The sequence below is a fragment of the Varanus komodoensis genome, unplaced genomic scaffold, assembly GCF_004798865.1.
Source record: "Varanus komodoensis strain SLA01 unplaced genomic scaffold, ASM479886v1 scaffold3, whole genome shotgun sequence".
NCBI classification, from domain to species: Eukaryota; Metazoa; Chordata; class Lepidosauria; order Squamata; family Varanidae; genus Varanus; species Varanus komodoensis.
Window position 1 is genome coordinate 54069517 of NW_025335761.1, and position 133738 is coordinate 54203254.

The 133738-nt window shown below is 42.3% G+C and overlaps 1 protein-coding gene across 7 annotated transcripts; it reads left to right on the forward strand.

The window, feature by feature from the left end:
* The first annotated feature begins 40837 nt into the window (after positions 1–40837).
* On the forward strand, positions 40838–120822 carry MARK3 (microtubule affinity regulating kinase 3). 7 transcript variants are annotated; one of them, XM_044435620.1, is made up of 19 exons: positions 40838–41915; positions 55002–55040; positions 59194–59385; positions 67394–67447; positions 71535–71583; positions 80576–80641; positions 85644–85714; positions 88676–88732; positions 89923–90159; positions 90524–90643; positions 93049–93148; positions 93629–93741; positions 96489–96642; positions 98671–98888; positions 105271–105374; positions 111171–111428; positions 113683–113709; positions 118280–118324; positions 120242–120822. In XM_044435620.1, exons 1-19 carry the CDS (start codon positions 41859–41861, stop codon positions 120585–120587), a joined length of 2307 nt encoding a protein of 768 aa, XP_044291555.1. In that variant the 5' UTR covers positions 40838–41858; the 3' UTR covers positions 120588–120822. The 7 variants fall into 7 exon arrangements, with proteins under 7 accessions (XP_044291555.1, XP_044291558.1, XP_044291556.1 ...); XM_044435623.1 differs by lacking the exon at positions 118280–118324; XM_044435621.1 differs by lacking the exon at positions 113683–113709.
* The last annotated feature ends 12916 nt before the right edge of the window (positions 120823–133738 follow it).

Sequence of the window (133738 nt, forward strand, 5' to 3'; positions counted from 1 at the left end):
TCCAGACCTAAACCCTATCGAGCATCTGTGGGGCATCCTGAAACGGATGCCCCACAGATGCTCGATAGGGTTTAGGTCTGGAGACATGCTTGGCCAGTCCATCACCTTTACCCTCAGCTTCTTTAGCAAGGCAGTGGTCGTCTTGGAGGTGTGTTTGGGGTCGTTATCATGTTGGAATACTGCCCTGCGGCCCAGTCTCCGAAGGGAGGGGATCATGCTCTGCTTCAGTATGTCACAGTACATGTTGGCATTCAAGGTTCCCTCAATGAACTGTAGCTCCCCAGTGCCAGCAGCACTCATACCGCCCCAGACCATGGCACTCCCACCACCATGCTTGACTGTAGGCAAGACACACTTGTCTTTGTACTCACCTGGTTGTCGCCACACACGCTTGACAACATCTGAACCAAATAAGTTTATCTTGGTCTCATCAGACCACAGGACATGGCTCCAGTAATCCATGTCCTTAGACTGCTTGTCTTCAGCAAACTGCAGGCTTTCTTGTGCATCATCTTTAGAAGAGGCTTCCTTCTGGGACGACAGCCCTGCAGACCAATTTGATGCAGTGTGCGGCGTATGGTCTGAGCACTGACAGGCTGACCCACCACCCCTTCAACCTCTGCAGCAATGCTGGCAGCACTCATGCGTCTATTTCCCAAAGCAAACCTCTGGATATGACGCTGAGCACGTGCACTCAACTTCTTTGGTCGACCGTGGCGAGGCCTGTTCCAAGTGGAACCTGTCCTGTTAAACCGCTGTATGGTCTTGGCCACCGTGCTGCAGCTCAGTTTCAGGGTCTTGGCAATCTTCTTACAGCCTAGGCCATCTTTATGTAGAGCAACAATTCTTTTTTTCAGATCCTCAGAGAGTTCTTTGCCATGAGGTGCCATGTTGCACTTCCAGGGACCAGTATGAGAGAGTGAGAGAGATAACACCAAATTTAACACACCTGCTCCCCATTCACACCTGAGACCTTGTAACACTAACGAGTCACATGACACCGGGAAGGGAAAATGGCTATAATGCCCAATTTGAACAGTTTAACTTAGGGGTGTACTCACTTTTGTTGCCAGCAGTTTAGACATTAATGGCTGTGTGTTGAATTATTTTGAGGGGACAGCAAATTTACACTGTTATTTATTTAGTTAGTTAGTTAGTTAGTCAGTCAGTTAGTTAGTTAGTTAGTTAGAAGGCTCCTATGCCGCCCCATTCGCCGAAGCCTCGGGGCGGCTCACAATAATAAATAAGGATAGAATAAAACAATATGATATGAGTCGACCTGGTCCAAAAAATAAAATAAATAAATAATATTAACACTTAAAATAACATTTGAATAAAAAGGTCTTTGCCTGGCGCCGAAAAACAAATAACCACAGCGCCAGCCGGACCACTCTGGGGAGCGCATTCCATAGATTGGGCGCCACCTCAGAGAAAGCCCTCCTCTGGGTACTCACCCTCCTAACGTCTTTCATGGAGGGTTCCCAGAGGAGGGCCTCTGCCGCCAATCTCAAGGAGCGGGAGGCAGATATGGAGGCAAGCATTCCTTTAGATAACCAGGTCCCAAGCCGTTAAGGGCTTTATAGGTGATAACCAGCACCTTGAATTGGGCCCGGACTTCAATGGGGAGCCAGCGAAGCTGACGGAGGACTGGAGTCATGTGAACATAACGCCCAGTCCCAAATCCAAGCTGTATACTCACTACGTTACTTTGTAGCAAAGTGTCATTTCTTCAGGGTGGTCACATGAAAAGATATAATAAAATATTTACAAAATGTGAGGGGTATACTCACTTCTGTGATATACTCTGTGTGTGTGTGTGTGTGTGTGTGTGTGTGTGTGTATTTGCTTGGATTGGCTGTGAGTTGTTTTTTCTAAACTAAAACCTCAGTTTTCAGGTTGTATTGCAGTGTTGGCACTTTGGTATACATAAGTGGGTTTTGGGTTGCAGTTTGGGCACTCGGTCTCTAAAAGGTTCGCCATCACTGCTCTAGGTGATCACATGTGAAGCATACAACATGGCTTTATCTTCCAATTGCTTATTATTTAAAGATTATTTTTTAAAGATGACCCTGATTTTTAAAAACTCCAAATATTTAGTTATGCATTTTAAATATTAGCACCACCTTGTTGGGAGGAGTGGGGTTTGCTCCTGTCCATATGCCCTCATCACCTTCCTTTCCGAGTGGCTGCTTGGGACCTGGCTAGGGTGTGTGGTCCTGGATTTTCTCCCCTGGGCCCAGCTCTAGCTGTACCACTGCTGGAGGTACCAACCTGATCCTGCTCCACTGCAGGGCAAACAGGCCAGTGTGTATGGAAAAGAATAAATGGACACATTTGACAGTCAACATTGCTATTTGAAAACCAGGGTGGGCTTGTTGCAATTTCTCAGACGGCTGTCAATGACCTTAATGGACCATTCTGTGATCTTTGCCAAGAGACTGCTCCCATCTCCTGTTGTGTTAACAGGAACAAATGATTTTTTTTCTGCTACATGTGTTAATCAGCTCACCCAGGCAGAGACAGCTGTTATCACTAAACAGCAGTTTAGTAAATGGCTGCTGTTAAGGCAGTTCTCACTATTTGTACTTTTTGCCTATCTGTTCCTTCTGACCTCATTGTTTACAATTCTAACCCTGCTCAACCAAACCATGTGTAAAGATAGCTGCCAATTAAAGATAACATTTCAGATATCTGATGAAAAGGGACTGTAGTTCGCCAAAGCTTTTGTCCTAGTAAATTAGCCTTTAAACCACTGAATAAAGGCTTACAACCTCGGTCCTTCATTTCATTTCTTTGCACATTCTTAGGAACATGCACAGTAGTGAAAGCTATCAAAAGATGCAAAAATAAGAAACATAGATCTTTATATCAAAGGGAGCAAATAAGCTCCTGACAGTACAAAACCTGCAAAGTGCACACAATGGGAGGGGCCCTGCAACAATCACTGTCACATACTTGGAAACGGTACCTTATTCCCCTTCAGGAATCACTGCTAACTTACAAGGTGTAGGTGGCAGATACCTTCCAAGCTTATGAACCAACACATTTTCCTGCACGTGAACATTGTGTCTACATATCTTTGGAAAACTACACATTTCTGAGGTTACTTCCCCCTTTTAGAGAAGGGCTGCAGGTAATGTTTGTGTGTGTGTGTATTGACTGGACTATCTCCTCCCTCAACTTTATGCAAAAACAGCTGTTGTACAGATTCCTTGTTGTGGTATTTGCATAAATTGCAGCTATAAGCTGATATCCGTAAACAACACATTTTAGGGTCTACAAGCAAAATAGTGTATTTAGGCTGCAATCCTGTTTTTAAGTATTATATTGCATTTATATCCCAACCTTTTTGCTCTTGTGAGGAATTAAAACAGGTTACATAGCTCCATCTTATCCTCACAACAACCCTGTGAAGTAGATTGGGTGATACTCTGTGATTGGTCCAACATCACCCAATGAGCTTCATGACTGAGTGAGAGAAGGCCCTGATGCTGGGAATGATTGATGGCAAAAGGAGAAGGGGGTGGAAGAGGATGAGGTGGCTGGATGGAGTCACCGGGGTAGTGGGTGTGGGCTTGGGTGGACTCCAAGGGATGGTGGAAGACAAAAGAGCCTGTTGGTAGATCAGCCAAAGCTGAAGAAAAATGTTCCTCACCACTGCTGCCTCCTGAGACTCCAGGGGCATCTCCAGGTTGAGAAGCACTCCCAAACTGCATGCCCTGTCCTTTAGGGGGAGTGCAACCCCATCCAGAGTAGGGCTAAAGTCACTCGCCCGGAAGGCTGAGCTGCCTGGATTAATTCTCAATTTATTGGCCCTCATCCAGCCCATTACCCCAGCCAGGCACCAGTTAAGGACAGTCACTGCCTCACCTGGACTAGATGTAAAAGAGAGATAAAGCTGGGTGTCATCAGCATCATGATGACTCCGCAGCCCAGAACCTCAGATGACCTCTATCAGTGGTTTCATGTAGATGTTTAAATAGCATGGGGGATAAAACGGAACCCTGTGGAACTCCATGGCAAAGCTGTCATGGAGCAGAACCATAGTCCCTCAGCAGCACCTTCTGGAATCGACCAGTCTAGTGGGAGTGCCTCCCCAAAGCAGTGCCTCCACCTCCCAACCCGGCCAGCCTATCCAGAAGGATACCATGGTCAATGTTATCGAAAGCCATTGAGAGGTCCAGGAGAACCAACAGGGACACATTCCCCCGCCCCTCTCCCTGCACAGGGCATCGCACAGGGCGACTAAGGCGGTCTCTGTTCCATAGCCAGGCCTGAAACCAGACTGAAATGGGTTCAGATGGTCAGTTTCCTCCAAGACTGCCTGGAGTTGTCCTGCTACCACTCGCTCGAGCACCTTGCCCAAAAATGGGATATTAGTCACCAGTCTATAATTGGCAGCTATCTCCGGGTCCAGAGTCACCCTCTTCAGGACAGGCCTGACACCACCTCCTTCAAGGTGGTGGGGACCTGGCACTCCCTCAAAGAGGCGTTGATGACCTCCTGGACCCAGGTATATATCCCGCCTTTGGCTCTGATGAGCAGCCACAAGGGGCAAGCAGACAAGTGGTGGGTCAGACTAGTCCAAGCACCTTGTCCGCATCATCAGGCTGCAACAATTGAAACTCATCCAATAAAGACAGACCAGACAGGGCTCTGGACGCTTCCTGTTCTGAAGCCATATTAACTGTGGAGTCCAGCTTGTGGCAAATCTGAGCGATTTTATCCCCAAAGTGCTGGACAAAGTTGGCACAGTGAGCTACCAACGGTGCGATAGGGTCCTTTTTAGGCCCAGGGTGTAATAGGCCCAGAACCACCTGAACAAGCTCAGCTGGACGACACTGTGAGGATGCAATGGAAGCAGAGAATTCCTTCTTCACGGCCCTCACTGCCCCAGCATTGGCTCGATAATTTGCTCCGAGGCATGTTCGGTCAGATTTGTCACAGGATCCCCTCCACTGCTCTCTAGTCTTCTCCCAGTGTGCTTCATCACCCACAGCTTGGGTGTATACCATGGCACCATATGGGGGCTGCATGGCAGGAGAGGACGCTTAGGAGTGATCGTGTTGATTGCCTGGGCCATTTCCCCATTCCACAAATCGACCAGGGCATCAACAGTAGTGCCAGTCCTATCAACCAGAAAATCCCCCAGAGTCCTCGGGAATCCACCCGGATCCATAAGACTCTGGGGGTCAGACCCGTTTTAATAAGGTCTGCACCCTTACAGAGGGAGAAACTGGCCCCGAGTTCAAACTTCTCGAGGAAGTGATCTGACCATGAATGACAAAGGGGTTAAAGTCAAGTCCCTCACTTCCAGATCACCACCTTCCTGCCTCATCAAGAAAACCAGATCTAGAGTGCGACCTCTTTCATGCATTGGGCCAGTGATGTGTTGAGACAGCCCCGTTTGCTGTTATGGTGGCCATGAAGTCCTGAGCCACCCCAGTAAGAGCAGCCTCAGCATAGAGATTGAAGTCCCCCAAGACCAGCATCCTGGGGGTGCTCAACACCAGGTCCAAGACCATCTCCGTCAGCTCAGGCAGGGAGTCTGCTGCGCAGAAGGGTGCATGGTACATCAACAGAGTCCCTAATTTGAAATGCTATTCAGCTGCCACAATTTTGTCCAAAAGCCTCTTTCTCTAGAGGTAGAGAAAGATCAGACCTTTCCCCTTTTTACCTGTTCTGTTCAAAAGCTTGGTGCTCCTCTCTGTGTGCTTGGAGGGTGCTGCCCCCTCAAGGCAGGCGAATCATGAAACCGAGCTGCTACTTTTACATCCTGAATGAAGACCAGAAATTCTGCTTGACCCAGATCTTTTTCTTTCTCTTTTTAAGTGCCTCTTGTAGCTTTCTGAACTTCACTTTGGCTGTATAATAGAACTCATAGCTCAAATCATCAGTTGTCAAATTGGCTTCTGATCTTGTATGTGACTGAAACTTCAAAGACGCCCCCTGCCAAATAAGAATGAAAAAATCCAACAGAAACAACTCATTTTAAAGAAAAACAAAACAAAACAAAAATTAAGCAGGGAGAACATCTATATTTTCATATGCTGCATAGAATTATTTAGACAAGTCTATTTGCAGCTCTCACGTAAGAACTAGGTTGGTAAAATTGACTGTGCCCCAGATAAACTAGAATCTGGATTTTGTTACAGTCTATGAGAGGAAACATCCCCAAGTGCAGGGAGCGATGGGCAGAAGGTATCACCAGAAGTTTGGGCCAATTTCCAGAAACCTCTGCAAGCACAGCCAAGTTCAAAGCCACTGAAGTTCTACTTTCATCCCACCCCTGGTGTAGTGGCTAGCTATAGGCAATCATGGAACCATAGGTCCAACCCATGGCCATTGGGTCCAGGCCATCAGGTCCAACCCCAGCGCACTTCCCTTTGCAGCCCCACAGCTGCAGGGGGTAAGAGGACCCTTGATTGCTTATATGACCCTTGATTTAAGATCAGGCCTGAGCTTAACAAATCTTTGGAAGGCAGCTGTGATGGAGCAGCTGCTTTGAACACAGGCAAGTCCCAAGCTTGATCCCTGGCTAGGATTGGGCATGACTTCTGCCTGAAATCTTGGAACGCCTCTGCTGGTCCATGTTGGAAATACTGGATTCAGTGCCCCAGGAACAAGGCAACTTCCTATGCTCCATAGTGAGGACCTGGAGCAGCCATTCTTCAAGACTAACCAAATTCATAGGGTTGCTGTGAGGTTAAAATAGGGAGACGACTCAGTGGAACTGCACCTTGGGTTCTTTAGAGGAAAAGTGGCACCTTAGACTTCACTCAGTTCAAAGTGAAGCTGCCAGGTTACTAACTGGTATTGAGAGATGACTGTGTCGGGCCAGCACTGGTTTCTGGTTCATTTCCAAACCTAATTCAACATCTTGATGCTTGTGCCCTCGATGCTTGGAAGTTCCCAAACCTAGAGGCTTCTGATTATTCAGTGCTGGCCAGGAAGAGAAGCAGAGCTGATTTTTGCCTCCAGCTCCTCATAACAGGCATATTTTGCCAAAATGAGCAAAAAGACCCCTCTTCAGAGGAGGGGAAAGAAGGATGGAAAAGGCTCAGGAATGCTCCTATCCTAGGCTTTCCAGCCTCAACGAATCATACAATGGGAGGGGGTCAGAGGGTCATCAGATCCAACTCTGCACAGTACAGGACTCCAAACCATCCCCTCTCAGCAGGTTGTCCAGCTCATCTCGAATGACCCTAGTGTGGGAAAGCCTACCGCCTACCTTGGTCGTGGGTTTCATTGTCACACTACTCTAACAGTCAGGAAAATTTTCCTGATATCTAGTTGGAATTTGGGCTCCTGTAACTTGAGCCTGTTATTCCGTGTCCTGCATTCTGGGATGATCGAAAAGAGATCCTGTCCTCCCTCTTTGTGACAGCCTTTCAAGTACTTGTACAATGCTATCATATCTCTCCTCAGTCTTCTGTTCCCTAGACTAAATATGCCCAGTTCTCTCAGTCTCTCCTCACAGGGCTTGGTTTCCAGTCCCTGGATCATCCTTGTTGCCCTCCTCGAGTTACAGGAAGCCAACTTCCAGCTGGCATTTGCCCTTTTTGCAGCCACATCACATTGTTGACTCAGCTTGTGATCTACAGCAATTCCAAGATCCTTCTCACTTGCAGTATTGCTGAGCCAAGTATTCCTCATCTTACAACAATGCATTGGGTTTCTGTTTCCAAGGTGCAGAACTTGGCATTTGTCCCTATTGAATTTCACTCTGTTGTTTTCAGCCCAGTGCTCCAACCTATCAAGGTCACCTTGCATGTTGTTTCTGTCTTCCAAAGTATTAGCTATCCCATTCAGTTTTGTGTCATCTGCAAATCTGATAATCATTCCCTGCACTTCCTCATCCAAATCACTAATAAAAATTTTGAAGAGCACTGGGCCCAGGAATGAACCTGTGGTACCCCACTTGCTACCTCTCCGCAGTTTGAGTGTCCTTCCCTTCCTGTCCACCAGAATGTCCCCTTTCCCCTCTCTCCAAGGTCATTCTTCCCACCTTGGAGGGCAGTCAATATGAGTCTCTTGGTGCAGGATCCCTGACTCCCCCTTCTGACATTGGAGCACTGTCTCAGACCCCAAGAGGGGTGAAATCCCGCGTATGTCAGAAGGGGCACAGCATTACACCCTAAGTGGCTGGGGAGCAGAGTATCCAATGGAACATCTCCTCCCATACCTTTCTGCTTGGACTTCTTGGGAGGCCCTTCTCCAAGTGCCTCCACCAAATGGGATTAAGAAAGGTGCCATAACAGACTTGGCCTTTTCATTACTGGTGCCTCTCTTATGGAAGCCCATCCATGTTAGATCCTGAATTTTACTGCTTAGGTCTGAGACTGTTCTCTACTGATTAGGGCCAAGATTGTTATTAGACAGCCTGCATATATTTGGAGGCAAAAATGAGGCTGAGGCTGAGAATTGAGGCTCTCATACATTGGGCACATCATAAGAACGCAACGTTTGCTGGTGAAGACCATCATTCTAGGGAAAGCCAAGGGCAGAAGAAGAGGAAGATCAGCTAGGAGATGGATCGATTCCATAAAGGAGGCCACTGCTCGCATTTGCAACAGCTAAGCAGGGCTATCAAGGAGAAGACGCCTCGGAGGGCAGTCACGCTTAGAGTCACCAAAAGTCATTGACAACTTGAGAGCATGTAACAAGAATTAGCATCATGTAATCTGTCCAGGCTACAATTGTCATCTGTTGTATGCCACGTTGTTGTACTTTTAGTATTATGCAGTCCATCCAGCAAACTTTTATTATTGGGTTGACTAAAAAGATGATAAATAAGTACAAATAAACAGTGAATAAAGATGTAAAGTCAGAGCACCTTCCAATATGGTGGTCTGTAACCCTCTGAACTCCAAAGGTGATGGGTTCTGTTGAACAGCAAGGCTGTGATGGCGATATATTTTAGAAATATACATGTAAGGCTGTGATCCTATGCATACCTCTTTAGGAATATGTCTTATTGATTTCATCGGGATCATCTTCAGAGTAAGCATCTATAAGTATGTATGGGGGAGGTGGAATATGAGCTCACTTTTAAACCCATTTTGTTGTTGTTAGTCGCGAAGTCGTGTTCGACCCATCGCGACCCCATGGACAACACTCCTCCAGGCCTTCCTGTCCTCCACCATCTCCCGGAGTCCATTTAAGCTCATGCCAACTGCTTCAGTGACTCCATCCAGCCACCTCATCCTCTGCCGTCCCCTTGTTCTTTTGCCATCTATTGTTCCCAGCATTAGGCTCTTCTCCAGGGAGTCCTTCCTTCTCATTAGGTGGCCAAAGTATTTGAGTTTCATCTTCAGTATCTGGCCTTCTAAAGAGCAGTCTGCGTTGATCTCCTCTAGGACTGACCGGTTTTATCTCCTTGCAGTCCAAGAGACTCTTAGGAGTCTCCTCCAGCACCACAATTCAAAGGCCTCAATTCTTCGGCACTCAGCCTTCCTTATGGTCCAACTTTCACAGCCATACAATGCAACTGGGAAAAGCATAGCCTTGACTATACGCACTTTTGTTGGCAGGGTGATGTCCCTGCTTTTTAGTATTCTGTGTAGATTTGCCATAGCTTTAAACCCATATGTCAACCAAAACTCCCTTTTCTTTCAAAATTCATACTTCTATAAATTTTGCAATGAAAATCTCCAGTCAAAAATAGTGTACAATTTCAGTTATTAAGGAAATGTGCAAAGAAACATCTTTGTATTACTGAAAATATCAAAATGGTTTGTATTTGAAAAATTGTTTTGCAAAGAACTATGACTGCTAGGCAAAACTATATACAAAATGTGTACAGATTTTTATGCAGTCTTTAAAAAAATGGTCAATGTTCAAGACCAGCCAAAATTAAGACTGAAAAAAGAAAAATGTGAAACTCAGAGAATCCTGCATTGAGAGATTCATCCATCTGTGTTCGGAAATTGTTTTAAATAACATGACTGATTGATGGGTATGTACTAATAATATTTTTTTAAAGGCGGTCTCCCTGCAACTTCTCTTTGAAGATGAAAAATCTCAGTGCTATACTGCTTGGAAAACACTAGGGGGCATGTTTATAGCAAGAGTTTCCTTTCCTGGGTATAGCATTTATTTATTTATTTCTATATTGACCAATAGCCAAAGCTCTCTGGATGGTTCATAGCAATTAATCAAATACAATAAGATACAACAAAAATCCAAATACTATAAAACCCAATATAAATTTCCAGTATGCAAATTTGAAACGGCTAAAAATTCCAATATGCAAAAATAAAAAAGAGTTTACCATCTAGAAGATTTTCATTAAGATCCAGATCTCTGGAAACCCTTGGGTCTATGAGGAATGTGTCATTCTAAGCCTGGTTTTAATTGTGACTTTTATGTTGTTTTTAATCATTTAAATGGTGGATTATTGTAGGCCCTTCCCTTTTGTTCTCTCTATTCTTATGGCTCGCTCATCCACGTACGGTAGCCAGCTGGTAAGAACCTGCTCCAGAGTCTTTTAATAAAGGTTTGTTTGCTAAGCTTAATACAGTAGCTGAAGTTTTTCCTGGCATGGGGCTGAATATTTTATCACCAGTTAATAGCTGCAATAGATCACATGGATTTTAAAGAGAGCACTACAGGGGCTGCTTTAAAAGCTGATCAGTCCACACCAGGCATAGACGGCCCTGCCAAGGTTGGTTTCTCTCCATTGCTCAGTTTTCCCATTTCCAGTTAAGTTTGATTTGTTCCAAAGGTTGAGTTGCTATTGCTGTTTTTTAAGCATTTCATCATGAACATCCACATGCATTTTTGTGCAATTTTGCCTAAGAAACACTTCTTTGTGAGAACAATTTTCTCAAAAAAGGCATTTTAATGTTATTTTCATGAAAGTATGCATTCTTCCTTGTGTTACCCTTCCAATTTAGCACTTTTTGATTAGAGAATGCTATTGCAAAATTCAAAGAAGTGTAAATGGCTTGGGTCTGAGATACCCTAAGGAGGGCTTTCTTCCCTGTGTGCCTTCCCGCCCCTTGAGATCTTGAGGTGGAGGCCCTGCTCCGAGAGCCCTCCTTGAAGGGGATTAGGAGGGAGAGTACCCGGAGGAGGGCCTTCTCTGCAGTGGCGCCCTGACTATGGAATACGCTCCTGAGAGGTTCACCTGGCGCCAACATTATACTCTTTTTGGCATCAGGCAAAACCCTTTTTATTTATTTTATTATTTTTCCATTATTTTAATGTTTAATTGATTTTAACTGGGGGTTTAGTAAATTAATGCTTGGATGCTGTGGGGTTTGTTTTATTCTACTTATTTATTGTAAGCCATCCTACAGATGTTCTGTAGGGGACGGGACAGAAAAGCTTTTAATAAATAAATAAATTGAAAGGACAACTGAATTTTGGTCCATGTTTGGTTCAGCAAAGCAAGCTTAGATAATTTCCCATGAAAGTGCAAGCTTGAACAGATTTCTTTCCTACCCTATCCTGTGTGTGTGAGAGGGGGTGCAGCTTAAGGAAGTTATAGCCCCCTGGTAAAGCATACACTGGGTATGCAGAAGGTGCCCGTATCCTTCTGTTGGACACAAGGAGTCCAGTCTTGGCATGCTGTGGACAATCAAGCATGGCAAGAATGAGAGGGAAAGAATCTAAGTTTTATTCTCGAGAATACAGTGGTACCTTGGCTCACGAACTTAATCCAATCCAGGACTCTGGTCATGACTCAAATTGGTCGTGAGTCAAGTTAAATTTCCCCATAAGGTTCAATGTAAATAAGGTTAATCCGTTCTGTAATCATTTTTTAAATCAGAAAAATGTGAAGCAAAGTGACAACAACAAAGATTGTGGCCATCTCCCCCCCCCACCCTGAGCAAGAGCATGGCTATCTCCCCCCCGCCCCAGCACGACTGAGATTGTGCCTGTCATCCCTGCAGGCACGCGTAATCCTGGGGGGGAGAGACGGGCGTGATCATGGGCGCACTGGGGGAGGAAGAGACGGGCACAAACGGTGCACTGGGAGAGGGAGAGACGGGCGCGATCTCGGCCATCTCCCCCCTGACCCCAGCACGGTCACGGCCATCTCACAGCTGTGGGGGAGGTGGCTGAGACTGTGCCTGCCTTTCCTGCAGGAGCGCACCTCTGATCACACAGGCCTTCCCTGAACGAAAGCAACCGTGATTGCGGCCGTCTCTCCACTTGGGGGCGGGGGGCGGGGGGGGGGAGATGGCTGCGATCTTGGTCGCCACCCAATGCGGAGTTCGCGACCCACGTCAAAATTTTAATGAAATGTTTGGTCGTGACCCGATTTGTTCGTGAACCAAGGCATTCGTGAGCCAAGGTACCATTGTAGTTTGATCACTATCAAAAGGGCAGTCAACCCAGAAACATGGTACAGTTCCTTTTATACCTTCAGTGACCAGGTAGCAGTGACAGTCACTCATTGGACTGAAATTGCTGCAGCGGATGCTGATTGGTACATTTGAATTCTGGTGGCTCCTGCTCTTACCAAGGAGGCTGGGTTACCTGGAGGACCTAAACCCAGGCCCCCCTGAGGGACGGCTCAATCCCTGCCTACATGACTCAGCTCTGATTGTTTCAGCAATTCAGGAGATGTGATTAACTTGCTGTATTTAATGCCAGTCAGCTCAGTATGTTCTGCACTGGGCACCTTCAGCTGGAAGGGTCTGATACCACACAACGGGGAACAGAACCAAGGGAATCCTAGCCTCAGCTGGGTCCCCTTCTTCTTTGATGGACTTATTTGGCTGCTGTGGGCACCCAGTGCTCTGAACAGGGGGGTCTGCCACCTTTTTAGGCTTCCCATAATGCCTTAGAGCAGAGCTATTTCAAATGCATCATGGGAAAATCGCATCTGACACTGCTGGGGAAGGAAGAAACAGCAACTAGGGGGCCTGGTGCAATGACAGGCTGTGCCAGGATACCTGGGCCCCCAGAAACTGGGCACATAGTGCCAGTGCTGGCCACAATAGCAGAGACTGGGGGGAAAGTTAGTAGGCTGTATTCACCTGGCTCAACGGGCAACCTCGTTTGATGCAGGCAATTTAACAAGCGCCGTACGGATAACAACTATGTTATGCTTACAGTGCTTCAAAAGACATCCATGGCACTGTAGCCTGAATTAAATATGTTATCAGGATGGTGTGAACTCATGGGATTTTAGCAATGGTTTACGATATATGACTACCTGTATAGTTTTAAGTACTGGCAGGAGTGGTACTGGGTTCCAGTTTGGAGGAAGGGTGTGCTCTTGATAACAGCATTTATCAATGGTAACTTTCAAAATGGGGAGAGGTAATGACTGGGGTATCACAGGGTTCATTCCTGGACACAGTGCTCGTCAACATTTTTATTAATGACTTGGATGAGGAAGCGCAGGGAATGATGATCAGATCTACAAATGACACAAACTGGGTGGGATAAATCATAACCTGAAAGACAGAAACAAGATTCAAAGTGACCTGGATAGGTTGAAGCGCTGGGTTGATAACAACAGAATGGAATGTAATAGGAATAAATGCCAAGTTGTATACCAATTGTCTGGTTCTAAGATAGGCTCAACAATACCACAAGAGAGAAAGATCTCGAAATTGGTGTAGATCACATGCTGAATATGAATCAACTGAATAGGATAGTATAAACTGGTGACCTGCAACAGCGGGGGGTTGGACTTGACGGCCTTCTTGGCCCCTTCCAACTCTACTATTCCATGATTCTAAGATACGTTGTTGATACCAAAAAGGCAACTACTCTTTTGGGCTGCGTTAACAGAAGTAGCTCTTATGAATCATATGAAATGCTAGTTCTGTGCTCAGCACTATTTAGGTCATATCTTGAATCCTACTGCAACCAGTTTTGGGCTGCACAGTTTAAGAAAGATGCAGACAAATGAGGAGAGACTGGAAGAACTGGGCTTGTTCAGCCTTGAGAAGAGAAGACTGAGGGGAGATATGATAGCACCCTTCGAATACTTGAAAGGCAGTCACAAAGAGGAGAGCAGGAAGCTTTTCTCAGTCATCCCAGAGCAGAGATGTGTTAACTCTCTGTAGAATCTATCTCTCTGGTGTTCATGGATATCTCCTCATGCTCAACCCTTGCTTAAAAGTAAGCCGGGCCAAGAAGAATTCGACAAATGCTTGCAGAAGGAAGATTGCACAATTGGCAAGTCTCTTCTGCGTCATGTGCAGCAGCACAAACAAAGGCTGCCACATGGAGCATGGAAGAGGGACGCTCTTTGTGCACCCGTTGCCTGGGGCTCCATTTCTGACGAGCGAGCGGCACATGAGCTCCCTTCTTCTGTGTCACAAGCAGCAGCACAACAAAAGGCTGCTACATGCAGCACAGAAAAGGGTTGCTGCTTGCACAGCATTCATGTGGGGCTCCATTCCTGGTGAGTGATGTGCAAACACTGGGCACACTCACCAGGAACTTGGACTCACAGCCGCATCCAAGTGGGCTGTGCCCAAAGGTTCCAAGGAATTCCCATCCCCAAAGCAGCCTAATCCAGAGAGCATCCACGGAATAATGGGCTCACATTACAGAAAGCCTGGTTTTGGCTAAGTATTAGGAAATCTTAGGCAATGTGAGAATGGAACCAGTGGCCTGGGGAGGTTGCAGGCCCTCCCACACCGGAGGCATTCAGGATACAGATGGGCAACCATTCATTCGGGATGCTTTCACCTGGAATCCGGAGTTCAGCAGGTGGTTGGACCTTATGTCCTTATTGGCCCCTTCTGACTCCAGTATGCAATGATTTCATATAAGAACAGTAACTGAATACAGTATATGTCTATTCCCTCTATGGAATGTAGAAACCTGTTCCATGTCATTTAATTAACTGCCAGGTCTGCAGTGTCTAGCCCAGGGGTCCTCAAACTTTTTCACCAGGGGGCCTGTTGAAAGGTGCCAGTGCTGGGCGCGGGCCAGAAAGGTGGCGCCGGCGGTGCAGGGGTGGCACGTGCGGGCGCGCACACTGAGGCGAGGCGGGGCGCATGGCGTGGCGAGGCGAGGCGAAGGAGGCGGGCACACGAGGCAGCGGCTTGCTTGCTTGCAGATCATTTTCTCCGACTGAGCAAACCGCTGCCTCCCCGAACACGGGGCGAGGTGGGTGGCGGCGGGTACAAATGGGCATAGCGAGCCGGATAAATGGGCATGGCGAACCGGATCCGGCCCACGAGCCATAGTTTGAGGCCCCATGGTCTAGTCCATCTAGCAGGTATCACAAGCAATCTACCCTATTGGCCCAGAAGGGAAGTTTTCTATGGGCTTTCTCTCATTTCTTGTCCATCAGATGCGTTTGTTGGACAACAACCCCAGTGATGCTAACTGCCGACTCAGGAAGATCTGGATTCAATACCCCACTGAGCCATGGAGCTAACTTTGGGCCTTCCGCTGCCTCTGAGCCTAACCTACCTCAAGAGCTGTTGTTCTGAGAATAACACAGAGTGGAAGAGAACCTTGTATGATCCCTTAAATTCCTTGTAAAAAGAAGAAAGTGTTTAAATGCAATGCAATCATTCTCATGGAGTTAGCCATTGAGCGGGCTGAATGCTGCACTGGAGAAGCCATTCGTTTCATCCAGCATTAATTCTTATGTTCACTGAAACCTTATGCAAATATGCTAGAGTCTGGTCTGTCTGACTGTGATCCCAAGGCAAATACCAAAGCAGTTTAGTCAGGGGCACCTCAGCATTCATGAATATAGCAATCCTGCGATTAGAAGCCTGCATGAGTTTGTTAAACACAGATCTTGCCGTAGCAGAACAAGGCTATACCAGCCTTGATACCAAACCTCAGCCTACCTCTAGCCTGTGCTGTCAGAAAAAGTAAAGATACCACCAGATGATTTGTTTATTTAATAGATGTATATACCACTTCCCATATCCTAAAACATCTCTAGGTGATTTCAGATGAAGGTAAAATCATAGTTCCCCTTGAGCAAAGAACGCAGCTTACCTATGCACTATAAAATGGACCTTGAAAGCAAGGAGAAAAGGAAGCAAAGATGGAGCCTTACTGGTGTTGCTGTCTGACACTTTGGCCCAGGGGTTACTGGTATCTGAGTGGATTGTGTCTGTGGTTTGGTAATTCAGGGAGAATCGTGTGTGTGCTGCTTCTTGGAAAGCAAGTCTGATACCCACCAGCAAAGTAAATGCTCTGTTGACATTGGGGAAAGTACAAGACTTTCTCTCTCTTTTAAACAAAGCTCCAAAATTCCCAGCCCTATCATTTGTGCTCCAGGCCATTTCTCTGCTTGTGCCACTGGCTTCCCAAACTGTTTCAGTGTGCAAATAGGTCAGAGAATGTGTAGCCTTTATCACAAAATCTCCTTCCGTTTTTCAGGAGCCTATAGCACAGCCTTTCCCAATCTGGCATCCTGCAGATGTTTTGGACTTCAGCTCCCATCTGCCTCAATATGGCCAAACAGTCAAGAATTCCAGGTGCTGAGACCCAAAACATCTGGAGGGCACCAGCTGGAGGAAGACTGCTCTAGCAGGTACCCATGGTTTTCCATCCAGTGTGGAGCCCAGACTGGTATCGCCGCCCTGTGCAATATTCCTACAGGCAGGCGCTTTAGAGCAGGCCTGCGCAACTTCTGGCCCCAGTGGTGCCACCAGGACAGGACTTCGCAGGAGAGGCCCAGGGCTGCACTCAACAGAGTGAGCGCAGGAGCCTGAACTAAGCTGGCCGGCCACCTTATTGGACCTTTCCAGCAAAGAACACGTGTATTGCTGAAGGCAAGGAAGAGCACACATTTGCATGAGGTTTGTGAGTGAGCGAGCTGGTCGCTCCCCCACGGCTGTTCCTCTTTGTCACCACCACCATGTTCTGGACACCGGCAAGAGGCAGGTGGACAAGCAGGTTCCAGTGGTGCAGGGGAGGAGCAACCCCTGGGGATCTCGGTCAGAGGACCCCCGCTGGAGCGCGCTCAGCCACGTCTCTTCAAGACGCCAGGGATGCTGGACTTGCAGCCCAACACACATGGGGAGCCCCGGGCTTGGTAAGGGTGACCTACAGGACATACCAAAATCTGTGTTCTCTTCACTTTTGGTCTACCAATTGAGGGGTCGGGGGGAATGCTGGCTATTTTTGAGAGAAAATGTCTCCTTTGAAAAAGAGTAACATACGACCTAGCAAAAATATATAATCCTATGTTTCCCAGAGCTGCTCCCGCCCCTCTTGCCCCACATCTTCCACTTGTACACCAGAATAAATGCCACATTCTTCCAGATGTGATAAACTTGACTGGGCCATTCAAACGATGCAGTAATGATTTACATAACCTGGAAGTAAGTCTTCAATCACAGATGGTTTCCAATTTCATTGCAGAAAATGGTGTTCTTGCAAGGGGTGGGTGTGCAATTGATGTGCATCCATGAGAAATGGCAATGCTGCAAAAAGGGGAAATTTTGAACTCCAGAGCAACTCTGACTAACTATTTAAGAAGAACCAGCTCTTCTCTCCCTCCCTCTGTGCCCAGTCACCCAAGGGGAAAATGATTATGAATCACTTCTGCTTTTAGAAAGAAGAATCTCAACACTGAGAGGCCAGAACAAAGGAAAGAAACCCTTTATTATAATTTTTAACTCTGTTCCATAGCCTTACAAATAGACTAAGAGGTGGGACCCATAGCAGCAAGATGCAGTGTATCCTCTCCTCCTTGCAGGAGCTCAGACTACAATTTCCACCAACAGAATGTATGGATTCAGACAACACAGTCCAGTTTCTGTTCTTCTGCTAGAATTCTGATTATTTTCCATTCTGAAGGAGATGCACAAATTGGACAAAATGCACACAAAACAAGTTTGCATGGATATTACTGCTACCACTGTTTCTGGAAGAGTCTTTCTCCATTCTGTCAGCTGTGGGTTGCCGAATTTGTTTGCTGCTGTTGTTTTGTTTGCTTTTTGCAAATAGTGACATTTCCAGGATCCTAGGATAATTGCACAGCTTTAACTATAAGGTTCATCTCCTGTTGCCAGAAATAGCATCCTCTCCTTTCTGAGGGACACACTGTTTACAGAGCTGAAGCTGCCCTCACGTAGGTCTAATGAACAGTGTGTCCTTCTAGCAGGTGGTGCTGTACAGCTAATGGCAAAACTCAGCCCTGTAGCAATAGCAGCATCTTGACATCCAGGCAGTGTGTTGACTTGAGAGCATTTCCTGAGAATAAGAGCATCATCCAACTGGGAAGGACCATTCTTTCGGCTCTCATGTCCCACCTTCTGCTCACTGCAGGACTCTGTCCTGATGGAGGGCTGTCCAGTCTGCTCAGATAGCTGCAGCAGTGGTGATCCCACCACTTCCTTAGGCATTTGGGTCCATTGCTGCTTTGACCATCAGGGTCTTTTTGCTGATGTGCAACCAAATTCTGCCTTCCTGTAATTAAAGCTCATTATTTGGTATTCAACCATCCTAGTTAGCAGAGACGAGACTGTGGTGCTCTTATGTGTGACAGTCCCTTAAGTACTTGAAAAGCGCACACACCCCCACCTTCTCCTTTCAAGGTTAAACATACCCAGTTGCTTCCATCATTCTTCAAAGGACAGAGTTTCTAGTCTCTTGATCAACTTTGCTGTGCTTCTCTGAGCTGATTTCAATTTATCTCGGTTCCAATTTTGTTTGCGTGACTATAAGGAACATGGCTACTGACACGAAAGTAGGGAAAACCTCAGAAGCAAGCAGGACTGAATCACTCAACAGCTTCCTCCTCAGACAGCCAATGTGGTGTAGTGGTTAAGAGCACAGCACTGGGACGAAGAGATCTGGGTTCTAGTCCCCACCCAGCCATGGAGCCAACTGGGTGACTTCAGGCCAGAAACAGGCTCTCAGCCCAACCTACTTCACAGGGTTGTTGTTGTGGTGATAAGATTGAGAGCGGGAGGAGGAAAATTATGTAAGCTGCTATGAACACATTGGAAAAAGTGGGCTATAAATTAAATAAATGAATCATGTTCTTTTGCCTGCAGGAGAAAATTCATATTTCCAATCAACAGCTGATTGGTGATAAAAGCTTTTCTGGAAGAGGGAGTGATCCCTGGGGAAGAAGGGCTGTCCCTTTTTATGGAGAACAGTCCTCTGTTTGAAGGGCTGTCAGAGGACTACATTCTGTGAAATGCTTCTGGTCCAGGTCCAATTTAAAGATCCAGAACCATCAGAAAGCAGAACTTTGAAAGTGCCCATGAACAGTTAGGGCCTGAACAGCATAGTTAGCTGCAAGTACAGAGGTCATCTATTGCAGCAAGATGTATCATATTTTTATTTAATAGACAAATAAAAACAGCAAGTCAGAAGGGGCCGCCTGGGCCATCTAGTCTGACCCCTGGCTCTAGCTCACAACATGCCTGCCATGTGCATGTCTAGCCTATCTTTGAACACCCTCACAGATGGGGCCTCAAGCACCTCCCGTGGAAGCCCATTCCATGCCCTCAGGGTCATAACTGTCAGGAAGTACTCCCTGGCATCCAGATTGAACCTTGGTTCCTTGAGCTTGGCTCCGTTGGAATGTGTGCTGCCCTCCTCTGAAGGGGAGAACAGCTCTCTACCTACATGTGAAACCCTCTCACATACCTTATATGTCACCAACAGATGCCCTCAGAGTCTCCTCTTCTCACCTCATATGGCTTTCCCTACAATCTGGCTCCACCCTTGTGGCCCTATGCTGCACCAATTCTAACCTGGCTATATCCTTCCTGTAATGTGGAGCCCAGAACTGAACACAGTACTCCAGTTGTGGGTGCACTGGAATTGTATAAAGTTACAGTAATACCTGTTCCGATCTAGAAGCCACGCTTCTGGCTATGCAACCAAAGGGTGGCATCTGCCCTCTTGACCACCATGTCACACTGCTGACTCGTGTTTAGCCTGCAGTCAACCAAGATCCCTTTCACAAGATCTCATGGCATCCTATCCCTTCCCTGACATATAACGCTATGCCTCCTCCCCTCTTTCCCTTCCAGTCCTTTCTAAACTGGTGATACTCCTCTATGTTTATATTCCAGTCTTGCCTTTCATCCCATCAAGTTTCCGTGAACCCCACCAGGTCATAACCTCCTATTCCCAGGAGATGCTCAAGCTCTTCCACTTATTACCCATGTTCCTAGCATTGGTGTACATGCATGTCAGCTCCTTCCCACAGATCCCTTTCTTTGGGTCCTCCAGCCTCCTCCTTCCTCCCATCTTCCCTGATACCAGTCCCCTCTTTGTAGGAGTCCTGCCAGCCTCTGCACTACCTCTAACACCCTGGTCCCAAAACTGTGGTCCTCTCCCTTAACTTGTTCAATCAGGACAAGTTTCTGGGGGGCCTGAACCCCCTCCCCCCCTCAGCTCAAAGTCTTCCGGCTGAAGCTTGCTGACATTTCTGAAGGATTTTTCCCCATCCTTGTAAGTTGCACCTCATCCCCTTCCAGAAGTCCATTGGCAAGAAACTGGGTGCTGTGGTCAAATAACCCCAAGCGTTCCTTCTGACACCACACCCTGAGCCAGTCATTCACCTCAGCAACCCTCCTTTCCCTGTCTGGCCCAAGTCCCCACTCCAGCATGATAGAGGAAAAGGCCACTTGGCCCTTTAGGTCCCTAATGTATCACAATTATTTCTATATATCAGTATCTCTAGCACGTGCAAATTAGATGCAAATCTGTGCTTTCTTTTCGGAGGATGTGTAACTAGCCAGCCTATATCAATGCCTTTCATGCTGATCCCCTGAATAGCATTTGAAACTCACTGGTTCCTGAGAAGCCTGTTTGTGAAATGTAACCTACAGGGCATACAGACAGAGTCCTTGATGGGACAAGAAGACACCTGCCCAACCGGCCATGAGCCTATTCTAGTGGAGTGAACAGCTGTGCACGGATGCCAAACAATCCCCGGGGACTCGTACAATGGCAAAACCCAAGTGTAATTATACGTCACTTGCTCTTTAAAATTAAGCACACAGATTAAGTTGTTGGTAGGCATGGAGCAGATCCAGACCTGAAAAGCTAGCATGGACCGGCAGGGAAACACAACCAAAATTCCACTGGCCTCCAAGCCCGTTAAGGGCAGCTCTCAGCCAAATTACATGTTCCATTAATTGCAGGGGATGTTGCCGAGTCTTGCCCTTTGTTCAACTTTAGAGCAGGAGTGGGTAACTTCAGGAGGCCTGTTTTAACCCTGTGCCCATGCGTCATATTTTCTCACCTGCCAGCGCCATATATTTTTGTTGAGAAAACTGGTGGAATGTCTAAAGAGTAAAACTAGATTGTTTGCAAGCTCATATGATCTTTTGGAGGTCCGAAAGTAGCTAAGGAGCCCTGAAAGGGTTAAAAGGAGGAAGCTAACTGATCAGGATGCCTTAAAATAATAATTGTTATTTCAGGGGGCTGCATGCAATCCATGGGCTACATGGCGCCCACCTTTGCTCTAGTGTAAGCATGCACAACCCTGCTTTGGATCAGGACCAACACACTCTTAGCTGGAAGAATTAAACCTTCCCCTTCCACCCACCATCTGCTTCCTCAAACACCCCGCTGCTTGGAGGGAGTTAATAAAAGAGAAGGAAGTCCCCCTCAGTGTCCGTGCGGCTTTTGATCCAAATTGGAGCTGTGCAACATAACATTAAAGAACAACAAGAGACACTCCTCAGCTACGCAAGATGCCATCCTTCCCCAGATGCGCTGGACTCCCAGTTGGAAGCACATCTGGAAGGTACTGGTTGGAGAGTACCGCAACTTGTGGCTTGTCCAGTGCGTACGCTGCCCTCAGACCCAACAGTTGCAGGTCACCAGGCTTACCCCAGCATTTCACATAAAGTATGAACAACTTCTCCATGTCTTTAATCATGGCAAGTGGCTTTTTAGAAAGCCTTTATTTTTAGCCTAGTTTCTTGGTCATAGGAGAATTCCATAGGAAATCCCGTATTGATGGAATTTAAAAAAAAAGTGAGGGGGTGGGTCTGTGATTATGTTACATATATTAACAGAGATACGATCTATAAGCTGTTATTTAAAAAATACAGAGTCTATAAATACGTGCTCCAGCTGTACCAATATCCCCTCATCCTTCTTTCCTTGAAGGCACCTGTTGACACCAGTGCCCTAAGTTAAGATTAGCTGCGCAGCACTGAAGGGGGAGGCACTAAATCTGGAGCAGCTGGCAAGACGATCTGTGTGGAGAGACAGACACGTGCTGCCCCATTGCAGAAGGTCCCGCTGGCTCTCCACAGGGGCAAGCGGAGACAGCAGGGGCCCCCTGGCAGGAGCCGCCAGAGTTGCTCCTCCTCTGCCCCACTGCAAGCAGCTGAGTCACCTGCCTTCTGCTGCAGCCACGACCACGGTGAGGATGCGGCGGCCTTCCTCCCCGGCTCGCTGCCTGTCCGGCAGGCAAGAGGGAGCCGTGATGAGAAAGAGGGCGAGCCGCAAGGGCAGCCGGTGACCAGGTGCTAAGGAGGCGGATCCCTGGGAGAGGGCCTTGCCCCAGCGCCTCCCAAGCCTGGACCCAGCATGGTATGGCCGTTCCCCAGTGAAGACAGCAGTCCCGACCGAGACACACTGCTCACCGCCTCATGACGGACCAGGCCGGCAGGCACAGGAGCATCCCGCACGCCTGGCAACCTTTTGTTAGTAATAACTGTGCCGTGCCAAATGTAACTTGTAAAAGTAAATTGCTTGTTGCGTGGCATGAATGAGCTATGGACAGGCACTGAGATGAGAAAAGGAAATGAAAGTCTTTTGCAAGAGTGGAATTTCAATTGGGCTGTTCCCATTTCTAATGCAGCAGTGCTGTTTACCAGAAATGTATCATATCAGGGCAAAGCTTTCCTACTTCTGAAGCCTTTCTTCAAAGACTCCGACTCCTCCACCTAGATCTTTCTTCAACAAAACAAATGTTTCAGGGATGCAGATTACTGCCTGTACCTGCTTCCTTGTACCAAAGGAAATGAGGAGAGTAACACCATTCACTTGGAGAAAATCTGAACACAGATCTTCCTTTTCACGTTGCAACACTCTGGGCCCTGACAAAGCGGAGTGAAAGGCCATAAGGGCAGCCCTACATGAGGCAGAGTAAGGCAGCCGCTTCCGGTGGCAGATGCAGGGAGCCTGAGGGAGGCAGCAATGGCAGCCCCTTCTGCAGTCTGCTGCCCTCAGGTACATTTGGCTTCTGTACATGGAATGAGCGTCAGGTAGGGATTTCCACGGGACAATCTCCTGCTATAACAGTCTGCTATGGCTTAGTTTATTTCATGGGGTTTTTACATCATGCCAGGCATTGGCAGGCACTATTTCTGCATGACCCAGCCTACGGAGGCTTGTTCTGTCATGCAAACTCAGGCTATACGGGAGTGGGTAGCAATCCATGGATTAACTGAGGGCTCCTGTTCAGTCAACAAGCTGTACCCCCTGGGTTCACATGATGCAAGTCATCATAGTGAGGATACTGAAGTAAATCCTGCTGGCACACAAGTTCTGCCTGCAGAGACTCCTTAGCAACTGGTGTTTGCAGACACTTTTCCTCTAATAATGGAGGAAGCACATAGCCAGCAAGGGTAGTAGCCATTGACAGCTTCCACCTCATAAATTTGGCCCGTCCCTTTTTAAAGTCATTGAAATTGGTGTCCTTCACTGCAGCTGGTGGAACTGAATTTCATTGGCTATCTTTGCCCTGTGTAAAGAAATGCTTCTTAGCTGTCTTAAATCTCCCATCAAGCAGCTTCATGGGATAAGCCCAGGTTCTAACATTATGGGAACTGGAGAAAAACGTCCTTTCCACTTTCTCCACACCATGCATTATTTTGTACGCCATTATCATACTTGCCCCTTTTCTATGTTAAACAATCCCAGCAGTCGTGACTCCTCATGAGAGGAGTTGCTCCAACCCCTGGATACCCTCCTTGGTGCCGTGGTGATGGCAGAAGATCACATTAGGAGAAAATTTCGCAAAGTCTGCTCTTAGAGTGTTAGAAATGCAAAAGCGGGGGTCACGCAAGGTGCTCATTACTCATCGGGATACGTGCAGAGATACCGCTCATGGCGATACCTGACTTGAGTGCGGGTCCAGTGCCTACTGTTACTGGGCACCTTTAAAGTTCCTTCCTACTCTTGCTTCTTATTCTCTATTTATTTATTAGATTTATATCCCACCTTTTCCTTTTTTGTAGGAACTCAAAGCAGCTCACATCATCATTCTCCTCCTGCTGCTCTCGATCCTCTCTCTACAACACCAACCCTGTGAGGTAGGTTGGACTTAGAACCTGTGACTGGCCCAAAGTCACCCAGTTGGCTCCATGGCTGAGCAGGGACTAGAACCCAGGTCTCCCAAGTTCCAGACCTGCTCTCTTAATCACCACACCACACTGGCTCTTTCATGTTCCAGATCTTTTAACTGGGCTTATGTTGGAAGCCTTTAAACCGAGAGCAGTGCTCTGGCAGACTTCAGACAGAGGATTGTCCCCTGTAAGGTAGGCCACATTAGCAGAAAGGAACTTATTTTGATCTACCCATCTATCTGTATATAGACACATACAGAGAGATGTATGCACACACAGACACACTTGACTGCATAAGGGAGGGATTGGAAGGCATTTCCTTCTGGATCTTCCAGTTTGCTCTTACGGTTTCGGATCTATTTTATGTCAGTTCATAATAATTTTTACCTCCAAAGCCTTTTCCTTCTCTGCAGGATACTTATCTTTTGCCTGGAATGTTCCTTTACGTCATGCAGAGCCAGGCTTGTTACACGAACCAAAACAGGGCTCTCCTTCTGCTCAGTTTCTGCTCCCTGCTCCCACTTCTTTTCTTGGGGCTCCTGACTTCTGCCAGCTGAAATGCATGCTAAATAATTATATTAATTATACAAGAACACTGCCTTTGTGACTCACATGCCATGTTTCTGCATGCTTTTTCTTGTAGTGGTTGTGCAATGCAGGGAAGAAGATGCAGAGAATGGCTGGTGGGAGTGATGGGGACAATCCCAGCAGTGAGGGGCAATTCTGAGCAACCCCTTTCTCCCCAGCTGCTGTGAAGGCCGGGTGGGGGCAAGCCATGTTCTGCTGGGGGCCAGAGGCTCCCCACGGTAGCACAGCCCCGAGCGGCAGACAGCAAGCTGCGCTCTGATTGGCCACTTCTAGATGACTAAGCAGAACAAGACTTCACCTCCCCTGCCCAGAGACCATCATGGCAGGCAGGAGAAGGACAAGCTGTGCTCTGATTAGCCTCCTGGGGCGGGACAAGTGGAGCGCAGCTTGTCCTTCCCCACTACAGACTGCCTCTCTGCCCAGATCAGCAGTGACTGGCCGTGCCTCTGGATGCCCGCCCCCTCATTCCCTGCATGGGGCTTCGGAAGGTGGGTGCAGTAGATCCTGGTGGAACTGCCACGAACCCCTGCCAACCGCAGTCTAGTTTGTCTCATATGGACCTGCCCATTGGCTGGGTTCGCACAACCACAGAAGAAGAAAAAGCCATGCTGGCTTACTTCCCACCACCCTGCATTCGTTGGGGATTTGCATCTTACCCTTGTTGCATCTTGTTGTGTGACTCCGGCTTGAAAGAAGTTATGCAACCCCCCCAGTACACTTTCAGTACATACAGAGGGGTGGGATTGTGTTTCTTTTCCTCCATGACCATGATTATTTGTCTTTCCCTTATCTCAGCAAGACAGTATTAGGTAACTCTAAATGGATGTGGGCAGACTGCCAAAGAATGAAGTCTGTGTAATGAAAGGGTTAATAATTAAGAAGAGGAGTGAGTAGTGTGAAACAACCAAGAAGCTCCTCAGAGCTTTGTTAAAGCCTCCTCCAAGCTCTGATTTTTGTTTTGTTTTTGCTTTTAAATCAGGATGAGCTAAAATGGCTCGCCCGTGTGATGTTCCATGTGGCCAGCTTCACATTTAAATTTGGCCCTCAGCTGCTACATTGCAGAAGCCACGGCCACTGGCAGGTGCCATGGTCATGCTATTTTGTACAACTGGAAATGTCCATTGTGGAGCTAAAAAATATGCCAGAAAGAGCAACTGAAATGAATAGAAGGCTGGAGCACTTCTGCTAGGATGGGTTATAGTATTAAATAATTAAAAACAGGGGGCACAACTGAGGCTTATAAAAGGATGCATGGTGTATATGGAGAAATTAGACAGAAATGTATTTGTATTTATTTAATAGACACATAGAAACATAGCAAGTCAGAAGGGTCTCCTGGGCCATCTAGTCTGACCTCTGTTTAACATTAGAATGGAGGATCTTCAATTGAAGCTAAATGGTAGAAGATTCACAAGGGGAAGGTATTTCTTCACACACTGCACAGCAAATGTTCCAAATTCACTGTCATGAGAAGTGGCAAAATAGGAAAGTCTAACACCCCTGCCTTGAGGGTGTGGCGCTCTGTTAAAATGCCAGATTGGATGATTATGTAGCCTTATCATATGAGCTTAGTAGAGAAGCCTGAAAAAGTGCCATTTCAGACCTCTCTAATAATCTGGAGGCATCGGATCCGTAGCTGGGGAACCTCTGGGCCTTGAACCTGATAGACCCCACACAGCCTGGTAGTTCTTGCCTGGTCCCTCTGCCATGGAGGGAAAGCCATTATGGCAGGTCAGCAGCTGATCTGAGCCCTGTTTTTCCTTGCTGAGCAGTGAAAAAAGGCTTCCATTCTCAGTGCTTAGCGGGAGAAAACATTTCAGCTGCTGAGTGGGGATAAAAGCATTGCTGGAGGGTAGTGTGTGTGAGGCCACAGAATGAGCTACCAAGTGATGTCATCTTGCTTTCATTTGAGTATTTGGCCTGCTTACTTCTGTGTACTGACAGTAGGGACTGGCCCTGCTTATTTCCGAGTAGATGTGAGGCTTATATTTACTTCTAGAAATGTTATCTGAAAGTGCTGCTGAATGATTCAGCCCTATTTCCTTCTGAGCTTTGTCCTGCAAAGGCTTGCCTGCTTTCTTGTGACTAGACACGCAGAGGCCTGATCCTGGGGATGCTATTTAAAAGTGCTACTGAATCATTCAGTCATGCTTGGGCGATATGTGTGTTCAATTTCAATTGTCTGTCTCTTGGGGAAGTTTGATGCAAAAATTAGAACAAGCCACAGGATGTAAGAAAATAAAGTGTTATTCTTCTAAGTACCTACTTTGAAGAATAAAATGTTAATTTCCTACTTCCCGAGACCTTTCCATTGGGTTATTTTGGATGTTCTTCAGTTTTGTCTGATCCTAGGGAAGTTCATCAACAATTTTAATGATTGGATGAGTGGGCATCTATTTATTTAATTATATTGTATTCATCATTATATTTAGATCTTGCCTTTGTCCTTCAAGGAACCCAAATGCCTGACAGAACAAGTCAGAAGGGACCTCCTGGGGCATCTAGTCTGACCCCTGGTTCTAGCTGGCTCCACTCATGATATAATTCTCCTCCTCTTCCCCTCCATGTTATCCTCACAAGAACCCAGTGAGGGTGGTTAGGCTGCAAGTCAGTGACTGGCTACCTAATGAGCTTTTTAGCTAGAAGTCTTAAGTTCCATTCCAAAAATCAAACCACCAAATCACACATCTTATTCCACCTTTCTTTAACATCCTAGGGTGGGTAACAGTATTGAAACTACCAACATCTAACTAAACGAGGAGCAATCAGCAGAGAAAAGCAAATACATAGCGGTTCAGTCTAGTCGTATTCACTTTGTTATGCATTGTCAAGTTGTCTCTGATTTATGGTGACCCTATGAATGAGTGCTCTCCAAAATGTTGCATCCTTGACAGCCTTGCTAGTTGTTGTAAATTCAAGTCTGTTGCTTCATTTATGGAGTTGATCCATCTCATAATTGGCCTTCCACCTCTTCTTCCGCCTTACTTTCCCTAGCATGATTATCTTCTCCAGTGAATCTTGCCTTCTCAAGATGTGCCCAAAGTATGACAGTTTCAATGATGTCATTTTTGCTTCTAAGAAAAGTTTCAGCTTCATTTGATCTAGGATCCACTTGCTTGTCTTTCTGTGACCACTCATAAATGCCCAGGAAAGCAGCTCTTAGCCTGGCACCAGTGCAATTGGTATCTTTGCATTTCTTTTGCGAGAGGACATTTTCTAATTGCATCCACAACAATACAGTATCACAAGAGCAGCAGTTTCATCTTTCCTGGGCTTAAATAATTAGTCCCTATCATAACGATTGAAGTCTGCATTAGCATGCCCTCATTTTTACCACCAGCCCCTTCAAGCATATGGGCACAGCATGTCTTTGACTGCAGTGGCTGATATAAATAGTACTTAATATTCTATTCATTTCTTTATGTTTTCATTGCAAGACATTAACTCTACTTCTATGCAGCATTTCCCATTTCTCGTTGTTTTTATAGCGGCACAAGTCTCTTTTGCTGGGAAGCCTTTTCCTTCCCTTTGCTCTTATAACCCTGATTCACCTCCATAAAACATTAAAAACCAAATCTGTCAGAGGACAACCAATAAAGCAAAAGAAACTACAGCAGTTCCAGAAAATGTTCATTAAACAAGAGATGAAACTATTGATTGGGCTTGACAGTACGGTAACCCCACAGTTATCTTATCAGCTGAAAAGTGTCAGTTCTAGATTTGGGAGGCCTGGGCTGACAGAAGTGTGGACAAATGTTTCCAAAGAACTCTTTCCTTCTTCTCTGTTGTGCTATAGGTAACTTTCAGGGCTGTCACCAATTAAAGTTGTCCACCTATGCCCCTAGCTGTACAGGGATAGCCTGGTTTCAGTAATCTATGCTCCAGCAACCTCCAAATGAAAATTATTGCAAGGCACTCTATGTGGGACTGCCCTTGAAGACAGTTCAATACTTTCAGCTCTTGCCAAATGTGGTAGCCAGATAAGTAACTGGGACCAGAAGATCTGAAAAACACTTCGAGCGTACCTGCCTGGGCTGCCTGTATGCTTCCAAGCCCAGTTGAAGGTGCTGTTCTTACCCTATAAAGCAGGGGTCCTCAAACTTTTTCAGCAAGGGGCCAGTTGGAAGGTGCTGGTGCGAGCCGCGGGCCAGAAAGGTGGTGCTGGCGGTGCACACGGGCCGGTGAGGGGGCGATGCCTGCGGGTGCATGCGCTGAGGGGGGGCAGGGTGCGAGGCGAGGCGAGGCATGGGCGGGCGGGCCTGCACAGTGAGGGGAGGGGAGGCAGGCGCACGAGGCAGCGGCTTGCTCGCTTGGAGATCGTTTTCTCTGAGTGAGCAAACCGCTGCCTCCCTGCAAGCGGGGCGAGATGGGTGGCGGCAGGCGCATGCATGGGCACAAGAGCGGCAAGTCCAAATGGGCATGGCGGGCCGGATAAATGGGCATGGCGGGCTGGATCCAACCCCCCCCCCCCAGGCCTTAGTTTGAGGACCCATGTATAAAGCCTTACCTGGTTTGGGAACTCAGTACCGGATGGAACACTGCTCTCAACCTGAACCTATTCAGACACTACAATCAACATCTGTGACTTTCCTCCAGTGCTTCCTCCCAGGGAGGCGCAGCAGATTCCCATCCCGATGGGCAGCTCAGTGATGCCCCCACCCATTTTATCTTCCAAGCCAGGCTTACGTGGCACCAACTCTGCGATCTCTTTGGCTCCAGGTTAAGACTGCTGTCTGTCCCAGCCATTTAACTGTAAGAGCAGCTGTGTCATCTTTTCCGCACTTAAATAATTAGTCCCTATCATAATGATTGATGGGAGAACTGATGTCAGCTTGTTTTAACAAGTATCATATTTCACTGAAATAGTTTCTAGCTGTTTAAATTGTTTTAAATGCTGTATATTGAAATGTTGTGCTGTGTATCTGTGGTTTGTTTTGTGAATTTTATAAATCATAGTGAACCACCCAGAGAGCTTCCGCTATTGAGTGGTATAGAGATGAAATGAAATCAAGAATAAAAAAAATGCAGTTTTTATTTAGCCAGGGCACAATCCTATATCCCCTATGTGGCATCCCAGGGGCCATGGGATTTTATAGCTCTCCTTCCTGGGGGCTGGAAGTCAGCCCTTAGAGCAGGATATCCTACCCTCAAAAGCAGGGGCAGCATCACAGCAAGCAACCTGCGCACTGACAAAAGTCCCTTGGAGTTGAATCTGCCAGTTGATGCTGCAACCTACTTGTTTCCCTGCCCTGCCTCTTGCTCTGACCTGGACAACAGTGGTGGTGAGGAGGAGGATTCCCCTGCCCATTTGCTCACAGGTTCTCTGCCCTTTAAGCCAGCTGCTGCTAGCAATGGTGAGAAAGAGCATGAGGACCAACAGCAGCTGGTGACAGTGGTGGCAAGAGGGTGAGAGAAGGGGCTCATCAAGGAGACTTGCCCAGGAGCCCTAAAAAACCTGGTGCCAGCACTGCTCGTAAGCTTCCTCCCAATTGCCAAAGGAGCAGATGCTGCTGTTTCCCCCTCTGTGTGCCCCAGTGCTCAGTGCTTTGCTGGAAGCACAAGAAGGGGACATGCTGGGGACATTCTGCAGGCATTCTGGGGACATCTCCAAAGCCCTCCTGTTCCCCTGACATGCCCCTGGAATGTGGTGGCATTAAGGATGACGGATTTCGTTAAATCTGTTCTGTGCTTTGTGGAGTGCCAGGTGTCTTTCATCCCATCATCTGCTCATTGAGAGAATCCGGGTTGTGGTGGTGGTGGTGGTTGTTTTGGTATGAGAATTTCGCTCATTTGCAAATGTGCCTTAGTGCTACTGCACAGTTGTACAAATGTGACTTGCACTAAGCTCCCCACTGCCACCACGGACACACTCCAAAGAAGCCAGTCCACTGCAGGGTCTGCAGGCTGGGTTCAGGGAAGTTTGAACGCACTTAAATCCAAAGCAGATTTCCCTGGCAACATTGTGGGATACGACATAACCAACCCTGGTATTGGCATCCTCATTTTTCCCTCAGCCACCCTTCCCACGCCAGCTGTCGTGCCCACGAAAGCCCAGCAGGGCTTGGATATGACAGTTCCTCTCCCCTCCCCACCATATCATACATCATTGACCTGTTGGGGTGCATTCCCTAGGAACACTGGTGGTAACAATGTCAGTGGGGCAGGGTATCCACTCTGGGTTTTAGTCTGAACTGTTAAGGAGCTATTCCTGGTTCTGAACCCTACCCCCAAAATGGATTTGATGCCATGGATAGTGCCTTTAATCTTCAGACTGGAGACCAGAATGGATACAGGTCTGACTATTCTTGCATAGGATTGCATTATAAAGCTGTATAAATATGTACGTGGTGAAACAATAATTTGAGGAAAATAAGCGTCTTTCCCTTTGATTTTCAATGGTGCATGTATGTATTGTGAGACAGGTTATACATATAAAAAAGATAGGCACTTCTTCTCTCCTGTGCAAGAATGAAGGGAGAATGTGCTTTTTAAGACAGTGAATGCCATTTACAGTTACTATAAATACTTACATGTTAAAAATGTGCTGTCTGGTTAATCAGAGATACCATTTTAATTGAATAAAGATGATGATGATGATGATGATGATTTTATTACATTGTATTTATATCCTGACTTGTTTCCTCTTGTGAGGAACCTAAGGTGGCTTGCATAGTTCTCCTCCACTCCATTTTAGCCTCGCAACAACAACCCTGTGAGGTGGGATCAGCTGAGACACCCAGAAACTTCATGGCTGACTGAGGACTAGAATCCAGATCTCCCATGTCCCCAGTCCAACACTTTAGCCACCATACTACCCTAGCTTTTTAAAAATTATTTAAGGGTTATTGTAGCTCTAATAAATACCCCCTTCCATCTCTAAACTGTATTGCCACAGTAAGTGCTTTTAACCTGTAATTTCTACACACTTAACTCAGAATAAGCCATCTAGAACTCAATGGGGCTTGTAAAGGATGTCCATTTACACTTTTCCAAAAGAGGGGGAGGGAGGAAATGCTTCACACAAAAAAGGGCACTAATGTGTATCTACCTGTATGCTAATCTTCATGTGGCAATGCAAATTTAGAAATCTGTTAGAATTGGAAAGGAAATACAATTCATGTCCTCAGATTGGAGAAGAATGACCAGCTGAACTGTGAGCTTGCTGTTCAGTCTGGTATTCAGATTTTAAGAATGTATGGGCAACAGCAAAGCCTCTGTTGTCCTTTCTTAGGTGCCTTGTCTTCAAACAAGTCAACCCTTCAGATAGAGGAGTATCCTCCGTTAGCCCTTCAAATAGAGCAGGGATGAGCTGGACATGGATTTCCAAATATCTTGAAATTCAAGCATTTCTGACCATGGGCAATGAAGGCACAGGCTTCTGGGAATTCAAGTCCAAACCATATGGAAATCCACCTTTTGTCCACCCCTGAAATAGAGGATTACCCTTTGTAAAGTAGAACACATAGGCCCCTAGCTTGCTGACCTGCCTAGGAGCAAATGTTCCACAATATTACACAAGCAATTCAACTCTGTATAAATACACCCTGTTTGGATTATGTACACCCCAGACTGATGAGTGCTGGTCTAGGGGAGAAAGAGAATTGTTCATGTAAATGGTGCATTTGAATGACCAGTATAACATGAACACGCAGAATCACACCTTCTCTCCCACGACAAGAAAAACCACTAGGTGCAATACACACTTGCAGGAGCAGGTTTTTCCCTATCAAGCCACCTACCAGATATACTGTTGAAACCACCTATCATGGTCTTTACATAACACTCCCCAAGCACCATTCCTTGCATTGTTCATTCCTGCTGTTTGACACCCCAGTTCTCAGAAAAAGGAGAGGGCTTTCATAAAGCTTTTCAGTGGAAAATTTCTGTACAATCTTACACTAAGCCTTAGAAAAATGTGGCTGGAAAGCCCACCCACTGCTGCAGCTTTTCCAACCAGGTGCCCTCCAGATGTTTTGCATTACAAGTTCCATTATGTACAGCCACCATGACGAATGGTCAGGAATGATGGCAGTTGTCATCCAAAATGATCCAAAAGACACCAAGTTAAGGAAAGCCACTGAGAGTTCTGAGCTACACAGACCAATTTGCTGCCTTGAAACACTGGTACTTCCCATACAGTGTTAATATTTAGAAGAGTAATCAGAAACGCCGGCATAAAGTAGCTTTCTTAACCCTAGTGCCTTCCTGATGTTTTGTCTTCAACTGCCAGCATTCTTGACCCCTGGCTATGCTGGATGAGACTGATGGAATGGAAGCTGAAGTCCAAAACCTCTGGAGAGCACCCAGTTGGGGAAGGCTGTTTCACCCATAAACGTTGACTTGGCCAAATTCTACTGGGAGCCAGAAAACATCCCAGTTCTTACCATTTGATATAGGGTCCTGGCCAATAATATCAGGCTCTCTTCTTCAGGTTTTCCTTGTGCCCTCAATGACTTCAGCCTACAGAGCAATGTAATACCAGTTATACATTTACTAGCAAAAGGCATGCAGTAGGAAAGTTTATATATTGCCTAAGATTATTGCTATTGTTCTAATCATTGGGTACGTCACAGGTTTTTTAAAGTGAATAGAAAAAAAGCTTTCTTATAAAATTCGAAGGGGGCCACTGAGAACTGGCCCAGATCTTACTTACATAGCACAACCCATTCTTCTATATGTTTCTACCCTGAGTTCCATTTCCTGAGCCTATTTTTATGTCTGCTCTCATTTCCTTGAGTAGCTAGATGTTAAAAGGATGAAGCACACCATTTAACCAGGGTTAGCTTTCTTTGATGGAAGAGATCACTGAAGTTCTGTGATAGGTATGGCCTGAGAGATTACGTGGCTGAAACAAAGGACAAGATAAATGCACGTTCTGTTCTGTGCACAGAGGCCAACTGGATTTTCCGCTGAATCTTGCTTTGACATTGTGGTGGTCTAGCACCCTCTCCATATCCAAGGGCACCAGGGCAGCATAGAGAATACAGGACCTACCATGTGACTGATACAGCGCTGTCCTCCAAGACTGGGGACTGGCTGGAGAGCTCAGGTAGTTTGCTGCTCCTACCCGCAGAGCACCAGCCATCTGAGGCACTCGCCTTGCCTCATTGTAGGACTGACCTTGTTGTAATATCTGATTTTCAAATGTACAAGGTGAACCTAAGTGGAATGCCGCTGAATTCCTAGAAAAAACTAACTACTGTACACTGCCTTACTCCAGTACGGTGTGATGGTTAGAGTGTTGGACTGGGGCCCTGGGAGATCCACGTCCAGTTACCACTCATCTGTGAAGGTCACTAGGTGACTTTGGGCTAGTCACAGAATCTCAGCCCAGCCTACCTCACAGCGCTGTTGTTGTGAGGCTAAAGTGGAGCGGAGGAAGATGGTGCCAGCTGCCTTGGGGTCCTTACAAGAGGAAAAAAATGCAGGATATATATGCAATGTAATCCTCCTCCTCCTCTTCCTCCTCCTGAGTAATTCCAAAAGGACTTTTTGATATGGCATGGTGACCGCTGTTCAGCAGAGAAGCGGGGTGGGGTGATGTACATTAAAAATCCTGTTATTGAAGCTTTCCATGTTCTTACATTTGAGCTTAAATTTGAAATTGCCTTGATGACTAACCTTTGTTTGGCCTCTGGGGAAAATCCTGTATTTTAAACAAAACCTTAATACTTTTAGTATTAGATGGCTGTCTTACAACTACTGCTATTACTACTCCTATTACTACACAAAGAAAAGCTTAGGTTGCATCTTTGGTTGCCACAGAATAGGTTTCTTCCTGCTAATGTTCAGCCCCATCAATTATTAATTTGCACTTGAAAACATTACATGGTCTGGAGTCATCTATTTTCTTTCCCATAACTATGAATGGAGTCTTTGATTCAGTATTAACCACACAGGAAATACAGTGTCGCTGGAACAGTTACATGCCTGACTCAGAAGGCAAAGCATTCGAAAGGGAGATGACTCTCTATAGGGGACATGCTGTGATACGAACAGAAGGCTTCTTTAAAAGAAGTTTGTTGGTTTTAAACCTGTCAGGCAAAATTAATTATTAGCGTCATCACTGAATTCAGAAGCAAAATACAGGAGAAAGTTGGACCTACTGCTCTTAACAGCATTTGCTCTGCCAACCACAAGTGATCACAAATTTATATTATGTTAAACATAAGGCATGTTAAGTTAACAGGCCAGTCTTAAACACCTTGGATTGCTGGATGAGCCACTGATATAACTAGTGAACAGATCTGATTTTGCATGGGTAGGAATAGCCATTAGCTTGATGCAGCGAATCCTTCAAGCAAACTTACACAGCTGTCAAAATTGGACAGATGCCCCGTCTGAGTGAAGCTATGCCTGCTGGCTGCCCTGCGCATGGCCCCTGCCATGGTACATCCCTATAGTCACTTGAAGGAGAGGTCTGTTCAATCAATTCCCCCAGAGGGGCTGCAATAACTGTATACCTCCAGCTGAACGAATCCCTCCTGGCTTCAGACTGTATGAACTGCAAAACTATGCGCTGTTTTAGGAAGCCTGCCGCCAATGGCCGAAGCTGTTACTGCAGGCTTCAGCCAAAGATACATGAACACATTTAAATTAGTTAAAATTAAATAATATATTTTTATTTCATAAACAAAAGAACCCTGGATATGCATCCAAAGCATATCCTTAGTATGCATGTCAGGTTTTGGGTGCCTAAATGTCACACTCTTATGGCGCAGATGGATGGAGACAGTGACACAATCTTTTTTATTATAAAGGGGGCAGCTGCTAACTGGGAAACACATTTACTGTACAATTTAATGTTAGCTCAGAATTAGACCCCACTGTGTTCAGTCAAGCTTATTACCAGGCAAATCTGCTTCGCACTGCAGCCTTAAGCTGTTTACAGCCCCATCCCATTGCAAGTTTATTTGGGAATAAGAACCATTTCCTCCAAAGTAAGTGTGCATATATCATAATCTTAATCTCATTGATTTTGAAATTCAGAAAAGGATCTAAGAACTTGCCTTATATAATTTCTCCATTTAGGCCAGTATTTTCTTTTACTGTTAATGATAGTGGATCTCCTGCTCAGCTTCTAGGCAGAAGGGTCTTTCACATCAGGTACTAGGGGGCTGTACTGGGATTTCATGCATGGAAAGTATGTGTTCTGCCCCTGAGCACCAGTGCTTCCTATAGGGACTGAAGGAAAAGGTGGCACTCCTTCCCTTTTAATAGCATGCAGAAGACGGCATTCCAACCAGCGCTTTTGTTTTCACTCTTACATGACAAGCCACACTTGCCAAAATTCAGAAACACTGCCTGCCTCACGGCTAGACCATTTGTTCCACCTTTCCGGAATACATTAATTAATTTCACAGAATCATAGAAGAGTAGCGTTGGAAGGGCCCAGAGGGCCATTGTGTCCAACCCCCTGCTCAGTACACAACTTCAGGTTACACCATGCCTCTCAAATGGCTGTCCATCTGCATCTTGAATGGCTCTAGAGTGGGAGAGTCCAGATTTTATAGCCTTCTTTAACATTACTTGATATTGCTATTGTAGTTGTTAAACAGTTTTTAAGAGTGCTGTCTTAAATATATTTGTTTTGTTGTTTTAGTCGAAACTCTTTTTATAGTGCTTTAGTTAAATGTGATGGTTAATATTTCATGTGAATTACATGCAGAGTTTTAATATTAAGCAGTATCTAAATTGCAACAATATTCACATATGCATGAAGGTAGGTTCCAATTAAAGGTGGTTTCAGAGTCATGTGAAAGCACCAAATATATACTATATAGGATCACTATGCAGACAAATGAGATTAGGAATGTTAGGGTTAGACAGAAAAAAGCCCTATGGTCTCTGTCATTCCCCAGCAAGCTCCCATATTTCCCATCATGCTGGAAATTTTAGGACTTTTTCTGACTAAACTTGCATAAGAATGAATCTTAGAACAAGTTCTCACATGTTATCTATTCAGGGCTCATAATGAGGAAAAAAGATAAAATGTGAAGGATCTCTCTGAGAAAATGTCCATTTATATTTCTTTCTTCACCATGAGAACTCAGAAGCCACAAAATACTGTCAAGTTTGATGACAACTGGATAGTGTGCAGGTTTTTCCAGATTTTTTTTGGAACAGAACCACTTGCCCAACCTGACTGTTATCTGCAATTGCCCGATCCAAATCTTCAAAATACCCAGCCACTTACAGATTTTAATAGTGAAAAGGATGAGTGTAGATGTCAGTTGTCTCAGTGAAGCTATAAAAGAGCAAACAAGAGTCAAACTATATTAAACTAAAGGTGCATCCAGTCAAGTCTCGTTTCTTAAAGTGTCCAACCAGGGAATTATGCAAGTGATAGCAATAATGAGGAAGGGGATGGGGAGCAGTAGCAGCTGCAGATGGTGATAGTGAAAAGGTAGCTACGCTTAGGGAGGAGACAATGAAGTGTGTGTTGCCTAAAGGCCCTCAAAAACCTCAAGCTGGCCCTGCCTCCAAATGAGGAGATAAACTTGCTCATCTAGGTACACAATGGAGATGAAACCCTACTTTGTGTTCCCTGCTTCCCTAGGGAGCAGGAAGTTCAAGGACAGCCTTTCTCAGCTCAATTTTGTTGCACTGCTAAAGGAAACAACTGGAGAATTACAATTTCTTTACTCGTGTTTTCGCTTGCAAAACTACACACTGAGCAGAGTGAAACATGCAAGCAAATAGATACTACTAGTATTTGAAATCTTTCCTAAATTGCTGCAGGATCACAACTCTTATTCCCAACCAGTGTGGTTCATCCTGGCTGGGAATGCTGGAAGTTGCAGCTTAACACATTTGAAGAAAACTTGTTTAAAGCAACACCACTACACCACTGAAACTCACTCTCCATCTCCCCATGTAACCTGCTTGCTATGCAACTGCAAACTGCAGTAGTTGTTAAACTTCACTGGCTACCCACATATTGCCAAAATGCTGTAATCTGAACAGGTGCTGCATCTTTATTTATTTATTATTATTTATTAAAACATTTTTATGCCGCCCCATTCGCCGAAGCCTCGGGGCGGCTTACAACATAGATAAAACAAGTTAAAATCCATATAAAATAATCTTGATTAAAACTCACATTATAAAATAAGCCGCCCTGGCCAGATAAAATTCAATTGTATTTAGCATTTAAAATGTTGCTTAAATAAAAAGGTCTTAGCCTGGCGCCGAAAAACAAATAACGACGGCGCCAGGCGGACCTCTCTGGGGAGCGCATTCCATAACTTAGGCGCCACCGCTGAGAAAGCCCTTCTCCGAGTAACCACCCTCCTAATTTCTCTCACGGAGGGCTCCCGGAGAAGGGCCTCTCCCGCCGATCTCAGGGGGCGACTGGGCAAATATGGATGTAAGCGCTCCTTCAGGTAACCAGGACCCAAGCCGTTTAGGGCTTTATAGGTCATTACCAACACCTTGAATTGGGCCCGGACTTCAATGGGGAGCCAGTGAAGCTGACGGAGAACTGGCGTCATGTGAACATAACGTCCAGTCCCCGTCAGCAGCCTGGCAGCTCTATTCTGAACCAATTGAAGTATCCGGACCGTCTTCAAGGGTAGCCCCACGTAGAGCGCGTTACAGAAGTCAAGACGGGAAGTCACCAGCGCATGAGTCACTGTTGCAAGGCAGTCGTACTCCAGGTAGGGGCGCAGCTGATGAATCAGCCGAAGCTGGAGGAAAGCGCTCCTCGCCGCTGTTGTCACCTGAGCTTCAAGTGAAAGCTCCGGGTCGAGGAGCACTCCCAAGCTGCGGACCTTGTCCCTAGGAGGGAGTGCAACCCCATTCAGGACAAGGTTCAGGTCACCTTCTCCGAAGCCCAAACCGCCAACCAACAGGACCTCCGTCTTGTCTGGATTGAGCTTCAGTTTATTGGCCCTCATCCAGCCCATTACCTCGGCCAGGCACCGGTTCAGTACAGCCACTGCCTCACCTGGATTGGTGGAAAACGAGAGGTAGAGCTGGGTATCATCAGCATACTGATGGGTCCGCAGCCCACACCTCCTGATGACCTCTCCCAGCGGTTTCATGTAGATATTGAACAGTAAAGGGGACAAAATGGAACCCTGCGGTACCCCATGGCAAAGCTGCCATGGCGCAGAGCCATAGTCCCCCAACACCACCTTCTGGAATCGGTCGTTGAGATAGGAGCGGAACCACCGCAAAGCGGTGCCTCCGACCCCCAATCCCGCCAGCCTATCCAGAAGGATACCATGGTCGATGGTATCGAAAGCCGCTGAGAGGTCCAGGAGAACCAACAGGGACGCACTCCCCCTGTCCTTCTCCCTGCACAGGTCATCGTACAGGGCGACCAAGGCAGATTCAGTACCGTACCCGGGTCTGAAGCCGGACTGAAATGGGTCCAGATAATCAGTTTCATCCAAGAGTGCTTGGAGTTGTCCCGCCACCACTCGCTCTAACACCTTGCCCAGAAACGGGATGTTGGCCACTGGTCTATAGTTAGCGGCCATCCCTGGATCCAGTGACGCCTTCTTCAGGACCGGTCGGACTACCGCCTCCTTTAAAGGGGCAGGCACCCGACCCTCCCTCAGAGAAGCGTTAACCACCATCTTATAGAAAGTACTCAGTCAAAGGCCACTGGTACTCATTATCTAGCAAACTCTAGAAAAACTGTAAGAGAGTAATTCTGAAAATACAGGATGATGCTTGTAAAAATATATTCTGTGTCCACCCAAATATTTATGTCTACATTGGAGTTGCCAATGCTGTATGATGCATGACAAGGGGAAGTAAAAAAGCACCCATTTTCCTTAAGGACCAATCCATGTCATTTTAGTAGGTGCTTCAAATACTAGAATCACCCACATATTTGCATAGTGTTCTCTTTTTGAGAAAGGGAAACCCATCTTTAAAGGTGGCAAACCTAATAGCAAGAAGCAGCACATTCAGTTGAATACTGAAGACTACGGTCCCAGGGCTCACTTAGAGTTTACGTGATATTTAAGAGAGTTCCATAAACACTCTTGAACTACAGGGTCTCATGAAGTTTGATTCCAGTGGTTAAATTACCACAGCTGAGTTAGAAAGAGTGTGATTCATATTACTTTTATGAATACAGAAGACTCTGTTTATTTCAGATACAAGACTTTACCTAGAACAGTTATAAAATGTACTTCATGTATTTAATTTTGGACCCACTCATTATATTGTTTTCCTATATAGCCATGATTTCAACCCCTCTGGGCATGTCAAAATGCCTTTCTCAGAGAGGGCTTTTATTTTGGTGAGAAGTGGGGTGGAGGAAGATCTAAGGCAAAATGCCTTGAGTGTGGTGCAAAACGCTGATGCCTTGGGCCATGAAATGGCTTCTTGCATTTCTACCAACGGAAGACATCCTCTGCAGTGGGGTAAAACCACAAAACATCTCGTTCGATACATCTTGTAAAAATGCAGTGCTATGCCAAGTTTGGGCAGTAAGAAAAAGGTCCTACAACTCCCAGTATGATCCAGCCAGTGTAGCATGCTGGGGCATGCTGGTATTTGCAGGCTTTTTCCTTTCCGTCTAAACTTGCATAGATTTGCACCCTTACTCTTTGTGGAGCCATGGCACTCCTTTCTGCTTCGATGTAAATTTTTCTACTGGAGTAGGGCAGGCCACAGTCAGCACTAGTGAAACGAATGGGCTTTTCTTCTGAATTTCCCAAAATTATTTATGTACCCCTAATTTTATTTACGGCCGCCGGTGAGGGATGAAAACCTTGGTCGTTCGGCCTCGTGGACACGCTGAGGGCGCCCCTCCCCAGCTCTCAGCCTCCGCGAGAGGGAAGCACCGCTTTCTTCGCCTCAGCTCTTCCCCTCGCGAGGACCAAACTGAGGCCCCGCCCCCACCCCTGCCAGGGTACCTTAGCAACAGGGGGGGCCCGAGCACGCGCCTGCGCCCTCTACCTCCCCCCTTCTCTCTCCCCGCAGCCCCAACAAGCGGCTTGTCTCGGTGCAGGGGGTGGTCTCTTCCGGTTCATGTCGGAGCAGAGGAAGCCGGGCGGCCATCTTGAATCATCCGGGAGCGGCGGGGGCATTGCTGCTGCTGCCTCCGCCGCCGCCTAAGCGGGGGAAAGAGGGAGCGCGCCTGGTCGTCGTCTCCTCCGCCTCCTCCCGCTCCTCCACACAAGCAGAGCGAGGCCCGGGGCTCCACAAGACCCCGCGGAGGGGCCTGCGGCGGAAGGGCCGTCCCCCCACCCCCCCTGCTTGGCCTGAGCCTGCCCTTTTGGGGTAGGAGGGTGGCGGCGGCGAAGGCGAGAGGAACTGGGACTTCAGCTGGAGAAGGAGGAAAAGGAGAGGGCGCGATTAAAACATGAGAGCTGCGGCTCGGTGAAGCGGGTCTGGGGAGGGGGAGAAGGAGAGGGGGCGCCTGAGGGGATCAGGAGCCCTCCCTCGAGCAGCTCTTCAGTGGCCCTTTGCTGCTTCTTCGACGGAGTGCCTGAGAGAGGACCGAGGAGGTGCAGAAAGCGGGCGCTAACCCCCGCGACTTACTCCTTCGGAAGCCTCTTACTCGGACTGCTGCTGCAGCGCCCAGCACCCCTCCCCAGCCGCAGCTCGCTCCTTCTCGCCCTCTCAAGCTGCTAGTTTCTTCTCGCCTTCCTCCCTGCCCCCCTAATCCCAGCCCCGGCTAACACGCGCACACCTCTCTCTCCCCACCCCCACTCCCTTTCGCACTCCATGAGAATCCCTCTCCTCTTTAATCCGCTACCACCACCTTCTAAGGATCCTAATCTGTCTATAGGATGATCCTTGAAGAATCCGAGGGGCCCACAGTGCTCCATTATCAGACTGGAATATAGATGAGAAAGTGGGGTCGTGGTGGTGGTGGTAATCACCCACATTTCCCTCCCCACACTCCCTTTTTCTTGATGGTGGTACTTCATAACCACTATCATGCAGTAAAATCATACCCTTTTTGTAAATATATATATAAGTATTTGGGGAGAGAAGGGTGTTAGGATTTTTTTTTATTTTTATATAATATATAGCCAGATTTTGCCATCACAAACCGTGCTTCAGCACAAGTGAATGAAAATGTCCACTAGAACTCCATTGCCTACGGTGAATGAACGCGATACTGAAAATGTGAGTGCATTTTATTGTTTATTGGTATGCTGTATCATTTACTGTAATTGAATGCCTTCAAAATAGCCAGTGTTAAATTTAATTATACACAGTGGGGTCTATTTTGCTTCTATCTTATAAGATACATGAGCATGCTAATGCAGGTTACTAAATAGATGGTTAAAAAATAACATGTGAATGTTCTTTCTGAAAATTCTGCAGCGTTTTAATGTAGACATGAATGTTTGCAGTTGTGATGAAGTCCTACACAGTCAGACTGTGCTAACCTTTGAAATTCCTTCAAATGATAACTTGACATCATCTCTAGGGTAGGGTATCCTCTGTTGTACTGTTATGACACTCATTGTCTGGCAGCTCGACATCTTTAAACAGATATTTTTCAAGTTGGTATGAAGAATGTTATCAATAGAGAAGCTCACATTCAGTCTTGCCTAGAATAAACATTGATTCCTGTTTAAATTTGGGATCTCCCTTTCTGCATGTGGGTTGCTTTCTCTAAGCCCCTTACACTGATATTTTCACAATGCAAGGGAGAATTGAACATCCAGCAAATGTTATTGGACATAAAATGGGCTAACAATTAGAAGTAGATCACCAGTAAATATACCATAGAAATGAATGGGTTTGTTCCTCTGATAAAGAATGGATTGGATGACCTACAGTTCACATCTTTGAAATCTGTTTTGTATTTCTATTCAATGACAAATTCTTGGATTATTTGAAAGAACCTGTTCATTCTTTTTTTCCTGAAAGAAAGAGGGTTATCTGCCTGCAAATATGGTGCTTGAGTGCTGATTGCATAGGTGTTAAAGAAAATTGCACTACTTTTAGATAAAGTATATGACATTTTAGTATTGTTGAATGTAGTGTTGCATTAAAAGGTGGGAGTTCAGTATGCCTGGTGAATCTTGGCAGAAGAACACTGTATATTTGCTGAACTGAACTCAAAGAATAACTGGCTTGGCCTAAATAATAATAGTAATAATAACAACACTTTAAATGGAAGGACTCTTATGAAAATTTCTTCTGTCAAAGAAATTGTAAAGAGAAATTTTCAGTGATAGAGTACATAATGCACAAGAGGCAGTCTCCTTTTGTAACATTGGTTTGACTGCAAAGTTTGCAGTAAAACTGGCAATCTGGTAAGACTGTTGAGATCCATTCTGTCTTTGACTTCAAGACAGATAAACTTAGCTGGAAATTTTGTTGTGGATATGTGCAAACCAGTATAGTCATTGTCATTAATTGAAGATTTTTGAAACAGGCTTAGATTCAGGAGGGGAAAATATGCTTAGCAGAACAATTGTTGCATTGTCAAAGCTCTGAATTTATTGACATACTAGATAAAACTTGGTTATTCTTTGTGTACTTTTGCTCCTGATACAACCTGCAAAGCTAAAGGTTATATTGTGCCCAAGTTAATTAAGTAATTCAGTTATGAATTGTCATGGACTTCAGCCTAGGACCCAAACTTGTCATTTAGAGAACTGCTCAAAGTTGGACACTTCTTCAGTCCATTGCCTTGAGTTTCAGTGAGTTTAATCATTTGCTGTCCACTCCTTTACCTAGACTCCTCTACTTGAAGTATTTCCTTTATAGCTAGGCTCATCAGGTTTAGAAATCTTTGGGGACTGCCCACATATATAATTCTCCAATATGATTACAGAAGTTCTAGACTAGACAAATTCTTAAATAGATTGTTTATGGATGGTTCTAGTTCAAAATTGAAAAACATTTAATATTTCTAGCAGTTTGAAGTGTGTTTGTTTTAGAAATATTTAGGTTGTAGCACAATATATAAAATTAACGTTCTCCAGATCTGGATAAAGCCAAATCCCACATTAGTGGGAGTTAACTAGTCGTTACCAGGTTCCCATTGATTTAAACTTAAGGATTTAGGATGCAACAATCCTCTGCATGTTTAGGCAGAAAAAAACCAACAACTCCTAGCGTTCCCTAGCCAGCACCTTAAGGGTATAATCCTATTCTGACTAGTCATAGGGATTATGACTATTCTGATTGTATGACCTTTTTCTGTCTAAACACAGGATTACACCTTAAGGGCACAGTGTATAGGGAAAAAAAGCCTACAACTCCCGGCATGCCTAACTATCATCTGTGGCTGTTGTACTGACTTCTTTTGTCTAAATATGCATAACTTTGTGCCCTGAATTTGAATCTTAACACACATAGTCAGAGCTTGCAAACTAAGCCTCACTGGGTTGATTGGTAACAGAGTATGCATGTGGGTAATACTGATGAGCTAAAATGCTGTTTACAGTGATGTCAGTTTGTAAAGTGCCAGATTGCAGGTGGATCTGTAACATTAATAGAGTACTGTTGCCCTGATTACATTTAAATTTAGAACTGTGGGTGTCTATGCCTGTATTTTCATTGGGGAAAAAAGTTGTTCCTTATCTTTATTTCATCATCTTTAATTAGCAGAGGCCTTTAGCTGGAAGAGGCATACAATGAAAAGGGCACTATTTTTGGTTCAGTGGTCATAATGGAATCCTTTTCAGTACTACTTTTTTCTTATAATTTACTCATTTCTGATACCAGAAAAGAGGTATAATTGAGCAGTACTGAGTATTCCAAGGTGGCATTCATCAGCATCTATTGGCAAAGACACATAATGTTTACTACAGTTCCATATTGGTTTCTAGAAATATGCTGAATGAGCATTGTTCTTGCCTGTGCTTGAATTGGAACCATCTTAAGTGGAGGCAAATCCTACATGTCAGTGCAGAAATTCAGTTTTGTTTCCTAAAACTGCTAAGCACAGTATTCACTAAAAAGCAGTTGTAAGGTTTGCGTAACTGCAAATGACATAGATAGTGTCACTGAGAGCCAGTGTGGTGTAGTGGTTAAGAGCATGGGACTGGGACTCAGAGGATCTGGGTTCGAGTCCCTGCTGAGCCATGGAGCCAACTGGGTGACTTTGGGCCAGTCACAGACTCTCAGCCCAACCTACCTCACAGGGTTGTTATTGTGGGGATAAGATGGAGGAGGAGAGATGATGTAAGCTGCCTTGAGCCCTTTGTAGGAAAAAGGCAGGATATTAATCGCTATATATATAAATCAATTTTATGTTCTGAGCTCAAGTCATTGGATCTGAATCTATTATTTTTGTTTTAAAGCTACTTCAGGGTGTAAGCTTAAGCCCTAACATTTCTGCTTAATTTACTCTAATTTCTGTCCTAAGATGCTGTGCACCCTATTGTAAAGCTTGTTTGCATAGCAGCAACAACCTTTGCACTTGTGCTTTCCTGTCAGAGGGACTGTAGAACAATCCTACTTCTTAGGGCTATTCATATGATACTTTCCTGTGAGCTGCAGCTGTCAAACACAAGATAGACGTTTTCATGGTATTTAGTAATGTTGAAATATATTGGAATATGTCTCTTATTTGAAGTGACTTGGCTAGTGTTCACTTGGTACACTCTTTTACAGCCACTATTCCTTGTCAAATAATAATTCTCAATATTCATATTGTTTCTTCAGCAAAAAATGGGATGACTTTAATCACTGAGGTATACATCTCAATATCATTATATCAGTTTTGGCTTATTTGGAAAACACATTTGCTCATTTTTCTGAATACTATTATGGTTTCTACAAGCAGCTACACATTTTATTCAGCTATCTTCAGGGGGCCTTCTCTGGGAGCCCCCTCCAAAAGAAGTGAGGCAGATGGCTATCTAGGAGAAGGGCCTTTTCAGTTATTGCACCCTGAGCTCCCCAAAGAGGTGTGCCTGGTCCCTACTTTTTATTCTTTTCGGTGCCAGGTGAATCCCAGCATTTTACCAGTTTATCTTTTTAACTTTAGTTTTAATGTTGCATTTATCCTGTGCCACCATTATCCTTCTGTGCTGACTCAGTTGCAATTGCTGTGGTTTTGTTGTTTACTGTTAATTTTTGTTGTTCATGTGTTTTTAACTTTTGTTAACCACCCAGAGAGCCTTAGTTATTGGGCAGTATAAAATGAAATAAATTTGGAAAACATGTCTATAGCTGTGAAATAAGAGAAGCTGATAAAACCAGAGCTTGCAAACATAGGCATTTTTCTTGGAAGTAAGTACCATTGTGTTCAGTGGGACTTAACCCATTTTTCAGAAACCAGACCCAGGAAAGATCAATCATATCTGAACAGTGACCCTTTTGTCGCCATTCTTGCTTTACAGCAGGACCCATCCATCCAGTGGCTCAGATACCATGTTTTCACTTAACCACAGTTTACCTTGGTCCAAAAGAGAAGTCATAAAATGTGGTAAATTGCCAAAGAGAAATAGTAAAGTGCTTCCTTTAAGTGAAAATTCTTGAATTAATAGGAAAAGAAAAAGATAGGGAGAACATCACATGCTGAGGTTGGATGGTAAGAATGAATCTTCTGTCCCCGAAATTGTGAAAAAAGAAATGTATATATACAATATATAGTACATATAGTGTTCAGTATTATCCACACTTTCAGGCATTCACTGTGCAGCTTGGAACCTATTCCCATGGATACAGGAGTCCTGATGTACAAAAATGTGTAGTTGCACATTTACAACTCCTGTTTATGGGTGTCCTTGGTTGTATCAAAGCATTTGAATAAAAGAGGTTATATCATGTATCTCTTTAGGCTTGGAATAAGACCTTTAAAGTACTGAACTCCCTGAACTCTTATTATAGCAAGCCTCTACAGCAGCAGTTCCCAAACTGTGTTCCGCAGTATCCTAGGGTTTTGCAAAAGCCTTGTAGGGGTTCTGCGAAAAATCTCAAAAATCAAATTTAAAATGTATTTTAAAATGAAACCACACAGGATCAACTATTTGATTGTCAGTTGGTGTTCAAGCAGCAAACAAGGAAATGAATCACATCATTTGGTTCCTAGGACTCTATTGTGTAGTGTTGGGAATAATCGAAAGAATTCATTTGGCATATTACCATATCACCACATTATTAATATGTTATATTTAAAATGTTTTTTCTTTATTTTCAAACTTACTGCATTAGGCAAAGCACTCAGACAACAGGAGCAGATGAAAGAATAAAGAACATAGTGGGTTCACAATGCTTAGTAAAAATCAGGGATAGAATTAGGGTTCCATGTGAAAGAAATGTCTTCTGAAAAAGTTTGGGAACCGCTACTGTGTGGGGAGAAATCTCTAGGTGATCATTTTGGCCAAAAATTGGCTACTTAAAAATAGCATCATATGGGAGTACTATCTAAGCATGTTTTCCTAGCATGAGTCTTAGACCTTTGACCCTTGCTTTATACTTAATTTCTTTCAATGGCTATATGAGAAATTGGACTTAGTTAGCAATTTTATTGACTATGTCTTTCTGTTTAGCTGCTATATTTACTCTTCAGTGCTGATGTCAGTAAGAACTTGTTTTGATCAGTGAATAAAGTCAGTATGACTTGAACAGTGTAGCAGATCTCAGATACAGACTATGAACTTCCTCTTTTCCTTCCATTTTTTCTTTACATTCTTGTACTGCTAGCTACTTCATTACCGCTGGGAATTCCTTATTCTGGAGGCAGTATTTTCCTCTTTTTTATCCTGGTGTCTTCCAAATATTTTGGCATTCAACTCCCATAAATCCTGGCCAGCATGCTAATTGTCAGGAATTATGTAAGTTGTAGTCCCAAATAACTGGAAGGTACCAGGTTGATCTACTTTTATCCTTCTTTAATCAGTCCAGTACCAAACAAGCCTCTAAATACTCAAGTGTTCTGTTGAAGACTGGCACAATCCCAGTTTCAAACATGAGTATTCCATGTCTAATTGTAGCTAATTTGTACTCAAGTTTTACAACACAACAGTTTTATAATATAGCTATGACCCAAACAATTGATTGCTTCAGATGTAAGTACCCAAGAACAAAAGAAGTGATAGTACAAATAAGAAGATAAATTTCAGCCCTTGGTGTGGAGAGAAAATATTTCATTTTTATATCGCCCAATAGCTGAGGCTCTCTGGCTGGTGAACAAGAGTTCAAACACACACGCACACACATATACACACAGAATAAAAACAAACAAAAAATCCACAATAGCAATAGATTTCACAAAATTTCACAAAATAGGTGAAATAAATGAAGTTGTTCTGCTGACAGAACTGCTTCTGTCAAAGGAACAGTTTCGTCTCCCCTCAGGCATCTTCCTTTACAGATTTTTGGGAGATGTGGTGGGACCACGGGTGCAGGAAGGAAAGATGGTGAAAGTCAAACTCTTTTAGTTGCCAAGGTTAAACAAGCCATTCCCATCCCTGACTCCTTGGCATGATGATGCCCAGTTTTGTTACTCTTCCCTGGTCTGTAGGTTGGCTGCAGATCAGATTCTATATTTGGAATGTGTGTTTGCCTTTGACCTACACCAGTAAACCTGCATGAGAAATGCAGTTACATCTGATTCTTTCGGTCATAGATTAGTCCTTGGCAGGTCAGTATTGTTGACTTTCTAATGGGTGCTGAATGTACTAGTGTTCTAAAATGTATTTTTTGTGATAGTTTAAAAATTTCACCCCAACTGGTTTTAAAGGTTTAATTTGTTAAGGTGTGTCCTATTCTTTAATATGGAGGAAATTAAGTTATTTGTTGAGATGTTTGATTGTTTTACAGTTAAGATTATACTTGCTCTGCTGGCTATTTCTTAAAACTGATTATTGTTTGGCAGGTATGACCTGACCAATTGATTCATCAGTCTTAAGGACTGCATAACTGGGTGGAAAAAGAAGCTGAACCAGAAATAATGTAAATTTTATTTGTAGAATAATGTTTGCTATCATTTAATTGGGGTATGACTTCTGTTTGCAAGCTTTCTGCCTTGGCTGTTCCAAGTTCTTTAAACATATCTACCTTGCTTTCTGATTACATTGAGATGGATGGCAGTAGCCCAAGGTATAAGTCTGTCTAGAATATGTTGCCTTTAGTCTATTTTTAGAGACTATTTTGTTTACAAAAGAACTCTTGTCTCCATCCCCAGCATCTAACAGCATATGGAATACTTTAAATAATGGACATCTTTAGGAGAAACAGATAATTTTAATGTGCAAATGCAGCACTCTTTTATTAGTAAAAGTGCCTGCAGTGATCACATGGTACTGGTGGAATGAGTTTGGAGTAAGTCTAATACTAAGTCTATATTAATACTATATTAATATCAAAACACTGACTGCTATATAGATGCTTTGTTAATGCACTCACAAAAGTCTCAGTGGCTAGTTCAGAGTTTAAACCAGGGGTGCTCAAACTTTTTCTACAGGGGGCCAGTTGACAGGTGCCAGCACTGGGCGTGGGCCCCCAAGGTGGTGCTGGCGGGGGAGCGTGGGCCAGTGAGGGGGCGGGGGCGTGCTGGGTCAGGCGCTGGCTTGCTCGTGAGGAGATCGTTTTCTCTGAGCGAGTCCAAAACAACCTCTCTATGAGCAAGCTGCCTCCAGGCGTGCGCACGGTGAGACGCCGGCTTGCTCAAGAGGAGATCATTTTCTCCAAGCTAGTCCAAAGTGACCTCCTCGTGAGCAAGCCACGTGCCTGGCAAGTGCAAAACTTGTGGGGCGGGCCAAATCCGGCCCGCAGGCCTTAGTTTGAGGACCCATGCTTTAAACCAACCTCATCTTCTATTGGACAAGGGAGGACAAAAGGTAATTTGGGATCTACTGACAGATTGTTGGATGGCTTGTAGTGAACTGGCAATGGCGGCTGGGTCACCAAGGTATTTAGTAATAGCAACAAAATTATTTTTTAATTAGGTGATTAGTACTCTCAGCTATAGTATCTCAGATGTAGATGTAGGGGTCATTGGATTGCTTGCACTAACTCACCATCATCATCTAACAAGTCCAAAGTCTATCCATAGCTGTAGCCGAACAGAAAATATAAATGTGGCAAAACATTTCCAGAGTCCATAGAAGACAAAATGTTTCTTTTTACAGCAAAATCTGTCAGAGCTCTGGCTGTAGTTTATTTGAATGAACATCCATATTTGAATCACATTTTAGGGTGAGTGCAAGGTTACATGTGGATTTAGAATACTGACTGTTAATGACTTAGTTGGTTCTCATAACATAATATGTGGGTAGTCAACCTTGTTTTTTCAGGTTGGCTTGTCATGATGACTAGGTTTGCATGACCTCCAGAAAAAAGAAACAATGGTGATTTCTTTTCCTTGCCCTGTGCATGTAGGCTCCATGCTCACAATTTGCCCCATTGCCCAGATGGTGCATGGGCTGCCATGTAATCGAAGCCCAATGAGATTTGTGCCCATGTTGGCTTCCAAAGTTTGTAAGCCATCCACACGCCATCATGCACCTCACTGGGTTTGAGCAACCTGTGCATCATAAGGGTAATTAGACTAATGCAGTTTTCACTTATATCTTATGCCATAGTCTTAACTATTTAGATTTTTATACTTTATTTTATAATTTAAATTGTTTTTAAACTGTTGTGAACCACCCAAATAGCTTTAGCTGTTAAGCAATATAAGAAATGTAATAATGTAAATGTAACACAGCATCTCCAGCAGTGGGGAGAAGAAGCCACTGTGGCCGTTGGGAGCTGAAGTTCCTCTTTTGAGCAGTCAATGCCAGAGACCATTTTTCTTGCAAAACTTTCTTTATTGCTCCCAAGTAATAAAGGACCCTGAGGGTGTGGAATGGGCTTCCACGAGAGGTCGTTGAGGCCCCATCGGTGCGGGTGTTCAAGGATAGGCTGGACGTCCACATGGTGGGCATGTCGTGAGCGGAGCTGGCTGGTGCCGGAGGTCAGACTAGATGGCCCAGGAGGCCCCTTCTGACTCGCTCTGTTTCTATGTTTCTAAGTACAAATCACCCAGAATGGATCTCTGAGCATGCACAGAATGGTTTGTTGAACCCAGTCTGGTGCTTACCTCCAGGAATTCTCCTTAAGAACATGCCTGGGTCCCATCTCCTCTGGAAGAACTTTCCAAAAGTAAGCGTGCCTTCCCTCTGCACACTGCTCATTCAGTTTGGCTTCCCACCTCTGCTAACACTTCACATGTGCAGTTTGAGGATTCCTCATCCTCAGAGAGTCTTCCCACTAGCTGTATATCTTGGTTGTTCCCAGAAACTGCCTGGCTTGGCAAAACGCCTGGCCTTGATATAATCACCTCCTTTCATCACAGAATCTTGACCTAGCCCGTTCACTCCAATTTCACTGCAATTATTCTTGTATTCTGATTCCGAATCATTTGGGATGTAGCCAGAAGTCTGTGACAATGATTGCTCAAGACCACCATCCTTTTCACTTCCAACTGTATCTTCTTCCTCCAGTGATTGAGCAAACTCAGCAAATGCTGAAATTTGTTGTGGTTTCCTCAGCATGGTTGGTTAATGTTGCACAAACCACTGTGAAAATGCATAGGTTGTTGGGTTGTTCAGGATGGTTTGTTTTTAGAGTAGCTTGTTGTGATGTGTAAAACCAACAAGATGGTTTGCACATGACTTGTTGGAAAGTACTACAGAGCCACTAATAAGAGTGGTGAAAAATCTGATTCTTCCTCATAGCCTTGCTAATGTTATCTTCTCCTCCTTATGTCTAGGAATGATACCATTTCATTCCTCAGCTTTGCCCCCTTGCATTTGCAGATATTTAGTGTAGTTTTCCTACCTTGGGGGAGATTTGCACATATTTAACTGGATTTTAAAGAACACACAGGGAGGATTTCTACACATTCACTTATATAAGCTCTGTAGTTACTGCACCTAAGCAAGCTCACACAAATCCCATCCCTGTTTGTTTGTATTACATTTGTGCTGTTTAGGACATTTGCATTTATTAACTGATTAGGCTGCTAAGGCTGAGCATGAAAAGTACATGGGATATGTACCTGGAGTGAGGAGGAGAACTAAGGGAGATACAAGTTTCAGCAAAGCTGCCCAGTCATCTTTTGGGAGTAACATGGGTTTGTGAGTTAACAACCAACCCACTATAGTTTAATTTTATGGTGGGGTATTATAGCGTGCAGACAGGCCCAGAGTGTCTAGGAATAGGATGATATACTGAGGGACAGTCCAGTGGTAACTAAAATACTAATGACTAGTGGCTCAGCCCTTGAAGCATAGGTGATTACTAGCAAGAGGAGGACTTTAGATCCTTAAATTGAATGGTGCATCCTCCATCAGCTAATCATGAAGTTCTGCTAATCTCTTAAAACTACTAGAGCCTTCCCATCCTTTTTGAAGAGGACATTCCGTTTGAAATCTATGGCACAGACTCCATTTTGTTAGAAAGTTTTACAGCTTCTTATTTGATCTGTATCCCACAAAGCTGTTAGATATGGAAGCAAATTCTGATAATTGGAACTGTCATCTCTGGTACTGGTACTATTTGCTTTCAAACCATTCCTAGCCATAAGCTGTTTTGCTCTGATGTCATAAAAGCCTGTAGGAGAGCATGTGAGGAAGTCAAAAAAGTTCCAGTAAACTAACTAAAGAAACAATGCCCCCCCCCCCAAATTACACACTTCTGATATACCATCTTTGATATATAATCACTAAATGGATTATGAAATTCAGAACTACCAGGACTCTGATCTTATTGAAAGTTAAGGAGTTTGTTATAATTTTTAAAGAGGATGAGGATGGAACTTAGATGACCTTCTGATATAGGACTAAGCAAGAAACAGTGTTGTGAAATGAGAGCAGATTAAGAAGAGTAAGGGTACTGTATGGCATGACATATTTTTCTGTTAGCTGGAAGCTACACCCAACATTCTCTTTTGCAAATCTCATGGAAATGTCATGTGATTAGTAGACAAGAATAGAGAAGTCTGTGTTGCCTTTTGCAAATTGACTATTTTCAGAAATATCTGGATCTCTTAGGGAACATGGCTTATCACACAGTGCTTGAAGAGTTTCTCTTGCAATTTTCTCAGAGCTGCAATAATACAAAAATGAACAGATAGCCGTAATACATTTTCATGGGCCATCATGGTCTTTATGAGAGTCTGGAGGAAAGGAAAGTTAGAATCTATAATATTCAGTCAGTCACCTATGTCCAAAAGAGTTTTGTATTATATTGGCCGCTCATTCTGCCTCCCAAATTGTACAATTGTGTTTCCATGTTATAAAAGAAAAATAGGTTTCTTTTATGTATATACAGTGGTACCTCGGCTCACAAACTTAATCCATTCCACAATTCTGGTCGCAACCTGAATTGGTTGCGAGCCAAGTCAAATTTCCCCATAAGGTTCAATGTAAATAAGATTAATCCATTTAACTTTATGTTATACATAAAGAACGGCATATAAAAGATTTAAATAAATATGTATGTATGTATTTTTTAACCACAAAAATAACAGCATGAGCCACGTCCCTGGGCTGCGGGCCGAGCCGCGGCTGCCTTGCTGAGCCTGGGGGCGGATGGAGCGGAGAGAAGGAGGAGGCGCCCCACTTGGCAGGCCACAGCCACGGCCCCGTCCCTCCGTTCCCCTCGCCTTGGCCCACGGAAAGCAGCCCTTACCTCCCTTCTCATGGACCTTTCCTGGAGTTGGGTCAGCGCCTGCGAGGGGACCTTCCTCCGAAGCCGGAAAGGCCTCGACAGAGGTGAGGGTGCCCTCATGGCTCCCCCTCGTGGTGGGTGGGGAGAAGATCATTGTTTGGAGTGTTCGTGCAGAGAAGATGGCCGTGATTGTGATCATCACCTGATGCGGAGTTTGCAACCTAAGGCAAAATTTTTCTGAAATTTCTGTTCCCGACCTGATTTGGTTGTGAACTGAGGCGTTCGTAAGCCAAGCACCACTATAATTGACTAACTTGGGAAATTTAAAAAATAAGTTTTCTAATGCTACTGTGATTTTGAAAGTTAAAAATGTTTTGTGTAAGATGATAAAATAAACTGCACTTAATGTATCTACTCCAATGGAACTGTGCCAAGCTTTTATCTGTTGTCCATCAGCTGAGGAAATTGGGAGAAATTAAACAGCTTTCATGTGCTATAGATTTTTATTTAGTTGAGCAAGAAGAGTTGATAGATGTTTACATACTTGGGTGCTATTGAGAGCAAATGCTTGGTGAGTTTCTGATCAGAGGCCTCATATTCTGTCTCTTTAGATTGCAGAAAGCTAATTTTGGATCTCTGTAGCTACTTGCAAATGCCTTTAAAAATCCCTCTGATTAGGGGGGCACACAAAAGGTAGCCTTTGGGCCACGTGTTGCCTACCTCTTGTTAAAAGAAGTCTCCCCTCTCCAGTCCCCCAAATAGGAATAATGGCAACAAAATAATAAGCCTTTGTTTTGCCACTTTCCACTACCACTGATTTGGAGGAACCCAAAAGGAATGTGGGAGACTCCTGGTTATGCAGCTGTCACTATGTTCACTGCAGACTGTGTGTGTGTGTGGTGTTCAGGTAGTAAATTGTGCATAGAGCAAGTGTAGTTGTATTTGGTGTAGCAGAGCTAAGGTCTTGTCCATTCAAAATGGTCCATGGATGCTTTCTCTTAGATGCGTATAATGCAGTCAATGATTCTGAGCTGGCTTGAGCACCATTGTTCTTGGTACAAGGTGGGATTAAAAATCAAAACAAATAAATAGTATTTGGTATTTTATTTTAGAATTACAATTTACTTGAGCACTGTCATCTAGAGAACATATGTCCTTTAGCTGCATAGGGTTATCATAAAGGTTTGTATTACAGATTTCTACTACAGACTAAGGATTCTAGAGATCGGTTTAGGACAGTGTATCATTCTCATACTAATTATGGATAGTGTCTGTGCAGTATTTCATTCTTAGATGAACATTTGCACATGTAACACCTCCACAGAACACAATCAATAGATATGAAACTATTTTCTCTAAACCCTGCATACAGTTTATTTCATGACCAGTAATTTTTCTTCCTCCAAAGTATCACACTTTCTAGCTTCAAGTAGTTCAATAGAATAGCCAATCATGAATATTTCAAGTTGGTAAGTGCTGTTCACTTTGAGTAGTTGCTAATACTGTTGATAACTGTATGTACAAACTGAAAGTAAACACAAATATCTCTTTAAATAAACTACCATCTTGCCCAAGTTTTTATTTTTGTTCATTTCTCTCTTCTTTCCTTGCTGTCACCATGCTTATTTCTTAATGAGAAAGGATGCCGGAGCATCAGTAGGGGAAAGCTTTTGTGAAAAGGTGGGTCACAAATCTTGTTTCAAAAGCAAATTTATGTTTGGCTTAGCTAGCTTGCTCTCTCCCCTCCCCTCCCCTCCCCTCCCTGTGTATGAGTGAGATCCAATTTATTTTCCTTTCCTTAGTTTGGTGATTTTATTCTTGTCCCTTCAGAAGCTAACATCTTATTCAGGGTCAGAGAAGGAAAACGCTTATGAAATCACTGTCCGTGAGCATGTTGTTGACTTAAGTCTTTTGACCTGAGAAAGATAATTACTGCATTACAACATCTGCAGTTATTCTTGCTTTTTCCAGATTGCTTCTTTCAAGCAGAGCATGTCAGGTTTTGTGTGTGTTACCATTTTCCTTACATTTTGTATTTGAAGACCTTCAGAGATGCTGAAGATACTTTGGTTCCTGTCCTAAAACATCCAAATGCTACTCTCACACACACCTTTACCTCATAGGTAACATACAGTATTAACCTAATTTATTGACAAGTTGCTGTCCTTTAGTTGTACCCCCCAAATCTTTCACCTGAGATGTGAACCTTGAGTTGTGTCACCATGTCTAATGGTAGAGAGCACTGCAGGAAATTGGCCAGTCAGCACCATCTCTTCTTGTGCCCAGATTTTGCTTCTGCATTAGCTTATCCATTCTCTCCTGCCACTGACATTAAAGAATGAAAAATACTCAGCACTAAGTTTTAACCACTGATTGATTTCTTTTGATTATATTATTGTACTCATTAATGCAATCAGTGTTGCTGATTTTCATTTGCTCTATAATCTTCCCACTCCTTTGTTCCCTAATACTGAAAAAAATGCAACTCTGAATCTGATGTAAGAATAAGCTCCCTGGACCAAGGCCAACCAAGGATGGGAATTGATGGATGAAATTATCTTGCAGAATTGATAGGGAGACATGCTAAAGCAAATGGAATAGAATTGGATACTAGTTGAGGATATCGGGCCACAAAAATGTAGCGAAGAAATGAACATGCAAGGATAAGAATATGAAGACAGGTGAAATAGGGAAACTGGGAAACTAGAAAATGCTATGCACAAATGGTTCTAAAGGGAAGAAAACTCATAATATGCATACTTCTGCAGCTGATCATATTTTTTAGTGGAACCCACCACTTTTGTGAAGCTTTTTACCTTTGTTGCAAGCAGGGGACTATGAAAACGCAAAGTCTCAAAACCACATCATTTCCCTTTATGCACAGTACAGTGGCGGCTAATTTGTGTGTGCCTGCAGGTAAAGTGGCTGTTTAAAAATTATTTAAAACAGCACAAGGAATTCTTTGATGTCAAGTAGAGTGCTGACATCTGTGTACAGAAGTGGAGTGCTTTGGCTGCAACAGTTCTGATTACTTAGTTTTGCCAGTACGTTTGGGGTATGTTTGCAGCAGGATATCACAAAACCTGTGTTGAAATCTCAAGAAGCTATTGCTGTACATATCACAGCTAGGTTGTTTTTTTCTAGTTACTTGAACCAGATCAGCGACCCAAATACTTCCTATTTGTGCGTATAAAGATACATACCTCGTAGATGTTAGAGCAAATGGACTTGTGTAAGCTTTACCAGTCACTGTTTCATCCTGGACATGTTCCACTGCTCCTCCTAAAATAGCCCCTTGAGACATGGCACATATTTCACTCAAACTTTCTGCTGCTACGTATTGGTCACATTCTCATGACATAACAGCCCACCCTGGGAATAAGCTGTGTTGAATTATTCATAGGCAGTTGGGCTCATCATGGATTTCCCGCCTCCCAGGTCCTTCCATGGGTATCCCAAGGGACTCCATAGTAGGACTTACCTAGTCTTCTCTGCTTCTGCTATCCATGGTGCCTTTTTTGACTGCTGCAGTTTGTTTTCCCTTTTATAGCCCGGAAGTGAGCTCTTTGCGATCTCTGAAGAGGCAGCCATGGATATTCCTTCATAAGGCCAAGCAATACGTTGGAGTAGCTGTTACTGACTTGTTACCCTTTAATTTTGTGCTCCCAATTTGCTCAAATGGTTTCATTTTTAAAACAATATGGATAAGTGTACAGTTCTGCTTGTAATATTTAATAGTGAAAGATACAAAAAAGTGCTAGTGCTCAGTGAAGCTTCCATTATCACGGTACATCCGTCAGTTCCATATTTTGATAATATTTGGATAATTTAACCCCTTCTACTTTTTCAGCTGACGCACTACTATGGGTCAAGACTTGACAGTTTGTGATAGGATTAGATAGCTGAGTGCACAGAAAATAGTGGAAACATTGTTGACATTGGCTGGAATTGTCTCAAATTTATACCTGTGCTGTATCATTTTTAGTCCTTGACTGGTATTAAAATTGCATTGTTAGGAAATGGTAGGGAATTCTTTTCTGTTTATACCCTGACCATTGTTTCTGTAAATATTGCTGTTTTCACAGCATTAACATACATATTTGAAGGCTATTTATAAGTTCAAAGAGGAAATATGTTTTAATGCCACTTTAATATTTTAAATAGCTCCATCAAGTGTTCACTGTGTTTTACAGACTAAAAGAAGCAGGTTCCTCTCCCAGTGAGCTTAATTTGTAAATTTGGGTAGAGTGAGGGAGAGAATGAAGAGTAAGGCAAGAATTACTTAGCAAACAGAAACAGGAAAACGGCCAAGGGTGATGGAGTGAATGTGACCAAATACAATTACACAAACTAGGACTCTGTTTTAGTTGAGAATGTATACTGGAACAAAGCCTAACAGCACCACTTTTTACCCATCTGTTCAGAAATAACGTCTGTTGGGTGGGTTTGTATGTCATGCACTGCACTCTGGCTCTAAGCCTGAGTGGGCTAATTGTTTCACGAATAACCTACAGTACACCCAGGAGATGATTGGGCTCACTGTGGATTGTTTCCCCCCTCCCCTTGGTCCTGCAGTAGAATTAACTTGTATTCCCTTCCACTGTGACCATAAGCCATTTTTGGCTTGCTGAAACTCCCCCTTTAAACCTTTTCCTCATTTTTGGAGATCCTATCATGATCCTCAATGTGACAGCCTGTGATAACCCCTCTAATGTACCCAAACAGTACTTGGCCACCTGCTTTCTTTAAAAAATGCATCCCAAATGTGCACAGCTATTGTGCACAAATTATTTTTATAGTTGAACTTGTGCAAATACAGAGGTTTGCACTTGCACTGGTCTGAAAAAGAGAAGGCTTGCCTGGGTCAATATCCTGGGGGTACCTGCTATCTCAGTGCAGCAGGTAACACTAATCTTAAACATTGACCCAGAGGCGATCCAAATAGCCTTTTCTCCTCCCTTTGCTTTCTCCTGCCAGTTGCAAAGCACTGAACTATCAAGAGAAAGGAAAGGAAAGCAAATGATCTTTGCTCATGAGAAGGAGTGGTAGGATTTATGCACCCTTTGTGGCAATATCATATTTTTCATTTTGCCCTGAAAGTCCTAAAGAAGATGCACATTTTGCACTTTTTCCTGAAACACTGACTGCTTAGGAAATGCATCTCACCTTGTTTTTTGCGTTTTCTTTAAAAGGGAGCTTTGATAGGACAGTGCTTGCTTTTTGTCAGGGACATATACAGCTGTGGCTGCTTTACCTATGACAGGTTCTTGTATTGTGCAGAACAGGTCATTGGGTTCAGTGTGTTTACTCTAAAGTGAGTGAGATAATGATTGCAGTTTTGCACAAGTTTGTGCAGATTGCACAAGTGTCTGATCACATCATCTCCTGTTTGCTTTGTTGTCCCCCAGTCTCCTAATTTATTTTTCCCTAGACTTTTCTAAAATATTGAAATCCTGAAATGTGCTATTCGAAAGGTGCAGTTAATAATCAGTTCCTCCAAAGCTGAAAGAGCACTACAGCACTTATATGAAGATTTTGGTTAACACAGAGGAAATGTTGGTGGACATACAATGTATTAATATGTAAAAATGTTATGCACCTGAATTTGGATGTGGGAGTTAGCTGTTTTGACTAATAAACATCGACCTATCCTCCATGAAATTTTAAAAACTTCTTTTGAAAAACATTCAAGCCAATGACCATCACCACCTCTTAGGATAGTGAATGTCTTGTTAAACTTTTTGTGAAGCAATATTTTATTGTGTGTCCTAATCCACTTCAGTTATGATTTCAAATTCTAGATTATCTTAAGCCTGTGTGTTTCTTTTTACAGCACACCTCTCATGGTGACGGACGCCAAGAAGTTTCCTCTCGAACTGGCCGTTCCGGGGCCCGCTGTAGGAATTCTATAGCTTCCTGCGCAGATGAACAACCCCATATTGGGAATTACCGACTTCTTAAAACGATTGGAAAGGGCAATTTTGCAAAAGTGAAACTGGCCAGACACATCCTTACTGGCAGAGAGGTAAAGTATTTTGCTGGTACTGGAAACATAAAGTGTGTGTGTGTGTGTGTGTGTGTGTGTGTGTGTGTGTGTGAGAGAGAGAGAGAGAGAGAGAGAGAGAGAGAGAGAGAGAGAGAGAGAGATACACACACACACACACACACATACAAGAGCAGCCAGTTGTTGTGGTTTTACCAAACTGGAATTCCTAATGTAAGGATTTCCAGCAGTTAAAAAAAAGTAAACTTAACAAAATTAGATTCTTTGTTTTTGAAATGGAAAGAGAGGTGGATTACTTTGAAAAGTTACCTTGGGAAAATTGTGGATGAAACTTTCCTGAACTGAAGTATTTGTACATTAAGATACATCAAAGAGTGTTCACTGCACACATTCCTAGCAATATTATTTGAATACATTTTTTGTGTTTCTTTTTAGTATGTTACTAGAAATTAGAATTGGATGTTCAGTTGTTCTGATCAATCAAAATACGAACTCTGCTTAATCAGATGAAAGGCCTATTTTGCTGACCATCCTCTTTTCCACAGCAGCCAATCAGATGCCTCCAGGAAACAGGTTATGAGAGCTATAGCCTCCTGTTGTTCTTCCCCAGCAACTAGTATTAAGAGGCATAGTGCCCCTGATTTTGGAGGTAGCACTTCAACGACATTATAATTAGTAGTCATATATTGTCTAATCCTCCATGCATTTATCTTAATTTTCATTTAAAGCTTTTTACATTGATGGTGTACCACACCTTGTATGGTATCTTAGCAAATTCCATCAATTAACTATCCAATGTGTGAAGAAATATTTCATTTGGTTGGTCCTGAATTTTCCAATTTTCAGCTTCATGGAGTGGTCCTAGATTTTAGTGTTACATAAGACAGGAAAAATTATCTTCATTTTTTTCCATACCATGAGTAATTCTATTAACTCTAGCTTAAGTTTGCACCTGCCCCCTAATTTGTCCAAAGTAAATAGTTGCAAACATTCTAACCTTTCCTTGTAGGGAAGTTTGTTCCAGTTCCCCAATCATTTTTGTTGCCTTTGTTCTTCAGCTCTACAGTATTCTTCTTTTGAGGCACATGTTTTTCCAACTGTAATTTATTTATTTATTTATTTATTAAAACATTTTTATGCCGCCCCATTCGCCGAAGCCTCGGGGTGGCTTACAACATAGATAATTGCACCATAGATTTATATGAAGGCATTATGATAATGGCTCTTTTATTTTTGATCCCTTTCCTAATGTAGAATTCACCTTTCTCACAACTGTAGCACACTGGGTCAGTGTTTTCATGAAGTTATCCAACACCCTCCCAGAACTTTCCTTTCCTGGTCAGTCACCAGCAGCTGAGACCTCATTGGTGCATATGTAAAGCTAGGATTTTTTGCTCTCATGTGTATCACTTACACCTAGTCATAGTGAACCACAGTAGCCATTTTAATGCCCATTCACCCAATTTAGAGGGATCCTTTGGGAGTTCTTTACAATTCCTTTTTGCTTTTTCAACCTTGAATAATTCTATGTCACCTGGGAAGAACAGTGAACTAAAGGTAGTAATGGTTACTTTTAAAACAGTACGGTCTCTGTTCTTCTGAGGTATTACATTATTCTGGGGACAGTAGCAGTATTTTTCTAGTTAAGCTGTTGTACTTTTTTTGTATATGTTGAATTATATTTAGCTTTGATCATAGCCCAGCTTAGTTTTCAGTCATGATAATTAATCTAGAAAGGGGTTACCTTCTCTTTGTTAACCTGAATCTGCCATGCATGACATGAAGGAATTTATTACAGAAAAAAACAAAACTGCTTTGTGTTACCATTGCACAATCTCATTCATGAACTGGTTTTTGCTTATGCCAGATTTTAACATTAAACTATAAATGTGCACATTTCTTAGAGACCAAGTGCCATTAAATTCAGTTTCTTTTGCAGTGAGACCATGCTGAAATCATAACTGACTGTTGATGGCCATCCAAGAGTTGGTGTCATTACTGAAGGACCAGCAGGCTCAGCTAGAACTTTAAACCCAGTTGGTCGCCTTGCACCAGTCACTAGCTCTCTAGCTCTCCTGTAGTTTGTTTCCATGTTTAATGAGGAGAGTATGAATACAAATGAGGCTTGAAGGTAGATAGGGCAGCAAAATGGGTTGTTTAGAAATGGCACAGCTTCCGTATCTATCTTGAATTGTCTGGAGGGCTTTCATTCCTAGGGTTGCCCTAAGTCAGAGATGGCTTGATGGCACATAACAACAAACAATAGAGAGAAATACTGGCATTGGGCCATCCACATTATTCAGCAGAGCTATTACATTTGTTTTCAGAGGCTAAATCCTTATACTTTTAGCCCATGAGTTTGCTTTTCTTATTCATGCAACTGCAGTGATTTAAGCTTTGTGCAGAAAGTTACTGCAGAAGTAGATGCGGGGGCAGAATCTGGTAAAATGGAGAAGTGTCTTTCTCTTTAATACAAAGCATATAATAAATCCAGGCTAATATCTTATTTTCATCCAAGAAAAATGAAGAGTAAACAACAGGTACAACTTCAGTACTTTCTATAATTTAAAAATATATATTTTAAACTGAATAACTAGAAACCTAATGGAATTCAGTGGACAAGGATGATAACTCTCCTTTCAGGAAGAAAGTGACTCCTTGGAAGCAGGCAGTCGCATTCTCAGCTGATGTTCCTGAATAGCTTTATATCATTTCAGTATACAGTGTCACAGTTAATCCAGTCTGGATGTGCTAAAGCTGTTGATTAAAGTGCATCTGGTAAGCAACAGAAGGAGGATGCATCTAGTAGTAGTGTGTTGTCTTACGTGGATGAGGTGGCACTGTTGTGTATGCTGACAATCTGTGTTTAATACATTGTAGAAAGTTCAGTCAAGGGGAAGAGATTTACCGCTTGGGGTGAAATATGTCTTGGGTTAAAGCTGATTGATAGAGGCCAAGTAGCTAGAAAAATTAAGAGAAATGTCACCATAATCTTCAGGCAGGAAACCCCATCTATAGGCTGAAAAGTTTTATAATCTTATTTGATGTATGAAAATTTCCATATTTAGTATGATACGACAGAAGTTAATAAAATTATGTATGATGTGAAGAGAGTGGCCAGAGAAAGACAGTTGTTCCCTCTGTCATAATGCCAGATTTGGGATCAACCAATGAAAGTGATTGACAAAACTGATAGACAAAAGGGCATATGTCTTCATACAGCACATAAGTAATTTATGAACCTGATGTCACAAAGTGTGCTGATGGCTGCTAGCTTAGATTATTTTATTGAGGGATTAGATAAATTTATGAAAGACACATTTATCAATGACTACTAGCCATGATGACCATGTGGAACCTCCAAGATGAGAGGCAGTATGCCTCTGAATACCAGTTGTTAGGTAACCCAAGCAGGATGATGCTATTGCATTCATATTTTGCCTCCAGCTTTCCGGAGGCATCCAGTTGGTCACTATACGAAGAGGATGATGGACTAGTAGGGCTTCTGTTATGTACTGTACAGTAGTCTGAGGTTCCATTGGAACCTAATATTTGTATTCACTGCAGAAAACATAGGGCAGGTTCCTGTGCCTGAACTGAAGTTTTCAGGAAAAAGGACAAGGAACTGAGGCATATAGTACTGAAGATGAAGTTCTCTCCCTTGCTGAAAAATTGATAATATCTGAATCACCAGTCCAAATGGTATCCATTTGTGAGTTGTTAAAGGACTCAAATGTGAAATTGCTGATCTTCTAACAAGTAACGTGTCCCTAAGTTCAACCTCCATACCAGAAGATGAAATGTATCCAAGCTAACACTCAATTTTAAAAAGGGACCCAGGACTAACTACATGCCAGTTAGTTTAACATCTGTTCTGGGTAATTTGAAATTACTGAGGTGAAATGCCCTGGGTAGTTTCTGAAAGCATTATAATGATAGCATTAGAAGTATAAGTTTTGCTAGATGAGAATCAACATCATTTCTGCAAAGGCAGGACCTTCCTTACTAAATGTTTAGAGTTAGAAACATAGATACATAGAAACAGAGCGAGTCAGAAGGGGCCTCCCAGGCCATCTAGTCTGACCCCCATCTTCAGCCGAGTCCACTCACGACATGCCCACCATGTGCATGTCTAGCCTATCTTTGAACACCCTCACCGATGGGGCCTCAACTACCTCCCATGGAAGCCCATTCAAGTTCTTTAAGAGTATCAAACAGCAGGGATAGGATACATAATTTACTTGGACTTCCAGAAGGCTTTTTACAAAGTCCCTGATCAAAGCTGTAGAAACCCTTTTACAGATCCAGAATCTACCAAAGAACAGAAATCAAGATAGCAGGAAAGCCCTTGCAGTGGAAGGATGCTAACATTTGAGGTTGTCCAAGTATCTTCATTTAACCAATACTTTTTAACTTTGTAAGTCATCACCTGTTAAGGGTAAGTAGTGGGGTGACCAAAGGTAAAATCTCATGAAGGTGGGAGGGGAAGCATTCTGCCTCCTTGGCACAGTGCCCTGTACTGTGCACCCTCAAAATCGACACTGAAAGACTGGGGGCAAGAAGAGAGGAGCAGAGTCATATTGCCTGAAGTCTTATACAGGGTTCGCTTCTGGTCCCAATTTTGCTGATGACAGCGAACTGTTTGGGGTGGTTAAAAAGAAAAAGGGTTCATGTAGACCTCAAGAAGGATTTTCCCAAAGTGGATGTATGGACATTAAAATGGTAGCTTAGTGTAACCTAGTATTAAAGTGATGCACATTGGGTGGGGAAATCCCTACACATATATGTAGGATCTGAGCTGGAGATGAGTGACCAGGAAAGGAATCTTAGATTTGTAGTAGATAATGAAAATGTTGACCCAATACAGCTGCTATGGAAAAAGCAAATTTTATTTTGGGGATCCTTAGGAAATAAATTGTCAATCAACTTGCTAATATCACAACACCAGTACCAATCTGTAATATGACCACACTTGGAATACTGTGTACAGTCTTATTCAGTGCACCTCAAAAGAGTGAGAGAGAAGGGCAACCAAAATGACCAAGGCTCTAGAGCAACTCCTCTTCAAGGTTACAATGGCTGATGCTTTTTAGATAGAAAAAAAGCAAGTAAAGGGAGATTTATAAAATTAGGCCAGTCGCCATTCATAGTGTGGAAAAAGCAAATAGGGAGATGCTTTTCTTCCTTGTTTCTGAGATCATGCCATGAAATCAAACAGTATGGGTTTCGGAACAGACAAAAGGAATTTCTTTTCACACAGCAATAGTTAAACTGTGGAATTGGCTACTTCAGGATGTACTGATTGAAAGGCTAATGGTTGTGTGTGCATGTATGTGTTGCACATGCATGTGTATTTCCTCCAGTGTCAGAGCCAAGTATGCTTATAAATACTCCAGTTGTAGAAGGGTGCTATTTGCACTCATTTCCCTACTGTGAGCTTCCCAGAGACATCTGGTTAGTCTCTGTGGGTATAGAATGCTGAATTAGAGAAATCTTCGGTTTGATCTAGCAAGGCTGCTCTTATGTTCTTAAACAGAGTAGCAGCTGGTAAACATTCTTAGATGAATGCTCACATTTTCTGAGGTGAAATGCCCTTGGTACAAATTGACTTGTTCCAAAGAAGCTCACGAAGCCTTAAATTATCTTAAGAGTAGCTTTGAGCTTTTGGGACTCGTTCAAAGTCTGGATTTGTAACTCCTTGTGCTGCTTGACAGTTGTACTTTATTACCCATGCTACTGCAGACAGTATTTAAAAATGACCCCTATAATTTCTTTCTTACCCAGGTGCCATCTCAACTCCCATTTTTCTTCCCATTTTACTAGTACTGATGGTGGTTCTAGTTGGCATTGCTGTTATATGCTCTCCATTCCTTCAGCTGCCATAGTTTCACTGTATTGATCTGCTAGATTCTAGCAGATTTGGCAATAGCATCCCTACAATTATTTCATATTTCTTTTCTTGATTAACGCTGAGTTTTTATGTGGAAAGACTCCCAGTTTTAACGAACTTACTGTTCAAAGAAGGAAAAAGCAATTGGCACATTGTTTTAGCTGTTAACCTGAGAAGATGCTTAGCAGTTAGAGAAACAAATTTAGCCCTTCGTCTCTTTCCCCTTTTTTCCACTCAGCCACCCCACCCCCCAAATCTGCCACTGTGGATCCCTAGAACCCTCCAAGAACAAATTTGCATGAGCAACTTTCAGTGGGTAAAAGAAATCCATCTCCTCAGCAGTTCAGTGGGTAAACAGACAACCAACCCCTTGAGTTGCACATCTGTGATCACATATATTTGAAAGTGATGTCCATCTACCTCTGCTGTCTATTTGAGATGTTCTTGGTAATGTCTCTTCAGGTATTCCCACTGAACTTCTGAGGGGTTTAAAATTACAGCCCAACAATTAACATGTTTATTCCCACTGCCTAATTTTCTCACCAAGTGGTAGTGTGTTTGTATTGTGGTTTGTGTATCTTGCTTTTTTTAAAAAGCGTCTTATGCTTTTACATATTGAAAACTAATGCAAGAGAAACATCTGGACTGTTCCTTTTGAGAACTTCTAAAGGGGTTATAAACTGCTACCAGTAGTTACATTTGACCCAAAATATTTTGTTCATTAATTAATCTACTGTATTTGTCAATCTTGTATGAGCTGTACAAACATGGCTTTTCTGACCTGCCCTTCTTATTGTTGCTAAGCTTACGAAGATGTGAAGCTGAAATACTCACATTTCCTTCTCCCATTTACCTTTCCTCCATTTTTCTCCCTGCCTTTGTTCTCTCCAATGACTTCATTTCTAGATTGCATACCCCTGAAGGATCTTTTCTCTTATTCTTTGTAAATGTATATGGATAGTGTCGTAGCATGTTTATTTTCTCTGTTTGCGCTATTCAGGCATTTCTGATCTAGATTGATTGATTGATTGATTGATTGATTTAGAAAGCTTCTATGCTGCCCCATTCGCCGAAGCCTCGGGGCGGCTTACAACAATAAATAACAATATAAAACAATATAATATAATTGGAGACGTCCTGGCCAATAATAATACCAGATCTTTAAAAAAAAATCATTAGGGGAAAAGACTCAGACTGGAAGAACCCTGAGGAAAACCCAGTAAGAACTGGGTAAGCTTAGTGATCATAGGATGCTAACTTACTGCGGTTAGAGAAGATTAATAGGATTAAGTATTTCGTTTAACAAGAACACTAATGGTTTGGGATCAGACACCTGAAGTATTGCTGTCTTTCCTGAAAACCTGCCCAGATGCTGAGATACTTCCAAAAGAAACACCTGACATGTGAGAAAGGGTCTGTCCTATGTTTGTGTTTAAACCTTGCAATGCCTTTTGAAGGAGGTGTTCATCTAGTCTCCTTATTATTGGTGTTTATTTCCCCAGTTCTCTCTGAGTTAAGAGCTGTAGAGATTTCTACACAGGTAGCGATCGTGTCTGCTGTCTTGAGTGTCTTGGAAGAAAAGCAGAATATAAATATAAACATTAATTAATAAAAGCCTTGGCTGCTTTGTTTTGCCGTTCTGCATTTTTAATTTGATGACATTCTTAACTGGTGGCAATTTGAAGACATCTCTTATCTGATTGTATTACGATATCATTTGTTATATGAATGATTGTTTTAATGTGGATAGTATTTTTTATCACATTGGGCAGTTTTTATGGAGAGGTGAGGTACAAATGTAAAAAATAAGCTGAAGCAAAATCAAAAGAAAATACAGAAAGTAAAAACTAAGCTGGAGCCCACAACTGCAACTTTTTGTTGTAGCTCCCACTTATCATTAGAACCTCTTTCAGAGCTCAGTAATGGCTAAGTGATGCTACCCCTGAATTATTTTGCTATCCAAATTTGTGATGACCAGTTCATGTTTGTTTTTTTTCATGTTCATTAATTTTAAAGCTTATTATTTGTACCTTTACTTTGTGCAAGGCCTGCCCTATAGCTGGTGCATTATCTCTGAATTGCATTGTGGCCAAAATTCATTCAAAAACAGTTATTAATTGCAGGGTTTCTCCCCTCTAGGTTGCAATAAAAATAATTGACAAAACTCAGTTGAATCCAACTAGTCTACAGAAGGTAGGTCCACTTAGATGGTCAATCTTTCAGGTATGCCATTGCTTTCCCTTTTTTTACCTTCTCAACTATCGCTTTCCAGTCAGCTCTGAGTTCATTTTAAACCTTACACGATCCTTACTCAGAGAGCTGCCATTAGTGTCATTTCAGTTTAATGCTGACTTGTTTTCTTCCGCTGGGGGGAATCAAGCAGTCTCATCAGATGAATTCCAACTTGAACTAGGAACTTGCACAAAAGAAAATGGCTGAAATAACATCAGTCTTATTTTTGTATCCTAATACCCCAAACTGCTGCATAAACTGAAAAAGATGTCCTGTGTCTTTTGTTTTGTTTCATGGACAGAAACTAAAAAAAAAAAGGCATTCACAGGGATCCATTTTCTTAGGCTGAAGCTACATGCTGAATGACAGATTGAGGTCTGGGGATCCAGGTTGCTACTGAAAAACTGAAAAGCAACAGGTTGCTGAAGGGGACTTTTAATCCATCTCCTATGCAATGCAGTCTCTTTTTCTTTGAAATATGCAGTATATGCAAGCCATACTCCTTGGAGAAAAGGAAATGAGAGGTGTGTTCAGAGCAAAAAAGTTGAGGAAGACTTCCATCCAGCCCACTGTTCCTCCAGTGGAAATCCCTGCTGCCTTTTAGTTGTTCAGCAGTGACCGGTGTTTGTTGCCTATCTTGTATTTCTGTGTTACGAGATTATGTTGCTTTTGAGCAGTGGATGTTTGTAGCTGTTGGAATGCTAAGTCCTTGTATTCTCCTACCATACTGATAGTTTGCTAGTGTATCTCTCAGGATGGTAGCTTGTTTAACATAAAACCAGTTGATTGCTTCCTTGTGCATTAAGAGCAGCTTTTCAGAAACAATCAAGAAAATGCTCGACACCACTAACCATCTGGAGACCTGAGTTACTTGAAAATAATGTAAGAGCCAAATATTGCTTTGTAGAGGATTACAAGATGCTGTATTTCCTAAGAATCAGAGTTTGTCTTCTTGGGAAGCTTCCAAGTACTAGGAACCACCCCCTCCACCTCACACACACCCAAATGTATTCTGCTTTATTTATCAACATTAAATTATTGTTCTTTGTGGTACGAGGACTAAAAAAGCCTTTATCATAGGACTCAGGTTTGAAAATTAATGAGGGTCATCAGTGTTGATTTAATAAGGACCTAGCAACTTAATGAAACAGAATTTTGCAATTTACAGGAAATAATTTGTTATACATTTTGTTATCTTAAAAAATTACTAGAAAATAGGTAAGGAGCACTATTCTAAAATGATTGTGAAAAAACTGCATTTGTGCGCACAACTTCTAAAATACATCCCTTATCTCTTTCATACACACACATTTATAAATGCATGCACACTCACATATATGTAGAAATCATGTATTTGAAAGATGCAGAATAAAGATTGATATGGTCCATGAAGCCAAACTGTGTCTGGGAAAAAGAGCATAAATTGCCATTAAGTATGGGTTGCACCCAAAGGCAGTCATTCTGCAGGTGGAAAAGACCTCCTAGTGCAGGGGTTGACAGCCTTAAACATTCAGAGCCATTTGGACCCGTTTCCCACAGAAAAGAAAACACTGGGAACCACAAAACCCTTTTGACATCTAAAAATGAAGATAACACTGCATCTAAAATGAAGATAACACTTACCTTTATGCTATGTATTAAAAAACAATAGTGTGTTGCATTTATGAAATCAATGAATGATTATTTTATATAATCTCCATCTGTGAACGGCTTTCCATGCCTGACTATTTCCTGAGCAGCCACAAAACTAGCATGTGTAGTTGAATTTGCAGACTTGATCCACTTCTTGAAATGATTTTTGCTCAGATCAACCTTCCGCATCAATTCCTAAATGACTTTTTTTCTCTCATCTCCATCCCGATATTTTTCAGCAAAGGCTGTGTGTTTATTCTGGAAATGTCTTGCAACATTCGACTTTTTGTTGTTTGCCGATTTCTCACTCCATATTAAGCATACTGGTAAACCAGTCTTGTCAGCAGTGAAAGCAAATGAATCTGCCCATGTACCATTAAATGTTCTGTTTTCTTCTGAAACTTTTCTTTTTTTGGATTTATCCATGGTTGGCCTACCGGAGGTTGAAAAGCTCAGTAAATAGCATGCCGGTGGGTGTTGCACATTGGCGGTTGTGACACATATTTTGAGTGAGAGGGAGCTGCAGCAGAGGGATGAAAGAGCCACATGCGGCTCCCGAGCTGTGTGTTGCTGACCTCTGTGCTAGTGAAATGGGAAAGGAATTTTTAACCATTTCCTATCCACCTTGCAGGCCGCTGTACCGCACCTCTAGACTTAAGACTGTAAACCTTTCCTCCTCCTCATAGCAAAGGAAGATGGTGACAGTTACCAGGATTTTAGTCAAGATTAAACCTCAGAAAACTAGAAGGAAGTATTAGCACATTTGGGGGAAACCCAAAGTTGCAGAAGTACACCATCTTACCATACAAAGCAACATTTGCCCCTCCCCTCAGCTTCCTTTCCTTCCCCCTGTGATGGACCAAACTTGCTTAGTAACCCAAAATCTAGAGTGATAATTGTAGGAAGGGAAAAAGCAGAACACTGTGGGCCCAAACAAGAAACCTGGACTGGAGTTCTCCTTTTAGGAGGCTAACTACCTTGCTGTTTTGAGCACCAGTTTTTTTTTTTTTTTGTGTTTTTTTTATGCAGTCCACCAAATGTAGTAAAATGCCTAGAAGTTTATCATGACCACATTTGTGTCTTCTTCCTAAAACCCCCAGATAGCACAGGGTAGGTCTGATTTAAAGCAAATTGTCTTAAATCACAATTTAAATCACTAGTTAGTACTAATAGATTTAAATCATGGTTTTCTACATAATTTGCACATGTGACCACCTTACTTGTACATAAAGGAACTTCATTAAAATATTTTCGAACTAGGTCTCCTTTATGCCCTGCTGCCATTATAGGTTTTCTCTTCCAGGGAAATAGTAGTATGAGAAACCTCAGGCTATACACAAAAAGATGTATAGCCTTGTGGAGTATTCTGCTCAGAAGGTTTCACTTTCATTTTTACTGCTTGCCCCCCCTCCTCACACTTCTGTTTCCACAATCTTCTATTCATTGATTTTGTTAAAAACTTAGCACTTAACAGATAAGGGGTTGATTCTGTGTACATAGATTTGCAAAGGAACTATGGGATTAAGGTCTTTTCTCTCAACTTTGTATGTTTATTTTATAACATTTTTGCTGTGAAGAAGAGGCACATGATCTCTGCAGGCACAAATTCAAAGTTCTTAGAACTGTAAATCCAAGCATCTGTGATAATATCTTCTAGATATTAAAAATTTCCCAGTAATCTTTCAGAAATCTCTGCAAGAGCATGACATTGTGAATGGATTAATGGAATTCATTTACCAAAACAGTTAAACATTGCATGAATGTTCATCCTCATGCTACACAGTTAAAAACTAATCCGTATTTCATGATAAATAACCTTTGGAACATAATGTATCTTAAATAGAAAACTATCTTTAGATAAAATTTTCCCCAAAAAGCATTTTATTTTATAAAATCCAATTTCAATTGTAAAAATCTGGTTTTTTATTTTAAAAAATATTTTTATCCACCCTGTCTGTACCTCAGTTTTCACTGCTAGAAAATTGTGTAGCTAAAAATGTCCTCATTTCGTTCCCCATCGCAATTCCCAATAAATATTTGTACTAGTTAGTTGGCAGAATCACAAAATCACTGTATAACTTTTTGTGATAAGCGCTTGATATGACAGAAAACTGGGCAGATACCAAACACCTTTCAAATTGTAGAATTATTATTGGAATGTTCAGCTGTGGCACTTGGGGCACTAAAATATGTCTAGAGTTCAGAATAAGATGATCTGTGAGAAGCTAGAACGTCCCTGTAAAATCCCTTTAGAATCAGCTTGTGCTTTGGGAAAAGGTGATGGGGTCTTATTTTCTGTAAGCTCTTTTCAGATATAGTTGTTATTTTTCAAGCATCTAAAATGCAATTACAACCTTTTAAAAGAAATGATGTTGCTGGTCACTTTTATTACTAACTTTTGTATTATCTGTTCTAGCTGTTCAGGGAAGTAAGAATAATGAAGATTTTAAATCATCCCAATATAGGTAAAGCACATTGTTTTCTATATATATTGTGTCTGTTAAGGATATTGAACTGTGTTTTTAATAATATGTAAATATGTGTATGTTTTATTATTTGAGCCAATGTAATTACATGTTAACACATTGGGTGTTGCTCTAAATTTGTATTTTGATCTGCTCTCGATGATGTGTAAATTTTAAGAAATTAAATGCTTTCCCTGGAGTCCTAATAGGTGCAGAAAACAGGACAGCAGCAGCATCTCCTATGTTTGCTTCTGGAGTTCCTGACTTGCCTTAACATTTCACAAGCAGTTTGCCATTTTCAATTTTAAACAAGACAAAGTCCAAAAGGTCTGCTGGACAGATGGATTCAGTCACATTGGTGTTTTGAATCTGAAAGCTGCCCTCAATCCGTGCCTGTCCATTGTTGTTTTGCTGTAAGGCAAAATAATGCACCCATCATTTTTACCCTCTGAATATAGCTCACCACAGCCAGACAGCATGAATTCCAAGTTAGCTCCTGATAGTTCAAGTAAGTTGCTTTCAAAAGGACAGCACTGTTGTTAAGAAGAATGTTTCATATTGTCCATTACTATGGGTAAGACAAGTTTATCATTTCTCTCAGAGGAAATTGAACATGCTTGCTCTGGCTGACATTCCAGCTGTCTTGTAGTAGATCGTGTTGAAGAGGGACATTCAATTTCTGTGTGGTATTATTTGTAATTGTGGCAGGTACTCTGCAAGGTGTAGGGAAACTGTGGCCAGGTGAAGAATAGAAGGCCCTGAAGTTTGGCCTGCTGACTTTTCCTCCAAGGCCTCATCCCTCTTCTTCAGTTCTGGCTCATCCTCACTCTGTTTACTGCTGCCTGCTGCCACTTGGCCTGCATCCCTTGTGGGACTCTGCATTCCAATTTTACTGACCACGTCCACTCAGGAGGAAGTGGAGCTCAAGCACTCTCCATGTATGATAATCCTCAAAAGGATTTAGGCATTCATTGATGTGCTTGGGCTCCAGTCATAAAACAGCTCTCAATTTGCACCCCATACACTAATTTTCTGACTGAGGCAATCCCTGTACAAGCCTTCCTTTAGGAAGGGGTGATTAGCAGGTAAAATTAGAAATATGAGAGAGAGAAAGCAGATGAGAATGAACAAGAAAACATATGGCGCAACAGTGGCTGGGACAGAGAACAAGAGGAGACCTGCAGGATAGATGGAAGGCGTACATGTGCATGGATGGTGGAGTGTTGGATCACTGCCTATGAGGGACTGTGACTCATGGGCTGAAAAAGCTTCCCCTCATCTACGGGGGCAAACTATCTCTGGGTTATCCTTCAAGTTTATTATTTATTTCATTTCTATGTCATCCCTTAGTTTCTTTGGGCAGTTTACAAATACAAGTTTTAAGTTCTTTTATCCGTTCTTGTAGGACATGCAGTCTTCCAAGTATTGTTGGACTACAGTTTTCACTAGTGCTATGCAGTGTAGCCAGTGAAGAGGGCTGATGGTGGTTTTAGTTCTGCAGCATCTGGAAGAAACATGTTCTCCATTGCAGTCATAAGAATTAAGGATGGGGATAGTGAGAGCTCACAGAGATTTGTCCTGTTTCTCAGTCAGGTCTCCTTGTTTAAAATATTGCATGTCTTCTAAATAAGAGATTCAGCTATTTCCTGACTCATCAGTTCTTAATCTCCAGACTCAACTCAGGTTTCTCTGTCAGCCTTGACATAATCCTCAATAGCTCCATCACACTTACTATGAAAATTCAAGTCCACTTGAAATTAAGCTCACTATGAAAATAAGCTACAGTTGATCACTGTCATTTATAGTGATGGCTCCTGGGTGTGCTGACTTGTATAATTGAACATTCTTGATAGAAACATTTGGTCTAATGTATTGTTAAAACTTTTTAGCATTTGGAGAGTTTACACAGTGTCAAGCAGCATCTTGCATGTGCTGAATTTAAAATGCAAGTGAATATGACCTTTCATATGCAATTGAGTTATGTCATCTGGAACTAGGATTGAAAGTTGTTACCATTCACCATTACTTCCAATTAAAGTTGCTTATTTTCTGCTGTGCATATTTCAATTGTATTTATGCGTTTTAGGGATACTGACATTTAGGGAGAGAACAAAGTAAGAGGTTAGCTAGTTTTCAGCTGCCAGGAAATAATAGTGTAAATCAGAATCCAATCCGCATTGATTACATGAAGCTTCTCAGGGATTTTTAGGAATATAAAAACAGTTTGTAAGAGACCTAGTTTCTTAAGAAAGTTCCACTGTCCCCACAACTTTTTTTCCTTTGGGAAGTATAATTATTGTATGACTTTGAACTGCCTGATTGTTACTGCTTTTACTTGTGTGTAGATAAATGGAAACTAATCAAACCCATTTTAAAAAATAGTAGTAACTCAATTTTTGCTGATTTTTGGTTTGTGATTAAACCATAATGTGTGGGTTTTAGAAAACAATGGCATGCTGACTGATCAAGGTAGGACATTCTTCGTGAACTCAGTGTATTCACACATATGGTCTCTGTGCTGCATGGAGTCTGTTGTCAGGAAGATTATATGGCTAAGCATTAGCTTGTGTGGGAGCTCCTCTCCTACATAGAAACATAGCAAGTCAGAAGGGGTCTCCCAGGCCATCAACTCTGACCCCTGGCTCCTGCTAGCTCTGCTCATTTAGTCCCCAACATGTGGTTGTCCAATCTTTCCTTGAACACTCTCACTGATGAGGCCTCAACCACCTCCATTGGAAGCTCATTCCATATCTTAGGGGTCCTAACTGTCAGGCAGTACTTGCTGACATCCAGCCTGAAGTCAGGAAGTCAGTACTGACATCCAGTACTTCCTGACATTCACTCAGCTTTGTCCCATTGGAATGCGTCCTGCCCTCCACTGCAGGGAAGAACAGATCAGAGCCCTCCTCTACATGACATTCCCTCACATACCTATAAGTTGCTAAAAAAGCCCCTCGGTGTCTTCTGCACACTGGAAAGACCCAGTTCTCTCAATCTCTCCTCATATGTAATCCCTCTCAACCTGGCTACCATTTTTGTGACCCTGCACTGAAATGATTCTAACCTAGCTATGTCTCCTATAATGTGGAGCCTAGAACTGGATGCACTACTCCAGCTATGGGTACACCAGAATTGTGTGGAGTAATATCAACACCTCCCTAGATCTGCAAGCCAAGGTTCTGGCTGTGCATCCAAGGGTCGTGTTTGCCTTCTTAACCACTGCATCACACTGCTGACTCATATTCAGCCTGCTGTCGACAAGTATCCCAAGATCCCTTTTGCAAGCACTGCTCTCCAGCCACTTGTCCCCGCTCCTGTACCTGTGACACGTATTCCTGTGGGGGAGTGGGGATAACAAAGGATCAGAGCAAGGAGTGAGGGGGAAGTGGACAGGACAAGACATAGTCTACCACAAATGATGCTGAGAGGGGTAGTAGCAACAGAAGAATCAAGCCACGGAGCTTGGGTGCACTGTGAGTGCACAAACAAACCATGTTGTGTGTGTTTGCAGGTTGGCTCAGTAATACGCAAACATGACCAGTTCCGAGAATGTAAGTGACACTCAACCCTTGCATTGAATATGAGCTGTTGTCATTTGGTGGATTGTTGTTGAAACATGAGCTATGTTGTCAGAGCACAGCCACGCTAAGCATACTTTGATAATCATGAACACATCACAGTAACAGAGCATGGGTTTCTCCTCATGGGTTGCTAGTGGTTCACAAACCATGGTTTGCTAGTACAGCTGAGGTCAGATAACACGATAACCATGTTTCAACGACAGTTCAAAGTTCAATGCCTTTCTGTGGTCCTCCCTTGTATGTGAGTTATTGTGTTGTCTGAATCAACTATAGTTGATTAAGCACTTCCCAATACTCAGGGGGTAGTATATTGCATAGGTAGGTTTGTTGTAGGAAGGTTTTGTTTTTTATTGAGAATGTTCAGTTTGATCAGGAATTGAACTGCAGTTTTAGTAATCAGAACTAGATGTAGCTATGCTAACCTGTCAAGGGAAATAAAGATACACAAATGAGAGTTGGCTGTAGTATAATGTCAAAAGGTCATGTACTCATTTCAGTAAATCTCTTCCAGCAGCACTACTTTATTCAACAGAATCTATAAATATCCATCACATTAGTATCTAAGCACAGATTGTACTCTTAACATGAATAATTTAATGGTGTGTGTGTTGTGTGAAGCTAAACAATTTTCCTTTTCCTTCCATGGCTTCTGTTGATTTGGAATGTCTTTAGGTAGATAATAGGGGCAGCAGATTTCTATGGAAAGTGTTAGGTTTAAAAGTAACAGCTACGATTAAATAGCACTGCATGCTGCTTTTACCTTCCCCAACCTCATGCCCTCCAGATGTTTAGAACAACACCCAACTCTTCCAGCCAGCATGGCTGATGGTCAGGAATATTGAGTGTTGTAGTCTAAAGCATTTGGAAGGTACCATTTTTGGGAGGGCTGCTTTATGGATTCTTTTCTGATTATCTCCTATACATGCACATATGCACACAAACCTAGCTCTACTGCTAAGGTTTGGATCACTGCGATGCTATTATTGTATAAGAAGTAACCATGTGTTGAGATCAGATAACATGTCCATCTAGCACAGTACTGTCAGCAGTTTTCCATAGTCTGTTGTCCTCCAGATCATTTTATTTATTTTTATTTAAAAGCTTTATATCCCATCTGCTACCGAGGTCTTGGGAAGGTCTTACAATAAACAGGGTGGAGCACAGCATCCAAATTAATTGCTGCACCATAAAACCCCACATTAAAATCACACTCAAACCTTAAAATACTAAGGAAACCTTAAAATACCAGGGACAGGTCAGGGTTGAGGAGCACTCCCAAACTGCACACCCTGACCTTTAGGGGGAGTGCAACCCCATCCAGAACAGGGCTAAAATCACTTACCTGGAAGGCTGAACCACTAACCAGCAGGATCTCTGTCTTGTCTGGACTAAGTCTCAGTTTATTGGCCCTCATCCAACCCATCACCTTGACCAGACACCAGTTAAGGACCGGCACTGCCTCACCTGGATTAGATGTAAAAGAGAGGTAGAGCTGAGTGTCATCAGTGCACCGATGACTCTGCAGTCCAAACCCCCAGATGACTTTTCCCAGCAGTTTCATGTAGATGTTAAAGAGCATGGGGGATAAAATGGAACCCTGCAGAACTCCACGGCAAAGCTGCCGTGCTGCAGAGCCCAATCCCCCAGCACCACCTTCTGGAATTGGCCAGTCAAGTAGGAGTGGAACCACTGCAAAGCAGTGACTCAGCCAACCTATCCAGAAGGACACCATGGTTGCTGTTATCGAAAGCTGCTGAGAGGTCCAGGAGAACGAACAAGGATGCACTCCCCCATCCCTCTCCCTACATGGGCCATAGTATAGGGTGACTAAGGCATTTTCTGTCCCATAGCCAGGCCTGAAACCAGACTGGAATGGGTCTAGATCAGGGGTCGGCAACCTTTAACACTCAAAGAGCCATTTGGACCCATTTCCCACACAAAAGAAAACACCGGGAGCCGCAAAACCCTTTTGACATCTAAAATGAAGATAACACTGCATATATCATTTTTTACCTTAATGCTATGTATATCTTTCATTATTATTATTATTATTATTATTATTATTATAACATTTCTATGCCGCCCCTTGCCGAAACCTCGGGGCGGCTTACAAATCATTATCTTCATTATGATTTAGCTGCAGCTCTTGTTCAGTCACTAAAAACTGTTATTTTTACATTACATTATAAACTAGTAGGACTCCTTTCATATATTTTGAATAGAACAGCTTCCTGAAGAGTCAAAGCCAGTGCTAAAGGACTGCATGCATTAAACAACAAACCCCATAAGTTCATCAGCAGTAAAAGCAAATGAATCTACCCAAGTATCAGTAAACGTTTGGTTTTCTTCAGAAACTTTTCTTCAATTTATCCATGGTTGGCCTACTGGGGGTGTGGGGGGGGGAGCTCAGTAAATCTGCATGGGTCTGCAGATCAGCTGCTGTACCACCAGTGATATAGGTGTGTTTAGTGACTGATTAGCAGATAAACAGTCAAGTGCTGTGACAGGTCCAAAGCATAGCTTTTAACATTCAGATGAAGGAGATTACATTGGGACAAAGAGAATCTTTTTAGCAGCGTTTCGTGTAACATGAGAGCCTGCAGGAAGCTTGTTTAGCAGAGGAATGTAGCGATTTACTTAACTAGCTGATTTACTTAACTAGCTAGCGCTGCGTTCCTGAGTGGAGCTTTGAGTTTTAAGCGACGGAGCCTCAGCAGAAGGGTTCATGAGCCACGTGCGGCTCCGGAGCTGCGGGTTGCCGACCCCTGATCTAGATGGTCAGTTTCATCCAAGAGAGCCTGGAGTTGTCCAGCCATTACCCGCTTGAGTACCTTGCCTAAGAACGGGATGTTAGCCACAGGTCTATAGTTGGTGGCCATCTCTGGGTCCAGGTTTGTCCTCTTCAGAATGGGTGTGATCACTGCCTCCTTCAAGGGGACCGGGATCCAACCCTCCCTCTGAGAGGCATTGACAACTTCCTGGACCCAGATATACATCCAATCCTTGGCTTTGATGAGTAGCCATGAAGGGCAAGGGTTGAATAAACAGGTGGTGGGTTGGACTAGTCCAAGCATCTTGTCCACATCCTCAGGCCACAGCAATTGAAATTCATCTGATAAAGATGGACCAGACAGATGTGAGGGCAATCTGACTGCAACATCTGTCACCCCATTGATCGCCAGGGTTGATTCGGCTGATCTGGCTGGCTAGGCAGGTATCCCCTTCCTCCCTCACCACTCCATGTGCTTCCCTAACGAAGCTGGGCGCTCAGTGGAAGAGGACGACCATTCCAGATAGGAGTGTACCATTCTTCGGTCAAGGGTATATGATAGCTGCGCTCCCCTGCTAGAACCTCCATACAAGCTCTCAAGGTCCATTTGTAGGAGACCATTGGGTAGTCAAGCTTCCAAGACTCCAGACACATCAAAGTGAGGCACTGCACATGGCAGTTTGCCATTCATTAAAAAAAAGACGGACCAGACGGCACTCTGGACACTTCCCGCTCTGGGACTACGTCAGCTGTGGATTCCAGATTGTGACAAACCTGAGTGATTTTATCCCTGAAGTGCTGGGCAAATTCATCACAGCGAGCCACTGATGGTGTGATAGGGTTATTTTTTGGCCCAGACTGTAGCAGGTCCTGCACCACCTGGAAAAGCTCAGCTGGACGACACTGTGAGGATGCAATGGAATCAGAAGAATTCCTTCTTTGCCTCACTCACAGCCACAGCATAGGCTCAATAATCTGCTCTACGAAGTGTTCAGTCAGATTTGGCATGGGATTTCCTCCACATACTCTAGTCATCTCCCAGCCTGCTTTATCGCCCACAGCTCAGGCATGTACCAAGGCGCTGCACAGGCTCTGCATGGCAGGAGAGGGTGCTTGGAGCGATCATGCTGATTGCCCGGGTCATTTCTCCATTCCACAAATCAATCACGTCGTCGACAGGAGCACCAGTTCTAGCAACTGGAAAGTCCCCCAGAGCCCTCAGGAATTCATCCGGAGCCATAAGAATCCAGAGGCGGACCATTTTAATAGGATCTTCCCCCTTATGGAGGGAAAAGTTGGCCCCAAGTTTAAACCTCACAAGGATCACAGAGGACTTTTAGATCATAGCCCCCATCATTTATGACCATGAATGATGCTAGGTATGGTTGATGGAAGTTGAAATCCCCAAAATCTAGAGGGCATGATTTTGGGAAAGGCTGTGACTTTCAGCGTTTTACTGCTGCATACAGTTTTTTAAAACCTCAGATGCTGGGGATTGAATATGGGACATTACAGTACAGTATAGGCTATCTACTACTGAACCTCTGCCTTCTCTTGTGTTACATTTTCTTTAACTTCTCTTTCCAAGTTACTGATTAAAGCTTTTCTTTTTTCATTTTTTCTAATAAGAATTTATAGCTGACTCTAAACTAAACAGTTTTCTAATATTCTTTAATAGGAGAACTTGTTCATGAGTGATTATCACAAAGCATTATTTTTAACATGTAAATAAAACTTTTATTAGGAACAATGAAATCATAAGCTTTCTTAATTAGAATGGCAAACTCAGAGTAATCTTGGGTATATGTTGGTTTTAGCCAGGAAGAGCATGCAGAGTGCTGGATTACAATAAAAACTTTTAGTTCTTGTAGCTTATTACCTAATGTTTTGCAAAATATTCCTTGTATATTTGATTATCTTCAGTTCTTAAATGCCATAAAGTATAATAAGTGTTTATTTAATAGAGTGTTAAATAAGCTCCTGTAGATGGTCATGAAATAACAGGATGACTTCATTTGGGTTTTTCTGCATTAATCTTTAATTTGTGCTTCTAGAAACAGAGTGTTGTCAGTTTCCTAAAACATAATTGATGCTTCCTGAAACCACTTAGAGGATCCTGCCTCATTGATTCTGTAAGTGGTTTCAGCACTGCAGTATTACAGTCTGCATAACCAAATATATAACAAATAGTTATTGCAGTTGTCCCAAGAGCTCACCTTAGGTTAACATCCAGTGGGACTTTTGACTTTTTTGAGGGGGACAGGTACACTCATTCCAAGTTGGAAGCCACTTGTGAGATTTCCACCATGTTTTTAATGTGTTTTTTCTAATTGACTGGGCCTCTGTTCTTTTTGGGGAGGGGAATTGAAAAGCCTTCTTGTGTACTACAGAGCTAGGCACACAGATGTTTGGTTTAAGGAGGGGCTGTGATTCATTAGTGGAGAATGCACCCGCTTGTAATGTTTTGCAGTACTTGCATGTGGCCGGTGAGGTCCTTATTTAAAATAATGCATTTTATAAATGCTTACTTTGCCTCCTCACAGTATTTGTGGTGATGATTTGAAACATCAAATATTAAAACTAAATCTAGAGATAAATACTGGCTATGTTAGATGTAGCTGTTCTCTTCTTGTTCTTCCAGTTAAATTATTTGAAGTAATTGAAACTGAAAAAACACTCTACTTAATCATGGAGTATGCAAGTGGAGGTAAGTACAAGTATTTTGCAAACATTCTTTATCAAGAGACAGTTCAGATAAATTGTTTATTGGAAGAAGTATTAAGCTTTCAAAATAACTGCTCTTTCCCCATTATAAATGGAAGGGCATTTAACAGTTTTTATCCCTGAAATATCTCACCTTTCCTTCTTGCACTGGTTTGTGTATATCTTTCTAGCTATACTTTATTTTGTCACAGAAAACTCAAAAAGGCTGCAATCATCTGTAGTCTAAAGGGTACTGTAGTCCAGATTTTGAAAGCCAGATTTGATTTAAACATCTTTCAAGTACAACATGCTTAGGAAAACAATAGAAATATAGTTTCATATAATTTATATTAATGCAGAGTCTAAGACTTTAGGATGCTTTGATTTTAAATCAAGGTGATTAAAATCAGTGAAGGGAAAAAAGGCAAATTTAAATCAAGTTTCCCATTGCTCTTCATGTATTTCCTAAACTCATTGTAACTGTTAAACCATGTTAATTTGCATCCAAATAGAATTTTACTCATTTCATTCTTTGTTGCATTGTATTCATTTTGCATGCTTTTCTTTTTTAAATGTCTTCAAAATATAGGATCCCCCTTATGACCAGCAGCCTTTACAATTCCTGAGGTCAAGTATAGGAACATGGGAACCTCCTCACTAGGCAGTTTTGTCTCTTTTTATTTTCACTCTGCCTTGCCCCATCTCTACCCTCATAAAACCAAGTAGCAAGCTAAATGAAATGCCCATGAGTCAGGTTGAAACAGGGTCTGGTTGTTACTGGATCGAGTCAAACAATTCATTTCCATGTGGAAAAATAAAATGTTTATGTTTAGCAGGCAGAGCATAAATATTCATATTTAATAAATGAATAAGTTGGGTCTTCATTTAAATATGACCCCTACATATGTGATCTGACTTGCATACAAATTTGACTTAAAGAAGTTCTCAGGAACAGAACTCATTCATAATCCAGGGACTGCCTTTATTCGGATTATTTAATGTTAGCCAAGTTATTATTTAAGAGAATCAGAAAGTTTGCAGTTGTATGTCAGTGAATTGCTCAATCTACTTACTGTTTTGATATCTTAACCTTCTTTGCTCTAGATTCTGGTTTTCAGAGTAAGGTTAATTCTTTGATACTGTATTTTATAAATGTGAGTGTGCTTCATTGTCACTCTGATTGCTCTGCAGGTTGAAGTGGAAGTACTTCAGATGTGACTTTATGGCCATTCTGAACCTTACTTCAACTCTCCCATTTCTGAACAAAAGCACAGACAATGCACTGTTCCATGTAGAAGCTGTTTCTAGAAGTTTCTTTGTTTCATAGATGAGCTCTGCTTAGAGAGCGGAGCCTTTGATATTTGTTTAAAATAACTCTGAATTGTTTTCTTATAATTTAGAAAATGCATTTTCTGAAAAGAGAATGCATACACACAAACCTGAGCTTTATTCATTTCATGCACTCACTTTACCAAATGCAGATTTATTTGTTTCATTATTTTTTCCAGCAATTATTTCATGTCCCTTTACTTTTCCTGTACGGGTATAAAGTAGATGCTGGCACTTTTAAAACCTCCAGGAGGGAATCACAAACATTTAAGGAAAGGTATAATGTAGAGCAATGATGCAGTACTTGTGACCTACCAAGCCATATGCAACTGTCTAGCTGAATGTTGTGTCCTTCAAGGGGCTTGGCAGTTCTGCTATTGCTACAGTCCCTAGCAGATAGCAAAAAGGAAGATTCCTCCCAGACCTGAAATATAGCAAGAAAGGGTTTTGGGCAGCATTTCCTTGTTAGCTTGTTGAAAGCAGTCCTTCAGGCCATTGGAAGTAGAGGCAATCCCAGATCTTTGGCATTTCAAGCCAAATTCCTACAATCTCTCTCATTGTTAACTTTTAGCACTGGCAAGGAACCATGTAGTGAATAGTAGGGGTTTACAAACTCACTTGTTTGATGAAATTAGAGGCAGTGGTCTTAGTAGGAACAAAGGGCAATACAAAAACATTTAAGGATGCCATGAGGACCCACCTTTGGCAGCCAGAATACTGGCTGAAGTCCAGCAATTTAAACAAATAACTAAGAATAAGTTTAAAGTGTTGGTGCTGATCTTTAAAGCCCTTCGTAACCCTGGACAAGCTTACCCCAGCATCCACTTCTGCCCACTTGAAACAGCTTGAGCCTTAGTGGTGCACTGGAAGCAGGATAGACAGGTACGGGACACCTACTTCCTCACAGTAGAGCAAAATTGTTCTGCATGCCTAGAGAGATTGGTTAGGCCTACCTGTCTTCCCAGTTTTAGGGGGTGGGTTATTTATCCTAAAGCAGCCCTTCAGATGTTTTCAACTACAGTGATTAGCATTTCTATTATGTTGTCTGAGGCTGATGGGAGTTGATACCTGGAGGGCATCATGTCAGGAAAGGCTTCCCTAAAACAACAAAGTGACTTTGTCACTGTAAAAATAAGCATTGCTTTAAAAAGAAAAAATTCTTCTAAATTTCTGTTCTTTCCCCCTGAAACCTCCCAGAAAAAGAGAAGTATGTTTTCCCCTATGGCTTCAACATTTCCAGAAATTTTAAATCTCTAGTCATGCTTTATTTAGCTGCTCTTGTTTCTTGAAAGCTCTGGCCTTTCCATTTCCCTTAAGTATCAGATGTGCAAAGACACATGCTAGATAGGATTTTTGTTCTTCTGAGTTTATCTGCTAGTGGAGTTGGCCTAAACAAACCTAATTAAAACAGAAAAGCAATTTAAAGGAAGATAGATTAAAAAACTTTAAAAGTGCACAAACAAAATAAATTGAATGCTTTTCTGCCCAGTAACCATCAAACCTTGGTTTTACCTATCATTAATGGGCTTTTCATTTTTGTTTTCTACACTTTTTGGGTGGGGGTAAGCCTAGGCCAAGATGAGGTGAGGCAGCAATAAGCTGTAGAAAGAAAAAGACAAAATTGTTCACATGCATCTTCCTGTATTCAAATGCTAAGTCTGCAATTTTGTACACACTTACCTGTTGAACTTGATGGAACTTATTTCTGAATAGACATGCTGTGCTATTAACCTCAATCTATTATGGGTGCTTGCCATAAGAAAGGGGAATGTTTTAAAGGTATGTCTTCTAAAGGTTAAAAAGTATTTGAAATATATATTGAGACAAAGAAATAGAAAGCCTGCTTGTAGAAATGAGAGAGTGTAAAATTTACTCTTTAATCTTTGATTTAGTTGTTAATTAAACCAGCACTGTTCAGGAAATAATGTGAAAAGCTTTCAACTTGATTTAAATAAGCAGTGGGTAGAGCAATCCTATGACCCCTAGGCAGCATTTAGAAGGCCATAGGATTTTTCAACTTCTCGTTTACAAGGTTAGAAAAGAGTTCCAACTTAGGATCTAAAGATCTGTACCCTGATCTCCCTGCTCCCTTCATCAGCACAGAAAGAACCATGCCGGCTGCTTCTTCAAGGTCATAACTATGGGAAGGGAAGAGGACAGCACTGCCAATGTACAAGGTACCTTGGCACTGCCTTGGCCTCCTTCTTTTCCCTTCTGGAGTGCTGCAGTTAGTCAGCCCAAATTGGCTCTCCAGCTTCTCTGCAGAGCAGGAGGAGCACAAATGTGACCTTTCCTTCTGCACTGCTCCTCCAAGTTAAGAGAGCAACAGGCATCCTTGGATTGCATCTTGAGCCACCTTAATTGAATCAATATTCCCTGTTTGAGTAAATAGAGTTACTTTGCAGAAAAATGAAGTATCACAGTGCCTTCTCTAAAGATGAATGCAGTCTAATTTACCTAAAACAGAACTACATTATTCTGTAGAGCCTAGAATCTATTACAAAGAGATGTTTCCATAAATGGTTTTATGAGCTGGTTGTATGCCAGAGTACACCCAGTTTCCCATCTCTCCCCAACCCACCTAATTCACACAATCTTTGGATTATGGCCACCAAAATTACATAAAGAGATTAAAGTAGCAGTGCAAGGGTATATATTCTGCTAGCACTGTGGGAGTTTGGGTGAGTGGAAACATTTTAGTGTACATCCACTAAACTTATCACATCATTGCCATGAGGCAAGTAAAATCATCCAGGAGTGACATTAAAACCAGCTTGAATAATGAGTTGACAAGGAGCTGCTGCTGACATCACTGCATCCAGCTCTTGAGGATTCCCTGTCTTGGACTTTCCATCTTAGAATGAATCTCTTAATTCTGTCTATGTTATTTTTAAGTGACTCTGGTTAACTTATTAATTGAAGCAAGCCATCTAAATCTTTTATTTAGGAACAATGCTTTTAAAATATTTAAATACATTCATACAAATCTTTAGGCAATGGATAGGTGCTTTTTGTTAACAGCCATTTAATTTTTGCTGGCCATATGATGAAAATTTTGAAACTCAGCTGTGTTAGTCTAGTAATTATCTTTGTATGGTTCACTGACATATAGATGATAGTGAACAAATGACTGTTAGTGTGTTTGGTTCTCATAGTGCCTGTTTTGCCAAAACAGCAGTGCCTGTGCATAAGAGAGGAACAAACAGCAGACCCAAGTGAGGGAGGGACTCTAAACAACTGAATGAACAGTGAGCATGCTCAGCAGGCACAGAACGCTGCCTGACTAGAGGTGTGGGCATGGGAATGGAACTGCATATCCTGGAATCATGGGCCATGTGTTAATACCAGCTGTTCTGAGTAGAAGGCCTCTCACATGACCAGTCTTCTCCCCTACTAGCTCTTGCATCCCTCCCTGCCATACTTCTCGCCAGAGGGCAGGGAGCATTCTTGAACAGTGAGGGTTGTGCAGTACAGGGTGCAGAACAAAAGGCTAATTGCGCCCAATCAGGCTGCAGTAATGTTTCCCATTATGCTGATAAAATATTTTAGTGGTGAGAAATACTTTTAATGACTGTTGCATCAAACAGACAAATTCTTAAGGTTTATATACCTTCCGTATGTTTCTGGTCAGAAATCTTTTTTATGCTCACTTTATCTTTCATACATCTTAATTACAGGGGAGGTATTTGACTATCTAGTTGCACATGGACGAATGAAGGAAAAGGAGGCAAGAGCTAAATTTAGACAGGTATGTATGGTCTCCTTTAGACTTTTAGATACTACATTTTTCAAGACTTTAAGCAGACAGTAGTTGCTCTCCATCCTGCAAGTGGGAATTGATAGTGGGAAATGCTGACAGAATTGGTCCAGCCAACCTGGTTGCAGCACACACATTCTCATGGTATAGCCATGTGAGATATTGCTGCAGAGAATTGGCTCTTACATAATTCCATGCATATTAGCCATAGGCCTTTGACATTAGTGTAGTGCACAATAGGATTAAGGGACTAAGTATTAGTACCAGCCCTGTTTTGAAGAGGAAGCATAAGCCCTAGCTTTGCTAGTTTGGCTATAAGGCAGACTATGGCTTACATTAATCAGAGCATCGGAACAGGAGAGGAAGTGTGAAGCTCATTCTTGTAAAGCCACAAAACATGCTTTGGTACAATTTCTAAACTGAGCCATTGGGGGGAAAAGACTGGAATGGAATAAAGAATTATGAGTTGGAAACCACTAAATGAAAACAGCTGCTTTAAAATGTATTTTATTATGAAATAATAAAAGTTAAATCCAAAGATAAAGGTGATCAAAACAGGTACCACCTTTTGTTAAAACAGGTTCTATATAATCTTACATGGCCACAGTTATTATTCTAATAAAGAAGAAAGCTATTCCATTTATGCCCAGTGGTGATTACGTGCACATTTCCCACATATTGCATAGCACTCGGGCAGCATATTCATTTTTGCTATTCTTGCAGCCTTCCAATATCCAGCCCCAAGGATTTTGGCAGTAATTAATATACTCATAGTCAGTAAATTATGTGAACAAGTAATGTCTGTATCAATAACATTAAGCAATGCTAGCAAAATCAAATTCTTGCCCACAGCCTGAGAGATGGTCCTTGAAATTTGCTGCCAAACTATGGTTGGGTGTTAGATCAAAACTGAACCATTATTTTTAAATTAAGGCTGCAATGAAATAAAGGATTATGGATTGGACTGCTCAGTTGTGGCACAACCTGCATTTGATTTGAATTCCTTCTGTTTCAAGTTACAAATCTTAATTTCTTTTTCTTTCGTGCACTCCCTGCTAAGGATGTGTGATACTGAGAAGCCCACTGTTTAAGGCTAATGGGATTTTGCAGTGCTTCTGTTCCAATATGCTGCAACAGAATGTAGCACATTTTTTCCTTGATTCCAAAAATGTTCATACATATTTGTACATTTTTCCCTTTCAGACTTTAAATTTGCTCAAATCAGGTTGTATTTTTTTAAAAAAGTTATTGCTCGTCTTTTGCAAACCCACCTATCCACTGTGTATTCCTTTGAAAGTTTCATCTTCTCCACAGACTGTTTCTTTTAGTTCAGCAAAGTCATACTCCGTACTTGTCTTATCCTTCTCACTGCTCTAAGAAAGTGCTTTCAGAGGAGGCATGCTGATAACATGAATCAGGCTGCCTTTAAACAAAAAGCCATTAGCTAGCAAGGGATATGCCAAAATGCACCATGCATTTGCAAAATGAAATTGGAATTGGCAGTTTCTTTGGTAAGTGCAGAATATGTCTTTGCTGGCCTCAAGTTATTGACCTGATTCATGAAAGATGGCAGCAAGGCATGGGGGCTGTTGTGTCATCCACACCCAGCGCAGTTTACCAGTGGTGGTGTATATTTTTCAGAGCACTGTGAGAAGCCACAGAGTGTCTCAGAGGTTGTTTCACCCATGCTGTGTTTTATGTCATCCAAACCCTGACTACTTCCGTCATGGGTAAATGTCAATGGCCAGTGAATAGTGACAAAAAATACTTTGCTGCTCTTCCTGTTCTCACCCTGGGCTCTGCCAGCTGCCTTCAAATATCCAAGCAGCATGGTGGGGCAGTCGCTTTTTGTGAATGTGCAATTCCAGCTAATTTTTAAATGAGCTAACAAAATCATTTGCACGCATTTTTAAAATGGTAGTGAACCACTGACAGCCCTTTCAGTGTGCCATTTTGTTGTATTATTGTATTTTTGTGCTCTTGTAAACTGCCCAGAGGACTTTGGCTATTGGGTGGTAGAGAAATGAAATAAGCAGTAGAATAGGCATGTTCATGGTAAATGCAAAATAGCTACAGAATTGTCCTTCAAAACAAGAAATAATTGTGAAATGATCCATGGTACTGGATATGCCATTATTTGCTGCTACTACCCATGATAATTGAGCATCTGGCAGCCCATATTCTACCATGTAAACATGTATAATTAATTTAATTAATTTAATCTTATCATATTTAATCTAGGAATTAATTGAATCTTAGGTCATAACCTCCTGGCTACAGGAGCAGACTATAGGATCACATCCTGGGTTAAGCACCATCTGTGTCAGCACAATGGTCTCAAGCACTGGGGATTCGTTCACTAGATTAGAGTGGGACAAGAGCCCAGTTCTGTGGTTGAGCATTCAGGAGTGCCACATTTGTGCTGTCTTCACTTTCCCAGAGAGTGTTCAAAGCTGGAAAAATATAAAGGATATGTATTAGCATAAGGTTTTGGCTTGTTACAAATTGTCTGACTGACAGTGTTCTTTGCCACACAGAGAACCCAGAATAATCTGCTTGAAGGCTAACAGGGATCTTAAGAAGCTTGTCTTCAGTTGCTGCTTTTGACAACTGGCTCTTACCCTAGATGCACTTATTTGAATAATTATTACTGTCTGTGATGAGAGTTTCCCCACAGTTTAGGCTTTTAGCTTTCATAATTATGTTCTTAACATGGATATTATACTGATTTTATACCTGGTTTCCCAATTTTAACTACGACTGTTACATTGTATGACTGAGGGTGCAATCCTAGTTCTGCTTAGAGAGGAAAAAGGGTCCTAATATCCAGCATTCTTCAGCCAGCTTGTTGCAGGATTTTTTCTGTCTAAACATAGATAGAATTGAATTACACCCTAAGTATGTTGCTTTGTTGTGTGGCACCTTATATAATTGAGCCTGTTTTCTTTCCAGATAGTATCTGCAGTGCAGTATTGCCACCAAAAGCATATTGTTCACAGAGATCTCAAGGTAAGAAGCAAAGCCCAAGAATTTGTGTGAACATTATTCTTACTAGGATCCTGAATCATTACTAGTTTTTGCTTATCCTTGATAGGAAAAATAAAAGATGAATGTCTGCAGTGAATATGAGCTACTAGTTTGGTTTATTAAGGGTAACACGCCTGCTGAATTCATCACGGCAGGTTGGCATATTAATACAGCTGAGGATATTGTTTGAGAAGCAGGTGTTATAAAGTAGTCCTGTGGAAATGCTTTCCAATTATGAATGGGACTCCATTGCAACAAGTACAGATTTTTCCAGCAGCACAAGAAGATTGCTGAAGCAAAGCAGGAGCAGCATTTCTGCTCATTTCTCACTTTCAGCTTTACATGGGCAGAGAGAATTGTTTGACTCTTATTTATGCCGTTGCTCATTGTCTCTAGGAAGAGCTGCTCTTCACCCAACAGGCTGATACTGTAGATGAAGTCTACAGCAACAGTAACATGCCCACTGACACGTACTTCCTTACACTCACTCCATCTTCTTTTGGGTCTGCAGTATTCTTTGATTTAATGCTCCTCTGGTTCTTGGTGTGTCGCCAGACCAGTTTGTGTGTCACCATATCACTTCTAGGTCCCTTCAAAGGTTGCCTTCATTGTTGCTTTTAATCCTCCACTGGCAAAGGCAGTCCATGCTAGCCCTTCCTCCCCTCCCCTCCCCTCCCCTCCCCTCGTATGTTTGTTCCCTGAACAGAAGGCCTATCTAAGCAATTCCAAGAGTGTGGTATACACCAAACATTTTTGAGACATTTACAGAAAAATAGTTAGAAAACTGCACTGCAGTTAGTGCAACCAAACACACAATCCTATCCAAATTTAGACAAAAGAAAGCCTAGAGCTGCCAGCATGCCTCTGCCTTCTTTCTGTCTAAACATACAGATGATTGCACTTCAAGTAAACCAGTAGACTTTAAGATAGATAGAAGCATGCATGCATGCATACATACATACATATGTACATACAAACATGTGTGTTGGTAGGTGTATATATTTATTTTGCAGTTGTATAATCTTTTGAGATTGCCAGGTAAAGAGTAAGTTTAATGGTTAGTACTACTACAACTTATTAATAGATTGACCTTGAAATGCATCAGATTCAGGAAGCTGTTCATTTCTGGGTGGACAGTCTTATTACATTTTACTATGTCTTTTTCCTTCTAGGCTGAAAACCTATTGCTTGATGCAGACATGAACATTAAAATAGCTGATTTTGGCTTTAGTAATGAGTTTACAGTTGGAAATAAACTGGATACATTTTGTGGCAGCCCTCCATATGCTGCTCCAGAACTCTTCCAAGGCAAGAAGTATGATGGCCCTGAAGTAGACGTCTGGAGTTTAGGTGTCATTCTTTACACTCTTGTGAGTGGTTCTCTGCCTTTTGATGGACAGAATCTAAAGGTATATACCTAATTTTTGTTTAATGGGTAGGGGGAGGATAGATAATAATACATAATATTGGGAGAGCCAGTGTGGTGTAGTGGTTAAGAGCATGGGACTGGGACTCAGAGGATCTGGGTTCTAGTACCCGCTCAGCTATGGAGCCAACTGGGTGACTTTGGGCCAGTCACAGACTCTCAGCCCAACCTACCTCACAGGGTTGTTGCTGTGGGGATACAATGGAAGAGAAGAATAATGTAAGCTGCCTTGAGCCCTTTGTAGGGAAAAGGCAGGGTACAAATTGCAGTATATATATTCATGATGATACTTCCAACAGATCTGCAATTCTTTGTAATTTTTCATTTGTTTCTTGATTTTAATTAAGGAACTGAGGGAGAGAGTGCTGAGAGGCAAATACAGGATTCCTTTTTACATGTCAACAGACTGTGAAAACCTGCTAAAACGTTTCCTGGTGCTAAATCCGACTAAAAGAGGCACTCTTGAGGTGATAATTTTTCTCTTTTTGCTTTGCAAAAAAAAAAAAAAAAAAAGTGCTTTGATTTGCATTGTAAAATTATTTGTGCACAGACTATGATTTTGTCTACCTTGCTAACTCCTGGGGCTTCCCAAATTGTTCTCCCTTGAGAGGAAGAAACAGCATACTTGGGAATTAGCTTGGGAAAAAATATTACCATTATGTGGTGAAATTCTTGTTCCAGATACAAAACATTTCCCCTGCAGTGGTCCTACAGTCGCTTGCCCTAATCCACTCATCCACCACCTACTCTTCAGCTAAACTCCTTCTAGCTTTATGCAAGCATTTCTACAAACACCTAATTGTACATGTTAAGCAACTCATGCTACGATGCAGTTGGACAGAAATCAGTATACAGTACTCATTCATATTAACTGAGGCTGCAGTGAACGCTTTGGAGGTGTCATACTCTACCTAGAGAGGGTTCTTTGTCTTCCTCAATGATTTAAGAGCTACGTATATTCACTACACAAATCTATACAAAGACTTAATCTGGTATTGATACAACTTCATAAACTGGAGCTTTAGCTGCAAACCACATTTGGGGACTTCAGTCTTTTTTGCATCTTGAAGCCCTGCTTTATTTCTCAAACAAGGTGTGGAATAGAAACCCTGTCCTTTAAAACCAGACTTCAACAAATTACAGCTATTTCATTTTAAGTCATTACCTGATTACTGTTGGATTAGAGTCTAGTATGTGCTGTGTGGTTAATATTAAATGAACAATTCTTTTATTGTTTAATTTTCCTCTACTACTACTTTGTTAAACATTTTACACTTTAATTCCAAATGCTTATGTGAGCATTTCCATCTCTCCTTTTATTCTCAGACATTCCGTTGACTGTTTGCTTCACTTCAGTAGAAAGACAAGCTAAACAGCACCCTTCCTTCCCTAATTCATGCAGATAAAGGAGTGACTGCACCTGAAACTTGCAGTGCTGCACACAATTCAAAATGCGCTTTAGGTTATTTTGATTTGAGATGATTGAGAGCAAAAGGTAGTTCATAGAGCCACTCTGGGCTTACCAGAATTCATTTATTATCAGGGGCAGGGACATGTCCCCTTAAAGGAATGTCTGGTTCCTAAGACGCTTACACTGGTTTGAGAATACAAGGGAGGCCACGCTGGATCAGACCAACGGCCCAGCTAATCCAGCATTCTGTTCTCACAGTGGCCAAATGCCTGCAAGTAGGAAATGAGTGCAGTGGCACCCTCCCAGTCATGTTCTCCAGTGGCTGTCTTCAAGGCAATATACAGCTACCATGATAGTTTTATCCTTCATAATAATAAATTTTCTAGCAGAGAGTCTTATTTACTGAAATAAATTAGTATAGCTGGAAGAATGTAGCATGCCACTTAAGAATTTTCCCATTCTCCACAAAAAATTCTGGGTGTAGCTGTGATGAGGAAGTAATGTCTAACAGATTTTGGCGGTTCATGGGTGCATTTCCTATAGGCGAATCATTGGGGCACATGGAGTTTTCCCTTAAGGAATCAGTAAATATGTTTTGTGTTCCTGGGGGTAGGTGTATCCCTTCCATGAACAACCAGCAGCAAAAATGGTGGGGCTGGAGGGGAACATGCACAGTGCCAATATATCCTGTGAGGTATAGTCCAAAGTAGGGACAAATTTGAAGCACCATCCCCACAGGAGCTTGCCCTTCATTAATACCAAACCCTTATTCTTTTGCCTGTGGAGAGGACTTCTACTAGCACACGCACACACACTCACTTTCCATTTCATTGCAGCTGTTGGGACTGCAGAGGCTCTGTCCTTTCCTCCTATGGCTTGTATGCAACTGACACTCTTCCATCCCATCTCATTCCTGGAAGAAAGATAAAAGATTTTGTACATGGCCCATTGTAGAAGCCTCTTGGGCTTATTGCACCTGATGCTGCTCATAATTCTGTCCCTTTCCACCCCCAAGGGCTGATGAATTGGCTTGGATTCCCTACAGGCCCTTATTGGGCAGCAGGGAAAGGAGCAACTCACAGGATCGTGGTGTTCCAGCATAGGTTGAACTGGTTCACAGTATATGTGGTGGTAAAGTCACAAACATCTTAACATTCTTCAGATCATTTAGACAAGGTATTCTCTTAACTGTCACCATTACTGGAACCTAGTATCTATCTCTTGCTGTGACATATTGAATGGGGGAAATGGTATTGACACACATTTCAACTATTCTTACTATCTTTTGTTTTTGGTAAAATAAAGGCAGTGCAATTATGGAAGAAAAAGGTAGATGCCAGTGTCTTGTTCTTTGAGCAAAACAAGCTTGCTTGTCTTCAGTTATTCAGTTAAAATGTTAAGACTTGACCTTTACTAGAGACTTAAGTTACTTTCATGCTAATACAAAACCTGTCTTTACAGCAAATTATGAAGGACAGATGGATCAATGCAGGGCATGAGGATGATGAACTTAAACCTTTTGTTGAACCAGAGCTAGACATCTCAGACCAGAAGAGAATAGGTAAGCACTAGATGGAGATAATTGGCAAACATACTTTATAACAGTAGCTCTGTTCTTGGGATATGAGACTTTACTGCTTGCTTAACTCTGCAGATGTGGATCATGACCATCACAGTTCTCTATGATTAGCTAAATTTTATTCCAGTTAGTTCCACAAATACATTTAATTATCAACAGTATATAGTACATATTTGTTGATTTTATTAATTAATTAACTAATTAATTATATTTATATCCTGCATTTCTTCTTGCAAGGAAACCAAGGAATCTTAACATAATCCTCCTCTTCTCCATTTTATCCTCACAACTGCCTTGTGAGGTATGTTAAGCTGAGAGTCAGTAACTAGTTCCAAGTCACCCTGTGCAGGCTAGAACCCAAATCTCCCAAGTCCCAGCACAATACTTTAACCATTACACCACACTGGCTTTCAATGGAACAATAAAACAGTATTGTTTGAGCAAACTTTCCTTTTTTTAAAGATATAATGGTTGGAATGGGGTATTCTCAAGAAGAAATACATGAATCCCTTAGTAAAATGAAATATGATGAAATCACTGCTACATATTTGCTACTGGGGAGGAAATCATCAGAGGTGAGTAAAATGCACAAATCATTGTAAGTTATAAGCTCAGTTTGGACATCATACCAAATACCTGTTTGTGCTAAGAACCCATGCCATGGTTTTGAGCTGTTAATCTGCTTTATTTTTCAAATGCTCATCACTCACAGTTTTGTAAATTCACTATTGTCTCCATGTTACAGCTGCATCTTGGATTGCAGCAACAACTGTAATTATAACTCATTTAATTTGCTATGTTGAAATCCATTGTTAGGTCACATTGTGGCTAGTGGTCCTTCATAAACCACAGTGTGTGAGCAGATATAGAACAAATTCAGATGTCATAACAAATCATGGTTTGTTGCTGTTACATGTTGTCAAGTCATCTTTGACTAATGGCAACCAGTGAATGAAAGACCTCCAGAGTGCCCTGTCCTTCTCAGCCCTGCTCAGTTCTTCTAAATTCAAGGCTGTGACTTCCTTTCTGGAGTCAATCCATCTTGTGTTTGGTCTCCCTTTTCTTCTTCTGGCTTCAGCATACCCTGGCATGACTGTCTTCTCCAGTGAGTCTTTCTTTCTCATGAAGTAGTGCCTGAAGTAGGATAGCCTCAGTTTTGTCATTTTTCTTTCTAAATCATGGTTTATTGAGATAGAAATTAGCCACAGCAAGACTTCTGTTTGGGTACTCTCCACCCCCCCATTCAACTGCAGTATGATCACAAGGCAGGCAGAATTATTTTTAGCTGCAGTTAATTTATTAAGGATATTTAAGTTTAAGAATCTGCTGTATCAGATCCTTAAACTTCAGTCAAACTATTGTTTGTTTGAAACAAGCTAACTTCATAATCCATAGTTTGGCCCATTTCGAACAAACAGTTGGGATTAACCCCCATTAGTCAGGTTTGAGCTAAATAGGAGGCTGCTACTATTCAAAAACCAAAGTATATGCTTCTGAATTGTGGCCATGCTAGAGGAGGGTGCATAAGAAGCCAAGATATTGATGTCTGAAATGGCCCATAGACTTGGATATCAAAACAAAACATTATTTGTATTTACAATCATCTTAATACAATTAGGGTGCAGTCCTAGGCATGTTTAGACATTAAAAAGAATGACTGTCTGGAGAATGCTGAGAATGGTAGGAATTTTTTTCTTGTCTAGACCTTCATAGGGTTGGGCCTTAAAGTGGCATATTCAGGACTCCTACAGACTTGCTACCTCTCCTCATGTGGCAGAAAATAGAATAGTTTCTTTCTGCTCTTCTGTTCTTGTTCATTCACTTGCTGCTTTGGTGAGGTAAGGGCAAGTCACTCAGATTTGCCATGGAAGATCTCCCAGCTCATGTGAGGGGAGAAGGAGGTGCAAGAACAGCCCCCATAATTCATAAACCCAGGCAATTGTGGCAGTTGTAGGAAGGAATCTTCAAATGTTTCTCCTTCTACTGAAATCCTGCTCTTATATGGAGCTCCCTGTAGTCTCTCATCCCAGAGTCTGTTTGGAACCACACCTTAGTTTCAGCAGTGCTGCAGTATCAGATGCTCTGATTATTTGCTGATTTTTTTTCTATTACTACATCAGAATCCTTTTCTAGTATGTAGGAACCATAGATCAAACCTGCAGTGACAGAAGCTATTTATCTTATGTATTTCTATGACATCTTTTAGGATAATTCCTTCAAGGTGGCTTACAAAATCTTAAAATAAAAGGGGTGTGTCTAGTCATTCTCTGGCCCTGTTCAACTTCCAATGTTAGGGACAAAGCAGAACGTCCACAGCAGCTCAAACATTGCTCAGTCAGCTTCCTTGAAATTGAAATTGAAATTGAAATTTCCTTGAAAAACAGCCTCTGGTTATTCTGGGCTTTCACAGTTTGAATTTACCTCTGCCTTTTGTTTGCTTAAGTTTGAAGAAAGGTGGTTGCCTCAAGGTAACCACTAAATAACAATACCTTTGGTAGCATAACTTACAGACTTGTGTACAATAAGAAGTGACACATGCTTTGCATTGGCATTTTTTGTTATTGCTAGTTACAGATGGCTGCATCTAATTTAAGTGAATAGTGTGCATGATTGTCAATATTGTGTAATGTGATGAATAGACTTTAAGGCAAATAACTTTGGTAGATTATTGTAACTACTCTTTGGAAACCTCTTTTGTTGTGAAAGCTTCAGTTTGAACAAAATACAGTGTATCTTCCTTACATTGCTTTCACACTAAAGCACAATATATAGTATGCCTTATTCCTCAGTGCTAGAAAAAGAAACCAAGTTCTAAGACCCTTATTTTTATACTTAGGGTCTTAAGGAAAAGAATTTGCTGTGTTCCTGAGATTCTTTAACTGGTGGTGCTGAGATTTTATTTTGGGGCAGTAGATGTTTTTCAGACTCCTACTAAGTCACGTTGTGACTCCTACTGAGTCAGTTTGCTAGTCTATCTCAGGTTTCATATGGTCAAGGAATGGACAGCTGTATCATGTTATCTGTGAGTTTGGAAAAAATCTCATAACCTGAGTTTTTCACGACTAATTTTGCTTTTCTCAGGACTCTTGCTCTCCCCTTTCATGTAGTGAATACTTCCCGCAGAACACTTCCCATTCAAATTCATGATGGTTCAAAAATAGCTCAAAAGGTGAAATATGTTTCTTCGTCCTGGTCTCTGTGCATCACACATATGGGCTTCTGCACCTACATGCACAGCAAGTGTTAGGTATTGAACCCCCTTAGAATCTTGCAGGAGCATCATGCTGATAAGCTAACCTTTGTCATGACTGTTTCTGTTTAGTTGGATGCCAGCGACTCGAGCTCCAGCAGCAACCTTTCACTAGCTAAAGTCAGGCCAAGTAGTGATCTCAACAATAGCACTGGACAATCTCCACATCACAAAGTGCAGAGAAGTATATCTTCCAGTCAGAAGCAGCGACGGTACAGTGACCATGGTGAGTGGCCTTTTTATTGCCTTGGAACTTCCATTGCAGGAAGGCAATTGAATTGAATCCCAACCCCTAAAGGAAAAGCAAAAGGTTGCATTGTGAACGAAGACTTTAGCTTATGCTATTTGAAAGAGGATTCAGATTGGGCATTAGAGGCCAATTCTATGCCATGATTACTGTAATAAGAGGTCCAGATAATTCTGTGAGATAATCCATTTCAGATGTTCATGGCATGTACATTCTGAAGTGAGACAAAAGATAGGCAGTGGTTCTGCTTTACTGTGGGAGGAATGTTGGTGTTAGTACAGTGTAGTAGTATCCAGTTCCCTTTGCTGCAAATCCCATGCTACAATTAAAGGCCAGGGAAGTTAAAGGGGCCAGTTCTTCATTAACCCAGAAGTTATAATTTCCATCCTACCCCACTCTATTTCATAGGTTTTGTTTTGATGCTGGTTTCCAATAGTGAGATTGACCAAGAACTACTTTGGCTGAAGATTTTTTTCCCTGGCAAAAAAAGAACTTACTTGCTTTGTCTTGCTGTGCTGACCAATTTTAGCCAAACCACCTCAGGTAGTTCCAGTATGTTTCACATTCCCTCTGTGCAGTAGGGATCCAGCATTAGAAGTTAATATTAGTCTACATTTTCAGGCCCTGTCTGGCAAACGAAAAATCCATTTGGGGCAAAGATGATACCTGAAACTTGCAGTAATATAGTAATTATGAAAAGTATTGTAAGATATAAGAGACCCAAGCACTTGAAGTAATCCCAATTGCATTAAAATATCCTCCTCAGGGGTACATACATATGTACATAAATACTCTGTGTGGGTGTGCACATGCTAGAGAGAAAATTAAATATTTACATACATTCACATCACCCTGCAAGAAGTAGAGGTTAAATGTCTGTTTACTGGTATGTTCCCTAGCATTCATTATTGTCCTAGAGAAGATTTAATAAGTATCTTGCAACTTTTCTTTGAAGAAACACAAAAGTCCTTTCTTTCTCTGATCTCTCTCTGTGTGGCTTTTGTTTTCTTTTTGACACTATTGGGTCAGCCTGTGTTTAAAAGAACTAGGAGAACTGTGTGTTCACCAGTATTTCTTCACATTTCCTTTTTTCCTAAAGTGCTGTCCTCTCTTCCACAAAGTCTACTGGTTATGCAGAGCATCAGTACACAGCCTATTTGCCTTGTATGACCTAGTAAAAACAACCATCTTCTCATCTGAATGCATTGTGAGGCTTAATCCCAGTGGAAAAAAATCAGCCTTCTTTATGCAGTCCCTTAAAATCATTTGTGACTGGTTTGAAGTGGATGAGCCAAAGTTAAAAACTTCTGCTTTTTATTTTAATGCAAAGATAAATGCAGGCAGATGAAGTTAATCTTGAAAACATGCACACTATTTGCATGGTACCTACATACATAAAACATTGTAGTAATAGCAGGCCCATGTTAATAGTGGATCAAGAAAATTTTGTCCACTGTAATAGTTGAACTTCTATCCCAGTTCTGGGTTTTTATTTGACCAAACTCTTCAGTACTTTAGGTTTCAACAAAAAGTCCTTAATTTAATGAAGTGCAGTGAAATACTGAACAAATTGTCGACCCCTGGGCTTGGACTACCACTCTCTTCCACCCCCACATAAGCAGAAAAGCTTCAGTATGTATGAGGAGAAGAATCTCTACTACTATTTGTAGTCAGAAGCCACTGTGCCTTAAAGCTCCCAAGTTTGGAGATAGATTTTTTTAGGGTTATTTCACTAATTGTGCTCTTACAAAGAAGTGTTTGTATGATATTTGCACTGTATATTTCTTAATATGCACACCTAAGAAGTAGGTGAAAAGTTCCTTAGATAAAATGAATGACCACCAGGGCATCTATCATTCATACTTCTGTCTCAGCTAAAATCATACTACCTAATGTCTTCAGTAGTAACTGCTGAATGCTATTATTACTTTATATCTTTGCCATTTAAGTTTTTGCTATAAGTTTCCAATGATGTGATGGCTTTATGTAATCCATTCTGTTTTGTAGCTGGTCCCTCTGTTCCTCCAGTAGTGGCATATCCAAAAAGAAGTCAGACTAGCACTACCGACAGTGACCTCAAAGAAGAAGGGATTCAGTCGCGGAAATCTAGTGGCACCGCTGCTGGAGGAAGAGGAATTGCGCCTGCCAGCCCCATGCTTGGCAATGCCAGCAACCCAAACAAAGCTGATATTCCTGAGCGTAAGAGGAGCTCTGCTGCACCCAATGTAAGCCATGGCATTAAGTTATTAGGAGTTTGCATATACATTTTTCTTTTCCACCAGACTTATTTATTAGGAGCGGTTTCTAGCAACACAAATAAAAATATTTAAATAATAATCAGTCAGGTTAAATAAAATGACTGATTTGCTCAGTCAAGCAAATGTGGATAGCTCATATTTATATGTCTTGTTCTGTGATTATCAAATATTTTATTTCAGTAGTCCCTACATTCTGAAACTGTTTCTTCATAAACATTTAAGAGATTTACCCAAAGAAAACTGTGACATCCTTTGGTTTTGTTTCTTGCCTTTTTTCTTCCTGTGGTTTTACTCATAGCCTTATATTCTGTCATCTCTTAGCAAATTATTTAGCCTTTTTATTTTATAGCCTTTGTCCCTACCCATTGCTGACATCCCCCCTCCCCGCAAAGCAATGTAAACATTTGACAGAAAAGAAATTCCCAGTAAAGCATACATGAACTGTATTATTAAAGCTTGATCATATTTCCTTTCTCTGATCATCTGTGTTTGCTAGTCCTCTTCTGGGTTTTCTGTTTTTTTTTTTTCAGTCTGTCTTTATCTATACTCAAATGAAAAGTTACCTGTTTCCTTTCAGGAACTCTGAATAGATGAAAGAATCCTTGGGGGTTTTAGATTTGATTTTGAACTTTCTTTTCAGCTTTGTTAAGATCTTTGGTTTTCTCATTAAATTTGTGCATTAATGATTAAATGTGTGCTTTCTTCAAGATACCTTGTGGTGCTAGTTCATAGCTCAGCAGATCTTGTTCACTTCGGAATGCATCTCTCTGTTTTTGCTCAGCTCTGGGCCGTCGTTGGGTTGTCCATTTCAAGTGGTAGTACTTCTCATGTAATTAAGGATGCATATTATGAGCAAAGGAATCAGCTGCATTCCAAGTCAGACTATAGGTCTCTCTAGCCCAGTACTGTCATTCTGACAGTGGCTGTTTAGCATCTCAGGCAGTGGCCATTCCATTAACTGGAAATCTCGGGAGAAAAATCTTGGAGGATATGTAGTATCTGGACCCATTTCAGTCTGAGCTCAGGACCTATTTTGTTAAGTGTCCTTGATCAGGGGAGTGCAATGCTATTGCCTTGGTGTAGTGTTGGGCTGGTGGAGAACCAGCCAACTGAAACTGAATCCTAGTAAGGCGAGGCTCTGTGAGGATGTCCTGGATGGAGTTGCACTTCCTCTATAGGGGCAGGAACATAGTCTGGGGAATGCTTTTGGGTGCATCCCTCCCCCAAGACCCGTATGGCCTTGATGGCAAAGAGCACCCGTGGCTAGCTTTGGCTGATCTGGCAACTGTGGCCATTCTTGGAAAGGCCTCACTACAGTGACCCATGCATTGGTAACCTCAAGATTGGGCTACTGTAATGCACTGGGGCTGCCCTTGAAATCAGTTTGGAAGCTGCAGTTAGTACACAGAGGAGCAGCTAGATCTCCAGGATCTTTCAGCGTCCTACTGCGTACATATGGTTCTTGTGCTGAAAGCTCTGCACTAACCACTGCGTCCAAAAAGACTATGAGTTGCCACAAATTTGTCATGGATCATAAGGAGATGCCTTATACTGAGGTGGATCATTCATTCTTTTCTGGTCAACTTTATTTATTTATTTATTTATTTATTTATTTATTTATTTATTTATTTATTTATTTATTTATTTATTACATTTCTATACCGCCCCCATCGCAACAACGCCTCGGGGCGGCTCACAAAGGATACATAAATAATAACAATACAACGAATTAAAAAAAATTGTTTAAAAGCCCCCGGTGCATTCTCGGCTAAAAATTTAAAATCCTATTAATTCAAATAATTTAACAATTAAAATAAGTTTTAAATAAAAAGGTCTTAGCCTGGCGCCGAATAACAAATAACGACGGCGCCAGGCAGACCTCTCTGGGGAGCTCATTCCATAGATGGGGCGCTACCGCAGAGAAAGCCCTCCTCCGGGTACTCACCCTCCTAATATCCTTCATGGAGTGTTCCCGGAGAAGGGCATCTGTTGCTGATCTCAAGGGGCAGGAGGGCATATATGGGCGCAAGTGTTCCTTTAGATATCCAGGTCCCAAGCTGTTGAGGGCTTTATAGGTCATAACCAACACCTTGAATTGGGCCCAGGCTTCAATCGGGAGCCAGTGGAGCTGACGGAGAACTGGGGTTATATGTGAACAACGCCCAGTCCCCATCAGCAACCTGGCAGCTCTATTCTGCACCAATTGAAGTATCCGGACCGTCTTCAAGGGTAGCCCCACGTAGAGCGCGTTACAGAAATCTAATCGGGAAATTACCAGTGTGTGTGTCACTGTTGCCAGGCAGTCGTTCTCCAGGAAGGGACGCAGCTGACGTATCAGCCGAAGCTGAAGGAAGGCGCTCCTCGCCACCGCCGTCACCTGAGCTTCTAGAGACAGCTCAGGGTCGAGGAGCACTCCTAAGCTGTGAACCCTGTCCCTCAGAGGGAGTGCAACCCCATTTAGGACAAGGCTCAAGTCCCCCATCCCGAGGCCCGAGCCACCCACCAACAGGACCTCCGTCTTGTCTGGATTGAGCTTCAGTTTATTGGCCCTCATCCAGCCCATTACCTCAGCCAGGCACCGGTTCAGCACAGCCACTGCCTCACCTGGATTGGTAGAAAACGAGAGGTAGAGCTGGGTATCATCCGCTTACTGATGATTCCGCAGCCCACACCTCCTGATGACCTCTCCCAGTGGTTTCATGTAGATGTTAAATAGCAAAGGGGACAAAATGGACCCCTGCGGAACTCCATGGCATAACTGCCATGGCGCAGAGCCGTAGTCTCCCAGCACCACCTTCTGAGATCGGCCGTTGAGATAGGAGCGGAACCACCGCCACGCAGTGCCTCCAACTCCCAAACTCGCTAGCCTATTCAGAAGGATACCATGGTCGATGGTATTGAAAGCCGCTGAGAGGTCCAGGAGAACTAACAGGGACACACTCCCCCTGTCTCTCCCTGCACAGGTCATCCTACAGGGCAACCAAGGCAGATTCAGTGCCATACCCGGGTCTGAAGCCGGACTGAAATGGGTCCAGATAATCAGTTTCATCCAAGAGTGCTTGGAGTTGTCCTGCCACCACCCGCTCTAGCACCTTGCCCAGGAACGGGATGTTGGCCACCGGTCTATAATTGGTGGCCACCTCTGGATTCAGGGATGCCTTCTTTAGGACTGGCCGGACTACCACCTCCTTTAAAGGGGCAGGTACCCGGCCGTCTCTTAAAGAGGTGTTGACCACCTCCAGGATCCAGGTCCCAATCCCATCCTTGGCTTTCTTCAGTAGCCAAGATGGGCATGGGTCTAGTAAGCAAGTGGTAGGATGTACTTGTCCAAGCACCTTGTCCACATCATCAGGCCGCAACAATTGAAATTCATCCATTAATTGTGGACTCAACGACGTCAATGGCATCTCCCCAGTAGAATCTGATTCAGTAGTAGAGTCAAGCTCGTGGCGAATCTGAGCGATTTTCTCCCTGAAATGCTTGGCAAAGTCGTCACTGCGGGCCTTCGAGAGTGGCACAAGATCTTTCTTTGGGCCCGGATGTACCAGCCCCTGCACCACCCAAAAGAGCTCCGCCGGACGGCATTGTGAGGAGGCAATGGAAACGGAGAAGAATTTCTTCTTCGCCATCCTCACCGCCACAGCATAGGCCCGATAATGGGCTCTCAAGTGTGTTCAGTCAGAATCACCCCGTGATCTCCTCCACCTACGCTCTAGACGTCTCCCAACCTGCTTCATCGCCTGTAATTCAGGTGTATACCAAGGAGATGAATGGGCTCTGCCAGGTGGGAGAGGACGCTTGGGAGCGATCGTGTCAGTAGCCCTGGTCATCTCCTCATTCCACAGTTCAACCAGGGCATCAACAGGATCACCAGTCTTGTCAACCGGAAAATCCTCCAGAGCTTCCAGGAATCCATTATCTGCTCTGATGGGCAGCAACTTTTCAGAGTTTGACTTTACTTGCTACGTTTTGGTTGAAATTTCTGAGGAATGCATCTGAGTCTTTGTTCATGCAAAACATAAGTTCTGCCGTAGCATTTTAACATATACAGTGGAGGGCCCTGCCTGCCACTTTATAAATTGTTTGTACCTAAGCACTTGACACAACCCAAACCTTGCAGGTATGTTCAGAGCAGTTCTTCTATTGCAGCCCAATAGAAGATACTATCAATGGCTTCTAGCTACAGAGAACCTCCTGAGGGGCACTTTTGATGGAAAGGCTGATTAGAAATTGAATACTTGTTCAGAACCAATTTGCTGCTGGGGCAGCAGTGTTGCCTTCATGCCTTGCTTGTGAGTTTGTGGAAGCAATCTGGCAGACCAATACATAGAACTGGATGCTGTGAGAGATGGAGCCTTGGTCTAATCTAAGAGTTCCTCATATGTTTTAGCAGTTTTTGCATAGTGTAGACATTAATGGCCACTGCTTGACCCCTATGTGAAGAAAATGTTGGACTAGATTGAATTCTTTGTGTAATCTAACATGCCATTGGTATTCACATGATTTGCCCTTTCAGGCATCATTTCTGAAAGCCACTAGCTTGCAGGTTTTCCTCCCACTTCCCTCACCATGGAGGGAAGAAACAACAGATTGACAGATTCCACACTTAGATTTGTGATATCCCATTAAGGTATTCACCTCTTGGCTCAGAGTTGTGGTGTATCTGTAGCAAATGTCCAAGGAAAAAGAATATTGTTTAGGTTATTTGCAAGTGCAGGCAGTGCTATAAAGACGCATAGCAGCAAAATGTTGTTCTTTTGAATCTGAGAGCATTATTTACATCAAACTGCAGTTGCAAATTCTTCACATTTCATTAGAATATGCCGTTTAAACAAGCCTTTACTTGTGTATGGCAGATAATGAAAGACCCTACTTATTTGATTTTTTTTTCTTTCTAACTTAAAAGAAACTTAAGATTACTTTGTCACCATCTGCCCCACACCAGTTTTATCAAGTTCCCTTCCTTTCTTCCTCCCCCTCATACTCCTACAGTTAATGGTGTAAAATATCTGTTGTAGCAGTAAATCTTCAAAGGACTCCACAGATTAGTTGAAAATGATGCTCCCATTAATCAGTTTGTCTTACCAAGTTGTTTACTTAGCACGGAGCAGTGTAGTGCACATGAGCACCAAAGTACCTCCCTGAAGACCTTTGTTGGTGCTTCTGCTTTTTAACAAATTGACATGTTTTCTTACCACCACATTAATTCAATGTGAAATAGGTTTCTTTTGGTGGATTTAAACTCTGTTGGGTCTCAAACCCCACCTCTCCCTTGTATTCAGTCTTTTGGTGGATTACTTGTCCTTTGCCTTTGTGATGGTGCCCAGGGCACTTTCTCAAATTGCCAACTATGCCTACAGTCCAGAAAGTTTGCATACCCATGGCTTAGCATATAATTGCAACAGATTTCAGCAAAAACAGTCTTGGAAGTCTTTCTCATTAGAGAATGCTTGACTTGATAATCTCTGTTTCTTTTTGTATTGTAGCTTGAAATTCAGAATGGGTGGTGGGAATGGTATAATGGAATTGTGTCTTGCTTTTCTAGTCTTTATGGGGATTTTTTGCTTGTTGCACTTACTATTCAGGAGGAAGAAAGATTAAAACTTTCCAGATTTCCTTATTTCCTCTGAATGAGCAGTGGGTACATGCTTATCCTGACCATATGCTTTGTCTATTTTCAGTGCATCTAACACTTTTAAACCCATTCTGTTATCCACTAGCTCTTCTGTCATTCCTGGAAAATTGATCACCGGCTTGGGCATATCTCCACACTCTTTCTCTGTAAAGACAGAGGCAAAGTAATTATTTAACTTTCTTTGTGGTCCTGCCCCCAAACAAAATGTCATTTTTGAGTAGGCTTGTGGTTATCTTTTCCTCTGTGTATGTATGTGTGTACATATTTGAAAATGTCAAACTGTTTTGCAATGTACCCTTCTATTTCTACTTCCTTTGTTTTAACTGTGGTTTCCTTACAGCCTTAATTATTTTGTGTTAGATGATGTCCTTTTTTTTTTACTTCCTGTTGTACACAGTAATATTTCTTATAATTTTTCCTGAATCTCTATTAGACCTCTCAATTGTGTTCTTATTTGGAACATTGCTTAGTTTCAGGTGGAAAAGGTGGTATTCATGTTTCCTAAAAGATCCATAAAATGTTTAAAAATAGATGGCAAGAAATAGTTTAAATGTCTGATTTTGGGTTCAATGTAGACAAAAGCTAGTAATAAGTGGATAGGGTGTTTCAGTTTCTTTATGACTGAGCAGCTTCAGTTCAGTTCATAATAAAAATAGCAGAATCATGAAAACTAGAATGTCTGGAAGTTAACAAATGTGTGACATTTCTTTGCAGAATAACACTGCACCTGGAGCCATGACACGGCGAAATACATATGTTTGTAGTGAAAGAACAACTGCAGACAGACACTCAGTCATTCAAAATGGCAAGGAGAGCAGGTAAGAGTTTTTTGAAGGAAAGCTTTCCATACTTAAGTAGTGGCTGTGATGGCATTATTATTTTCCTCTGAAGTTAGCAATCATGAAAAAAATCTACAACATATTCCAATTAAACAGCATTAGTTGCTACTGGAATTTCTTACCTTGATCAATCCTAATTTGGCATCTCTGAAAATGAAATGGAGAAGATGTAATCCTGTCAAGCATTTCAGATCCTGCTGATTTTGGTGATAAACATATAGCTCAACCCTTTATATTTTACTTAAATGAACTCCCAGTGAAACCTGCTCCCAATATTTCAGCCTTAAGCATGTGCTTAACCTCTTCTTTAACTGAAATCAAAAACAAGTGCTTAATTTTGTCTGGGTTGTGTCCATCATTGTTATGTGATATATGCAGTCTGTATTTAATGTTGGTATTCTTGGGTTTGTGGAAAGTAGGATAACAGGGCAACTTTTATTCTTTGACCTTTATAAATTGTGTGTGTGTGTGCATGTGTAGTGTTGAGCTGCACCCTGAAGCATTTGGAAAGGAGGGACAGGCAAAACATTAAAAGAGGGCAGGCAAAAGACTAAAATTAGTACTCTAAAATACTTGTACTATGTTGTAATTTGCAATATCTCCAAAAAATGAAGAGGGAGACCTCAGAATGAGACTGAAGAACCATGGTGAGCATTTATTCTTAAAACATCCCAGTAGTTACACATTACACACATGAAATATATCCATTCTTCAAAAGTCTGTAATCCCTTCTTTGTCTCCCTAAGAAAGGTGTTCTCTTATCTGCTGAGAGAGCAACATGTAATATATCCTACTTGTATTTACAACATGTGCTAAGTGAGTTGCTACAGTACTGTGTGAGATCTTTTTTGCCTTTGAAGAAGGGGCATTTTTGGCACACTGTACACCATAGGAAATGTCTGTATTCTTACATACTTGCCCTGAATGGTAAAAAAAAAATGTTCTTTTGCACTGAACCTTCTCTGTGTGTTTAAATTCTACTAGATATTACAGTCCTACATAATTCCAGGTTTTCCATAAAAGGCCACTAGTTTTGCTTTCATGGATATTGGTTCTGAATCTCTACCATACTTGTTTTCCATATTTTTAGACCATCTTTCAACCTCACAGGTTCCAGGGTGGTGTACAAAATGAACAAGACAAGTCATTTAGAAATACAGTACATTTGGTGTTACATTTATCACTGCTAGAGTAATGCATTAAACAAATGAAAAAATGCTGAAAAGTAATATTAACCCATTTCCCCAGCTGGTCATTTGTTACAGTAGGTAACGTTCTGCCTTAGAAACCAAATACCTTTCGGACTTGTCCCTTAGTGCAGCCAGTTCCTCAGTTTAAGAACCTCTGCTCTTTTCCTTCAAATGTTGTTTAGATGAGAAACTGGCTTACTAAACTATAGAGAAGCAGAGTGCTGTGAAGAACAGTTTGAAAGAAAGGCATTAGACCTTCCTCCTGGATGACTTCAGATTGCTTCCCATCAGAACCTTTAATCCATTAGCCGCTCTCCCACACCTAATTTTCTTGCTTGCTCATTACATTTTTATCCTGACTTTCCTCCAGGGATCCCAAGGGGGTATATGTGATCTTCATCCTCCATTTTATCCACACAGCAATCCAGTGATGATGGAGGACTAGAACCCAGATCTCCTGGGTCCCAGTCCAGTACTGTTATGCATCACCTTCCCCCCCCCCCCCCAATGCTGTCTAGGAATAATGGGAGCAGAAGTCTCATCCATTTGGAAGGCACCAGGCTGGGGAAGACTGCATTAGAGAACAGACACTTCAGACAAGGTGTGGGGTGGCAGGGCAGAAGAAGAGCAACTTTCTCTGACAACCCAGGCAGGAATGGAGTTTTCACTCCCAGAGAAGGTCTTAACTTTAATGCAACTCCCTTGGAGAATTTCCAGCATGAACACTTAAGACTGACAGTTATGTATATCCATATGCAGTCTGTGCTAAGCTATTTTATATTGTATTAAAGGTTAACAGTATCCTGCAGGGTAACAGAAGAGAGAGAGAAACCTGTTCTTCCCATATGTTTTGAGTCTGCATGTCAAATAAGACCTGATTTAATTATTTAATTGAAAATCTTGCAACCCCCCTAGAAGATGTATGATCAGTAGAATTTCTAACTTAGAAGTCAAGTTAAATGAAATACAACTGCTTTGAACAAGCTGTGGTAAATTTTATAGAAGCTGCATGGTATTTGAACCTGAACAACAGTTTTTGGGTAACTAATAATGTAATTGATGCTATCTTCTCCATTTTTCATCCTTTACTGCCCTTACTATTTACTACTCTCCTTCCCCCAGTTACTGTACTTTGGGGAAAGGAGACCCTTTTTCCAAATTTGAGGCATGCATTGCTGTATATACATGTAGCAGAGAAAAAATCTGGGGGATGGGGTGGTGAAGTAGCAGTGGTTTCTTGTAATGCTAGGTATGAGTGTGTGTATTTGAAGGTGGATGCCTGGGACAGAAAAGGGATTCTTTTGGTGTACCGACCAGCTCGCTGCTCAACATTCTTCCTTCCTCAGCTAGCCAGGGGTAATGCCAGGGTTGTTGTTGGAGATTCCTTGCCTTGTGCTGGGGGAATTTAACAGCCATTCCCCAATTGGCCAGTCAAGATTTCATGTGCACTATGACAATCATGGATCTGTCCGAAATGGTCTTTGGCCCCAGTCACAATCTGGGTCTTGTTTTCTGGGCACAGTCTGGGTCTTGTTTTCTGTGCTGGACAGGTTCATAGTGACCTGAGAGTAGAAAAATTCTCAGTAGTTCCATTGTCATGGACAGATAAATGGGGTTTAGACTTGCTGATGCTGAGATCCTCTGTGGGGGTGGAGTGCCAGTAACAATGGTTCACCCTCGCAGGCTGATGGAGCCTGATGGATGGATCTTGATAGCTCTTGAAGATTTTCCTGGTGCCTATACAGGCAATGCTGTTGAAGCCCAGGCTGATCTCTGGAACAGAAAAATAACCAGGGTGGAAGACCCAATTCTCCTGAGCACCTCCTCTCATGCAGCAAAGGCACCCTGGTTTTCTAGGGAGCTGGCAGCAATGAAACAAGTGAGACAACTAGCATGATGTTGGTAGAAAACTTAGGCTGAATCTGAGCAAGCACAGTCTAGATCAGGGGTGGGCAATTGATTTTCCTATGGGGCCACATGAGAAACTTTGACAGTTGTTAAGGGCCGGACCAATACACTTACAGCTCTGCTCAATATATATCTCTATAAAAACAGTAAATGAAACATTACAATGATACAATGAAAATGTGGAGCACAGAACAACACTATTTAATGAATATTCACAAAAACATTAACATTACATGAAAAGCAATAAATTCAATTCAGTTTTACTTACATAGTGCAAATTTATAAAAGCAGTGCAGTTGTATTGCTTGCATCTATATTATGACAATATATATTTGCATTGACTTTTAATTTGCCAGTGACCTCATGTGGGCCAGTCAGGGTCAGCCATCAGGCCGGATGTGGCCTGTGGGCCGTACAGTGCCCAGGTCTGGTCTAGATCCTGCCACTCTGTGGCAATACAAGGAGGAAAGAAGAGAGTCTTTTCTGCCACTGTTACTGAGTCTGCAGAGAGCTATTCTGCAGAGTTATTTTGAGTGGTAGGAGGTCTTTGATATGCTGACCCACAAGAGGAGGATTCAGACCTTTCATCAGCCCAGTGTGATCAATTTGCTCAGCACTTTGCCTACAAAGATGCTCAGATCCACTCTGCCTTGCTGCTGTGGTTAATACCATCCCTGTAGATATAACTTTGGCTCCTGCTTGCTCAATGTTATGGGATATTTTTCAGTTTGTACAGGCTGAGGAAGTGAGCAGGATTGTTGGAAGGATGAGAGCCACAGTGTTTTTTCTGGATCCTTGCCCTCCCTGGCTCATAAAAACAACAGGGTACATGGGTGAACCCAATGCCTTCTTTGGTCAAGGCAGGGTCCCAGCCTGCTTGAAGGAGGCAGTGGTGCTGAGAAAGCCCTCCTTGAGTCCCACTGTATTGGATGATCGTTGATCAGCCGCCCTTCCCATTTAAACCATGCAACTCTTCCTACCCACTCTGCTGGGTTGCTCTGGGTACATCTTTTCTTAGTACTGATTAGCTAAGGTAGAGAGATGGGGAGGAAGGTGCAGTTTTGACCCTGGACCCAATGCTATATGTTATCTTCAGAGGCAAAAGGTGGTCTCATTCCTGCATCTACAAGGCCGTTTTGACAGTATTCAGTAATAACCAAAGAAGGAAGTGGGTACAGTTCAGAAGTGTAGTATTTTGCATGTACCAGGTTCAATCTGGCACCTGCCGTTCAAGGTTTTTCTGTAGCAGAGCCAACAGCAACCTCTGCTTGAAACCTTGAAGAGTTTCAGTCAGAATAGACAGCACTGGGCTAGATAGACCACTGGCCTGACTCAAGTATAATACTTCTGTATAGCCTGAAATCCCTGATACTCCCTAATCTTGAAAGCTAAGCAAGGTCACTTCTGGTTAGAATCAGAATGGGAGACTTGAGTCCTGCATTGAGCAAGGGGGCTGGACCTGATGCCCTTCTAGGCCCCTTCTAACTGTATGATTCTAAGTTTAAGGAAATCCAATACGTTTGTGACTAATCAGGAAAACGTGTCTTCAGTTGTTTTCCTTTCCTCTTGGTCAGGTTTGTTTGTTTGTTTGTTTAGAATTCTTGTATCCTGCCCCATCGCAAGAGCCTCGGGACAGCTTACATACAAATTGTGAATGGTTTGATTGTGAATGAGTATTTAGCCAAAATGGAAGATGCTTGTGAAGAAAGATTTTTCTTTTTACTGCGCAACAGTTTGCATGTCTGTCATTGGTCCATCATACTGTTCTTTCTGCCTCTGCCTGAACCCAACCCTCTCACAGTCTGACTGAATCATGCACTAATCCAGCTAGCCCCGATACCGTTTGTACCACATCCTCCGCCAGTGTTCGGCTGCGACATCAGAAGTCGATGTCCATGTCAGCCTCTGTTCATGCGAAGTTGATGTTACCTCCAGTAAACAATGGCGCAGATAACTTCAGGTCTATGTAAGAACATTGTTGTGAAATAACTGATAGGCACTGCTGCTAGTCTCTGTGCTATGGAATTTTTAGACATAGACAATGCTAGAACACTGTGTTACCCACAAGAAGTATTTTTCCCTTTTTGTGCTACCTAGCTTTGACTTCTGGTCAAGGTGGTTAGTGATGTGATCCCTTCTTAATGACCATGTTCCTTTAGGGCTGTCAGAAATCTTCCTTCTACCCTAACAAATACTGTAACCTTATACTGTAATAGTGCATGGCTGCAGAAAATATTAGGAACAACATTTTGAAATAGATTCTCTTATAGATGTTTTTCTTCTGGAAAGATATTCTCAAATTATCAGCATGGGTAGTAAGTGAAGGAAAGGGATTTTTACATTCATATTTATAGAAGGAAGCTACACTTGAACCTCCTTTCCTCTCCTGCATTAGCTTTTCCATTTAAAAAAATCCATATGAAATAGCTTCGGCTGAACTTTGCCCCTTCCATGCAGATTTTTAGATTCCCTTTTTTGCTTCTACTGCATTTATGTTGTTAAAATTATGAATCATTGATGTGCTGACATAATGCTCCCTCTAAACTGTAATCTGTAAACCTTTTTGTTCTGTCCTCTAGAGGTACACCATGCCTTTTTAAAACCTGTACTGTGTTAGTCTTGCAGAAAGGTGAGTTTTTGCAGATAAAATGTGAATTCATCTGTGCTCTTATTCTAGTACTATACCTGATCAAAGGACACCAGTTGCTTCAACTCACAGTATCAGCAGTGCAACAACGCCTGATCGCATCCGTTTTCCAAGAGGAACTGCGAGTCGTAGCACTTTCCACGGGCAGCTCAGAGAACGGCGCACTGCTACTTACAATGGGCCCCCTGCATCGCCCAGTCTGTCTCATGAGGCAACGCCACTTTCACAGACGCGAAGCAGGGGCTCCACTAACTTGTTCAGTAAATTGACCTCAAAGCTGACAAGAAGGTATGTATTTTTTAAAAAATCAGGACAGAATTTTGCTTTGGCATTCTCCATAATATTACCTAGCCATGTTACAGTTTTAGGTGTCCATTTCTCTTTTCTGTGGTCTGCAACTCTTTAAGTGTAAAAGAAAAGCATATTTAAAAATTACACATGTAGCAGCAAGGTGTTGAAAAACTACGTGAGGTAGGGTGGGGCTAAAGAAGCTGGTTTAACTGACCCATCTTTAAAAGATCAGAAATATGGAGTAGTGGTTTATCCTAACACTGAGCAAGATAACCAGGTGACAACTGTTAACATAGAAAGTCTCATCCCCAGAGCTTGCATCATCCTTGTATATGAAGCAAGTTTTTTCTTTAAACCCACTTGCATATCAGGACTCCTGAGGCTTGGATGACTAATTCTGTCAGTATCTTCCCATACTTCACACTGAAGAGAATGAAAGACATTCCATGGTGAACACGAGGAGCCAGTCAGCTTTGCCAGAATGTGGTGATTCAAAAGTTAAGGCCTATAAGCAGCATAGGTGCTAACAGATAATAAGAGCTGAGAGTGAGATTTTCAAAAGGAGGAATGGACACATGTAAATTCATGGTGGACTTTCCCTTGATTAGAGTTGCAGTTGTGCTCTTTTTTCAGGACGCATCAAAAGCAGGAATGGTCTCACAGGCATCTGCCTTTCTTAGAGGCAGAACAGTAGTCTGTTAATTACAAAGGAGTACCCATTCAGGAAGCCCATGTTTCAAAGATTCATGTGTGCATATAATTCACTGAAGGGGGCCAGGGGCCATAGCTATTTGCAGAGGATGTGCTTTGCGCATCAAGGACCACATGTTCAGCCCTTGGCATCCCGAGCTTGAAGGGGTCTCAAGCCATGAGTTTCGGAAAGACCTCAGCCTGAGTGCCTGAAGAGTCTCTGCCAGTCAGAGATGACAATACTGCTTCACTGAATTTTCTTGCATAGTTGTTGTGTCTGTGTTAACTGAAAAAAAAGAATTCTGAAACACTTCTGAGCTAGCTTTCTCAAAGCCAGAGTTACTGGATTGGGGGCATATTTTGCTCAGTCCTTGGTAGCTTAACCATAGCATTTAATTTTTTTAAAAATTATTTACTTCTGCTGTCTTTTCACAAATATCACCAAGGCACCGTATAGTAGTCAAGCAAACCAACAGTAATAGCATAAAAACATAAGATCAACAATACAGTCACATCAATTTATTTATTTATTTATTTATTTTCCGATTTATAGCCTGCCTTTTTCCTAAAAAGGGCTCAAGGCAGCTTACATCTCCTCCTCCATCTTATCCCCACAACAACCCTGTGAGGTAGGTTGGGCTGAGAGTCTGTGACTGGCTCAAAGTCACCGTGTTGGCTCCATGGCCGAGTGGGGACTCGAACCCAGATCGTCTGAGTCCCAGTCCCATGCTTTTAACCACTACACCACACTGGCTCTCTATAATACTATTGTATTGTACTGTAATACCCTACAGTATGATTCCTTGTCCACGGTCCATGTAAATGCAGGTCAGGCAGCTTTGTCTGAATCTGGTGAGTGGACCGAGGAGTGTGTATGGGAGCCTGTGTGAAACATATCTCATACTTGGGTCACAGGAAATGATAATTTTGATGCCGTCCATGGTAGCTGAAGGAGCCCTGTACATGAGCTCCTGGGCCACCCTAGTCATTGTCAGAGACTTCCCCAAGCACCAGAGACAAGATTTCCTAGAAACTTTATTGTTCCCAAATTAGTTTGCTGTAATGTGGCACCTGAACATTTGAAAGAATTGTTTTAAGGGTTAGGATGTGGTGTGTGGTGCTTTGCTTGTATGGATGATCCTTCAATTTACCTTTAGACTCCTGAGTGATAATTAGGTGTAATATTTAATTGGCACACTCTTAACATGGAGTAAGTTACTCCTTTTCCTCAACCATGCCTTGGAGTAGTTGACCATCCATGTAGACATTCATAATGCCAAATACAGACCTGAGATTCCCTTGCCATCACTTCTGGAGGGACAGAACCTCCCCCTTGGAGAACACTGGGGGCACTTCAGTGGATTTCTCTGGATTTCTCTTAACACTGGAGACTCCTCCATTCCAATAACTATTCTTTATTTCCAGAGTGAACTTGAAACTGTTATTTCCACATTTCACTGAGCTATTATTATCATTCTGTGTCTCGCATGTTGAATGGATTTTCAATTTATTTCATACAAACACATTTTGTTAATTATTATTTTGGCTTAATTTCTTTTAGAAACATGTCATTCAGGTTTATCAAAAGGTAGGATTTTACTTATATTTTAAGAACCAGCTCTCGCAATTAACATTCAATTTGGCTTTCTGGCCTTTTTTCCCTTTAAAACAAAAATTGAAACACAACTAAACTTTCTGCTGAGAACTAAATACTCTTCATGTACCCAAGATAAGAAGAAAAAAATCATTAACTAATTATAGTTCCTATGGATCTCTGGCACCTGAATAATGAAATGCAAAGCATGCCTTGTGCGCTTTACTTTCTTTGATAGTGCCAAAAATAATTTTGTTCTTATACTAATACACCTAGCATGCTTATGGTTGAAAAATGATGTTTAGAAATATTGATCAAAAACATAATACAAAGGTAAGTAATTTTCTATTTGCTTTATCAATCTTTATTTTAAGAGCCGTGTCAGTTTATTTACTGTTATTCATAATATATTTGGAACCTAGCCCTAGGTTTTTACTTTTGTTAAAACTCAAACATTGAATATTGATACATAATCAGAACTATAAGCATCTCTATAGCATGTTTCAGTAAATGCTTCGTTCCGAGCTCTGGAATGGAGATAAAAAGTTTCCCTGTGCTTTGAGGGAGGGAAAATTATTTAAAATGGCCATCATGTTGGAGGCAGGACTGCCACCACTTACTTTGTGTATATGTAAGAGGTGGAGGAATATTGTTTGAGAACTAGGTGCTGAACCTCAAATTGGCTCAGATATTTATATGCTAAGGTGATACAAATAAAAATATTAATTATATAATATTATAATATAATAAATAATAACACTAATAGACCAAGCAGGGTTTTTTCCTTTTATACAGCAGTGAATAGGTTGCTGTATAAAAGAAGAAAAAGGAAGGCATTGTGGTTTTCCATTCATTGCTTCTGGCACTACAGAAAAAGTGCACCTTTCCCAGGGTTTACATAACTGTCAGTGTTTAATCCATTTAATGCATAGCTCACTGTGGGTCAGTTAGTGTGGGTAGATTTGGAGACTCTGCAATTTACAGAGTTCCTCAGATTAAGATTACGGTATGATACATCTTTGTTTATATCTATTGGGTGACCTGTGCTCCTTTCCCCCGGCCAGTAATTGCTGTGGGAATTCAGATTTGCATATGATACTTCTCTGTTGCTACAAGCTTTCACATTTATTTTCATGAAGCCCCGAGCTCTGCCTAATTATCTATGGAATGCATAAAGAGCTGCCTCCATTGAGTGATTCAGGCAACCCCAGCAGTATGTAAGCATCAAAGTCTTCGTTGCAGCTCCTTCAGCCTGTCTCTCAGCTGAGGTGGCTGTCAAGCTGTGATCCCCACGGGCCAGGAGATGCAGTAAAGTCTAGATAATTTGACTGCACATTTCAGACCAGCTGTTGCCATGCCAGAGCTGTAGCTGAAGGGCATCACAGGAAGCACAGGAGCCTCATGCTTCCCAGGGAAATGCATAAACCCCCAGTAGCAACACCCCCACCCCATTTCCATTATGGCCAGAGTCACTCTCTAATTGAAGGTGAGTTCTCTCTAGGCACTGCCAGCTCTTTGATTTCTATGGAAGAGATGATCCTTCATAGCTTTGCAGATGGCCTACAACTCCCTTGTTCCCGCACTATTGGCTGTGCTGTTTGGGGCTGATAGAGTTTGTATGCTGGAGCATCCAGAGGGCCACAAGTTTCCTACCTCTGATCTAGAGGGAGTTATGTACTTCTTGACTCACCCATGAACACCTAAATTAGAATAATGAAGTGGGGTGCTTTCCTGATTTTCAGTGCATGCTAATGTGTGGAGTGGTACTCTTAATCAGGAAAGCCACTGTTCCTTAATTGATTAATCTGGAATAAAAGTACATGATCTTTGGAATTTCATTATTGGCCTTACCACACTGTCCTTAATAGTCTACCTTTTTTTCCTTCTGGGAGGAACCCAAGGCACTTTACATAGTTCCATTTTATCCTCACCATAACACTCTTGTGAAGTAAGTTAGATGGATTGATGGGCCCAAAGTCACCAGTGAGCTTCACGGCCAAGTGGAAACTAGAACCCAGTTCTCCCAGGTCCCCAGTCCAACATTCTAACCACTTCACTACACTGGCTCTCTTTCATAGGTTAGAATTGTTTACAATATATCAATAGATGTTAAAATTTTAATTCCAAAACTAGATTCTTTGAATTTCATATTTATCAGTCCTAGAGAGAGTTGTATATTGCAGTAATTTTAAACTCTGGAATTACCATTCAGAAACACAATACAAAAACATAATGTATCATCTGTGAACATACAGAATCCTGTTTCATCCTGTAAGACTAAATGACACATCTATGTAATGTCAATCCAGTTTCACTTCCTGTTGCTACTTAGGGAACTTGTATTAAGTTGGACTCCCAGGTGCAGTGTGTGGTTCCGCCCCCCCAATGGATGTACTTGTGTTATGTGACATTGTATGTTGTGTCACTACACACTTAATTCCATTACGTATATTTTAATTATGGAAATACCCTAGCTGACATTTTTAAAATCATTTTACAGATGTTTACAGATCATTTCTGATAGTAATAACTGGAAACACCCTTGTGATAAACGAAAATATTCTCACGCTAATGCATGTAATATTTCACACTTCACAGATTTTGAAAAATGCTTTGTTATTTTTATCTGTGTAAATGTGCACATAAGCACTCTTATTCTCCTTTTCCAAAAAGTTCAAGGCAGCTAACAAAGAAAAAGACAGAGAATAAACATACCAATCAAAATATGTTAAAATGTATAAATATTGCCTAAAGGAAGCAACAGAAAAACAGACTCCAGAAATAGTTACAACAGCAGTAAAACCAGTTAACAAGCAAAGGCTATTATAAGCCTTTCTGTGATATAAACGTGCGTGTATTTGCATACATTATACTCAGCCACTTCCCGTATTACCATGCAGTGTTTAATTAGCTTAAATGAACTGCTGATACATGCAGTGATATGTGTTTGTAAACTGGTAACTACTGTCCAGTGTTCTGTTCTTCTGGGCCTCTGTGTCAATTCTGCCATTTCAAAATCCTGTTCAACCTTAGAGAATTGGTTGAGCATTTTATTTTCTTCCTGTTACCACTTGATATCTTACTGGTATAAATACATTACTCAGTAGGCAGAGCAGTGGCTTATGGGGTAAAAGTACATTCAGCTTTTATGCTGGTCTTTGTCCATTTTCCAGTATATCTCAGCTGTTTAAACAATATAAATGAATGGAGAAGGTTCAGGCCATGTTTCTGTACCTTATTACTGCTCAGTACACCTGCTTTTCAAGTTAAGTGGTCATTGAATTGCTCTGCAGAATGCCACTGGCAATTTGCTTGAACTTTGCATTCATTTAAAGATACACTGCAAATAGTGGTAATAAACTGTGCAGACTGTGCTGTGTAGATAGAAGTACATAGAACTGCCAGATGAAGTCGTATAATTCTCACAAAGGCATAAAATGATTCAAACTCTGCCATGTATGTTTTGCAACGTGTTGGATTTGTAGTCTGCTTAATGTCTCTGTGCAGATGATTTCCCTGTGCATAATTTCACTTGTACATTCTGAGTTAATCAGAATGCCTTATTAAGCTAATTTAAAAGTAGCTTTCAATTTAACATTTCTGATTATGATAAAAACAGTAGATGGAGCTAAATCAACCATGCAGAAAGACAATTTCCCACTGTTCTGTAGGCCAAGAACCTGACAATGAAAATCACATCAGTAAGCCAAAGTTAATTTTAAACAGGAGCTTGAAGATACTGGGAGTGTCTTTTGACGTTTGTAAATATGGCATTCATTAGGAAACATTTGTAAAGTTGAGATTCTTCTTTCATTCCAGTTTAAGTTTTCTTCTCAGTCCTCCCTGTAACAGCTGAAAAGCTGTTCTTTCTTGCACTATTACTATTTCTTTTAAAAGTTTTATTCTTAGTGGGTGGCAATTTAAAAATTGTAGGTAGAAACTGTGTGTTAGTCCCTGTAGGTAGCAATTATCAGTTGATCAGGGGATTAGTCTATTCATATATCTCAGGAAAAATGAAAGGCTGGAAAATCATGAAAAGAATCATGAATCTTTAACTAGTATATCTTGAGCCAAATTGAATTTCTGAGTGCTTTATGGTGCAATTCAATGCAGATTTAAACAGAAAAAGTCCTAAAGGATTCTTCAGACACCCTGCTGGCAGGGGAATTCTGGGAGTTGTAGGACTCTGCTGTCTAAATGTTCATAAGGTTGCATCCTAAATTTAGTCTTCTTTCCTATCTAACTCATTTATTTGAGCAGCCTTGTCATTATTGCAATCCCTTTGGTGTCACTAGAGTGCTCTTGAAGATCACCTGTCACTCCCTTCTTGTGTATCAATATATAATAGCCCTAATAGCAACCATTTGAGGCTTCCAAATATATATAGGGGAAAGGCATGTTTGATACTCTAAGTCTGCTGATATTCCAATGTTTAAACCCAAACATTTAATTGCAATTAAATTGAGATGTCGCTGTGCAGTGTTCTGCCAACATTACTCATGCTAGTGTAAGATTTGTCTTCTCTTTCCTGCTTTCTTTGTGCTTCGGCATTGTTTTCATTGAGGCTCCCAACTGAATATGAGAGGAACGGGAGATATGAGGGCTCAAGGTGAGGGCAATTATTTTTTGCTTTAAAAATGTTTATGTAGATTGAGTTACACTCTTTCTCCCTTCCTTTAAATGGCATAGACAGTAGAATACTGGTGATGGTTTCCTTAGCTTAACAAATATGTAAAACCAAGATTGCCTCCTATCTGCAAAGCTGTGATTAAAACACTTAAATTACATGAATCTGACTTTGCATGCCGCCATCTCACATCCCTGGCAAGTATCTACTATCACACAGCTATAATGGATTTTTATTTATTTATGTATAGTTATGTCCCATCCTATACGCGAAAAATACTACATTCCAACTGAGAGAGGCAGGAAAATAACAGACTTCTGTTAAATGGTGGCATCCGTGTTCAGCCCACTGCTGCTGAATGAAACATCCTTCTTTCAAACAGAATGACACACGCATTTTTAAAAACAGGTTTCAATTTTAGGAACATTAAAAAGTTAACAACCCCAGTAACACGGAAACCAGTTTCATGCGATTAGGAATTAATCACAGAAATGTTTATAAGAGAGCCTTGGTTTTGGATGGCAAGTTCATTTACCTACCTAAGTTCTAGGATTTCATTGACTTTTCCCAAACTGGAATTAATTATACTGGAATCCTGTTAATACATCATATGTTAGGCTACCTAGTTAAGTGCTTCTCCTCTCAGGGGACCAACTGAACAGTACTATTTCTGGAAGTGTTTTTAAGCCATGCACACAAAGTTTATGCTTCCAGAAAACCTTTTTCCTAAAAAGAAGGAAGCTTAAAGACTCCTGTCTTTAAGGAACCAAAGTCACTAATTTAGTTTGAAGCATAAGAGCAATATGAAATTCTTATTTACAGTACAAAATAGAACAGGAGAAAGTGTGATTTGAAGGCAATGGTATGGGGATCTATCCTTTGTTTATGCCATATAGATAAAAGGTGCATTTTCACCAAAAAGGCTACAGTTCAGGGACCTTTGAGGAGAAACCATTCCACTGCTGCTGGTCTGTTTATGCTTAGATCACTCACTGGATTGTGGCCTTGATTTTGATCTAGTTGTATTAACTGCCATTATTGGAACCATAGCATACTGTTGTTAAAACTAAAACATAATGGATCTTTTTGTCACTACTGCCTTTGTTTTGTCTATACAGAACATTTAACAGTTTTAAAATAAATGTGTTGTTAACTCAGTGATTTTTCTTCTGGAGCTAAACTGACAGTTTTCAGCCATAGTTATTAGTACTGGATACAAAATGTGATAATAGGTTTAATATATAGGAAAGTGAGAAACTTACATTTTGAAAGGCTGAGCCATTATCTTCCTATGCTTCCAGCCTTGCCAAAGATACAGGTCCTAAGGGACATTTCTGGTAGGACCTCAGCATATCTAATAAGTTCATGATAAAATTATTGTACCTAATGTTGGAAAGACTGACTTTGCCTCAGGGGACACATAAACTCTCCATTAAAAATCCCCAGTACCACAATCAAATTTAAATTCAACATTTGGAATATTATGCAGGATTGGCATATTTGCTTACCTACGTCTACAGAATTTTCGATTGCCAGGCATGCATGTAAGGAAGTGGGAAGTATTTGGAAAATAAGAGGATTTGAAGCAGAGAAGCAGCATGGCTGGGAAGCAGTTAAATGCCGCTGCTGCCACCTCTTCATTAACCTCCCAGGTTGCTTTCTGGGCGTAGGAGAGATGACCCTTTGTGGAGAGTGACGTGCCTTGGCATATAACATACAACTCTTTAGGACTCTCTCATTCAGATGTGGCTGAGCAGTAATGGGGACTTTTAATCATAGTGGGGATTGGTGGTGGCAGTCCCTAAGAAAGCGTGCTGCAAAAGACAGTGGCCTTTACTAACATAATTTCCAAGGGAATTGATTCATCCCATTGAATACTAAACCTTGTTTTCATTTCAGTCGGAATGTAGCTGTTGATCAAAAGGATGACAACAAGGAAGCCAAGCCCCGTTCACTACGATTTACTTGGAGCATGAAAACCACCAGTTCCATGGATCCTAATGACATGATGAGGGAAATTCGTAAGGTCTTGGATGCCAATAACTGTGACTATGAACAAAGGGAGCGTTTTTTGCTTTTCTGTGTCCATGGGGACGGCCACGCAGAAAACCTCGTGCAATGGGAAATGGAGGTGTGCAAGCTGCCAAGACTGTCACTGAATGGAGTTCGCTTTAAACGGATATCGGGAACATCCATAGCTTTTAAAAACATTGCTTCCAAAATTGCCAATGAATTAAAGCTGTAATGAGAAGATCAATCAAGTTTGTAAATTTAAAGTAGCTATTTCGGGGTGGGGGGGTTGTTTTTTTTTTTTTTCTGAGAACCCCAATGGAAATGTATAGAATAATACTTAGGGCAATAACTTCTGCATCTTCTGGATCATGACATTAAAACAGTTGAGACAAGCTGCTGAGCTGGGAGGGAGAGTTGGACTTTTTTTATAAGTGCACTACAGCATTAAAGTTGCCTACTATGTAAAATATTATTCCTTTCTGCTTTATTTCCATTGCTCTGAGTCTTGGTGAACAACCTGAAACACACAGTATATACATTTGATTATTCCTCCTGTTTGTGTGGATGTGTGAATGTACAGAATGTGTGTATAATTATAATATAGAAGTATTATATGTAAAACAATTCGTTTATAGCATCAGAACTGTATCAGAACCCTCCTCTGAGGGCTAATTTTGGTGCTAAAATTTGAAGTGGCCAAGATGGAAAAACTTGAGAATACTTTAAGTGACTAGTTAACCAGTAATGCCAGTTTTACGATTTCTCTGCTGTGTTTAACATTAGTATAAGAAGGGTTTGGGTTTATGGTTGTGAACATTATACCTGTGGTTTTTTTTTTTTTTAATTTGCTCTCATGAGGTAATTTAAAACTCATGTTTTTTTCCCAAGTCTTGCCTTCTTTCTCCCACCTATTTATTATTATTTAAGTCTGGAATCAAATTAAAACTACACATTTGTCCTAATTAAAATTGTGGGGAAATGCTTCAGTTTTTTCTTTTTCCTTATTAAGTAGAAATTGAACGTTTTTATCCTTTCAATCTTTTCACTTCAAGGTTTTTACTAGTACAAATTACCATTTTTTGTGATTTTATTATTGACAGCTTTGCTGTTGCAGAGCTTCTATTCATTTTAGTGGAGCTTATGCGGGAAACCTTCTGGTGGATGTCACCTTTTCTCAACCTGGAGAACTGAAGTGATTTCAGCTTTAGTAATTTATGTTCAGGTATAAATATAAAACTTCAGTCTTGCTGGAACTTGTCCCTTGTTAACAACATTTCAATGTAGCAAAAGTCTCCTTGGTAAAACAGCTGGGTCAGAGTAGCCAAGAAAGAAAAAGATCCTTGAATACCAATTGATAGTAACTTTCTAGTAAAAATTTCCCATGAATAGAAATACTGACTCACATTAAACAAAAAACAAAACCCTTGTGAACATTTCCGGGAAAAAGTTAAAGTGAGAAAAATACCTATGCCTTTTTTATGTTCTCTGTCAGCTTTCATCCACCTGGAGCTTTCTGTATACATTGGACTTTACCACACTCACGATTCTTAACCAGCATCTTCTAGAACAGTGATTCCCAGAGTGGGTGGTGCATCCCCCATGGGGGTAGTTGAAAGATCTAGGGGTGGTGGTGATTGGTTGCTTTAAATTTGCAATAGAGCAGTAGACCTAAAATAAAGAAAGAGGTGTGGGGGCACTAGGGTTGTCGCCCAAGAAGGAAGGTGACAGCAGCCCAAAATGGTTTGGGGACCACTGTTCTAGAAGCAGCAGTGATCAGTAACCTAACTAAAACTTTAACTATCAGCCTATCTTAACTGACCAAAAGCTATCATATCCCTTAAAAGAAATTGTGTTAGTAAAGTCAGACTGTTACTGAAAACAGGCCTTTTTTGTTTGTCAGCACAACTGCTTGGCACGTTTTCTTGGATATCACATACACATCTAAACTAAAGATCCTGCATGTAACACATGCACTGTATTCTGTCACCTAGAAACTCAGTGTTTACAACTGGAAGCAATTCTGCAAATCTGTCTAGGTTCAATATACTTCCTTCTCTTGCAGATATGGGGATTTTCTGTAGTTTCAAATCTGAACATTTTTAGTTGCACTGCATCAGGGCTGGGACAGAGGTTGTAAGGAAAATCAGTATTAGCTGTTCCTTCAAATACATATGTCCAGTACCTAGACCTTACCTAAATCTGTGTTTTCTGAGCCTTTGGGGAGTATTTAACTAAACACTTTTAGACTTTCTGAGCAATCATTTAATTAAAAAAATAACTTCACAAAGCAGGCTATATTCTGTAATGTGCAGTGTGTTCACAACTGTTCTGATTTCCTATATCCCCTTCCCTTTTAAAGAACTCAGCTGTACCCAACCTAGTCTACAAGCTGGTGCAGGGTTCTTAGTGGTCCCTCTTAAGCTGAATATGTCATGTCTTACTTAGGCCAATGAAAGGCATAATCTTGATACCTTTCCCATTTGTATCAATGTCTTCCTTGAGTTAGGCTTGAAATGGACTTAATTATCTTTCCATTATTTTGTGCATGGTCTTATTTTAGTGGTTGTGGTTCTGGTATAGCAAAGAGCTTCATTTCAAACAAAAATAAAATACTTTAAATGCAGTGAATCATAATACATCATCTCGATGCATTCAACTTGGGTTTCACCCAGGTGGCTAATAGAGAATGCCAAGTGTTTCAGATCAGTTTTAATTTCTTTTGTAATTTTTTCCTTGTCCTTCCTCCGTAAGCATGCCATACTTCTTAAAGGGTCATGTAACTATAGGAAAACAAAACTGGTCTGATTTAATGTATTTTGTATAGAGATTGAATGCTAGGAATTCAATCAACTGTGACTAGAATTCTTTTTGTTAAAGCAATAAACAATATGTCAGGGCAATTTTCAGAGAATACCAGGTGAGTAACCAACTCTCCTTAAAAAACAAGGCCCTTTTTTGTTTATCGGCAATAGCTTATAAAATGCCTTAAGCAGGCCCATAAAATTGCCCTGATCCAATGCTTTCATGAAGAGAGACAAACCAAAAACAAGGAATATAGAAATTAGTTGAGGAATTACATAAACTAGAGCTGCTTTAGACTTTATAGGAGGCTTTGCCAAATAGGATTTTATCATATTCATGAACATGGACACCATGATTCAGATAATCCACTCACAGATGCCACAAACATCTGTGGGACAAACAGTTGGATTTCACCTATCTGTTTACATTGTGACTCTATTAAGTTGATGTAAAATGCTGCTTCTGGCCATCACTACTGTAACCATTTGCTTATTTATGTGCAAATAGTACATAAATAAAAACCTTGCTAAATTAGAACAATCTTCTGTCTAGTCCAGACATCCCACCCATGTTTCATCCAGCTATTTGGACTACAACTTGCAGCCTTCCTGACTATGTGTTAGCTTGGGCTAACAGGCACCCCAAATATCTGAAGGACACCATGCTGTAGAAGACTGTCCTCTGTCACCATCATGTTTGCCATAATGGTCAATCAGATGCTTCTCTGATACTTCCTAGTAGCAGAGCATGAAGGCAATGGCTGTTGGCCACAACTGTCTCCACAACACAGAACTCAGAAGCACTGCTTCTAACCATCCATGATAGAGCTATCTTCCGAGTATTAAACTAATACAGAGAAACCTTTTCAGGGTTCTTTCTCGTTTGCTTTGGATTTGGCCATACTGAATATGATTTCATGTACTAATTTAGTCATTTCATTACTGATCCCTGACAGCCCAGACAGGCATAATGGCAGCCAGGATTAATAGTATGTACTTGTAGGTTTTTGTCTGTACCTTATCTAGGGTAGAGTTTGCTGCTGTGTGAGCAGAATGCTGGACCAGGTGGACCATTGGTCTGATCTGGCAGGGCTTATTAAGTGCTTTCTGCATAAGCTGACCTACCTCTGTACAGGGCCAGAATTTCAGGTGACTCAGGTGCCACCTACACTGTGCATGGGTAGTACATAAGTGCATGCATAAATAATGAGGTCCACATAGAGCGCATAACATGAGCAAAGAGGAAAATCCAAGTCCATGGTTAGGCAATAACTTGAGTAGGATCTACAAAAATGCCAGAAAAGATTGAGCAGAGTTTTGAGTTCTTAAAAATTACTACAGTTTTTCTGTATTGACTAACATAGTTCTCTTTATTTCTGTTTTAACCCCCTACTCAGGGACCTCTACATCTTGACCAGGGTTAGACACAGCTAAATTGCACAGCCTTTCTGTTCTCAGAAGTAGGGGTGAATAACAATATTTTTATGAACTTCTATATTTATACAAAACTTCTACATTGGGTTTCCTTGAGCCTGTTTACATTCTCAGTATGTATCTGCAAGATGTGGTTTTGGCTGAGTGCAGACACACATGTTCTAGTCTAAAACCACTCAGTTCCCATTCAAACCCCCCTTTGTAAAAAGATCCAGAGTTTTGACAGTCAAACTTTGATAGCCTGCAGCTGTCAAAGTTGCTTTTCCGTAGAAAAAGCAGCAGCAGAATGCACTTCTGCACTTTCTAGAGTACCCTGAAGCTCAGGACAAGTAAATGTGTACCATGAGGGGAACTAGTTAAGGTGAGGGGGATCTTGCTTCAGAGGGGTGTGATCCCTTCCAGAACCTTTTCAGACCAAAAGATGCCTTGTGCCCTTAGTTTTTCTTGACAGCTTGCTTTTGGACAGATTTCAAGAAGAACCAACATGGGCTCGGGTGGGATTGTATTTGGAGCCTGTTCTGGGCATTGTCCAGTCAAGTTTTTTACATCGCCATAGTTACATAACCACATTTTAAAAACAATGCACTTAAAAGCTAAGCATTCACAGACAACCCCTCCAAAGCCCTGCTGGGACCCTTTGAGGGGACTGCTCAGAGCTGTCAAAAGGTGACTTCTGCAAACTCCAAAAAGACACAGAAAAAAGAAATAAAAGCTTCCAGGAGCCTGAAAGAGCTAAGATGTTGGTGGTGAAGGGTGGCTTATTCCTTCTCCGATGTCCACTAAGATATCCAGAGAAGGACTGAAGTGGGCAGTACAGGGTCAACAACATAATACGGATCCAATATTTAGTGGTGGGGAGAAATTCATTGTGGGTTGCTTGCACAACAACCAACCCACTGGTTTGTTGTCTGCAATGGGCTAGCCTGATGTACAAATACACCCAGTGGGTTCAATCCAGTACTACTTGAATCCCGTACATTTAGTGGTCTACTTCAAGGAGGATTAATACAGGACACAACCAGTATCTGAAGAGGGCCAAAATCAGAAAGGGGAGTCACGTTTGAATGGTTGCCATTGCAATCTTTACTGGAACTGCACAATGGGCTTTCAGTGCATTGTGTGTATTTGGAGTGTGGACACAGTTTTAGCTTGTGTAGATAGAAAAAGCAAGTATAAAAGGGCCAGAACCCATCAAGATCTTGTAGCAGAGCTAACCTTACAATGAATAGCATGGTTGTACTGAGAGGGAGGAGAGATACTGCAGAAAGGTGCACAGAGCTGTCAAAAGAGCCACAATAAACTGGTAAGAAAGTGGAGGAATGCAGTCTCTCCACAAAGCAATTACTCTATTGATGCATCCCGAAACAGGGCAAAAGTGAGCGCAAGTTTGCATTCTATTTGCGAATGTTAACCTAAGTCCAGGTGCCATTTTTGGAAATAATTATAATTTAAATAGAAGAGCTTAGTAGTGCCACATGCTTATTGCCCCAGGTGCTGTCCAGGTATGAAATACTGATAGGCAACTTCAAGGGCAGGTTTTGCTCCCCCTTCGAGTTGTTCTTCACTGTGGTACCAGAGGTGGACTCGATGGGTCTTTGACAAAGGAAACCCTTCAAAAGAGGACTGTCCTTTGTAAAGCAGGATGCTCAGCCCACCCTAAGGAGTGTGTGGCTTGGATTGGAAGTGTGCTAGGCCGCCTCTTTGGAATCTATTGATAAATAATATGTGCTTCTCATGCTAAGCCTGAGCAAGGCAAGACTGAATGCAAGGCAAGGCTGGGGGACAGAAGCAATGGAGAAACAGAGCAGGGCTGTGGCAAATGATAGAAAAAAGTCACCTCTTTGTGTAGTTACTGCATTACATTTATACAGGGAAACTAGCATGGCTTACAGGGCTCTCCTCTCCATTTTATCCTCACAACAGCCCTGTGAGGTGGGTTAGGCTGAGAGTGACTGACCCAAAGTCACCCAATGGGTTTCATGGCTGTGGGGAGGGGCTGGAGCCCGTATCACCCAAGTTTAGCTTTAACCACTACATCACACTTCTGTTCTCTCTCTGCACAGCCCCCCAGTCTGCAGTGAGGCAGAACAGTGAAATTGGCAGCATCATTTCTGCACACAACTCTCTGGGGCCAATCTGAGGAGGCTTTTTGGTACACCATACTTGTAAAATGGGTGCATGGGCTGAGCCTGTCCTGTTGAGGCCCCAGTCCACCCCTTTAGCCATGCTCTTCTCCCCAATCGCTGAGCATGGTTGTTTCTCGGCTTTAGGGCGGTCTCCATTCTAAAAGGTTGGCATCTCCCGCGACTTTGCTCCAGGCAGGAAGAGAGCTATGCTACAATCTGCCTGTAATGGGGTACTTTAGCCCTGCCACCTTTTACCCAGTTGCCTTCAGCCCCACCTACAGCCAGACACTAGTCTCGAGAGCTGGTGCGAAATTGGGTTTGGCCCCAGGGCTGAGAGGTGCAACGCCCCTGCCTGTAGCTGCTCTGTGGAGCCTTCAGGCTTCAACTGGCCGTGGGATGCAAGAAAAGGGTTGTGCAAGTTGCCTTGAAGTCCTTGAACAGAAAAAGGCAGAAATGAAACAAATAGAAGTAGCGTTCGGAGGAAGCCTGCCCAGGGAATTTCAGCAGATGGCCTTTACTGCAACCTGCGTGGATTGAGAGATTTTTGCCTGGGAAGCCCCTGGCCTTGCAGAATTAGCAGTGGACATATCCTGGGGCTGGTGTAAACAACACATTTTGTTAGCACGGCCCTCCAGCCCACTGTGGGGCAGAACAATGAAATACACAGCTGGCTTATTCTACCCAACTCTTTCCAGCCGCCCTGCAGTGTAGGGTTGGAGCCCTGGGTGGCATGGGAGGTTTCTTGCCCCCTGCCAGCTTAAGCTCACTTCCAACCTGCCACGAATGTCCAACACCTTGGGATGGCATCACAGGGCTGTTGTAAAACACCCAGAGACCAACTTGTAGTACCTGGCATCAACTTAAGTGAAAGGTCACTCTCTTCCAACCTCCCCAGTGGGGCCAAGGAGCTTCATTTGCTTTGGAATATGCCTCGGCAGGGCTAGATTAAAAGAAAGAACTGAGTTTGGCATCTTGGGGTGGGAAGTGGGTGGACACACTTGTTCCTACAGTGGCTGCTAGTTCTCTGCAGGGCTGGTGGGGAAGTGGCCAAGCAAATGCTCAATATTCCACTAAAGTGGTTGGAGGAGGAGGGGAGAAACGTGTGTATGGCATTTGGCAGCTGGAGCAAGTGCACCTGCTTGCAGAGGGATTTTCCAGCCCCAAGTTGGTCAGGGAGAGGCAGGGCGTGGCCTCCCCACTTGGGCCTCCATGTTCCCAACAACATTAAGTTCATCTGGTGTCTATGGGCAGCTGTCTCACTTTCCATCATTTAAAAATAGCTTCTCAGTGTGAACCAGGAAGTAACCCATCCAGGATGAGGTGGTTCTCTCTACCCTTTAGATCTATAATTGAAATCAATAGGTCTGCATTGCTGCTGCAGCCCCCGCCTCTGTATATCTTTGAGTTGCTATGCGGCTGTTGATGGTGGAAAAGGTGCCCTTCGGGTTCCCCCGCTAAAGATTTTTCACATGCCACTTGGCTCCAATGAACGGGACTTCAATAGGATTTAAATAGGATTACACCCACACGCCTGCAAACCTCGGAGTTCTTCCCAGTCTGTTGATGCCTCCTCCTAGCCCTAGAGCACGGGCAGTGCGGTTCTGCTCCAGCTCCGCAAGAGCGGATTCCAAGTACAGTTCCGGATATGTCTACTCAGAAGTAACAACCACTGAGTTCAAAGGGCCCTACACTCACATAAGTGGTTATGGTAGCCTTCCCAATCTGGTGCGCTATGCACACATTCACTACAAATCCCATCACTTATGCTGGCTGGGAATGATGTGAGTTACAATCAGCACAGCAGGGAGAATTTGGGCATATATGACTGCAATTTTTACTGGATTAGTCACTAAACCAGAGCAAACTCTAAAAATTCAGGCCTAAGGTTCCAATCCAGCCCCAAAAGGGTCCCACCCAGGCCTTCTGGGATCCCCCAAAAGCCCACACTCCTTCCTCTAGCACCAACCCCTTCCCTCAGTACCTGTCATTAGTGGCTTCCTAGCTTTTCTAATTCAAAGAAATTGCAACCCTTCTATGGTTCCACTACCAGTAGTAAGACCTTTTCACTAAAGTCTGCCAGTGTATTGGAATTTTGGCCCATCCCATTTGCCTCTGGCTCTGCCTCTTTTGCATCCACACACACACAGAGAAGGCAAACCCCGAGAGTTTCTCTCAAATGGAATAGAGCCAATGGCCCGAAAGAGTTTCAGCAGCCCTGTGCTGGGTGCCTCACGGGTTTCAGGTTGAGTTGATGGGGCAGTAGAGCCCCCGCTTATCAGCTGTGCTTAATTCTGAGCCTGATGCAGAGTTCTAGTGAACCCAAAAGCTTGCTCACTATTTTGGGACATTTGTCTGTGGATAGTGATGGGAAGCCAGTGGTGTTGGACTCCGGCTAGCTAGGCCTAGTTCCCACGTAAGCAAAAGCTTTGCCCTTTCACTTTTTGGCTTCTTTGTTCTTTCTTAATTGCTGATTTTCTTTAACGTTTACTGTTCACATACACCTGCCAGGGATGGACCAGGTAAAAGAGAATCATTCCAGCCTTCCTGATGAGGCAATTCAAGGCCAGTCCTGCTGCTGCCAGGAGACTGAAGAGAAACGACTAAGGCACAACTGGGTATTCCCAGTTCAAAAACTGACCTCTCTCTCTCTCTTGCTGTCACCAAAGCCTCTCTAATCAGAAAGCAAAACAGAGACCCATACAAGCTTGGTCTGGTGCACTGAGAAATAAACCATGACCACAAGAGGGTGGCAACTACTGTCTCTGGTTAAAAACTAGAGGCTAAAGAGAAGCTTGCAAAGATCTTATTGAAATGGGATGATTCCCCCCACCACAAGCTGCCACCTCCAGGGGGTGGGGAGGTTAGTTGCTTACTGCAGAAGTTAGGGAGGGAGAAAGACTGTTTGTATGAACCTGCCCTTTGTACCTGCTCCAAGTCTCCATCGGAAGTCAGAAACAACACCTCGGCTGTCCTGGCACTGCTGCTTTGGAAATCCTTCCCCAGCATTTGCTGCCCTGGAGATTTCAGCTGCTTCATTGTGCTGGCCTGGTTGGTTTGTATAATCCGGGCCCTTTGTTTTTGTACAGCAGAGTTGATTTCAGGAGATGCACTTGCATGGCAGGCTGCGTCCCAGTTGGGTTATCTGCACAATATTCAAACGGGGCAGGATGCTGCTGTCCTTGGCGCCTGTGATCCCCTAAGTGGATCTTGAGTCTGTGGATTTAGCATCCAGGCCAAGCTCCATCTGTCTCCTTAACTGAAAAGAGTAATTGGCATGTTGGTCAATATTCTTCTAAGAACAGCTGCTCTGCAAGGAGGAGAAATGCTGACAGCCATCCTGCAATCACCAATAGATTGAGAGTAGCCTCTTGGTGGGGTAGACGAAGCCCCCGATCTCTGGCATTCCTTAGAGCTCTTTCTTTCCAAAACTGAAAAGAACCATTACGGCTTCTCTGCGTGGTTCCTCATTCACAGTAATTTACCAGCGCTGTACATGCATTTTCATCCCCCTTGACCTCTGCCCAACTTTGCAGCCACCTCTGCAGCTGTTTCAGTAAGTGTCGTAGTATGTGGAGATTTTGCTGTAGAAGCATTTTTGCAATTCCGCTATGCCACAGTCCCCCCTTGTGGTGGTGCAATGGAACATAGTGAAAGGTAGAGAAAGAAAACATTTGGAAGAAAAACCTGTGTAAAGAAGCCAACTTAATCCTGCAAAGAATCTGGAAACCGAAGCCTCAGTAAGGTGGTTTTAAAAAGCCTCCTATCAAGAACCAGGAGTCTCCTGACGCTTCTTCCTGTGCCTCGTGATGCCTCTCCCACCTTGTTTCCAATGTCATCTCGTTCATATCGCAAAGTCCTGTGGTCTTAAAGCCCTCACACAAGGAGGAGCTTGCACATGCCGGTCTTTGCATGGACTAAGGCTCTCAAAGGCTACTTCAGGGCTTGCACTGAAGATGCAAGCACGCCCTCCCAGATCCCCAAGAATTTTGCAAGTAAAAAGCATCGGTGATTTGGTTAAAACAAAGCCCAGAAGTCTATGTTTAGGCTGGAATTTCTATCGAGAGCTGTCTCTGTCCATCTGAATCACCCTTCTACAACCTGATGCTTTCAGATGTGTTAGACCACAATTCCCAGCATGCAAGGGAGGCTGATTTAAACTGCTCCATTGCTGCTGGGAACTATCCAATGGTAGTGCCTTAGCCACATTGCCCAAAGGAGTCTAAAATTGAAGGCCACTGTGTGGATCGCTATCAACAAACCCATTTAGCAGTTTTCATCTGCCAGGAGCAGGCTGTTGATGCAGCTCATGGGTCCTCACTGCCCATGCAGAACCAAGCGATCTTCGCATTACAAAGGTCACTCCCAGATATTTTATGCTGCACCAGGGAACAGAAGGTCACTCCATTTCCCTGCAGTGACTGTGAGCACCGGAGCTCAGCTCAGAGGGCACAGTGCTGAGGGGAGGTGGGTGTTGTCAGGGTCCCTGTTGCTTTAAAAAAAGTGATCCTGTATCCTGTGATTCCTGGCTCTGCTTTAGACCCTTTCCACCTGTCTTTACTCACTCTCAGTTTAAAAAGTAATGATAATTTAAACTAAGAACAGAGGAAGCTGCTTTAAAATGGTTAGCCCATCTGTCCATAAAGTACAGTTTGTTTCTGCTATACTGATGGATAACACATTCCAAAGTTTCAGAAAAAGTATTTTCCAGCTCTGTCTGGATATGCCAGGGACTGGATCCGGACTTGTGCATCCAGAGCAGAAGCACTACCCACAAAGCTCTGTCCATGTGAAAAGTTACTCTTCTTAAAAAAATTGCTTCACTCCTTCCTTACTGTGGCTTATCTGAAGGCATTTTTTTAATTCACTGAAAATTAAATGCAACAGATCCAGACATGATCTGGAGCTTCGTGAGGCTTCCACACACTCCGTGCAGCGAATGGACTCATAATTCAGTAGTGCAGGCTGTATTTATAAGAAAATAAGAAAATTGCTCAGGGCCACCCGTTGCTCTCCACCTTTCTTTCTCAACATAGTGGCCTCCAGATAACTTGGGCTGGAACGTCTATCACCCACATCCTGCATGCCATGCTGGCTGGGAATGATGGGACTTGTAATCCAGCACTTCTGGAGGGCACTGGGCTGGGCAGACAGTTCTGTACTGTTGCTGGAGTACCCAATTCTCACAATGCTTCCTCTGTTGTCTGCTACTCCTTTTCCTTGTTGGAATTGTTTGTAGTTGTGCCTTTATAATTTTTAAAAGATATTCCATTCTTCCTGGGCTCCTTTTCTCTTTAGAGTGGCTTAACATGGGACTTCATTTATCATCACCCTGACTTTGTTAAAGTTCACTTTTTTGACAACCAACACATTTGACTACATTTACTTTCAGCTTCCTTCCTTACTGAAAATTCAAGTCAGGCACGGTCACTTTCCCCCAGAGTTCCCATGGCTGTTACTTTGTCCACTTCGTCTTGTTGGTTAGGATCAGGTCAAGTAAAGCCATATCTCTAGTTCCTATTTCTACTTTCTGCTGGAGGAGTTTTCAGCAACACATGTTAGGAATCTCCTGAAGGGGCTGAATTTGGCAGAGTTTGACTCCCAGAAGATATCAGGGAAACTGCAGCCCTCCATAATGATGCCATCAAGCCTTGAAACATGGACAATTGGTTTTTTCAAAGTTTCCTCCTTATCCTCTCCCTGATTGGGTGGATGATAATCAACTCCAACTACTATGCTCCTTTATTCCTTTCTCCATTTATATCAATCTAGAGGCATTTGGTGGGCTTATGGGTCTCTTCTTCCACAATCCTCTTAATGTGCTGTGATCAGTTGTAATGATCTGCAGAGTACTTGCAAAAATGCATGTTTTATTTGAACTTTTAAAAAAAGGTTTAGACCAAATCTAAGCCAGTCTAAAACTTTTCCAAATAGGCACTCATCAAATATGTTGGACTAGAACTCCTATCACCCCCAACAGGCTAGGTGATAATAGGTGCTGTAGTCCAACAGGTCTGATGGATGCCCAGTGGAGGAAGGAGGCTGATCTAGACAAGCAGGATTTTACTCATGGCTGTTAATTGCTGTATCTGCTTTGGTTTTGTCGCAGCGCTCAGTTCCAATGAGCTGATTTTCCTCTATGTAGCCTCTAGGTGGAGCTGGATTATAGTGGAATACATGCAGATTTTTATTTGCACAAAACTGCTATCCTGCAGTGCCACCTTGTGGCTGTGTGATGGAACATATAGAAAAGCAGAAAAAGAAAAACCAAGGTTGGGGCTGCAGGGGGGGGGGGGGGGGGGATAAACACAGGTAAAGATAAATCTTAATCCCTCCAAAAATCCATACTATGAAGCCTCAGTAAAGGTTAAAAGCTTCTTGTACAGAAGTCCTGTGTTGATGCAGTTCTTATCAGCTTTCACAGAGAGGATTTTAGCCTCATTTCCCTTCCACGCCACTTTAAGAACAATGATCCTTTCCCCTGGTTGTTGAAGGACAACACTGAAGAGCAGGGCCAGCCTTGAGATTAAGCAGAGTAAGGCAATCCATAGTAGTCCCTCTTCATCTATTGAATCCAGACAGGGAAAGGCTGCTTCGGGTGTCACAGATCCGCCACAAGAGGTTGATGGCAAAGTCCACATTGTGCTCAAAACAATTACGGAGGAAAGTGACTATTCCCACCACCAACTCTGGCAAAAAAAGTAAAAGTTCTTCTGTCTTGGACAGCAAGTCCCAGGCAATGATGCATGTTAGATAAAAGGCAATCAGAAAACGGGAGAATTAAATAAGGTACCTGCAACCAATAGGGAAGAAAGAGCTGAGTTTGTAATGGATATTAGATAGAGCTTATCCAAATGGAATCAGCAAAGCAGTTTAGATACAAGCCACTGTAAAACTGCTGAATTATAATTGATCACCAAAGATGAAAAATATTGTGTGATAAACTGAGATATCAGACAGGACACTCAGTTGCCGATGTATCTGGTGGTGAAAGGAGAGTCCGATGCTGCAAAGATCTATACTCC

Coding starts and splice junctions, on each gene's coding strand:
- MARK3 (XM_044435620.1), top strand. CDS start 41,859: ATGAAAATGTCCACTAGAACTCCATTGCCTACGGTGAATGAACGCGAT. Junction 80,642..85,643: donor CATGGAGTATGCAAGTGGAG/GTAAGTACAAGT, acceptor TCTTAATTACAG/GGGAGGTATTTGACTATCTA. Junction 93,149..93,628: donor CTCAGACCAGAAGAGAATAG/GTAAGCACTAGA, acceptor CTTTTTTTAAAG/ATATAATGGTTGGAATGGGG.